The 144179-nt window shown below is 36.4% G+C and overlaps 1 protein-coding gene and 1 pseudogene across 5 annotated transcripts; both read left to right on the plus strand.

Moving 5' to 3' along the window:
* The first annotated feature begins 23336 nt into the window (after positions 1–23336).
* On the plus strand, positions 23337–105869 carry CDH19 (cadherin 19). 4 transcript variants are annotated; one of them, XM_086372215.1, is made up of 13 exons: positions 23337–23519; positions 24925–24964; positions 50965–51265; positions 54542–54836; positions 62698–62817; positions 65693–65857; positions 67929–68110; positions 68850–69103; positions 73780–73901; positions 92500–92621; positions 98685–98799; positions 101289–101540; positions 104588–105869. In XM_086372215.1, exons 3-13 carry the CDS (start codon positions 51071–51073, stop codon positions 105076–105078), a joined length of 2313 nt encoding a protein of 770 aa, XP_086228341.1. In that variant the 5' UTR covers positions 23337–23519; positions 24925–24964; positions 50965–51070; the 3' UTR covers positions 105079–105869. The 4 variants fall into 4 exon arrangements, with proteins under 4 accessions (XP_086228341.1, XP_086228340.1, XP_086228342.1 ...); XM_086372214.1 differs by lacking the exon at positions 24925–24964; XM_086372216.1 differs by lacking the exon at positions 24925–24964 and having other exon boundaries at positions 54542–54700.
* On the plus strand, positions 83771–86085 carry LOC147345890 (tetratricopeptide repeat protein 9C pseudogene; annotated as a pseudogene). The gene has a single exon (XR_015153408.1). The product of XR_015153408.1 is annotated as a tetratricopeptide repeat protein 9C pseudogene (transcript).
* Positions 105870–144179: the final 38310 nt, after the last annotated feature.

Raw genomic sequence — 144179 nt, forward strand, 5'->3', positions numbered from 1 at the left:
TTTGTTTTTCATTTGACACTCAAGACCCCGCTCTTTATTAACTTCTTAAAACTTACTGGACACTTTTTCTCAATATTTTTCTAGTTCTCACAATATTTCTAAATGGCATTGTTGGAGAGCCCCAAATTCCCAGGGTCTTTTTTCTTCTTTAATATAAAAAAATGTGTCTAAAACTAAAGAAATGGGTAAGGTCATCATAGCTTGAAAATAGAGTGAAGGACCGCACTAGATGAATCATGCTTTGCACACTATCCACAGGTCATCTGCTTTTTCTCTCCTTCTGTTTCATATGCCAGCTTTGCTCCTGGCAATGTGGTGATAAGGGTTGAATTTGAGCACCGAGTAAGGAGGCTCAAATGATGGAAGGTATCTGGGACTAACACATATACTGTATTTATCAGAGACAGGCAGGGACACACACACCTGCATTTAATGTAATGGTCCATTTAGCAGGTATTTTATGTATCTTGAATAAAAATCACTTCAGGAAAAAATAGATGCCACCAGGGGGATGATTTTAAACATCAAGTATTAGGAGTATCTCATGTTCCTCATTGGAGAAGGCGATGGCACCCCATTCCAGTACTCTTGCCTGGAAAATCCCATGGATGGAGGAGCCTGGTGGGCTGTAGTCCATAGGGTCGCTAAGAGTTGGAGACGACTGAGCAACTTCACTTTCACTTTTCACTTCCATGCATTGGAGAAGGAAATGGCAACCCACTCCAGTGTTCTTGCCTGGAGAATCCCAGGGACGGGGGAGCCTGGTGGGCTGCCATCTATGGGGTCGCACAGAGTCGGACACGACTGAAGCAACTTAGCAACAGCAGCATGTTCCTCATATGTAGTGAGCACATGATGAATACTGAGGCTGTGGTGTTTCAGGTATACTTAATCAATACAACATACTTCATTAGTCTTTTCTTCTCACTGTATCTATGCTCAGCACAAATTCATATTTTACTTACTTTATCTAGTGGACCAGGTCTCAATAGTTACTACTTCATCTTATCTTACATCCTGTATAAATTATTCCAGTAACTCATAAGATACTTGCTTGCTTTAGTTAGGTCCATCTACCCTTTTTACTAATTTTCTTCTCTTCTAAAGAAATTAATATTGCCACAGAAAACAGTAAGTGCATTTTAAGTCCAAACTGCATAATTTCTCAGATACAAACAAAATATAATTCCAAGGGTGATGCTTCCTTTTATCTTTCAACTGTTTTTCTATTTCTTTTATTAAACTTTTTAAATTTAGGAATGATTGTTTTGAAGTGCTGTTAATATATTTCAGGCAGTGAGTTTGGCAAAGTAAGCATAAATGATGAACATTTCATCATTAGCAATGTTTTTGCTTTGGCTCCTTCTCTTCATTCTTTCTGGAGTTATTTCTCCACTGATCTTCAGTAGCATATTGGGCACCTACCAATGTGGGGAACTCATCTTGCAGTGTCCTACCTTTTGCCTTTTCATATTCTTCATGAAGTTCTCAAGGCTGAGAACTGAAGTGGTTTGCCACGTGGTCTTGACAGTGGACCACATTTTGTCAGGACTCAGTGGTCAAACAGGAGATGATAAGAGTGAGCATTGACATTTTAGGAATCAGTAAACTAAAATGGACTGTAATGGGTGATTTAATTCAGATGACCATTATATCTCCTATTGTGGGCAAGAACCCCTTAGAAGAAATGGAGTAGCCATCATAGTCAACAAAAGAGTCCAAAATGCAGTACTTGAGTACAAGCTCAAAAATGACAGAATGATCTCTGATTGTTTCCAAGGCAAACCATCCCATATCACAGTAATCCAAGTCTACGTCCTGACCAGTAATGAAGAAGCTAAAGTTGAATGGTTCTCTGAAGACCTACAAGACCTTCTAGAACAAACATCCAAAAAAGATGTCCTTTTCCTTATAGGGGACTGGAATGCAAAAGTAGGAAGTCAAGAGATTCCTGTATTAACAGGAAAATTTAGCCTTGGAGTACAAAATGAAGCAGGGCAAAGGCTAACAGAGTTTTGCCAAGAGAATGCACTGGTAATAGTAAACACCCTCTTCCAACTCTTAAGAGAATACTCTACACATGGACATCACCAGATGGTCAATACCAAAATCAGATTGATTATATTTTTTGTGGCCAAAGATGGAGAAGCTCTATACAGTCAGCAAAAATAAGACCAGGAGCTGACTATGGCTCAGAACATGAACTCCTTATTGCCAAATTCAGACTTAAATTGAAGAAAGTGGGAAAACCACTAGACAATTCAGGTATGACCTAAATCAAATCCCTTACGATTATACAATGGAAGTGACAAATAGATTCAAGGGATTAGATGTGATAGCGCCTGAAGAATTATGGACAGAGATTCCTGACATTGTACTGGAGACGGGGATCAAGACCATCTCCAAGAAAAAGAAATGCAAAAGGCAAAATGGTTGTCCAAGGAGACCTTACAAATAGCTCAGAAAAGAAAAGACATGAAAGGCAAAGGAGAAAAGGAAAAATATACCCATTTGAATGCAGAGTTCCATAGAACAGCAGGGAGAGATAAGAAAGCTTTCCTCAGTGATCAGTGCAAAGAAATAGAGGAAAACAATAGAGTGGGAAAGACTAGCAATCTCTTCAAGAAAACTATAGATAGCCATGGAACATTTCATGCAAAGATGGGCTCGATAAAGGACAAAAATGGTATGGACCTAACAGAAGCAGAAGATATTAAAAAGAGGTGGCAAGAATACACAGAGGAACTATACAAAAAGATCTTCATGACCCAGATAACCATGATGGTGTGATCACTAACCTAGAGCCAGACATCCTGGAATGCAAAGTAAAGTGGGCCTTAGAAAGCATCACTAAAAACAAAGCTAGTGGAGATAATACAATTCCAGTTGAGCTATTTCAAATCCTAAAAGATGATGCTGTGAAAGTGCTGCACTCAATAAGCCAGAAAATTTGGAAAACTCAGAAGTGGCCACAGGACTGGAAAAGGTCAATTTTCATTCCAATCCCAAAGAATGGCAATGCCAAAGAATGTTCAAACTACTGCACAATTGCACTCATCTCATGCACTCATCTCACATGCTAGCAAAGTAATGCTCAAAATTCTCCAAGCCAGAATTCAACAGTATGTGAACTGTGAAATTCCAGATGTTCAAGCTAGATATTTAGAAAAGGCAGAGGAACCAGAGATCAAATTGCCAACATCCATCGGATCATAGAAAAAAGCAAAATAATTCCAGAAAAACATTACTTCTGCTTTACTGACTATGTCAAAGCTTTTGACTGTGTGGATCACAGCAAACTGTGGAAAATTCTTCAAGAGATGGGAATACCTGATTGCCTTACCTGCCTCCTGAGAAATCTGTATGCAGGTCAAGAAGCAACAGTTAGAACTGAACATGGAACAACAGACTGGTTCCAGATTCGGAAAGGAGTACATCAAGGCTGTACATTGTCACCCTGCTCATTTAACTTATATGAAGAGTACATCATGAAAAATGCTGGGCTTGATGAAGAACAAGCTGGAATCAAGATTTCCAGGAGAAATATGAATAACCTCAGCTATGGAGTTGATACCACCCTTATGGGAGAAAGTGACGAAGAACTAAAGAGTATCTTGATGAAAGTGAAAGAGGAGAATGAAGTAGTTGTCTTAAAACTCAACCTTCAGAAAACTAAGATCATGGCATCCAGTCCCGTAACTTCATGGCAAATATATTGGAAAACAATGGAAACAGTGACAGACTTTATTTATTTATTTATTTTTGGCTCCAATATCACTGTAGATGGTCAACATCCACATGAAATTAAAAGATGCTTGTTCCTTGTAAGAAAAGCTATGGCCAACCTAGACAGCATATTAAAAAGCAGAAACATTACTTTTCAACAAATATCCACCTAGTAAAAGCTATGGTTTTTTCCAGCAATCATGTATGGATCTGAGGGTTGGATCATAAAGACAGCTGGGTCCCAAAGAATTGATGCTTTTGAACTGTGGTGTTGGAGAAGACTCTTGAGAGTCCCTTGAACACCAAGGGTATCCAACCAGTCCATCCTAAAAGAAATCAGTCCTGAATATTCATTGGAAGGACTGATGCCAAAGCTGAAACTCCAGTACTTTGGCCACCTGACGCGAAGAGCTGACTCATTTGAAAAGATTCTGATGCTGGGAAAGATTGAAGTGGTAGGAGAAGGGGACAGCAGAGATGAGATGGTTGTATTACATCACCAACTCAATGGACATGAGTTTGATTCACTCTGGGAGTTGGTGGTGGACAGGGAAGCCTGGCATGCTGCAGTCCATGGGGTCACAAAGAGTCCGTTATGACTAGATCCACTGAACTGAACTGAGCATTGTAGATACACTGAATCATCAAGTCAACAAATAGCAAGTCCTCCAATCCTAAAATTTGGCCTAGATTCTACAGAAGAATGAACAGTGAATTATATATTCTCCCAGTTCAATTTTGGGAGAGGTGAATGTGGCATAAATTAACCACATCATTTCCTATTCCTAGGAATATAGGAAGTTGTCTTCTTCAATCATATTGAGAACCAAATGACCCAACACTAACCAGTAAGTTTTGAGTGAAAGTGATATAAGCCACTTTCAAGCCTTGACTTAAAAAAATATTCTGCAACCATTCATTTTCTTTCTCTTCTGCCACAAACTTAAGTTACTGAAGTTTTCCAGAAAGCAGAGATATAAGACAGAAGCAACTTGGAGTCTTCATCTATGCTTGGAGGTGAGCTAAGCTGTGTAAAAGTAAGAAATAAGGCCTCCCATATTTAGAAAAACCTAGTGTAAAATGCAATCACTGATAGATATTCTCATGCAATGATAAAATTGATATGCAATGATTCCTGTTGCTGGAAAATGTCAAGGAGATGGACCTTCAGCATGGGAGTCAGATATAGATACATTAAGAAGGTGTCATTTAGGATTGTATTTGACAGACTTGGACACAGAAATAGGTTAAGAAGCATTGCAGACTGATAACACTATGAATTAAAAATTATGTTGGAATATATGAGGCCTTATATTGAAGTTTCTAGGAGCCCAATCAGGCAATTGCAAGGATATACACATAGAAGTTGAAAATGTAGTATAGAATTCTGGAGAGTATTTTTGTTTAGCATTTTCTAAACATGAATTTTTGCATGGAGAATTTTTGAGAAAAATAGTGAGGATAGAATTTTCATTAGTCAAAATAGTCTAATATCCTCAGAATGATTTTTTTTTTTTTACTTTGTGAGACCCAGTAAAAATGAAACTATTGGGCCTTTTGTTCAAACATTGTTAATAATTTAAAGATGGCTAGAGCAGAGTATTGCATCAAAATATTGCTTAGTCACTCAGTTGTGTCCTTTCTGTGACCCCGTGGACTGTAGCCCCCCAGGCTCCTCTGTTCATGGGATTTTCCAGGCAAGAAAACTGGAGTGGGTTGCCATTTTCTCCTCCAGGGGACCCTCCTGACCCAGGCATCAGACGTGAGTCTCTTGCGTTGCAGGTTGATTCTTTATGACTGAACCACCAGGGAAAGCCCTTGCATTGAGTGCAGGGTCCTTCTAAGAAAGGGCCATTGCTCATGAAGCCCTGTCTGTAGTGGATGGGAAAAAGAATATGATGTGTTTGGGTGGAGTTGCAACTAGGGGTAATGTGTTAGATAGACACCACCCACAGTCCTCAGAGAGAGGACAGTGTTTTCAGTAAGAAGTTTTTATAGTCACTGAGAATGGAAGATACGACCATCAGTATAAAGGACAATGTCTAAACATGAAAAGTGCTGGTGCAAAATGAAAATTTCTGATCCATGTATATATAGTATCTGTACAGTGAGAATAAAAACCATGGCTTTAGTAAGAGGGAAAAAAGAAGAAAAAAAATAGTCAGCAGGTATAAAATAGAACCTGCAGCTTCAATGTATTTGGGTTTCACATTGAATTACTTAGTTGACTGACTACTGAAATCCATTTCACTACTGTTTCCCATGAGTGTCTCAACTGTGTTCTAGTAAATGGAAAGTCTATAGCATTTACAAGCATTCTACACCACTACAAGGTCCTAAAGATAACCCTCTTATATTTTGGATAAAAGCTTCCATTGTTATCCCAGTCAGGATGAATCTGTGGGGCTAGTCATCCTAACAGACAAAATCCACCATCACTAAGAAAACGAAGTATTGAGACATTAACACACTTATCTTTAAGAGTTTCTTTTGGGCTTTACAAGAAAGCATGTAATTCATTATTTTCTGTATTAGTCTTGCCAAATTGTAGTAAGTACTAATAATACAGTAACTTTACAAATATAGCTTGAGGTAAAATAAACATATAGCTCCTCCATATGTCTTCATTCAATCATAAAAACAAATATAAGATTGATCATATAAATTTTTAAATGAACAAAATCAGTTTAGAGGAAGCATGCTTTGGGCAGACAAAAACATTATAAATATTAATATTTGCTCTAGCCATATTGAAAAGTCTTACATTGGCATATGGTCCCTTCTTTTTACATTTTAATTCAAAATATACTTACAATACTTTTGTTTGCTCATCATGACATCTTTCATTCTTTCTCAATCACTAATATAATCTCATTCTTTGATAGTATCATGGGAGAATTCAGAGGAAAAAATATAGAAAGGGAAGGACAGAATAATTCTCATGTTTTTTTTCCCCCAACACAAAAGTTTATGACATGTAAAAATAAACATCTAATAAAATGTAAAAGTAAGCTTTGCATTTTACTAGAATTGGATCCAAGGAACAATAACTGACATGATTTCCCACATCTTGCAAGATTTCTAGATACAACTTGATAAATTTGCCATAATAGATAATACAGTAGTCATTTTAGTGCTTTAGCTTCAAGTGTGACAAGTCTGCTTACATACAGAAGAGATTCTACTCATGCAGGTGGGTGTATTCTCCAACAGCCTCTGAGGGGCACCTTTATTTCACCAAGTGGGCAGCATAGTGTTTTGCTTCTGTCACTGATATTGAGTCTTTTGTTACTTTGTTTTATTCTTTCAAACCCTTTTTAAGCAATTTTAGGTACTCCCGCAGATATGCAACCTCCTCCATTATCAGCATCCTGAGAGGGGCACACGCGTCACAATCAATGAACCAACACTGACACATCCTTATCACCCAAAGTCCATGGCTTATAGCAGCACTCACTCTCAGTGTTGTACATTCTGAGTTTGGATGAATGTATAATGAATGATATATGCCTCTCATTATGCAATAGTATCATAGGGACTATTTTAGAAAACTTTTTTACCTTCTTAGGGTGAATTAGAAGAAATTATGAAACACAGGACTATTTCTTCCTTAAAGTTTTTAGTTTGTATTTATAGGGTATAAATTATTTTACTGTGAAAGTTAATTAAGGAAACAAAAAAACACATTGCTTTTTGTTCCTCCTCCACTATTTTATTTTTTAAACTTTTAGGACAATGTTTTCTCACTGTTTTTACCAATATTTGCAATTAATTATAGCAGTATGTTATCTTTTGCCATATTTGGAAGAAGTGAGGACACATTCTTAACTCAATGTTTCCTTTCCATTTCTAGTGTCTTATTACAGTCTACTGTAAAAATACAAATCTTACAGAGAGGATTAATTTAAAAAAAAAAAGTGAATGAGTTTCTCCTTTAAGGAAAAAGAGTATTTTGTTCTCTTTGAGGAAAAATATACTATACAAAACACTAATGAGCTGGATGAGAGAGATATATTAAAATCCAAGAAATGCTCAGAAAGGAAGTTAGAAAGCAAAGCGATGGCATCTGCTAATAAGTCAAGGCTTGGGGTAGACACAAAGCTTGTATTCTTATGCCAGATAGGGTAGAACTTGGATTTAGATTGTCCAGTTAAAAACAAATCCAGACATAGATTAGGGGAGACTGTATCCAGAAGTATGACTTTTGTCCTAGGGTTGGTTGGTTGGTTGGTCACTCAGTCGGGTCTGACTTTTGAGACCCCATGAACTGTATAGCCCACTAGCCTCCACTGTCCATGGGATTCCCCAGGCAAGAACACTGCAGTGGGTTGCCATTTCCTTCTCCAGGGGATCTTCCCCTCCCAGTGATTTCCTGAAGTGCAGATGGTCTGTTGTAGGGAGCATGCTCCAACTTCAGAGATATGCCCCAGTCTCAAAATCAAACAGATAAAGGCCTTTAAAAGACAAAGTTGAACAAGAAGGGATAAGCAAAAATTAACAGATATTTTTCAGGAAAAGTTGGACAGCCACATGGTAACGACCTGTGGAGTCTGACGGGAAACACATCTTACTGTGGTCAGTGGATCATGGCAGCACTGTTTATAATAGCCAGGACATGGAAGCAACCTAGATGTCCATCAGCAGATGAACTGATAAGAAAGCTGTGGTACATATACACAATGGTGTATTACTCGGCCATTAAAAAGAATACATTTGAATCAGTTCTAATGAGGTGGATGAAACTGGAGCCTATTATACTGAGTGAAGTAAGCCAGAAAGAAAAATACCAATACAGTATACTAACACATATATATGGAATTTAGAAAGATGGTAACAATAACCCTGTATACGAGACAGCAAAAGAGACATTGATGTCTAGAACAGTCTTTTGGACTCTGTGGGAGAGGGAGAGGGTGGGATGATTTGGGAGAATGGCATTGAAATATGTATAATATCATATATGAAATGAGTCGCCAGTCCAGGTTCGATGCACGATACTGGATGCTTGGGGCTGGTGCACTGGGACAACCCAGAGGGATGGTATGGGGAGGGAGGAGGGAGGAGGGTTCAGGATGGGGAACACATGTATACCTGTGGAGGATTCATTTTGATATATGGCAAAACCAATACAATATTGTAAAGTTAAATAAAATGAAATTTAAAAAAATAAAAAAATAAACCCTACAGGTGTAATGAGAAAAAAAATAAAAATAAAAAGCTGGAAAGGGGGTGTGCTCCACCCCACTTAAGGAAAAGCTGGTAAGGGGGTGTGCTCCAGAGTCAGCAACCTGTAGGTAGCAGAGAAGTCTGACTGAAGTTTGGTTGAGACAGAGCGCTGCTGCTAAGTCGCTTCAGTCGTGTCCAACTCTGTGCGACCCTATAGACGGCAGCCCACCAGGCTCCGCCATCCCTGGGATTCTCCAGGCAAGAACACTGGAGTGGGTTGACATTTCCTTCTCCAATGCATGAAAGTGAAAGGTGAAAGTGAAGTCGCTCAGTTGTGTCCGACTCTTAGCGACCCCATGGACTGCAGCCCACCAGGCTCCTCCGTCCATGGGATTTTCCAAGCAAGAGTACTGGAGTGGGGTGCCATTAGAGGGAAATAAACAGAGAGTTGCAAACAGTGACCACTGCTATTTCGTCATTTTAACAAAATCATCTTTTTTAAGAAAGAAAATGAGAATTCTTGGAGTTGAAGAGCTATCACTGCTGTGACCCTCTTTCATAGTACCCCTCTCAGCCACCTGTCCAGACCTTATAATCTCTAGGCCTAAAAAAGAGGATTGTCGTTTTGACGGTCTTTCGAACTATTTTACCTGCTAAAATTGTATTGTCTTCAATTGCTTTTATTTCTTTTCTGATATTGATTTGGCACATAATATAATCTTTCAAAATAATCATGTATGATGTGTTTTTTGGAGCAAAGTGTTTAAAAAATAATTCCATGCTTTGATATTTATGATAAGGGCTAGCATTGGCATTTGATGGCAGAGTTCCATACAAAGCTGGTGGGGTCTATTCCCAGAATATTAATGTAAAAGTGCCCCCAAAGTATTTATTACACGATGTAAGAAACTGCATGTGGTGGCTTGCATTAACCATAGACATACTAGACATACATTAATAATGTAAAGCAATGACTGGTTTCATATCCAAGTACATAAGTATGCCTATTTATTATCATTATTATGCTATTTCTTATCATCCTGTTAATCATTATTTATTACCCTTCTGTTGTTATTGCACAGTGTATTATTCACATATATTATTAACATCTGCATATAGATTTATTGTCTATCTGATAATCTAGTAAAGAAACCTTTTGAAAACAAATCAGTTGTGTCTGCCCCTCACTCTTGCCAACTCAAGCTCATTTCACACTCTTTAATCACCCTCTCAACAGTCCCCAAAGGTAATAGTGAAGATGACAGGGACTGGTATTGTACTTCGTAAGCTTGAATTATAATTCTATAATTTACTCTGTGTATAATTTTCAGGAAGTTACTTGAGCTCTCTAACCTATAGTCTACTCAATCCTAACATGGGAAAACTGTCTACCTACTGGGGTTGTTATGAAGATTAATTAAAATAATTACGGGAGGAATATATAAGAGTAGTTGAGGTATTAACAAATAAATGTATCTTCCTTATCTGTAGGCTTATATCATGTAGTATATAAATATAGGGAAATTTAAAGTGTTAGGCTTCCAGTAATTTAATCCAGAAATTCAGTCAATTCAGTTGCTCAGTAGTGTCCGACTCTTTGAAATCCCATGGACCGCAGCACGCCAGGCTTCCCCGTCCATCACCAACTTCTGGAGCTTGCTCAAATTCATGTCCATCGAGTCAGTGATGCCATCCAACCATCTCATCCTTTGTCCTATTCTCCTCCTGCCTTCAATCTTTCCCAGCATCAGGGTCTTTTCCAGTGAGTCAATTCTTTGCCACAGGTGGCCAAAGTATTGGAGCTTTAGCTTCAACATCAGCTCTTCCAATGAATATTCAAGACTGATTTCCCTTAGGATTGGCTGGTTGGATCTCCTTGCAGTCCAAGGAACTTTCAAGAGTCTTCTCCAACACCACAGTTCAAAAGCATCAAATCTTTGGCACTCAGCTTTCTTTATAGTCCAACTCTCACATCCATACATGACTGCTGAAAAGCCATAGCTTTGACTAGATGGACCTTTGTTGGCAAAGTAATCAGATCAGATCAGATCAGATCAGTCCCTCAGTCGAGTCCGACTCTTTGCGACCCCATGAATCGCAGCACACCAGGCCTCCCTGTCCATCACCAACTCCCGGAGTTCACCCAGACTCATGTCCATCAAGTCAGTGATGCCATCCAGCCATCTCATCCTCTGTCGTCCCCTTCTCCTCCTGCCCCCAATCCCTCCCAGCATCAGGGTCTTTTCCAATGAGTCAACTCTTCACATGAGGTGGCCAAAGTACTGGAGTTTCAGCTTTAGCATCATTCCTTCCAAAGAAATCCCAGGGCTCATCTCCTTCAGAATGGACTGGTTGGATCTCCTTGCAGTCCAAGGGACTCTCAAGAGTCTTCTCCAACACCACAGTTCAAAAGCATCAATTCTTTGGCGCTCAGCCTTCTTCACAGTCCAACTCTCCCATCCATACATGACCACAGGAAAAACCATAGCCTTGACTAGATGGACCTTTGTTGGCAAAGTAATGTCTCTGCTTTTGAATATGCTATCTAGGTTGGTCATAACTTTCCTGCAAAGTAATATGGTTGGGCACAATCTCTTGCAAATAGCAATTATAAATTCTAAAATTAGAATATAAAGCTATAAGTATGTTTCCAATTTTTTTATTGCTTGCACATAAGAAATTAAAATATGCAAGTGTGTATGTATGTGTATATGCTTTAAATGTTTACACTGAAAAAGTTGAAGGTCTAAAATTAATAATGTAAGTGTCTTACTTTAGAAGGTCCCCTCCTAAAAATGGCAAACCAAATAAATGGAAGCAAAGAATAGTAAATAAGAAAGATGAAAAACCAATAAAATAGAAATAATAAGTAAATCAATAGAAACAAAGCTACTTTTAAGTAGTGAAATTGATAAACCTTTATTTATAATGAGAGAGAGGGATCTAGTCAAATTATCCTTTCCTCAATGACTTTAATGCATTCAGAACTAAGTCAAATGCCTCCACATTCTTGTTCTGCCTGTATTTTTATGCTTAACTCTTAACATTTTTCCACATCCACCTTAAGATCCAAGTATGCCAATTTTCTATGCATTCCATTAAGATGACGTTCTTTCTCCTCCTCTTGCACATACGGATACCGTCCTAGGTGTAAGTAGACCTAATTTCTCATCGAGCTCAACATGAGCACCATGCCTTTTGGAAAAGTTTTCCCAATTGCCTCCACACTTTCATCTGTAAAGTGTCAGCAAAGTAAGCCACATCCTCCTGTGGTCTGCTGTTATAAAAATATCACAGCATTTATTAAAGTATAAGAAATGCAAGGTTCTTTAATAGATGCCATGATTCTTGCAGGGAAAGGCAGTAGGGTTGTTTTTTTTTTTTTTTTTTGGTTTTGTTTTTGTTGTTGTTTTCATCTATTTCTAGCCTAGTGCATCACACACAGTAGTACTCAATAAATTCTTTGAGTGAATGGAAGCTCTGTATCCACTTGCATTCCTAAATATAAAGCAATGTGATTGAGTGGAAGAATCTGCATCATTTTTGGCATCAGATAGAAACTTAAGATTTGGCTGCAAAATGTTCTAGTTGCATGACATTTTCAGAGCTTTAGTTTTCTCATGTCTTATATGAGGATGAAGATAATACCAACCAACATATATTATGATGCTTGACAATTGTGTATCACCTAAGAGTCACAGCATCCCTCACCTTACTGCTACTGGAAGGCCTGCCCTGAGAAATTACCATTTGTCACACACAACACCATCTACTCCCTTTGCCAAAGATATTAGGCAAGAGATGCGAATCCAAAAAATAAGAGGCTATGGGATCATTGCTGATGTACATAGAATACTTTGACCCCTTAGAAGTTTCAACAGGAAAATAAGAATAGGCCTTTACTCAGTGGAAGTTGAAAATCTGTCACTACGAGTTTATAGGTGTTAACAATCAGTCATAAACAAGATAAATTATAAATAAGCAGAAATTCTGAGTGAAAGAAACCAATACACAGAGAGAGGAGGTTAATGACATAATCTAATATTAATTGGAAAAGGTACAAAGAAAGAGAAAGTAGCCAGGTCATTTCTGGAGACCTATGAACTCCCATCACTGCCATCACCAGATCTATTAAAACCTTGCCATGGCTCTTCTTCCCTTATTTCCATGAAAGTCCATTTAACATAACTACAATGAATCTCTTTTCTTTACAACCCGAATTGCCTGAGCAATCACTACCTGCTTCATAAATTTGCTATAATCCAGAGGACACTGAGTTTTAAATAGTTGTTAATATGTGTCCCTCTTTCCAGTCATCACCCCTGGCATTCTAATCTCAGCACACAAACTAGATCAAGTCTTTAAAATGTAAGTAAAGTCACAATGTTTCTCATTACAACTGTCCAATAATTCCCGTTTCATCCTTGTAAAAGCCAAATAACCTGAAATTGCCAGCAAGATCTTTTATACTCTGCCACCACGTGTACAAGTAAACACACGGGCCACTTGCGATCTTTGTCATCACAATCACCACATCCTTCTCTTCCTTCTCCTTCTCCCCTTGCCCTCCTCTGCCTTCCAACCTCCCCTTTCCCCTCCTTCTCCTGCTTTCCACCTCTCTGCACTGCAGTCACGAAGGATGCCTTGTTGTCCCTTGAGCATTTCCGGCTAACAGTTTGGTTTGACCTAAGCTTTTCTTTGGTTTGATAACTTCAGGGCTCACTCCCTCATCTTAGTGATATATTTCCCCACTAGCTCTTCAGTTGGACTTTTTCTGAACATTCTGTATAAAATTTTGTGCTTCCTGCCCCATGACAATACTAACTACCCCCCCATTCAGTTCAGTTCAGTTCAGTTCAGTCGCTCAGTCGTGTCCAACTCTTTGCGACCCCATGAATCGCAGCACACCAGGCCTCCCTGTCCATCACCTACTCCTGGAGTTCACTCAAACTCATGTCCATCAAGTCAGTGATGCCATCCAGCCATCTCATCCTCTGACGTCCCCTTCTCCTCCTGCCCCCAATCCCTCACACTACAATCCCAATTTCCAATGAGTCCACTCTTCGCATGAGGTGGCCAAAGTATTGGAGTTTCAGCTTTATCATCAGTCATTCCAACGAACACCCAGGACTGATCTCCTTCAGAATGGACTGGTTGGATCTCCTTGCAGTCCAAGGGACTCTTAAGAGTCTTCTCCAACACCACAGTTCAAAAGCATCAATTCTTTGGTGCTCAGCTTTCTTCACAGTCCTACTCTCACATCCGTACATGACCACAGGAAAAACCATAGCCTTGACTAGATGGAGCTTTGTTGGCAAAGTAATATCTCTGCTTTTTAGTATGCTGTCTAGGTTGGTCATAACTTTCCTTCCAAGGAGTAAGCGTCTTTTAATTTCATGGCTGCAGTCACCATCGACAGTGATTTTGGAGCCCAAAAATATAAAGTCTGACACTATTTCCACTGTTTCCCCATCTATTTGCCATGAAGTGATGGGACCAGATGTCATGATCTTAGTTTTCTGAATGTTGAGCTTTAAGCCAACTTTTTTCACTCTATTTCACTTTCATCAAGAGGCTTTTTAGTTCCTCTTCACTTTCTGCCATAAAGGTGGTGTCATCTGCATATCTGAGGTTACTGATATTTCTCCCGGCAATCTTGATTCCAGCTTGTGCTTCTTCCAGTCCAGTGTTTCTCATGATGTACTCTGCATAGAAGTTAAATAACTGGGTGACAATACACAGCCTTGACGTACTCCTTTTCCTATTTGGAACCAGTCTGTTGTTCCATGTCCAGTTCTAACTGTTGCTTCCTGACCTGCATATAGGTTTCTCAAGAGGCAAGTCAGGTAGTCTGCTCTGGTATTCCCATCTCTTGAAGAATTTTCCACAGTTTATTGTGATCCACACAGCCAAAGGCTTTGGCATAGTCAATTAAGCAGAAATATGTTTTTCTGGAACTCTCTTGCTTTTTCGATGATCCAGCAGATGTTGCCAATTTGATCTTTGGTTCCTCTGCCTTTTCTAAAACCAGCTTGAACATCTGGAAGTTCACGGTTCATGTATTGCTGAACTACCACCCCCCATACCTGCTTTTATTTCTATTTAGCCCTTTTGTTTATCTAGTATACTCTGCTGCTGTTGCTGCTGCTGCTAAGTCACTTCAGTCGTGTCCGACTCTGTGCAACCCCATAGATGGCAGCCCACGAGGCTCCCCCATCCCTGGGATTCTCCAGGCAAGAACACTGGAGTGGGTTGCCATTTCCTTCTCCAATGCATGAAAGTGAAAAGTCAAAGTGAAGTCGCTCAGTCGTGTCTGACTCTTAGCGACCCCATGGACTGCAGCCTACCAGCCTCCTCTGTCCATGGGATTTTCCAGGCAAGAGTACTGGAGTGGGGTACCATTGCCTTCTCCGCTAGTATACTCTATATTCTACTAATTTACCTTGTCTATTCACTATGACCGATGACTAGAACATGAACTTCATCCAGATAGAAGCTTCTTTTCCTGGATCATTCCTAATTGTACCTCCAGCACTAAGACAGGTTCCTAAGAAATAGTATATACTCAAAAATTTCAAGGACTTAAAAGGGATAAATAAAGGAAGAAAGGACCCTAGTTTAAGCCCTTATATGGTTAGTTTTATTGCTTTACAAGTGATGCTTACTATAACACTACTAAAATTGCTGATTATATTTTTTAAAAGTTTCTTTTAAAAATTGTAAGTTTTCTTCAGTAAAGAGGGAGTGTGTTGTAGTGAGCACAATATAGACTCTGTCATAAAAAAAATCCTCTGATTATTCAAGACCTTGCTTTGCTATTTGTCTCATGTTTACTCAAATGTAAAGGGAGCTGATGACTACCTGGCAGAAGTGTGGTAGGTATTCAATAGCTTCTATCATAGCACGGCCATGTTGTGTGTGCTGTAAAATGAAATAACTGCAGCTTTCCATTTCTTCTGCAAAACAGAACCCTCTGAAACTGCCATAATACTCTCTAGAATATGAGCACATATTTCTTTCAACCATGCAAATATATTATTACAAAAAGCCAGCTTTGTTTGTTTGCAAAACTATTTATGCCAGGTTTTCTAATTATTAAAAACATGTATTTACAGAATATAACAAATTAAATATGTCTGAAAAATAGAAACCATGATTTTTCTATTAAATCTAAGATACATATTCCAGAAAAGATCATCTGTTAAAAAAGGTCAGGTGTTTAAAAAGCTGTTGAAGGGTATGAATAAAAGCATTTTTAAAAATAGATATGAAAAATTATTGAAAGCAAATAGGGAAAATTTATGTCCACATGAAAACCTGTACATGGATGTTTATGGCAGTTTATTCATGGTTGCTAAAACTTGGAATCAACCAAGATGTCCTTCAGTAGGTGAAAGGGTAAAATGTGGAATATTATTCATGAATTAAACAAGTAAACTATCAAGTCATAAAAAAATCAGGTCAGATTAGATCAGTTGCTCATTCGTGTCTGACTCTTTTCGACCCCATGAATCGCAGCACACCAGGCCTCCCTGTCCATCACCAACTCCCGGAGTTCACTCAAACTCCCATGCATCAAGTCGTTGATGCCATCCAGCCATCTCATCCTCTGTTATCCCTTTTTCCTCCTGTCCCAATCCCTCCCAGCATCAGAGTCTTTTCCAATGAGTCAACTCTTCGCATGAGGTGGCCAAAGTACTGGAGTTTCAGCTTTAGCATCATTCCTTCCAAAGAACACCGAGGGCTGATCTCCTTTAGAATGGACTGCTTGGATCTCCTTGCAGTTTAGTTAAAAGTTCATTCAGATGTTTTCATAAGATATTAGGAGAAAATCCAAATGAACTTTTTAGGTCAACCTAACATATATTTTCGGAGAAGGCAATGGCAACCCACTCCAGTATTCTTGCCTAGAAAATCCTATGGACGGAGGAGCCTTGTAGGCTGCAGTCCATGGGGTCTCGAAGAGTTGGACACGACTGAGCGACTTCACTTTCACTTTTCACCTTCATGCATTGGAGAAGGAAATGGCAACCCACTCCAGTGTTCTTGTCTGGAGAATCCTAGGGATGGGGGAGCCTGGTGGGCTGCCGTCTATGGGGTCGCACAGAGTCGGACACGACTGAAGCGACTTAGCAGCAGCAACAACAACATATATTTTAAGTAAATATAAAGTATTTAAATTGTTCTGGGACTTCCTTGTTGCCCAGTGGTTAAGACTCTGTGCTCCCAATGCAGGGGGTCCAAATTCGACTCCTGGTCAGGGAACTAGACCCTACATACCACAACCAACAATTCACATGCTGCAACAAAGAACTGGTGCAGCCAAATAAATAAGTAATTAAAAAAAATTAAGCTGTCTTTTAATAAAAAAACTAACATTTTAGTCAGCCATAGCAATTTATGACCCACAGATAAGCAAGATAATGTAGTGTGAGATGACTGCTGCTGTGTAGATTTTTGTATATTTGTGTGTGTGTTTATTCATCTATTGATCAAATACATGTAATTTAATTTTTAAGTAAAATGTCCTATACATATTAATTAAAAACACTACATCACATGAATATAAAGCAGATAATTGTAAACTTTTCCTGTAAATGACTAGGTAAGAAATAGTTTCTATTTTGCAGGTCAAGTCTCTTGCAATTACTCAGTCTGCCTTAAGAACTTGAAAACATCTGCAATTTGGACAATATGTAAACAAGTTAGTATGGTTGTGTTCCAAGGAAACTGATTTTTTTTTTAAACAGAAAGCTGGATTATTTGACATGTTAAATGTCTTATTTTGCATATGTGGATAAAATATCATTGAATTAATATTTAAGCACTACTAATTTTCAATGACTATTTTTTATTAATTTAAATGCATGCCGTTTAAGAAGAGTTTTCCTTTATATGCTCTGTGCTCAGTCACTCACTCAGTCATTCACTTTTGTCCGATTCTTTGTGACCCCATGGACTGTAGCCCACCAGGCTTTTCTGTTCATGAGCTTTTCCAGGCAAGAATACTGGAGTGGGTTGCCATTTCCTCCTCCAGGGGATCTTTCAGACCGAGGGATCGAACCCACGTCCTCTGCATTGGTAGGCAGATTCTTTCCCACTGAGCTACCTGCGAAGCCCCTTTCTTTATAAAAATATATGAAAAATCTTTCATAAAATGTCCCTCAAATTATACTTGAGGGAACTTAAAGGAAATGGCAACTCACTCCAGTATTCTTGCCTGGAAAATCCTATGGGCAGAAGAGCCTTGGTGGGCTACAGTACATGGAGTCACAAAGAGTCGGCCAGGACTGAGTGACTGAGCACAAACAATAGGCCATCTCCTACAGTGTGGCTCAGTCTGCAGAGAAGCTGTTTTGTTCTTAAATTCTCTCCTAATCAGCTCTTGATTAAATACATATATCTCACATATCATCACAGAGTCTGGAGGTTATCATTCCTCTTTTACAAAGTGATTTTATTGGACTTTCATTTTGTTACATTTCATTTGGTTAAGCATCTTGTTTGATGCTTAAAAATGATGTGTGCTTTTTATTTTCAAGAGATGGTTGGTCAGAGTTTCATTTGCCTTTGTATAACTGTAACGAGATGTCTTACAAAATGAAAGATATGGATGACTGATAGATAGATAAATAGATAGTTCAAGAGCCAGGGTTCAAGAGTGCTAATGCTACATTTTGGAGGTTGTACTTCTGAATTCTATTATTCTAAATTGTTGATGTATTACCAATTACTAAAATATATATTTTTTATGGAATAGAACTTTTTTTATTTATGCATTATTCAATCATTTTTTTCTGTCTTGGAATTTATGTTATAGTTTAACCAGAGAGAATTATTCCTTAGATACAAACCTCCAAAGCAAGGTCTTCCCACAAAAAAGAAAAAAGTAACAAAACAGAAAATAAAATAATAAAATGTGGGTATATATGAACAGATACATTTTATTTATTTGTTGGTTTTCTTTTTTATTTAATTAATTTTTATTGGAGTATAGTTGCTTTACAATGAACACATTTAAATTGTACCAAACCTATGGCTACTGCAACTAGAATTTAAAAGATAAATCTTCTAAGACTATGCAAAATGTTGCCATATTCAATAGAATGTTTCTTTATTAGCAGCCAAGTTTTCTGTTCAGTTCAGTTAAGTTCAGTCACTCAGTCGTGTCCGACTCTTTGCGACCCCATGAATCGCAGCACGCCAGGCCTCCCTGTCCGTCACCAACTCCCAGAGTTCACCCAGACTCAAGTCCATCGAGTCAGTGATGCCATCCAGCCATCTCATCCTCTGTCGTCCCCTTCTCCTCCTGCCCCCAATCCCTCCCAGCATCACAGTCTTTTCCAATGAGTCAACTCTTCGCATGAGGTGGCCAAAGTACTGGAGTTTCAGCTTTAGCATCATTCCTTCCAAAGAAATCCCAGGGCTGATCTCCTTCAGAATGGACTGGTTGGATCTCCTTGCAGTCCAAGGGACTCTCAAGAGTCTTCTCCAGCACCACAGTTCAAAAGCATCAATTCTTTGGTGCTCAGCCTTCTTCACAGTCCAACTCTTACAACCATACATGACCACAGGAGAAACCATAGCCTTGACTAGACGAACCTTTGTTGGCAAAGTAATGTCTCTGCTTTTCAATATGCTGTCTAGGTTGGTCATAACCTTCCTTCCAAGGAGTAAGTGTCTTTTAATTTCATGGCTGCAGTCACCAACTTCAGTGATTTTGGAGCCCAAAAAAATAAAGTCTGACACTGTTTCCACTGTCTTCCCATCTATTTCCCATGAAGTGATGGGACCGGAGGCCATGATTTTCGTTTTCTGAATGTTGAGCTTTAAGCCAACTTTTCCGCTCTCCACTTTCACTTTCATCAAGAGGCTTTTGAGTTCCTCTTCACTTTCTGCCATAAGGGTGGTGTCATCTGCATATCTGAGGTTATTGATATTTCTCCCGGCAATCTTCATTCCAACTTGTGTTTCTTCCAGTCCAGCGTTTCTCATGATGTACTCTGCATAGAAGTTAAATAAGCAGGGTGACAATATACAGCCTTGACATACTCCTTTTCCTATTTGGAACCAGTCTGTTGTTCCATGTCCAGTTCTAACTGTTGCTTTCTGACCTGTATACAAATTTCTCAAGAGGCTTTAACACAAAAGGACTGATGTTATTTGAAATATATGGATTAGCTAGTGTATTAGTGTTTATTTTATCTTCTCTTATTTATCATTGTGATATATGATCATGATTTTTTTTAAAAAGATAAAATGCATCAAACTGGACTATTAGAAAAGAATAACATCTAAAGTTCACTCTAGGAAAGAAATTACTTTTATTTTCAGCTTTTTGAAAGGCTGTTTTACATATTTGTCTATAGTAAACACTGTCGATTGTCAAACCTGATTCAACAATCTAAATTTTAGTTGTTCGCATTAATCCATTTCTCTACCACGTAGTTCTTCCTCCCAAGTGCAGTAATGGCTTAATTGTTCTAATCTTTCTCTTTGGCGTAAGTTTTTCAGATATGGACAAAAGATTATATTAGTCAATAAGACAAAAATGAAGTTTTGGGGACACTCTTGGGGTGATAAATTACTCTTAAGCACTAGATGAGAGCAAATGAACTTGGATAATTGATTGCAGGGTGAAACCAGTTGCTCCAACTAACCCTAAGCCAACTTCATCTTTTTATGTATGTTCCACATTTCTCCAAGGTTTATTCCATTCTCTTAACTTTATTTTGTATTGTTGTTTCTATGGCAGCCAAAAAGAATCCTAATTAACACAATGATTGACAGTTAATATATTTTACATTATTTCTGTCAATATATATGAGTTTTTCTAAAACCATTCATGAATATTATTTTTTATATTATAATAACAATATGTTATTATACATAATAGTGTTCTCCATGACTGTGGTGATCAGGAGGTAGACCTTCAATACTGTCAACCAGACCACAGCTAATTGGAGCCTTAACATCTAATTAAAGTCATCTGGATAATCTATGCTGAGATATATGTACAGCTAAACTTTCTGATTGAAGTTTTATCTCCAGGGATTGAGCCTGAATAACATTTGAATTTGTCCTCTGCCCGCTGTTAAGTCTGAACTTCATTAGCTGCTCCATTCTGCAGCTAGTCATTAGATTTACATTTCTTAACTATATTTTTTTAAAAAGAAATTAGTGGCTCATCAGAGCATTACTGAATTGTAATATGATCATTTAAATCTTAGATTAACTCAATTCAATCCTAGTCTGATTTCTTCTGAAACTACACTCGCCTTTGAACAGCCTGCTGTCAGATGACATTTGCAGAATTCTCCCGGACTGCATGCGAAAGCTGATGATTGTTTGCTAGAACGTCTCTGTGTACTTATGAAACAGTGTCTGTGCCTCAGGAATGGTCCCCCCTCCCTATGTGTGTTCTATGATGTGGAGACCTCCAGTAACCCGTAGTGCACCAGTGGCTCTGTCTCTCCTATGGATAGTGCTGTACTTAATTCTGAGCTCTTCCTTCTGTATAACAGTCATGTTCCATGCCCTATTTCTTTACTCTCCCACACCTAGATGTGAGGAAAATGTGGTAGAAGTAATCCGTAAGCTTTTTTGATGGCCAGTCCCATCAGTCCAGTCAAGTCTACATTCTTGGTTGTGAGATACAGACTTGCTGGATTCCCCAATGTGGTATTAAGAAATTTTCTTCTTCCAGGGACTATAAACTCTTAGACATTTAGAGCACTTTTTGCCTAGATTAAAAACAAATCTAGTTGGTCACTTTGCATAGGTGTTTTATAACAGATCTGTAGTTAACGAAATAAAAAATTGCCATTAATGGTATTCTACATAAAACACATAGTTTCAAACTGTTCACTATTTAGAAAGTTTGTTCCTGTCTCAGCAGATTTTCTACAGTCCTGATTGCCCCTTTAGTGGTTTTGTAACAATCACTGTATAAAACGCTGACCCACACTTGCTCTCTTTTGCCTGAAGATAAGCCCTCGGGACATCTTGTTGAATAGGGCTATTGGTTGAAAAAGTGTAATTGAGTTCAGAGTGGAGCTGGAGACTGTATCAATGCAGGAAACTATACCCCATAAAATATTAGATTCGTAGTCCAAAACTGGAATATAGATGAATTGGGAGTTCATTACGCAAGTGAAATAAGGCATTCACAGAAGGATATGCTGCCTGAGTCCACACACATGAGGTGTCTAAAGTCTTCAAACTCAGAAGCAGGGGGTAGAATGTCAGTTGACAGAGCTGGGGGACAGGTGGAAATGGGGTGCTATTGTTCAACAGGTGTAACATTTCGGTTACACAAGAGTAGCGATTTCTAGAGATCTGCTGTCCAACATCATGACACTAGTTTACAGTCCTGTACCACGCACTTTAAAGAAGTTGTCAAGAGGGTAGCTCCCATGTTAAGTGTTCTTACCACAATTAAAAAAAAAAAGCTAACAGGGAAAAAAACATTTTTTGTTTGGTTTTGCTGCATGTTACACAGGCCTTTACATTTCTTTAGTAAGTGGTAACCAGAATTGTTTTATATGAACTCAAAAATGAAGTAAGCATGAATCAGATAACCTATATCACATAATCTATGTCGTTCTCATTAGCATTATTTGTAATCCCTTCCCCCTCTCCTTCCATTGTTATGGTAAAAAGAATGAACATGCGTATCCTCCAGATAGTGCAGGATTTGTCTATTTCTGAATTTGAGGCTGTTTCCTGCAATGCTTGCATATGTAAACCATAAAAGTGTTAAAATTTATAGACATCGATCATGGTATTAAACACTGTTCATATTCTTTAACCTTTCTCTGATTTGGTTCAAAAATGATTTTTAATTAAAAATAGCTTGAGTAACAGTATAGAGTGTAAACAGTATAGAGTGTAATATTATGTAGTTCACTATAAACAACAGTAACTATTTATAACAAAACCTAACTATAAATTTGATAAAATAAATAAATTTAGGTAGTTCATATACCAAGGGAAAGAAGAGGATTATAATTTAGACATTGCCCTCTCTTTCTGTATTTTACTTCATTCCTGAGTAGAAAGACTGAATTTAGGAGCAGCCAGAAATCATAGAGACAGACTTTAAAAGCTCTTCTCTTTTTAGCAACTTTTGTGCCTGCTTTAAATTGATCATTTGTTTCATCAGCTAATCCTCAAGTAGAGGGCATGTCCTTTCCACTTGCAGAATTCTCTTACATAAGTTGAATTCCCTCCTTATCACCTCAAGCCAATAAGCACTTTATTTTCTTTTTTGTTTGTTGTTAGGAAAAAGAGGGGGAAAAAAATCAGCTCATAACTATTTGCTGGAGCTGTCTGCATTTTAATCCCAGACTATGAACGGACATCAGAGTGCCCTTATGATATTTTACACAAAGGCTCAGTGTTCATGGCTGTACTCAGAAAACCCAAAATAGCATTCAGTAAGCAGTGACATACTGAGGGTCTTGGTACTACAAGCACAAGTGTCTGTAACTCGGAGCAATGTGGCACATGTAAGGTTCGAGGAGAAGCCTGTGAAGCAAAATCGGGGCAAACTCTCCTACTATTCTTCCTGTGTTTCACGTGAATTTTGAATTTCAGTCTCTTCAGACCTTATTGAAGATATACAGGTAAGAATGTGATCAGCAGGCAAGTATTAATTATATAAGCTAACTCAAAGAAAATAGAGTGAAAAAGTAATTGAAAAACTAATTTCCACTTCATAAGGAAAAAATTTCTAAAAATCTCCAAACTTGGCGTGTACATTGAACATTCTCTAAAACAAAGATCAATTTAGCATCTCTGCAATTCAGATTCAGGAAAATAAAAGTTCTTTATATCTAGAAAATTTAAAACAAGTTTCTTGGGAGGAACGTAGCATCTTTCTCCAGGATTTTGTTTCTTAATTTTTTAAAAAATATTTACCACTCTACTATCAGATGCCATGTCAAGGTTTAAAGTTATAAACCTTAAAGATATGTGGAAATATTTATTTATAGAATAAATATTTTAAATAATAAATTATTTATTTCTTAGTAAATGATATTCATTGTGGAGATTTCCACATATTTGAATAAAATTATGTTTCTTTGGAGAATAATTTCTTATTAAAGTTGACATATACTTATTTTATTTTCTTTATTTTTGTCAGGGTTTTTTGGTTATCAAATTTTTCATTGACTTTCAAAAATTCTTAAAGTGAAAAAGCTTAAGTAATTAAGAATGTTACAAAAATAATAATAATGAAAGCAAATTATTGAGCACATTATGAATATAAATACATACATATTCAAACATGTACACATATTAGCTTTCAATCTATTATATCCATTACATGAAGGTTAATTCATCAAATATGAAATACACAAAACTAAAAATTAAGAAAATGCAAATTGTGAAAGGGATTTATTATTGTCTCAATTCTGAATTGTTGCAAGCAATTTTAATTGGGTTATTAATTTTAATAAAATATTTCAATGTAAATTTGCCAAAGCATTTAGTAAATCTATAACTAGCATATGAAATAACATATTAAAAAGTTAACAAAATGTATAAGTAGAATGTCAAAGTTTTTCTCAGATTATGTAAATTTATATATAGTTCAGTTCTATCAATCAGTTTATTTTTTTAATTACTATATCTTGAGAGAAGACTTTATTTGCATAAAATATTTGCTAATTTATAATTATAATTAAGATATATCTCTATATTAGATCTATTTGCAATATCAAATAAAGTAATAAAATAGTATACTTTCATATAATATTATTTATTTCAAATTCAAAGTACTTTAAATGTCTAAATATCACTAATATGCAAACAAATATTTATAATTTTAAATTTGAAAATATTTAGATTTAAATATAATCTGAATATTTTTGTTTACCAAATATTTTTAACAAAATATTTAAAAATATTTCCAATAAGAATAAACATACAAATTGATAGGTCTAGAATTGCTTAAATTTTTAAATAATGAGTTTATGAAATCTAGAAATCATTTGCTCTCATCTTCTTTATATGTGTTTTCTTTAGCAACACTTCTACCGATGACTGAAATGAATCAGATCATTAGGTAAATTATATAAAATTTTTACAGTTTCAATTTAGCATGTTTTTTACTTGTTTCCTTTTTTGGTTAAACACATACACTTGCACACAATTTTTAGAAATCTTAAAGCATAGATTATCTACTTATGCATTTTGTTTTATTTTGTTTTCTCTTTTGAAATATTTTTAAGGTACTTATCTCCAGAAAATTTTTAAAAATTATTCAATTAAATTATCATAAATTGAAGTTGCTTTAAACTGACGTGTACAAATTCTTCCCATGCATTCATAAGAAATCTATTGCTTAGAAGTTTATCATAATATACACATGTAATTTGATAAATAATAATCAATAACTAATTATGAACTTTTTGCCAGTCATGCTCTTAGCATTATTTTATATGTAAAGTGTTATAGTATAGTATTTGACAAGTTATTAAGTAGTAATGCAATAAGAATAAATGCATTACACAGTTTAAAAGAAGATATTGATTTTCATATCCCTTTCTTTAGATTAGGATTCATTGATACTGACCATAATATTTGAGGACTATGCTGATGAACATGAGGAATTGGAACTTTTATATTTTGTTGTCATGATGACTTTCCTTAAAAACTATGATCATCTAATACCTGTATCTTTGTTTTGGTGTAACAGATTAAGGATAAAACACAAATACAGAACTTCATAACCCATATGAATCCTTTCTTTCTCACAGTGCTGGTAACAACTCATAATTTGAGAAATGAATGAGTTACTTTTGCCATACTGACCAGAAAGATGTTTGACCTTTCTTTTAAAGGCTCACAGTGTTAGAGTTTTGCTGCCACCACTCAGTTAAGAGAATTCAGCTCAAATGCTCTAAAAATCTACCTTTTCACAACTTCTAGAAAACTAGTTTCTTTTTGAGACAATGCATGCCCTTTTGAAATAATGCATGAATATTCAGAAGTGATCCAGTCAGACAATTCTTGTTTCACATTAAAAAAAAAAAGTGGCTCTAGAATTAGTAAAGTAGAAATATTTTTGTCAGAAGTTTGTCTCATTAATTAGTACTCAGTAAAAGACATACAGGATCATCAAAAAATGTCTTACAGTTAAAGGAAAGCATATAATTTTTCAGAGACTCTGCTTTGGCATCTGAAATCAAGTTTGAAATGTTATCATAGAACAGTGAGTTATCAACATACAAGATCAGTACATTTACATTTTTTTCTGCTCCTTCCTTCTAAGAACTTAGATGATAAATGAATTTCGTAAATTAGCAGGATAGTATATTAAGGTGGGAGTACTTTTGGCACATCAGTTACAGCTAAAAATAGCCTAGGTAATTTTCTCTAAGTGCAAAATTTAGAAATGTCATTTCTGTGGAAATGAGGAAGTTGTACATAAATCATGGGAAAGGAAAATGCCATCGTTTTTCTGCCTTTAAGTTGAATTATAGCTGAATTGTTTTCAAGAGTTTGCCATCTATTTTATTCTTAAAAATCTCTAGTGGAGCATCAGTGACCTCCTTTTTTAAGAGATTTGGGTTTTTTTGTTTTGTTTTGGTTTTGGCCACGAGGCTCGTGGAATGTTAAGTTTGCTGAACCCAGGCTCTGAGCAGTGAAAGCACAGAGTCCTAACCACTGGGCCCCTAGAGAATTCTCATTACCTCTTTTTTTGTTTGTTTGTTTTGAAGTTAGTTGATTTACAATGTTGTGTTAATTTCTATTGTACAAAAAGTGATTCATGCACATTCCCTTCTCTATTCCCTTCTCCAGAAGATCTTCCTGACCCATTCTGAATTGCAGGTGAATTCTTTACTGTCTGAGCCACCAGGGAAGCCCTCTTTTTCATATTATTTCCCTTTATGATTTATCACAGGATATTGAATACAGTTTCCTATATTATACAGGAGGACTTTGTTGTTCACACATTCTCTGCATGATAGTTCACATCTGCTACAAACCCCCAATCATCCTTCCCTCACCATCCTCCCCTGGCAGTCACAAGTTTCCTCTCTCATGTCTCTGAGTCTGCTTCTGTTTCATAGATAAGTTCATTTGTGTTATCTTTTATTTTTTATTGTATTTTTGAAGCATCTTTACATATCACTCATTTAATTGCCCTACAAATGAGCTCTCAAACACTGTAATTTCTATGTTAAAAATTGTTTATTAATTCCAAATGGGTAGAGACATGTATCTGCTTTCCTGTCATTTGCAACTCCTTCGAGAGGCACATCTACCATTGGAACTCATCTCGACCTTTACTCACTCTTCAATTCACTCTTTTCTAATTCTTGAGAAACACTTATAAAATTCTTGAGCTATTCATCACGAGGCACCAGCCATTGGTTTTTGTTTTTAATTAATGCACAGAAGCCAAATCTGGACACTTCAGGTACACATTAGCACTTGTTATAGACTCCTCTGGTGGTGAGTTAAAGAAGATATCTATTTTTCATGTTCATTTGTAATACTGATTTTTCTTATTAAATATAACTCACTATCAAACTCTACTTTCTGGATAGCATATAGTTTCTCTACCAAGAAACTATGTAGCTATCATTGTCATCAGTTCAGTTCAGTCGCTAAGTCGTGTCCGACTCTTTGCGACCCCACGAATCGCAGCACACCAGGCCTCCCTGTCCATCACCAACTCCCGGAGTTCACCCAGACTCACGTCCATCGAGTTAGTGATGCCATCCAGCCATCTCATCCTCTGTCGTCCCTTTCTCTGTCCAAAACCTCTTTAAACATTGACTGGTTGTATATGTCAAAAATTGCTCAACTAGCTTCAACAATTAGAACAGTCTTTTGGACTCTGTGGGAGAGGGAGAGGGTGGGATGATTTGGGAGAATGGAACTGAAACATGTATAATATCATATATGAAACGAGTCGCCAGTCCAGGTTCGATGCAGGATACAGGATGCTTGGGGCTGGTGCACTGGGATGACCCAGAGGGATGGTATGGGGAGGGAGGAGGAAGGAGGGTTCAGGATGGGGAACACGTGTATACCTGTGGCGGATTCATGTTGATATATGGCAAAACCAAAACAATATTGTAAAGTTAAAAAATAAAATAAAAAAGATTTCCAAATTTTTTACACAATAAACAATGCATCACAATAATGCATTGCATTTCTAAATGCCAGTTTATTTCTGTAGGACAGAGTTTTGGACCTGAGTTTAGTAGATTAAACAGTCTGAAATTCTTAACATTCTTGGAAGATATTTTCTAATTTCAAAATATCATTCCAAGTTATTTTGCTGGTATGAATAACAACTAATAACAAGAAGCTATGGATTAGGAATTTAGAGGTCATAGGAGATTAGTGCATATCTTTGAAAGATTTATGAGGTAGAATTGACCATAGATGAAGCTTGAATATGCATGAGAGGTAAAGGAGGAAAACATTAAACAGGGAATTTTTATTCAACTGAGAGTTTCTGAGTGGAGGCTGGTTTTATTTGGTGAAAGAAACAACATAATCATGATGTGGAGGGCCCACTCCAGTATTCTTGCCAGAAAAATCTCATGGACAGAGGAGCCTGGTGGGCTACTGTCCCCAGGGCCAAGAGTCAGACACAACTGAAGTGACTGAGCACACATGCACGCAATGATAGAGAATGAAGAATAAAAGATGATTATCGAGGTGCCTCTTGGAAAATAGGTTTGTAGATCAGGAAATAGACATGTATAGACTATTCAGGAGATTGCTTTGTGATGCTTCAGTATATAAATGTTAACTGAAGCTGGAAAACCAAGAGATAAACATGTACTGAATGAGCAAAAAAATTTTAAAGAATGGACCTTCAGAATTTAGGGCAAGAAAATGAGATGGAGATTCTACAGGCAAAAGAGAAACACAAATGTGTATGGAGATTTGCAAACCAAAAAAGGGAGCATTTATAAAAGGAATGTGGTTATTGTGAAGGCAACAATATGTTATACCACTGTGAAGCTAATCTTACAGTAATAAATAAAAGTGGTTTTTAGATTTTGTTAAAATATAATGGAAATTTTCCTTTTGATCTTGATAGATTGGTTGCATTGCACTATTAGGGTGGGGGGAAAGCTAAATTGCACTTTTCTGTAGACTGAATGAGAGAACGTGAAGACAGTGAATGGACATTTATTCTGTAATATTTCCCCTCCATTTGCTTTAATATTTACTTTTGGATGTTGTGCCTTTTGAATTCGTGTTCTAATTTCCTGATCTTTTCTATCCAATTTTCTATATCTATGCATCATTATTCTAGTACCTAAGAGATCTTCTCATATTTATCGTTTAACCCCCCCTCCCCCCACCTTTTAAAAACTAGTCACTAGATTCAACTTCATTAGATGTTTTTTTTTTTTTCTGGCAATGACTAAGGTGATTGATTTAGACCTCCCCAAATATCATTCCGGGCTTCCCTGGTGGCTTGGTGGTAAAAATCCTCCTGCCAATGTAAGAAGTGCAGTTCGATCCCTGGGTCAGAAAAATCCCCTAGAGAAAGACATGACAACTCACTCCAGTATTTTTGCCTGGCAAATCCTATGGACAGTAAGTTTCTACTCCAAAACCTGATTTTTCACATAATAGAAACCGTGTGCATTAGCTTGCTGTGTGTGCTTAGTCACTCAGTTGCGTCTGACTCTTTGCGACCATTTGGACTGCAGCCTTCCAAACTCCTCTGTCATTCGTATGCAGCCTGCAGCAAATACTTCCTATTATTCTTGTCCTGTCTTGGAAGGAGTTCTTTTCTCTATGATTTAAGCAGCATTCATATTGACAGTTAACTCCTTTGATTTTTTATTCCTGTGGTAATGGGGATTTACTACTGATTCTCTTATACACTCTAAGGGTGGATTAATTAGAGGGTTCTGAAGAAATCTGGGATTATAAACGTTTAATGGCTTGTTTTATGGCCTAATACTAACTACCTTTGTTTTGCATTTGGCATGCTCCTGGTGCAGTCCCAATTCCTTTTACCTGACTTATCACAACATATACAGAAGTCAGGTATGTTATCTCATTTTGCAGTTGGAGAAACTCAATCTGAGAGTGTTTAAGTACCTTAGTTAGTTATGCATGCATGCTGAGTTGCTTCAGTCGTGGCCTACTCTTTGCAACCCCAGGGACTGTAGCCCGCCAGGCTCCTCTCTCCATGGGATTCTCTAGGTTAGAAAACGAGTGGGTTGCCATTCCCTTCTCCAGGGAATCTTCCTGACCCAGGGATCCAACCAGTGTCTCTTACATCTCCTGCATTGGCAGGCAGGTTCTTTACCACTAGAGCTGGTTGGGAAGCCATACCTTAGTTAGTACCATGCAACTATTATCTATAGATGTACAAGTCTTTACATTTTATTTAGATTCTTCTTAATAGCAATAATTTAATGTTACTAAATGAGAATTTAAATAAATAATATAATTAAGAAAAAGAACCAGTTGAAAATTACACAGTTGATTTAATTATTTACTTCGTGTCATACCTTTGTCTACTATTACACATTCTCAGTCATTATTATTCATAATAACCATCCATTCTAGATATAATTTGTCAACCAGAAGGTTACTGCTACATGATCAGAGCCATACAGTAAAGTCAAGCTGAGAACTAGAGCCAATTGTTCTCTTGAAGACAGAGGAAGCAGGATAAGGTGGGAAATGTCTGCCTGGAACATCCATCTGACCACATAGTGCACCTCTATCCTAAGAACGGTCTCCAGACAGGTGCTTAGATAACACAGGGCATACACAAGACCATCAATCGAGCTGTGGGAAAATATAAGAATTTCTATTTTTGTTGATGCTTTATCTCCTTTTGCATTTCATTTTTCCGTGTGTCTTGTGAAATATCTGTATAGTCATAGAAGTTATAGAAGTAAATGATTAGTATACACATGCGCAGCAAACGCTGGAGTCCACCTGAAGCGTTTTTCTTTTCCTGCTAAGAGTGTAAAACATGAAAGTTGGGAAACCACTGCTCTAAAAATAAACCCTGGCCCATATCTACACACATATTTCTTTTCCAATATATTATCCATATTCCAAAATCCTTCAGGCACATTGGTTAAAGGTACCCACTCAGAAGGAAGCAAGTGCCCTGAGTTTAACTCCAACCCCACCCCACAAGGCTAAGCAAAATTGCTAACCTACATGTGCACATTTTCTGCATTCATAACATAGCACATAGAATGCATACCGTAGAAATGTTGTAAGACAAGTCATTTAAAAATGGCATAGTATTTGTATAGTTATAAGCATGGATTAAGCATTCAATGTTAGTTAGATAACATGATGATAATAATGATGAAGATGATGATGGTGGTGGTAGTGTCCTCAGTCTATTCGCCTTAGAATCACCTTTAGAGACTGTTAAAAATACCTCACTGAATCAGAAACTGTGGAGTGGAAAATCCACATTTTATCCCAGTTTTCATTTCAAACTAATGTAAAGTAAGTGTGTAAATCATTTCCTGCAGCTAGAGGGAACGAACCAAGCAAGTTACTGTTTACACACAAAAAGATTAAGGGATTCTCTTCATGCATAGTAAAAAATTTTCAACTAGAGAACATGTAATCAGGTCCAACATAAAATAAAAGAATTGTCACGTAAGTTCACAGTTTAGTGTAAAAACCATTACTACCATTTTCAAAAAAGTATTTTTGCTTAAATGCTTTTAATATTTCACCCAGTTCATCTGCGTCCAATACTATATGGTTCTATGAAACTATTTTATGAATTTTAAAATTTTGCTTTGATCCTACACACACAGATACACATACACACATAGACACACACACAAGCAAAATAGCAGAGTCTATGACTTTAAACTTTCTTTTCATTCACTAAGATTTGGGTCTTTAAAAAATTCATGTTTATATTATGCCTTTTTCAATAACAAAATCATATTTTCCACACCATTTGGCAGTGGTGCTTACTAAGTATTGCTTTTGATGGTAGAATAAATTTATAGATATTATAGTTATAAAGAAGATGTACTGAAAAAATTGATAATTGAAGAAAGGAACATTTGTTTGATATATTTGACTAGGCTTTATGTAGCTACTAATACAACATCAGCAAAAATTGTCAGAGTACAACTATGTCTTTATTTACTATAGTAAGAAGTGGCTAAAAAGATTTCCAATAAGTGGAAGACAAAATAATATATTTACAATGGAAATTGAGGACTAAATAATAAATGTTGCAATAAATTCTTGAGAGACTAGAATATATTGTTGATAAGAAAGAAAATATTTTTTACTTTATCTTGTCTTTGTAGAGATATATAAGTTCAAATCGACAGGTGGTATTTATGTAATGAAAACAATTAACCAATAATGTTGTATAATCACACAAAACAATGTTTTAGGTGAAAAATGCCTCATTTGCATGATTCTATGATTGTGGAATTCCCAACTCTTTAATTTATGGGTACAAAGCTTTTCATTAAACATTGATGGTAAATAAATAAAGAGAAAACAACTCAAAGCTCCCTCAATAGGCAATGAGTATATAATTGAGATTTCTTCATATGTCAGTATAATCCTAATCAGTGGCAATGAATGCACTGGGTCTATATATACCAATACAGATGAGTCTAACTCATAGATTAAATATTCAATTTGAGAAAGGCTTTACATGATATCTCATTCAAGCAGATTTTTAAATGCTGAATATATGTTATTTATAAACATCCATAGAGTAGATTTTTTTATCTATAGAAAAAAAAATCTCTTTATATTCAAGATAATAGTTATCTTTTTGGTGGAAAAGGAGGAAGATTCATAATATTTCATTATGTAAATATTAACATTAAAATACAAAAAGTTAATACTTCAAAAGTTTTATAACACTCATTTTGCTCAAAGAAAAAAATACTTATCAAAGTAGACTAATAAGTAATTGCTGAATTTTAGATGGAATTCCAATTGTTTTTAATATGTTTACATGTGTGTATGTATAGATATGTAGTATAATTATGTATACACATTTTAATTACATGAGAATATAATATGTATTATAAATAATATATTATACACATATTGCTTTAATGTGTATGAGTGTTTGTGTGTGTTTTGTGTGTGTGTAACAAATTTTTGTGTGTGTAACAAGTTTTTGTGTGTGTTTGAGACTTGGGATTTGATATACAACGTATAATTGGGAATAGTTCATGGATAGGTGCACTTTCTTTTTGAAAATTTTAGACCCACCACTATTTTATGAATGTATGAATGCAGATTTATCTTTAGTTATATATTTCTTTTTGTATATGCTGCTCTCAACTACCTTTCATCTTTGTAATCATACATAAAGTAAAATCAATAGTAAAATATTTAATTATTTACAGTAAAATTTTATGTCTATTTTTCCTGTTTTAAATGTTAATTAATATCATAGAATATAAACAGCCAACAAAGAAATATTTTCTGCTTGCCACCTCAGATCATAGAAATGGTACCAGAGGGAACATCCGTCTATCTATCTATATATCTATATCAAATATAGCTCCAAACAGAAAAATTAATACCTTAATTAAATTATCTCAGAAAGTAAAGATATATATTATATACCCCCTGGAGGGGGGAGAGGGAGGGGGGAAGACTAAAATCTGTTATATTCCAGGAAATTCATTATCCTAGCTAACCTTAAGTTTAAAAGTCATTCATTATAACTTTGATGAAATGAAGTTTCCTTTTAAGTTTTTGTTTTTAATGGAATACCCCAAGCTGATTTTAGTATTTTATAGATTGCAGCCATGCATGTAGAATATCCTGGTATTAAATGCTTGAGAGTTTTACCCAAATCAGAATGCACCAGATACATGAGGAAATCCCAAATAAAAACATACTCAGTATAAAATATTTTAAGCATATGCTTTAAAAATACTGAAGAAATGGCAGAGGAATTAATTCAGGACCTAATATTGTGGAGAAAATATCCCAGAAAAATGAGGACTGAACTGAACTAGAGAAACGAAGATTTGATATAATGCAGAAGAAGTTAACTGAATTATACAGGCTATGGAGATTTGTGGCCCGTTTGACTACGCTTAATATCTTGGAAATTACTTAACTTGGGCAGCTATTTGAAATAATGTTTTTGAAATTAATATGCAAATACACTTGTCCCTGGGCACATCATATTTCTCTCCATCTCTGACCCTATTCAACTTCTTGTATCCTTTTAGGTTAGGCATTTTTATCTCTTCTGTTACTCTGACAAGTCTTTATTCCAGCTATTATCTATAGCTGGCCTCTGTGACCTCCTTTCTCTCATTACTTTCTATAAGCTCACTTTCATCTTTCTTCTCTTTTTAAATGGGAGTTAATAATTAGTATTGAATTAAAGGAATATTAACTGGAAAATACAGGGAGTACCTCCTATGGTGTTAAGAATCTAGTTGGTGATTTTATTGGGGTGCTAAGCTAGGTAACCAAGTTCTCAGCAATCTCATACCACAGATGCTTGAGTCAGTGGGCGGTACAGTCACTCATTGTCTCAAGCTTGACTGAAACTCCATCCTCTCATACTACAGCATCTGGTTGCCCAAGAAAGGAAAGATAAAGACAAGAGAACTATTCAAATGTCTTTTACTGCTTCTGTTCTGAAACACAGATGTATGGTTTCTACTTATATTTCATTAACAAAATAAAATGCATCAGTTCAGTTCAGTTCAGTCACTCAGTCATGTCCGACTCTTTGTGACCCCATGAATCGCAGCATGCCAGGCCTCCCTGTCCATCACCAACTCCCAGAGTTCACTCAAACTCATGTCCATCGAGTTGGTGATCCCATCCAGCCATCTCATCCTCTGTCGTCCCCTTCTCCTCCTGCCCCCAATCCCTCCCAGCATCAGGGTCTTTTCCAATGAGTCAACTTTTTGCGTGAGGTGGCCAAAGTATTGGAGTTTCAGCCTCAGCATCAGTCCTTCCAAAGAACACCCAGGACTGGTCTCCTTTAGGATGGACTGGTTGGATCTCATTGTAGTCCAGGGGACTCTCAAGAGTCTTCTCCAACACCATAGTTCAAAAGCATCAATTCTTCGGCACTCAGTTTTCTTCACAGTCTAACTCTCATATCCATACATGGCCACTGGAAAAACAATAGCCTTGACTTAGACAGACCTTTGTTGGCAAAGTAATGTCTCTGCTTTTGAATATGCTATCTAGGTTGGTCATAACTTTCCTTCCAAGGAGCAAACGTCTTTTAATTTCATGGTTGCAATCACCATCTGAAGTGATTCTGGAGTCCAAAAAAATAAAGTCTGACACTGTTTCCACTGTTTCCCCATCAATTTCCCATGAAGTGATGGGACCAAATGCCATGATCTTCGTTTTCTGAATGTTGAGCTTTAAGCCAACTTTTTCACTCTCCTCTTTCACTTTCATCAAGAGGCTTTTTAGTTCTTCACTTTCTGCCATAAGGGTGGTGTCCTCTGCATATCTGAGGTTATTGATATTTCTCCTGGCAATCTTGATTCCAGCTTGTGCTTCTTCCAGCTCAGCGTTTTTCATGATGTACTCTACATATAAGTTAAATAAGAAGTGTGACAATATACAGCCTTGACATACTCCTTTTCCTATTTGGAACCAGTTTGTTGTTCCATGTCGAGTTCTAACTGTTGCTTCCTGACCTGCATATAGGTTTCTCAAGAGGCAGGTCAGGTGGTCTAGTATTCCTATCTCTTTCAGAATTTTCCACAGTTTATTGTGATCCACACAGTCAAAGGCTTTGTCTTACCAATAAAGCAGAAATAGATGTTTTTCTGGAACTCTCTTGCTTTTTTTGATGATCCAGTGGATGTTGGCAATCTGATCTCTGGTTCCTCTGCCTTTTCTAAAACTAGCTTGAACATCTGGAAGTTTACGGTTCATGTATTGCTGAAGCCTGGCTTGGAGAATTTTGAGCATTACTTTACTAGTGTGTGAGATGAGTGCAATTGTGCGGTAGTTTGGGCATTCTTTGGCATTGCCTTTCTTTGGGATTGGAATGAAAACTGACCTTTTCCAGTCCTGTGGCCACTGCTGAGTTTTCCAAATTTGCTGGCATATTGAGTGCAGCATTTTCACAGCATCATCTTTCAGGATAGCTCAACTGGAATAACATCAGCTCCACTAGCTTTATTTGTAGTGATGCTTTCAAAGGCCCACTTGACTTCACATTCCAGGATGTCTGGCTCTAGGTCAGTGATCACACCATCGTGATTATCTGAGTTGTGAAGATCTTTTTTGTACATTTTTTCTGTGTATTCTTGCTACCTCTTCTCAATATTCTACTTCTGTTAGGTCCATATCATTTCTGTCCTTTATCGAGCCCATCTGTGCATGAAATATTCCCTTGGTATCTCTGATTTTCTTGAAGAGATCCCTAGTCTTTCCCATTCTGTTGTTTTCCTCTGTTTCTTTGCATTGATCTTGAGGAAGGTTTTCTTATCTCTCCTTGCTATTCTTTGGAACTCTGCATTCAGATGCTTATATCTTTCCTTTTCTCCTTTGCTTTTCACTTCTCTTCTTTTCACAGCTATTTGTAAGGCCTCCTCAGACCTTGCTTTCTTGCATTTCTTTTCCATAGGGATGGTCTTGATCCCTGTCTCCTGTACAGTGTTACGAACCTCTGTCCATAGTTCATCAGGTGCTCTGTCTATCAGATCTAGTCCCTTAAATCTATTTCTCACTTCCCCTGTATAATCATAAAGGATTTGACTTAGGTCATACCTGCATGATCTAGTGGTTTTCCCTACTTTCTTCAATTTCAGTCTGAATTTGGCAATGAGTTCATGATCTGAGCCACAGTCAGCTCCTGGTCTTGTTTTTGCTGATTGTATAGAGCTTCTGCAATTGTGGTAGGGATACTGGTAAGATATGATAATGTCTACCATAGCAATCAAAAGATTTTAGTTCCTTTTTTGCTCTCTTATTTCACATGCCAGTCACAGCCATTTCTGCTTACTAATTATTTAGATGTTAGAGATGGTTAAGGAAATCCTACAGAACTAAAGGTAGGCTTTTCTTAGAAACAGGGTGAAAGGGAAGATACCTTGTGGACAATTACAATGGTCTCTGAGACTGGAATCACCTCATGCTACTCAAAACCTTTGCCTATAATTTTTGCAGAAATCTCAACCTCAGTATTTCCAAACTGACCTAATCTCTTTTGAATTCCAGTTAGCCATCAAGTTTTGTTAATCCTGTTTGCATATTATTCATTGTGGTCCTCATTCATATTATCTATTTCTTGTAACTGTGATTGACCTGACTGTTGGAATACACTGAAGCCTTCAATTGGGCAACAAACTGTCATGGTGGATGGGAGAAACAGAACAAACATTTCAAAGTCCTGGAATTGCAGATGCCTTTCGGCACTCTTAGAGAATTAAAATTATTTCTTGAAAACTGATCTCATATTAACTAATGGTTAAAATAAATAAATATAAATCTGAAGGAAGACATTGAGCTGGGAAACACTACAGTAGGTAATAATAGAGTCCCCAAGATACTTCAACTGAAATAGTTCAAGAACTTAACACTTTTATATTATTAATATCCTTGCTTCTGCATTTAAGTAAGTGGTGGTTGTGGTTTAGTTTCTCTTGTGACCCCGTGGACTGAAACCCTCCAGAGTTCTCTGTCCATGGGATTTTCCTGGCAAGAATACTGGAGTGGGTTGTCATTTCCTTCTCCAGGGGACCTTCTGACCCAGGGATCGAACCCCAGTCTCCTGCATTGCAGGCAGATTCTTTACTGACTGAGCCACCAGGGAAGCCCATTTAAGTAAGTAGAGAAGCTTTAAATAGATTCACACAAGTGCAGAGTATCTTCTGAAAGGTATATTGAGGCAGTTCCACAACCTTGGAAAAAATGAACTTCAAGGCGCAGTCAGTAACCTTCCCCCACCCATCCTATAAGGAATGATAAAGTTGCTTATGGAATAAGGGGAGTTGTTAAGAGGCATTCCTTGTTTTTCTTTTATAAAAAGATCTGTCAAATTAAAAAAGAAAAAGGAAAAGGATTTCAAACTACTTCCTCTGTGATAATATTACCACTCACATCCCCCAGAGCCTCATTTTACTGCCTGTCCAGCCCTAAGGTTTTATAGAACTTGCTCGCTTCACACCTTTAGATCCTAATATGAAACATTAGATTTGCTTCTTTAAATTAATAAAGGGAAATATGTTATCTTATTTTTAAGTAGCATTTTAGAAACTAGGACTTTAAGAGTTTATTTTTTTAAGCTTTGGAACTTCCTGACCATTGCAAAGTATGTCTTTTGGTATGCTATTTTGGCCAAGCCTCCTCAGTGGTTTTCTGAAGACAGAGGCATTGTATTAACTGCCATCTGCTTGTCTCTTTGAGGAGCTGGCTAAGTTGAGCTTAGTTTCAGCTTTACACAAGCCTTTCAGAATACATTATATTTTATAAGTTTTCACAGATGGAATAATTATCTTTATATAACCAGGAAGAGGTCATAGAAAAGACAATTTGTAATTAGATTCAGTAACAAACTGTATAAGTGCATAGATTATCGTATTTTTCATCCCTTAAGTCATAATTAGTCTTCTTTGAAAACATAATTGTTCTGAGTCACAGTGGGATCATTTTCAGCCTGTATATGCCCATCCAATATCACACATTGCTTCAAGCATGACAATGTTTATCTGTCATAGTCACTTAGCATTCTTGGAAAAAATAATGATATTCAAATCCTTTGAAAATACTTGTAGAACACATACATTAGGACAATGTATCCTACACTATGTTTGCAATAGTCATTTATAAGTTTTTATATGTGCATGAAGTTTGCAGAAATAATAGTAGTTGACTACTTCAAAGTTTAGAAATAAAGAAATCATTAGGTATTTACTACCCAGGTATAAGTTGCTATTTTTATAGAATTACTTTAAAATACTTACATAACATATAGTGTGCATCAGACAGTATTCTGTGTACATTGACTCATTTAATCAAGATAACAATCCCAAGTGATATGCCTTATTTTCATTGTCATTTTTCATATGACAAAACTGAGGTATGTAGTGTTAGTCGCTCAGTCGTGTGCGGCTCTTTGTGATCCCATGGACTGAAGGTCCCCAGGTTCCTCTGCCCGTGGGATTTCCCAGGCGAGAATAGCAGAGCAGGTATTGCCCAGTCACACAGCAGTGGGTGGTGGGGCTGATCTTGTCATAGACATCTTTGCTCCACAGGTGGCGCTCTTAACCCCACTGAGCGGACTTAGAACATTGCGTTTCAACATATTTGGGAGAATCACCTCACTCAGGAAATAGTAAACTCTTGATCTTCAATATGGTGCTACATAACCTTACTTTATGTAAAATAGCTTCATAATTCATTATAAAACTAGGTGTATATCTGTATAAACTAAATAAATATTAATACTAAAAAATAGAAATGCATATTCTTTTACTCCATTTATAATTCCTCAATTCAGAGATGATTTCTATTTGCATTTGAGGGCATAGTCTTCCAGGCTTTCTTCTCTGAATTTGTCTACATTTAAGGTCAAATTAATGGAATCATTTTCTACGTAATTTCTTTCTTTCACCTAGCAAAGTGTTGCACCATATTTTCATTTCATTAAGTGCCTTTACAGCATAAGATTTAGTAGCTGAATAGCATTATGTTAACATGAATTTCAGGCTTCCCTGGTAGCTCAGTTGGTAAAGAATCTGCCTGAAATGCAGGAGACCTGGGTTTGATTCCTGGGTTGGGAAGATCTGCTGGAGAAGGGAATGGCAACCCACTCCAGTGTTCTTGCCTGGAGAATCCCATGGACAGAGGAGCCTGGCAGGCTACCGTCCATGGCCTCACAAAAGTTGGACACAACTTAGCAACTAAACCACCACCAACATGAATTTTGAAACTTATTTTTCATTCACTTGTTTCTTTGTCATCTATGAGAGCAATTTTTTATATCTTCTCCAAATAATTAAATACAAGGTATTCTGGGATTTTTCCAGTGTTTTGAAATTATACAATGATAGAAAAATATAGAGAAGTATATATGAGTTTATCTCCTGAAATACTGTATTAGAATATCTTTTTAGGTATTAAAAATAGAGCACTGTTTTATTCATTTATATTACATGTTTTCATGAGAATGTTATATGAAAAAAAATTTCAGAAAATAAAGTTTTTTGACGGCAATCACACAAGAAAATACATATGAGAAATAGCCAGTGAACCTGCAATAGCTAAATTAAAATTGGATTACAAAACTGGTAAAGACATAGTTAAGTTTTATACATACTAATTGCATTGGCAACATGTAGTGAGGAATATAGTCCAAAAGGAGTTTACGTGAACCTTCAGTAGAGAGTTATACAAAGATTTAGCCTTGAAGTTATAAGAATGAATCCCATTTTGGAAGCTTGTGGAAGGGAAAGAAAAGGTGAGATACCAGGTTTTTTTAAATGAGATTTTGCCAATGTGTATTTCATCAACTGAAATTTGTATCTTCCCATTGTGGAATATTTTGCATGGGCATTTTCAATCCTATCAATGCACAGCCTTCACATGGGGCTCATTAATCCACAGCCCTCCCCGAAAGTGAGTGAAAGTCGTTCAGCTGTGTCTGACTCTTTGTGAACCCATGGACTCCCCTCCCTGCTGCTCCAAAACAGAGTTCACAACAGCCAGCCCAGGAATGAATTGACTCTACATTTTAGGATACCGCACAAGTAGTGTTGGAGAAGGCTATAATGTCAAAGAGGGCTTAGGCGGTTTCAGCCACTACATTGCTTCATCTGTAGCATACACTCTCAATTCCACAGTAAATGAGTAAAATATAAGTCTAATGAGAATTCATAAACAGAACAAAAAAAAGGTATTTTACATTCTAACTCTCTTAAGAAAGAGTTAACACATGCTTAATTATAATTTTTGGTTCAAAAATTGTCTTCCTTCTCACTTATATCTGCAAGCTATATCCACTCATTTCTTATTATATTCCTATTAGCAGTTCTGAGAAAGCCATTTAAAAGCCTTTATTTATAATGTCACTCTAAGATACTGCCAAGTTTCCCTTGATTTTTAAGAGATCACAAATAGGATTAAGTTTCTATATTTATCTGATCCACACTTCCTCAGCTCCAACTTTTATCTTCCCCTACACAGCCACCAAATCCATCATTCTGACTTATTCTTTCTCTGCTTTGTGACCTCAAGAATCTTTAGAGTAAGAGGGAAAATGATGGTCTAAAAGGAGATAATAGAAAACATTTTATTATGTCTAGTTTCAAGACTGGTCCAAAAGTTAAAATGCAATTTAAAGAACTTTATTCAGCTTTAAGAACATGAACTACCCAAGACAGATGTCATACACAATGTCAGAAATCTATGCATTTCCTTTCTTCTATTCAGGAAAATGCAAAGTATAATGTAGACTCTATGACCTTAAAATTAGATATACAATCCTACTTCTATTTGCTATTATGTAGATCACTTAAAATTTCTCAGTAGACATCCCTTCATGTGTGAGTATAATATATTATATGAAATACACTTTTCTATATTAAAATCATGTGATTCTACTTGGATATATTATATTGATGCTTATAATAATATTGTTGTTCAAATATTAATAACTTTATTAGATAATATTGTGTTAATATCAATGCCACCTTATTTTAATATATTATATATTTTGAAAAATACTATACTATACGTTTTATTTAATATTTACATATATGTCTAGATACTGGAACTGATATTAAATCCAAACAAGCTAATATGATTCAGAGTAATGGCATGTTTTCTCTATATTGACATATTATGCATGGAGGGATAATATAAGTATATATACACATACTGTATAATATAGACAGTATTTTATACTGTATATAGTATAATTGTAATAATATATAATTATTATATAAATATAATAATAATTATATACATATAATATACAGTGTATGTATATACTGTATATAAGGGGGGATAGATATAAGTATATGTATACTTATAGCTGATACATTTTGTTGTACAGCAGAAACCAACACAACACTGTAAAGCAGTTATCCTCCAATCAAAAATAAAAATTTAACAAAGAAAGAAATATTATACAGATTTATATCCCTGTATTCACTTGATTGGAAAATAAAACCAGGATTGCCGACGTAGGTCAGAAATGTCACTGGCTATTTCTCTAGGGCCCATTTCAGACATATTAATTGATAACAGTCTTCCTTATTAGCCTGAACTCAGCTCTGGGTATCTCTCATCTGACACCGCTGACAGCTGCCAACACTCTTCAATCAAAAAAGGACCATTATTTGCAACAATTTTTCCCTTCCCCTTAAATGTATGACCACTATAGGAAATTTGAAATATGGAAGATAGCAAACAAATCCACAATAGTTCATCATTCAAATATGCTTACTGCCACCATTTCATTCTATTTTTTTACTGTTTCATATGACAGGGTATTGTATTCCTATCTGTTTTGTTATGATACAGATGCATGAAATAGTGATAACTTAACTTTTAAATATTTCCGTCATATGCTTAAGCTGAAAAAATAACATAAGGTAGAACAGTCATTCAGGTTTAATGGATATTATGCTTTGATAGCTTTAGGTTGTATCAGAGGAGAAAAATGCCACAGATATTTCTAAACTTCAACTTAAACAGGTTTCTCTTTCTCCTATCATCGTAACTATCATAATAAATTCTGTGTATTATTTTTATTTTCCTAGACTTAGTTTAGAAAGCCAATTTATGAGAATAATTTATAATGTATCATCTTATAATTTTGAAACATTTGGTAGCATATGGTCCCTTAATTTGAACTTCAATTCTTTATACATTTTTTCCTACATAATTCGTTTATATTTGCCTCTAAGTGGACAAATTTAAAAAATTTTTTGAGATATAAAGTGGTAAAGAAAATAGCTGTTAGATTATAGATTAAACTAGCTTTTAAATATATACTAAATTTGGACAAATTATCTTCATCATGTCCATGTATGTGCTCAGTTGTGTCTGATCCTTCGTGACCCTGTGGACTGTAGTCTACCAGGGTCCTGTGTCCATGGAATTTTCCAGGCAAGAATATTGGAGAAGGTTGCCATTTCCTTCTCTAGGAAATATTCCCAATGAAGAGATCAAACCAGAGTCTTTTGTGTCTCCTGCACTGCAGGTGAATTCTTTACCTTTGAGCCATCTGGTATGCCCATTTAGTGGTTGCCCAATTTTTAATTTCATTAACTTATTACGGAGTTCTGTATATTTTCATCAACTGCTGGTACTAAAATATTTAATACTTTCTGAGCATCATATTGATTTTACAAATATAAAATAAATCATTGTTATTTTTATCATTGAAAATATGTTTTAAATACAGTTGAAAATGCAGCACAAATACTCATTAACCAATTTTAAGAATATTAACTATCAGGAGGACCAAAAATGATCAGTTCTTGACCAGAAAAACGACAACTAGCAAAATTAGCAATATTTTTATTTATCACCTAATAACCAATTCATATTAAATATTACAGATTCATAAAAATGTAAGGATAAGAATGTGTTTATACAAATCAAGGTCTAGACAATGACCTCACTTTACACTTGTTCTTGTGTCTTAAACATCTTCTAATCTAGCACAATATCTTCTTTTAAAACCCCACACTTTTTTTGTCAAACTACTAACATGTTGAAGCCTCCCCAGTCCCATCCCTCTACATTGTCACAGAACACACAGGCTTTGGGTTCCCTGCCTCATATAACAAATTCCCACTGGAACTTTACATACGGTAATGCACATGTTTCAGTGCAAAAGGACAGACTTTTGGACACAGTGGGGTAAGGGGAGAGTGGAGATCTTCCCCACCCAGGGATTGAACCCGGGTCTCCTGTATTGCTCGTTTATTCTTTACTGTCTGAGCCAGCAGGGAAGCCCTAATGCATATGTTTGAGTGCAAAAGAACAGACTTCTGGATGCAATGGTCGGGAGGAAAAGGTAGGAAGATTTGAGAGAGTAGCATTGAAATCAGATTTTTTTAGCAGCAGTAATAAGATCCCTTGGAGAAGGAAATGGCAGCCCACTCCAGCATTCTTGCCTGGAAAATCCCATGGACCGCGGAGCCTGGTAGGCTACAGTCCATGGGGTAGCAAAGAGTCGGACACGACTGAGCGGCTTCAGTTTCACTTTCACTTTCAGTGAGGGATAACTGACAGAACAAACCACACATATTCAAATTGATGTGGGTTTCTTTGGCATATTTATACTTCTGTGAGACCATCATCACAGTCAAGATAATAAAGCCATCACTTCTCGATTTTCTCTTACGCTATGCTAAGTCACTTCAGTCGTGTCCGACTCTGTGTGACCCCATAGACAGCAGCCACCAGGCTCCCCCGTCCCTGGGATTCTCCAGGCAAGAACACTGGAGTAGGTTGCCATTTCCTTCTCCAATGCATGAAAGTGAGAAGTGAAAGTGAAGTCGCTCAGTCGTGTCCGACTCTTCGCGACCCCATGGACTGCAGCCCACCAGGCTCCGCCATCCATGGGATTCTCCAGGCAAAAGTACTGGAGTGGGGTCCCATTGCCTTCTCTGGATTTTCTCTTAAGACCCTTGGTATTCCCTGCTTCTTCTTCTCCTCCAGCTCCATGATCTCTCAAGAACTTACCTGTTTTCTGTCATTGTAATAGGTTTGAATTTTCTAGAATTATATACAGATGGAAACATACAATCTGAATTATCTTTTGTCAAGCTTCTTTCATTCAGCATAACTATTGGGGATATTACTTTGTGCATCAATAGTTCATTTATTTTTACTACTGAGCACGATTACACCCCGTGGATGTACCACGCTTAATACATTGAATTGTTGCTAGGCATTTGATTTGTAGTCATTTGGGCTATTTTAAATAAATCTGCTTTAAACATTCTGATAAATATCTTTGCATGGACGTGTAATTTTATTCATCTGGAGCAAATATCTGAGAATAGAATTGCTGGCTCATATGTCTGGTGTATATTTAAGTTTTTAACTTAAAAACCTGTTTTCTACACCGGTTGTGCCAGCTTCCATTCTCACCAGCAGTGCATGAAAACTATATCCCATTTGGTACTGCAATCTATAGTCTTAATTATTTTATGTTGATTGACTGTGCTTTTAATTTTCAGGGATTTTTATTGTTCAATTCACATTTCAATAGAGGAGGTCAGTGTTAACTACTCCACAATTATAACTATTTACTTCTTAGTTCTATTGATATTTGCTTCATGTATTCCAAAGCTCTGATATTAAATTCACTTATGTTCGGGAATGTTAGGCCTATTTGATAAATTTCCTTTTATAATCTTTATAAATGCTCTTGTTATGTCAGATGATATACTTCTTATCTTGAGGTCTTGTTTCTGAGATACTGATACATCATTTCAGCTAACATGATTATTATTTTACGGTACATTTTTCTCCTCCTTGTCCTTACAACCTATCTGTGTATTTATAATTACATGATTTGTTTAGTAGTTTGTTGGGTTAAGTTTTTAAATTCCAAACTGACAAACACTGCATGTTATTTGTAGTGTTTTATTAATCTCATTTTACTGCAGTGACTTATTTGGTTGAATTTGCTATACAATCTTGAGTTTACTTCTTCTCCTGCAGTCTCCTGTTTATTATTGCACTAATAAAAATTTCTAGAATCTTACTTTCCCTTTCTTCGTCACATGATACGGCATTTTGTTTATTTTTAGTGATTGCTCTGGTGAATTTGGTGTGCATCCATCATTTCTCACAGCAGCCTACGTGAGCAATTGCTACATCACTTTATCTATAATGCAAGAAGTTGAATAATAGATAGTGTAATTTCCCACATCCCTTTATTTTCATCATTATCAGCATTGATTTTATTCTACATGTTATATACCCTGTAATATTGTTATTAATTTATAAATAGTAGATATTTTAAAGTATCAATAAAAATACAAAATAGCCTTTTATATTTACTATACATATTTAATATTTCCTTCTAATTCGTTATTTTATGTTGGTCCACATGTCCTTCATTCTGAAGAGTTTCCAGTTAATAGTTTTACAGTGCAGTTGTGCTGTTGATTAATTCTAATGTGTTTTATATTACCTTGATTTTGAAGGATATATAATTATAGGTTGAAGGATTTTCTCTCAGAACTTTATATGTGTCACTCTCTTTTCATCAGTTATTTCTGATGAGCATTTAATGGACATTCTCATTGTTTCCCTTTTTATCCTAACATTTTATTTTTAGTAATTTTACAATAACATGATTTTTCTCTTACTTGTTTGTTGAGTGTCTTTTTAAATGTGATATTGTTCTGCACATTTGAAAAACCATTGGTTATTATTATTTTCTCTCCTTTCTCTTTTGGACTCCAATGATATAGATGTTATACTACTTGAAATTGTTCCATAGTTATTGAAATTCTCTTTATTGTTAAAAATCATTTTTTCTGCTGCTGCTATTATCTCTCTACTTTAATTTGAATAATTTAAAAAATAATATTTAAAATCAATGGTATTTTCTTTTATATGTTTGATCTTTTGATATAACCATTTTGATTTTAAATATTACATCATTCAGTTCTAGGAGTTTCTTTTTTTTTTCGTTCTTTGTTGTGTTTCTTTATGTGATCACTAAAATATTTGATTTAGACAGTTATCATCAATAACTGGCAAAACTTTAAAAGGAAGAGTGATGAGGAAATTCATAATAAATGATTCAAGTGCCAGTACATGAAGCTAATAATGAAACTTAGGAACAAGAACACATCAAGACTGGAAATAAAATATGACAAAAGTAAGAACTGTTTGCCTTCAGATATGAAGCAATATGAAATGTAGAGTATCAGTTATGAGTATTGTTGACAAATATGTAAAATTGCATCTAATCAAGATTCTACTAATTTAAAGTAAATAAAGAAGCACATTAAACCACACTGTGGGGATGCAGTCAGAAAAATCCATAATGTGCGAAAATCCATAAGATCAATAACTTTTCTCAACACATAAATGGAAAGAAAAGTTAAATTTAGAGTGATGAGTCTTGTGGATTAACTGAGATGTAACAAATGTCTCAACAAACTACATGGTGTGGAAATAGCTGAATCTTGACTCAAATATGTTTAAATAATTTTACTTTGAGTATTGTTTGAATATTTGATTGTATTGAAGACATTCTTAATTTTTAGTAGTCAATTTTGATTTTTAAAAAGGGTACATACATACACACACACACACACACACACACACACATATATATATATATGCCATGTGTGTCCAAGTTTGCTTGTGTGTGTAATGAATCATTAAAATGATAGACATTTCAAATTGTTTTTAATATCAGGAAATAGGTGTGTATACAGATTAAGCAAGACTGATCATGTCTTGATAATTTTGAACCTAAATGATGGTGTTTGTTATACTATTCTATGCTTAAATGTATGAAGATATCATAATATAAAGTTAACTATGATGGTATTTACCTGACATTTTATTTTTTTATTTTTTTTATTTTTTTATTTATTTATTTTTTACTTTACAATATTGTATTGGTTTTGCCATACATCAACATGCGTCCACCACGGGTGTACACGTGTTCCCCATCCTGAACCCCCCCCACCTCCCGCCCCATACCATCCCTCTGGGTCATCCAAGTACACCAGCCCCAAGCTTCCTGTATCCTGCATCGAACCTGGACTGGCGATTTGTTTTTTATATGATATTATACATGTTTTAATGCCATTCTCCCAAATCATCCCCCCCTCCCTCTCCCACAGAGTCCAAAAGACTGTTCTATACATCTGTGTCTCTTTTGCTGTCTCACATACAGGGTTGTTGTTACCATCTTTCTAAATTCCATATATATGCGTTACTATACTGTATTGGTGTTTTTCTTTCTGGCTTACTTCACTCTGTATAATAGGCTCCAGTTTCATCCACCTCATTGTAATACATATCACTGCTAGTGATAGTTTTCCAAATTTATACAAAATATCTTTTCATAAAGAAAACTGTACTTGTTCCAAATGTTTTCATTTTTCATTGCTATCAGAAATATGCATTTTATCCATTTCTAAGCAACAGACATAATTAAAATTTCAAATATTGAACATAAGGGTAAAATTAATCTTTAATTTTTACCTCAGGTGAATTTTTTTCTTGATTTTCATTAAGTAAACAACAAAGAATATATCTTCTTGAAGGAATTAGAGAGGAACCATGGAATTCCCATTAACAACAGTATGTTCTTTATAATTAGCTTTTTTTAACACTCTTACTAACAGGAGTCAAAGACCTAAGAAATCTGTCAGGGACAATCACAGATATGTGGAGAAAATTCAAACAAGGTCATATGAAAAACTCCTAACTCAAAAAGATTTTATGACTTTTCTGTTGATTAGGGCACTGTTAAATCTGACAAAACTATTTTTCTTCCTTGAAAGTGAAAGTGAAAGTGAAGTCGCTCAGTCATGTCCAGATTTGTGTGACCCCGTGGACTGTAGCCTACCAGACTCCTTTCTCCATGGGATTCTCCAGGCAACAATACTGGAGTTGGTTGCCATTTCCTTCTTCAGGGATTTTTCTTCCTTAATCCCAAACAAGAGACTGGTTCCAAATAGGAAAAGGAGTACGTCAAGGCTGTATATTGTCACCCTGCTTATTTAACTTCTATGCAGAGTACATCATGAGGAATGCTGGGCTGGAAGAAGCACAAGCTGGAATCAAGATTGCTGGGAGAAATATCAGTAACCTCAGATATGCAGATGACACCACCCTTATGGCAGAAAGTGAAGAGGAACTAAAAAGCCTCTTGATGAAAGTGAAAGAGGAGAGTGAAAAGGTTGGCTTAAAGCTCAACATTCAGAAAACGAAGATCATGGCATCTGGTCCCATCACTTTATGGGAAGTAGATGGGGAAACAGTGGAAACAGTGTCAGACTTTATTTTTGGGGGCTCCAAAATCACTGCAGATGGTGACTCCAGCTATGAAATTAAAAGACATTTACTCCTTGGAAGGAAAGTTATGACCAACCTAGACAGCATATTCAAAAGCAGAGACATTACTTTGCCAACAAAGGTTCGTCTAGTCAAGGCTATGGTTTTTCCAGTGGACATGTATGGATGTGAAAGTTGGACTGTGAAGAAAGCTGAATGCCGAAGAATTGATGCTTTTGAACTGTTGTGCTGGAGAAGACTCTTGAAAGTCCCTTGGACTGCAAGGAGATCCAACCAGTCCATTCTGAAGGAGATCAGCCCTGGGATTTCTTTGAAAGGAATGATGCTAAAGCTGAAACTCCAGTACTTTGGCCACCTTATGTGAAGAGTTGACTCATTGGAAAAGACCCTGATGCTGGGAGGGATTGGGGGCAGGAGGAAAAGGGAATGATAGAGAATGAGACGGCTGGATGGCATCACTGACTCGATGGACATGAGTCTGAGTGAACTCCGGGAGTTGGTGATGGACACGGAGGCCTGGCATGCTGTGATTCATGGGGTCGCAAAGAGTTGGACACGACTGAGTGACTGAACTGAACTGAACTGAACTGAACTGAATCCCATACAAATCCAATTTGGTTATATGGAGACTATATAAATATGGGAAATGCAAAGTTATTCTGTTTCATTTAAAGCTGGGAATTACCAGTCATGTCCTGGAGAGTTGGTATGAACAGTGTCAGGTAAACGGAAAGTTCTAAATGGAAAAGTCTCTAGCTTGTTTGTGTGTCTTAATTTTTTTTATTCATTTTTTTAAATTTATTTATTTTAGTTGGAGGCTAATTACTTTACAATATTTATTGGTTTTTGCCATATAGTGACATGAATCAGCCATGAGTGTACATGTGTTCCCCATCCTGAACCTCCTCCTACCTCCCTCCCCATTCCATCCCTCTGGGTCATCCCAATGCCCCCCGCCCTGAGCTCCCTGTCTCATGCATCGAACCTGGACTGGTGATCTGTTTCACATATGATAATATACATGTTTCAATGCTATTCTCTCAAATCATCCCACCCTCACCTTCTATTTAAATACTGAAAGATAGCTTTCATCTCCATTTTACTTATTATAAACATTCAGCCATGTTACCCAAGCACTGTAATTTGTATTTTATTTTCTATAAATGGTTTTGTTTCTTTGTTAAGATGAAAAACATTTCTTTGGTATATATTTGCAATATAAAAATATCTTAGAGTTTCTATTCACAAAGTATTTGATAACATCAATATTATGAATCAGTATAAAATTTTAAGTCCCCCAGGTCTTAAGCTGAATTTTCTCTTTTTTTTTCTATTTAATTAGCTATGTAAAGTATCATAATTTGAGAAACTGAATGAAAAAACATTTCTATTGAAAAAGAGAAATGTCACATTTCACCTGGTTTGATAGTTGATTTAATGGAGTTTGAGTTTTACTGAAATAGAAAAAAGTAAGCGAGTTAAACTTTTAAAAATTTATCAGTGCCGGTTATCTGTCAAGGAGATTGGTAGGGCAACTTTTCCACCTTCAGGCAGATTTATGACAATAACTAAGCAGAAATTTGTAATTGTTCCATTCAAATTATTTCTACAAAATATGATTAACTAGCTTACCCGGAAAATAAATGCATATTTTGTCCCATTTTTACAGATGCAAAAGTTTTATCCTGCCTTCAATAATTCTGTGAGAAAGTGTTTGTTTTGGTTTTAGGTGATTCAGGACAATTTATTTATTTATTTACTTATTTTAATTGGAGGCTAATTACTTTACAATATTGTAGTTGTTTTTGCCCTACATTGATATGAATCAGCCATGGGTATATACGTGTTCCCCATCCTGAACCCCCCCTCCCACCTCCCTCCCCATCCCATCCCTCAGGGTCATCCCAGCGCACCAGCCCTGAGCGCCCTGCCTCATGCATCGAACCTGGACTGGCGATCCATTTCACATATGATAATATACAGGCTTCAAAACTATTCTCTCACATCATCCCACCCTCACTTTCTCCCACAGAGTGTTATTTTTTACATGTTAAAATATTGTTTTATTCTGTTCTCTAGGAATATGGAAGATACGTAAGAGTTGAAAATATTACAAGAGAGCTTAAGAGTTTTGTTTGCAGCACACTAGTTCCCCTGAAGAGTACCAGTTGGAATCCAGAGCAAAATGAATTGTTGGTTATTGCTGCCTTTTATGTTGGGAATTCCTCTCCTATGGCCATGCATTATAGCAGCAGAAAACTCTAAAACAGAGGAGGTGAGGCACCCAGCGGGATCTCATTTGAGAATCAGGCGTGGCTGGATGTGGAACCAGTTTTTTGTACCAGAGGAAATGAATAAGACCAGACATCACATTGGCCAGGTACTGATTTTCTGAAAGTGCTACTGGAAATAACCTTGTAAATGTAATCGAATGAGTTGAGGAGGCTTCAGTATTTGATGAATTTTTCATTTTCTCAGTGGAACTATTACAAAGGCTCAAACAACAGCATAACTGATTGTTTCATATTTGCAAACACCTGAAATATTCTCAAAACTTGAAGAAGAAGGAAAGCTCTGCCTTTCAAATTTCACTTTGGTCTCTCATGTGAAAATGCAGCATTTATCAACATCTGGAAATCTGATGGTGTTATTTTTGGTAATGGATCAAAGCAACAGTAATGTTTACCAACAGTATTTAGCCGAATTTTCCATTATGCTAAGTGGGTGTTGATTTACCGCTCATTAATTTTTAATGAAATAGATTAATACCAAATCCTTTTACAGTCATGTAGCTTCAAGAACCTACACACTTCATTTGATTAGTGAAGTTGAAGTAAAATGAATAATTATTTCACTTCTCTCTATAAAAATATTTTAAGAAAATGTCCTTAATGACACAAAACATTTCCTATTCATGTTTTCAGTTTTTATTCTTATTTGATTTTCTTTAAACAGAGGTAATTATAATATCATGTCCTTCTTCTCTGTAAGGCTCTTTCTCTGGATGAATGAACTCAAATAAGTTTAACCGCTAATTAACTAGCACTAAAATTTAATTGGGCCCAAAGGGTGAAGCACTCAAAATTCATTAACTCCCTCCTTCTAGCCCTTTCAGGAGAACTTCTGTGTTAGTGTTTTGTCTGGATTCCGCATGAGTTCATCTAGCCCATCAGCCAAATATATGAGTACATTCAACCAATGACCTCGGTTAGGATTTTAGGCCAATTTCAGTCATTGGTGTGTGTGTGTGTGTGTGTATCTGGTGTAAGTAATATTTCTCATGCCTTTTTTGACTTTTAGTGGTAAGGCTCTAAGGGAAGTACAACAGTGCGATCAGAATGAGGACTAGTGATGTGATTAATTCACATTTTCTTGTTTCTTTTTTTGCTTCTGCTCACTACAGATAACTTTTATTTCCTCCTTTCATATAGCATTTAGCTTTGTTTTTCATTCTGTAAAAATATTTATGAAAGTATTCTAACAGATATCTTTCCTCTAAACAACCTCATTGGGCTTAAACAGCATACAGGTAACTATTTAAAAGAGAGTAATAGTGAATATTTACATGTTGTAGTGACAGAGCTGGTAAAAAGACAATGTAGCTGATATGTCCAAAATCACTTTGTTTTTGATCAATTTGTTAAAAGGAGTTAAAATTTGGAAGCACAATTAAGTAAAGATTTCATCATATTGATTTGCCAAATTGATAGTAAATACATAATTGAAAAAATGGTTTTGAATGGAAATATAGAAAATGTATAATCATGAAATTGAAATGTGTTTAACATGCATTTTGTGACATAAATAGGAAGATGTTGAAATTGTGGTTTTTTAAATTAAATCTGAATCCTAAAAAGATCAAGCTCACTGATCTATGACAATTAAACTGAATATACTAGAAATGCATTTATTCATAACTAAATCTGACTTTCCTTCATCCTGATATTCAAAGTATATTGAAATGATATTGGAAACCAGGGGCTGTGATTCTTCTCACTTCTAATACTTATTTTAGAAAATACATTTGTTTCCTTAATTTCTTATCATTAGGGCATGTGGACTTCACTTTTATGAATAATAAAGGACTTTAAAATTTAAAAGCTGTAATTGTTTTTTCATTATTTCCAATTTGTTTCTTTTATTGTAAAACAATGATTCAAGACAGCATTATAATATTAAATTGTTCATTTTGATATCTTGAGATATTCTCCCCACATAGAAAAATGTATTAATTAGTCCAGAATAATGACACATTGTACCTTGAGCTGTCAGAAAAATTATGAAATTAAGCTTGTGTCTATTGGTTAACCATATAAATTTTCAGAGAAGCTCTTACTTTGAAGAAGGGCATATTCATAAATAGTGCTCCCCAGCTGGCACAGTGGTAAAGAACCCCCCTGACAATGCAGGAGATGTGAGTTCGATCCCTGGGTCAGGAAGATCCCCTGGAGGAGGAAATAGCAAACCACACCAGTATACTTGCCTGGAAAATTCCATATACAGAGGAGAACATGCACACACCAGTATTCTTGCCTGGAATAAGATAGACAGAGGAACCTGGTGGGCTATATTCCATGAGGTCACAAGGAGTCGTACATGACTGAGCACACACACACATTCATAAATTGAAATATGAATAAAGAATCAAGAAAACCATGGATTCACGATAATTAGGAGGTTCCTGTCTAATGCTTCTTCTCTTAATGTAAAATAAGTTAGATATGAAAAATCATGTAGTATTATCTATATAATAACCCTTTTTAATATATAAAATTCAAAATTCCATTAACACTATGATGAATAAGCTATTTAGTGAGAGCCAGAAAATAAGTATATTTGAGAATTAAGTGGACTATATTGGAAAGAAAGAATTAGATCTAATCTGGCTTAAATTTGAGGACTAAAAGATCATGTTACATAGTGATTTGTAAGAGGGGAGGGGCTGTGTAGGCGAGGGTCTGGGGTCAAACAGGGCTTTGGTCCAAATCATAATTCGACACCCAAACCATACAACTCTGTGGAAGTTTTTATATTTTTAAATCTCACTTCTCTTCTCTATTCAAAGCATTTATTAAATCAACAATATGTATTTCACAATATTAGTATGAGGATTAATTGAAAAAACTAATATAAAGCAATTTTCAGATTTTATGGATGATTGAGATTATTATCATAGTCTCAACATGCTCCCTAATTTTCTTACTAATATTTCCATGTCTTCTATGTGTTTTTAGCCTAGAGATAGAACATCACTATTTAAATTTATGTAAGTCATTATCTCTTTAACTGTCTCTAGATCCCGATCTAATATAAATATTTGAGATTATGGTTTTAATGACTAAAAATGTAATCATCTGAGTAAACATGAACCGACTGTGTTGTGCATAATGTATAAAAGAGACTTTGTTTTTCAATCATTATAGTTTCTAATTGGAATCATCTATTTAGACTATAAAATTTGTATACTGCTTTACAGTGAAATTTCTTGGTGATAGATTTTAATCTTAAATTTAACATTTCACCTCATTTAATACAATATGGGAATTATATGAAGTTGTTAGTTTGGAGAATAATTAACAAACATGAAAATGAAACAGTTAAAATATATCTATTTTAACATATCTAGATAGTAAATTATCTCTCTTTGCACTTGCAGCTAAGATCTGATTTAGACAATGGAAACAACTCTTTCCAGTACAAGCTTTTGGGAGTTGGAGCTGAAAGTCTTTTTGTTATTGATGAAAGAACAGGTGACATTTATGCTGTACAGAAGCTTGATAGAGAGGAACGGTCCCTCTACACTCTCAGAGCCCAGGTAATCGACACCACTACTGGAAGGGCTGTGGAACCTGAGTCTGAGTTTGTCATCAGAGTGTCGGATATCAATGACAATGAACCAAAATTCCTAGATGAACCTTATGAGGCCATTGTACCAGAGATGTCTCCAGAAGGTATTGCATATTAATTTACATCAAAGATGTACCTGTTAACAATGAAAACAGATTTAAAATTTCAAGCATATGTTTTGAACATGAATTATTTAAAGTTCTACCTGGGTACTTCCTTCTGCAAATCTGTTAAGTAAAATACTTGAAAAATTTGACTATACAGTAACATTTTATAAGCAATGATACTATTTATTATTAGGTAATTTGTCTTGTTAAAATATAATTTCAGTCTTCAATAAAGAATGGTTAAACATGTTTCAGTGATACATGAAATTCTTTAACTTGTTCACTTATTACTTTCTTCAATATAAGAATTTACTTTCCAAAATAAACTATATTTTTGAATCTCAAAAAAACATATAAGATCATCTCCATTTAAAAATAGGAGAAACCATTTTATAAGACAAAAAAATCTATATTTCATCCAAACAAGGGATCATGAAAACGAAAAACAAAACAGTTGAAGATCTTTGTGTAGCCTCATCCATTTTTAATTTCTTTTTCAAACCCAATATCACTTTAATAAATACTTTAAGTATAAATACTTGTAAAGGAAAATGCTTTCCATGAGATATAATAATTGACTGCCTTGGAAATCAGACTTGTTTCCAAATGGGGAAAATTATCATACAATCATACAAAATTTATCCACTCTTTCTTTGTCAGAAAATTGTAACAAAACAACAAATAGTATATAGATTTTACTTCATAAAATGTATTTAATTGTGATAAACTTGAATTTATGTGTGATTCAATAAAGATGATTTTTAAAATTATGCTAAGGTGCTTTAAAACTGCCTTATCTGAACATTAGATTCATTATCCAGCATGTCTAAAAATGTAAATTCCATATATACTTTCCTGATTCTTCACTCTTTAACAACTAGCAATTTAAAGACCCATTTCTACATGTATTCAGAACATAGATTTTTAACACCAGCATAAACAAATTTAGCTGTGTAATATATATCAAGGCCAATTATCCTTAGATATAAATGATGAATTAATATTGTTCTGTCTGATCACTAGGCAGTGATATATTTCTTTTTCTCCTTCCATCCTTCTCATCCTCCTCCTCCTTTTCCTCCTAGCTCTTTTCTTTTCCTTCTTCAGCAAACATATGTTATAGATCAAACATGTTCTAGGAATTTTTTGTGAGACTAGGGATTTGATTGTAAAGGAAACATATGAAATAATTGCTAGTTAACAGAGCTTATATTTTAATGATAGCGTACAAACTGTAAGCAACTATTTTAAAGAAGCCAGGTAATATTTGACCTTATATGCTATTAAACTGTTAAGTATGAGCAAAATACGATGATGGCTAATTGACTGGACAAAGCGGGGTCATTTAGGAGGTAATATTTAAAGAAAGTGATCCAAAGAGGCCAGCCATGCCATGTTCTGGGAAAAAAATTCCCATGGCACAGTGAGGAGAGCTGCAGAGGGCATGGCAATGGATAAGATCTCCTTGGTGAAGAATGTAGGTAGGGAAAAGGAAAAGATACAGGGTGACCGAACTGCTAGATATAAAGGAGTTGACTGGTGAAGGAGAATCAGTGGAATTAGACAGTCATGTAAGAAAAGAAAGACATGAGAAGCGATATTGCAAAAGAAGAGATCCTCCAGCTGCATGGAAGCTGCTGTGAGGTTGAATAAAATCAACAGAGAAGAGTGATTTTTTTTCAAGCATTTGAACACATTTACATGTAAGTTTACATACACAAAATAAGTTTTTGCAAGACGATATGTCTGATAAAGTGGGCAAAGTCAAATATCATCTTAAGTTTTATTTTCATAAAGTCCTTTGCAAAGACTACCTTTAAGATTAAGAGGCTGTTCAGAACACAAAGTTGATTTAAATTTTCCATATTGGAGAAAATCTCTAAAGGATAATATAGGAAAACAACATCAACTATTAATGTAATGGATAGAATGCAGACTTACTATATTACATATTTTATTGTTATAAACTGTGCTTCCCAGGTGGCAGAGTGGTAAAGAACCTTCCTGCCAATGCTGGGGACATAAGAGACACAGGTTATTATATTACATGCTACGTTGTAAATTTATTAAAGGAAGAAGTAAACTGAGAAATTGCTCTTATTAAAATCTAAGAAAATGATATTTTATAATTATACTTTCTTCGCATAACAGGATAGATAAAAATCAATTTAAGAGTGCTTTAGACTTCACGAGTCCAATCATTGGCTCTTTGCATTTGCAAATAGTTTGGTCATCTGTGATCAAGCTGTGATGACAACTCAGAAATTCAGTGACCTTTAGCTCTTTCAGTCACCAAGTGAAGGCTTTCCCTCGCTCTGGTATACATTCCTTGCTAATTGAACTTTAAGAAGTTATTCAATTTAATTTTTTAAGAGTTGCCACAAATTACCCAATTCTAATGACAGGATGGTGTCATAAGATGGAAGAATAGGAATTAAGGGTGAGAGAATTCAGTGTACACATATACAGGTTTTGGGTTATTGCTCCTTCCCTTAGCACAAAATTTTCATGATCATTCTGCATTGTCACAGTGGTTCTAAGCAGGGTGATCAGCTCTCCAGTTCTACCGAGGACCACCCTACTCAAACCTACATATATATTTACAACTTGTACTAGAAGCATTTGTCATTGATTTTTAATTTTTGAAAAAATATTAATTCTTGCATTACAATAAGCCAGAGTGAATTTTGTAGACATCTGTTGTTTTACTTCCAGTTTCTTTCATAATGTGTGAGACACATGGGCCGTGAATGCAGTTCTTTTTAAGACATGATTAAATCTGAATGGGGGCTATATGATAAAATACAGTTAATCTGAGAAACTGATCAAATGATGCAAATGTGGATGAAGGGTATCCTGATATACTTCAGGTTAAAATAGTCTGCACAAGATATCTTTCATTAATGTACATATAGATCATTTATTCTTTAGAAATATATTTATTTCTAATATAATTTAATTTTTGACCTATTAATGTTGTAGAGTCAACCTTATCAGTTTTAGTGAGAGTACATTAAAATGATCAATAGAATAAATAGAGGCTAAACAGGTTAGATTATATATAATGACATATACCATGCTTCATACACTGATTGACTAATACAAATTAAAGATGATACTCAACCACCAAGTGTCTGTTATCTATCTTTACTGGTATTATAAGGAAAGGGACACTTGAAACAATCATTGATTGTTTCCATGAAAGACACATCATTGGCCTCGTGGTGATTTTGTCAACATTCTATGTACTGTATAACATTCCTAACTGCAAGCTCTTCATGACCCAGAAAACCACGATGGTGTGATCACTCAACTAGAGCCAGACATCCTGGAATACAAAGTCAAGTGGGCCTTAGGAAGCATCACTAGTAACAAAGCTAGTGGAGGTGATGGAATTCCAGTTGAGCTATTTCAAAACCTAAAAGATGATGCTGTGAAAGCACTGCACTCAATAAGCCAGCAAATCTGGAAAATGTACCAGTGGCCACAGGACTGGAAAATGTCAGTTTTCACTCCAATCCCAAAGAAAGGTAATGCCAAAGAATGTTCAAACCACTACACAATTGCACTCATCTCATTCGCTAGCAAAGTAATACTCAAAATTCTCCAAGCCAGGATACAACAGAATGTGAGCCAGGAGCTTCCAGATGTTCAAGCTGGATTTAGAAAAGGCAGTGGAACCAGAGATCAAATTGCCAACATCTGCTGGATCATCAAAAAAGCAAGAGAGTTCCAGAAAAACATCTGCTTTTGCTTTATTGACTACAGCAAAACGTCTGACTGTGTGAATCACAACAAACTGTGGAAAATTCTTCAGGAGATGGGAATGCCAGACCACCTCACCTGCCTCCTGAGAAATCTGTATGCAGGTCAAGAAGCAACAGTTAGAACTGGACATGAAACAACAGACTGGTTCCAAATAGGGAAAGGAGTACGTCAAGGCTGTATATTTTTCCCCTGCTTATTTAAATTATATGCAGAGTACATCATGCAAAATACTGGGCTGGATGAAGCACAAGCTAGAATCAGGATTGCCAGGAGAAATACCAATAACCTCATATATGCAGATGATACCAGCCTTATGGCAGAAAGTGAAGAAGAACTAAAGAGCCTCTTGCTGAAAGTGAAAGAGGAGGGTGAAAAGTTGGCTTAAAACTTAACATTCAGAAAACTAAGATCATGGCATGCAGTCCCATCGGGGAAACAATGGAAACAGTAACAAACTGTATTTTGGGGGGCTCCAAAATCACTGCAGGGTGACAATATACAGCCTTGACGAACTCCTTTTCCTATTTGGAACCAGTCTGTTGTTCCATGTCCAGTTCTAACTGTTGCTTCCTGACCTGCATACAAATTTCTCAAGAGGCAGATCAGGTGGTCTGGTATTCCCATCTCTTTCAGAATTTTCCACAGTTTATTGTGATCCACACAGTCAAAGGCTTTGGCATAGTCAATAAAGCAGAAATAGATATTTTTCTGGAACTCTCTTGCTTTTTCCATGATCCAGAGGATGTTGGCAATCTGCTCTCTGGTTCCTCTGCCTTTTCTAAAACCAGCTTGAACATCTGGAATTTCACGGTTCATGTATTGCTGAAGCCTGGCTTGGAGAATTTTGAACATTACTTTACTAGCATGTGAGATGAGTGCAATTGTGCAGTAGTTTGAGCATTCTTTGGCATTGCCTTTCTTTGGGATTGGAATGAAGACTGACCTTTTCCAGTCCTGTGGCCACTGCTGAGTTTTCCAAATTTGCTGGCATATTGAGTGCAGCACTTTCACAGCATCATCTTTCAGGATTTGAAATAGCTCAACTGGAATTCCATCACCTCCACTAGCTTTGTTCGTAGTGATGCTTTCTAAGGCCCACTTGACTTCACATTCCAGGATGTCTGGCTCTAGGTGAGTGATCACACCATCGTGATTATCTTGGTCGTGAAGATCTTTTTTGCACAGTTCTTCTGTGTATTCTTGCCACCTCTTCTTAATATCTTCTGCTTCTGTTAAATATCTTCTGCTTCTGCTTCTGTTAAAAAGCCTCTTGATGAAAGTGAAAGTGGAGAGTGAAAAGTTGGCTTAAAGCTCAACATTCAGAAAATGAAGATCATGGCATCTGGTCCTATCACTTCATGGGAAATAGATGGGGAAACAGTGGAAACAGTGTCAGACTTTATTTTTTGGGGCTCCAAAATCACTGCAGATGGTGACAGCAGCCATGAAATTAAAAGACGCTTACTCCTTGGAAGAAAAGTTATGACCAACCTAGACAGCATATTAAAAAGCAGAGACATCACTTTGCCGACAAAGGTCCATTTAGTCAAGGCTATGGTTTTTCCAGTAGTCATGTATGGATGTGAGAGTTGGACTGTAAAGAAAGCTGAGTGCTGAAGAATTGATGCTTTTGAACTGTGGTGTTGGAGAAGACTCTTGAGAGTCCCTTGGACTGCAAGGAGATCCAACCAGTCCATTCTGAAGGAGATCAGCCCTGGGATTTCTTTGGAAGGAATGATGCTAAAACTGAAACTCCAGTAGTTTGGCCACCTCATGCGAAGAGTTGACTCATTGGAAAAGACTCTGATGCTGGGAGGGATTGGGGGCAGGAGGAAAAGGGGATGACAGAGGATGAGATGGCTGTATGGCATCACTTACTCAATGGACGTGAGTTCGAGTGAACTCTGGGAGTTGGTGATGGACAGGGAGGCCTGGTGTGCTGCGATTCATGGGGTTGCAAAGAGTCGGACATGACTGAGCAACTGAAATGAACTGAAAATCACTGCAGATGGTGATTGCAGCCATGAAATTAAAAGACGCTTGCTCCTTGGAAGAAAAGTTATGACCAACCTAGACAGCATATTAAAAAGCAGAGACATCACTTTGCCAGCAAAGATCTGTCAAGTCAAAGCTATGGTTTTTCCAGCAGTCATGTATGGATGTACGAGTTGGACTATAAAGAAAGCTGAGTGCCGAAGAATTGATACTTTTGAACTGTGATTTTGGAGAAGAGTCTTGAGAGTCCCTTGGACAGCAAGGAGATCCAACCAGCCAATTCTAAAGGAAATCAGTCTTGAATATTCATTGGAAGGACTGATGCTGAAGCTGAAGCTCCAGTACTTTCGGCACCTGATGGGAAGTATGAACTCTTTGTAAAAGACCCTAATGCTGGGGAAGATTGAGGGCAGGAGGAGAAGGGGACAACAGAGGATGAGACAGTTGGATGGTATCATCGACGCGATGGGCATAAGTTTGAGTAGGCTCCGGGAGTTGGTGATGGACAGGAAAGCCTGGCGAGGTGCAGTCCATTGGGTCTCAAGAGTCGGACACGACTGAGTGACTGAACTGAACTTTGAGTCAATGTACAATTTCTCTTATACGTGACAATTCCTCACAGAAAACATAAATGTACAAAATATTATCAAATATTTTGTATTTCTTAGTTGCTTCAATGGGAGAAAGCAATGGCACTCCACTCCAGTACTTTTGCCTGGAGAATTCCATGGACAGAGGAGCCTGGTAGGCTGTAGTCCATGGGGTCGCTAAGAGTCGGACACAACTGAGCGACTTCGCTTTCACTTTTCACTTTCATGCATTGGAGAAGGAAATGGCAACCGACTCCAATGTTCTTGCCTGGAGAATCCCAGGGATGGCGGAGCCTGGTAGGCTGCTGTCTATGGGGTCACACAGATCGGACATGACTGAAGCGACTTAGCAGCAGCAGCAGCAGCAATTGCTTCATTGCTTATTTATTATTACTGTTTATGTTACTTTACTATTTTTGAAGATTTCTACAGTTTTAAAATTACTGATTAAGAATGTATACAGGCTTACTTCTCTCCACTGACTTTTTTAGAAAACAACCTTTAGAAAATATTTAAAGGTTTTAAAGTTAATTAATCTGTATTTAATGAAATGTTATGTCAATAAAACTGAAACAGGAGAAAAGAAAGACAGAAACTGAAGAAAATAAAATCAGATAGTTAAAGTGATGTTAGAATTGATCATTCCTAAAGTCCTTCTAAGTTTTATAGCTGATATTTACAAATTATGAGTAAGAGTAAAGCAAGACTTTATGAAATTTATTTTAGAAGTTCTGCCTCAAATTTGTATCATCTTAATTTATTTTACATTTATTATTTTCATAGTAAAAACACAGAACATAGAGCTACAAAAATATGTGTTTTCAACCAGACTCATAATGCCAGATTCCATATTTACATAAAAATCATTAGAAAGCACAATTAAATAAAGATATTTAATTTAACCATTGATTTTAAACATACAAGTATTTATTTCCCATGAATTTTATTGATTGTTACTAAATTAGACTAAGAATGGTTACCTTATCAAGCTGGTAGATTTTTATATTGCACTTTAAAAGAAAATTCATTAAAGTAGGCATTTTGTTAAGGGGAATGATGTTAGCCAAATAATTCTGCTTATTTTCAGCTTGACACTAGGTCAAGATTATTTTAATAACATTTATTAATATTTTTAGATTCTATAATTTTTTGAAGAACTGGTTACAATATGGTTTTTGAAGAAAAACTGCTTTTAAATCTCCCTTTGATTACCCCACTAATGGAGTATTATTTGAATAATCCTTAATTATATATTTTATTGGGTTATTTAATATGTAGGTTGCATTAGATCTACACATTTAGAATTCTATATTGTATTTGGGAATAAGGGCTATTTTTTATAAGGTTATATTTTCTTGTCTAAACAAAAGTATATTTGTTTGTTTCATAATTCAGAAAAAGGAGGGCAGGTCTTTCTTGCTAAAGAAAGAATCTTAGAGAACTAGGATCCATTTTTCAAAAAGATCAGAGTCTTAATTTCTTGTGATTATTTATGTTCTCTTCAGGAACATTAGTAATCCAGGTGACAGCAAGTGATGCTGATGATCCTTCAAGTGGCAATAATGCTCGTCTCGTGTACAGCTTACTACAAGGCCAACCATATTTCTCCATTGAACCAACAACAGGTATTCCTGGATGAAATAACGTGCAATTCAACATGATTCTAAGTTGGCAAACATCAGAACAAAAATTCCCTGCCTACAAATGTGTTGTAAAGTGGACCAAATGTTTCCATAAACAAGGAGGTTGTAATGTAATCTTAAGCATTTAATTATTTTTATTTTTTAGCTGATTTTTCTAAGGTTGGGAGATTAGATTTTTCACATCCATACCACAAATGATTTGTGTATGGGCTATAAAGCATACCTAAGGATTATTACATTTTAAAAATATGGGAAAGAGACATTTACAAACAATTGACAAAAAAGTTGATACAAAGATAGCCTGCAAGCATATTAAAATTGTGCAAGCTTACTAGTCATCATGGAAATGCAAATTAAAATCACAGAGTTCCACCTGACCTGTACACCCAACCAGAGTGAGGTTAATCCTGAGTTTATGGCTGGCTGTGGGAACTTAAAAATAATAACTCTGTATTTTATGTACTTTTGATTTACATGAATATAGCATTTGATTTTTCTACCCTTGCTTCTTCAATTTCTGTTAATCAATTGAATACTTTATAAAATAAATAAAACAAAAATTTCTCTATATCTATTGAACACATAAGAATTAAATAACATTGGTCATTTAACAAGTATGATTTCTTTGGTCACTGCAAAGATTAAATACACATAAAGGAGCTTATAGTCTTTAAAGATGAAAAAAAGAAATACCTAACTAACCACCCCAAAATGTGGCAAGTACCAAAAGGAGTAAAATTCTATAGTTGTTAATGAGACAAGTATTATATCCATCTCGATGACATGAAAAGCTTTAAGCAATTAAAGCATGTGTTGGGTCTTTAAGCATTTTTTAGTGATTCATTCATTTAGCAAATACTAAATGTCTCAGCTTTTATCAATCAGGTCTCTTGTGAGAATCAGATTTTGAAAAGTATGATTTGAGTGACTATATTCTTAATTCTCCCAGAATAATACCTAGTTTTTATTATCCTGAATGTACAAGTTAAAGTTATTTTAATACATGCAATGAATAGATGCCTTAAGACATTAGGTTTTCATTCTCTTACATGATCTTGGTTGAGAAGGGTCGAATATGTAACAGGCGTTGTGTTTACAATATACTGTGTTTACAGCAGTACAACATTGCAATATTTAAAAACAATAATAATTTAAAGGAAGCAACAGGAATTCTTGTCTCTTGGAATTTAAATATAAATTTTAAACATTGGCATATTGATAAATACATGCATTCAGTTTGTGTATATCATGAAGTAAAATAAACAAGGTTCAATAGAAGAAAGTAAGCACTATTTCATATTGTCTGGCAAGGCAGAATGCACTGAAAACAGGATGCTGAGCTGAGCCTGCGATCAAAGTGAGGAGAGGAAGGCATTCCAGGTTATAGGAAGAATGTACAGGAAATCCCTGAGAAGGGGAACTGTTGAAGCTCTTAGACTACCCAGGCACCAGGGTGAGAAAACAGAAGAGGAGGAAAGCAGAAAGTGGGTTATCTGTGGAGGAGACGTGCGCTGGGTGGCACTCGATCTTCTTGGCCATTTCGAGCCTTGTCTTTCCCTCCTACTCCTCTCTGGCTTCTTAAATATTATATATTGAACAAATCTGCTAAAGCAATTAATTTCATTAGCAGAGGAGCAGTAGAGTGAGCAGCAAGGCAATTGAAAGCCAAAACACAGAAGAGGTAAGTTTTGGAGTGTGTAAGAGGATCTAGGAATATATTTAAATTTGTTCATTTTGAAGGTGAGAAGAAAAGAAAAGGAAGTAGGCAGGGTTAGTTGAAGCCTCCACACATGGGAAGTGAAGGTCTTTGTGTTCCTCTCAGTCTCTACACCTTTGGATATATAATTCAGAAGGCCTAATACTATTCACCTTTGCTAATAGCAAACACGATTCTCTGTTGAGTCACATCTAGGGAAGACTGTAGGAGAATCTGTTTCATATATTCTATGGTTTCCATATTGATTACATATCAGATCAGATCAGTCGCTTAGTCGTGTCCGACTCTTTGCGACCCCATGAATCACAGCACGCCAGGCCTCCCTGTCCATATACTAGAATATAATGGTGAAACACCAGTCCACAGTTAAAATATCATGAGAGTGTGGTCCAATTTATCCTTCTTTTATTTTTGTTCAGGTATCACAATTTTTAATAGATACCTTTGCCCAGACGTTGTTGACGATTAGCCATTCCCTTTCTTATATTTGTATTATGTGTTCCCCAATCTTTAGGATTGCATTTCACCCTCCTATGTACCATCTTAAGTTTCTCCTAGGTTTCCTCAATGATGAATAACTTTTTATTGAATAATTTTATAGAAAGTGGACACTTAACACAACAATTTCATGGTCCAGTGTGGGTTTGAATATCTCTGTTGGTGGATTATGAGTAACTGTGAATCAAAAATCAGCCCTTCTTCACATGTTATGACTCAAAATAGATTTTAACATCACAGGTGCACAGTATTTTTTGCATAAATTTAGCATTTTAATTTACACATGTATCTATAGTAAATCAACTCCTTCCAAGTTTAGGGGAACAGATAATTGTAGCACCCTAGTATCAGGTCAGAAAAGAAAGCAGAAAAATAAGACTTTCTTCTTCTCTCCCTGTGGTTTATCTTAACATAGTATTTTATTAAGGATATACTACTATTAGTATTGTGATGACTAAACTCTAGGCAGAGTTGGTGAATAGTTTATTTTCTTATTTTAATCTCCAGGGCAGCATCTGGCATGTTGTAATGATTCAAAATGTGTCAAACAAATGATCTTATGTTCAAATTCTTAAGAAATTAACTAGGGAGAAGCCATGGTTAATTATGAAATACTAATTGTATTTTGTTACATTTTTAAAGGAAAAATAAGAATATCTTCTAAAATGGATAGAGAACTGCAAGATGAGTACTGGGTGATTATTCAAGCCAAAGACATGATTGGTCTGCCTGGAGCACTGTCTGGAACAACAAGTGTATTAATCAAACTTTCTGATGTCAATGACAATAAACCCATATTTAAAGACAGTAAGTAAGAAGTACCCTAACAAATGATTTTTGAAAGTATGGGAAATAGCACAGACTAAGTCTTGGGAAACAGCACAGACTAAGTCTTGATTTGGCAATGTATTAAAACATCTGCTTTCAGATTTGGGATAGTGTCACTCTCTCCTCAAGAGTAATTTGTTGGCAATTTTTAATTTGTGCAATCGAATAAATGATTCTTTTAACTTCCCCACAATGACAGATACATGGTAGCACACTTAAACTCTTGCTTCCTGAAAACAGCGAAATATTACCAATTTTAAAGTGACATTTCTCCTGCTTAAAAATAGAGAAAGATCTCACAAGGCAGTCTATGTAGTGACTCACTATGTGCTTCTAAGGAAATCAAGAATCCCTTTAAAGACAAATTATATTGAATGTGCTCCTTTTTTTAATTTTAAGATTTATTCTTTAGGATGTTATCATTCCTGATGATTTTTTACATTTCAGCATAAATTACAAATGATATATGAGTGACTAATTTTAATAAGTTTTTTGCAAATTACTTCTGAAAAGTAAAGAAAGGAAGCTTATTTATTTTTATTTGTGTCAATATATTTCAAATATAACTGCCATTATATAAAAAGAATAGAATCATCTGATGCCTGCATGGTTTTTCACAACCAACCAACTATTGCAGCTCCATCATTTGTTTCTTTTAAAATTATTTTATTGATGTATATTTTGGGCTTCCCTGGTGGCTCAGATAGTAGAGAATCCGCTTGCAATGCAGGAGACCTGAAATCAATCCCTGACTTAGGAAAATCCCCTGGAGAAGGGAATGGCTACCCACTCCAGTATTCTGGCCTAGAGAATTAACATGGACAGAGGAGCCTGAGTTGGACACAACTTAGTGACTTTCACTTTCATAACTGATTTACAAAGTTGTGTTAATATCTACTATACAGCAAAGTGGTTCAGTTATGCACATATATACATTCTTCTTCATATTCTTTTCCTTTATTATTTATCACAGGGTATTGGGTATAGTTTCCCGTGCTCTACAGTAGGACTCGTTTATCCATTCTCTGTATAATACTTTTCACATGTTAGTTCTGAACTTCTAATCCATCCTTTCCCGCACTCCCCATCCCACTTGGCAACCACAAGTCTGTTCTCCATATCAGTAAGTCTGTTTTTGTTTTGTAGATAAGTTCCTTTGTGTCATATTTTAGATTCCACATATAAGTTATATCATACGGTATCTGTCTTTCTCTTTCCAACATACTCAACTTAGTATAATGATCTACATGTCCGTCCATGTTGCTGCAAATGTTCTTATTTCATTCTTTTTTATGGATGCATACTTCCACATCTTTCTATTTCATTTCAACCGTGGTTAATGCAATCCAAGTTCATAGTCTCTTAAATCAAACTAGTACACTTAGAACTCAAGTATTTGCTTTTAGACACTACCTTCTTTAATTCATACTTATATTTATTGGTAATTTTAGGTATCAGAGAATGCCTGAGTAATATTGAAAAACTTTGTACCAAATATAATTTGGCATTGTTGAAGCATACAACAGAAAATAAATCCATGAATAGTGAGAAGGTATGAGTATGAATGGGCTTCCCTGGTAGCTCAGAAAATAAAGAAGCTTCCTGCAAGAAACCAGGGTTTCATCCTTGGGTCAGGAAGATCCCCTGGAGAAGGAAATGTCTATCAATTTCCCTGGAGAATCCCATAGGCAGAGGAGCCTGGCAGACTATAGCCCATGAGGTCAAAAATAGTTGGACATGATTGGGTAGCTAAGAGACACACACACGCACACACACACACATATGTATAGAAATTTGGAAATTATATGTAGTGGTGAAAGAACTTTCTAAGATATATTTAAAGAGAAAATAATAGATATTCAAAAAGATATGAGGGAGATTTTAGACTGCAAAATATAAAGGGAGAGAGAGAGAGGTGTATTTAGAATAAGCAATTAGTGAGAATGGGTATGTTTTTTCTGATAGCACATTAAATAAAAGGAGGGTGCTATATTTGGAAGTTCTTTATGTTAATTATCTGTGCAAAATATCCTGAATTTTGTTTTTGAAGGTTTATACCGCTTGACTGTCTCTGAATCTGCACCTGTTGGGACATCTATAGGAAAAATCATGGCATATGATAGAGACATAGGAGAGAATGCAGAAATGGACTATAGCATTGAAGATGATTCAAGAACATTTGACGTCATTACCAATAATGAGACCCAAGAAGGAATAATTATACTAAAAAAGGTAGATGCATTATTTTTTTTTGCTTTGCATAATAATGCAAAATCAAATCAGAAATACATATTATTATTTTGTGTAACCAATTAGTGTTTGTTTCAATTAAGTAATTAAATTAAGATCTTGTGTTTATAGTTTACAGAAAAAAGGAAAGATATGTGTGCTTTTAAAAAACTTCTAAGATGTTTCATTTTTTAGAATATTAACATATATTGCCTACATTTTAGCATAAATTACAAAGCATAATTTTAAAATAGCTAATTATCAGTTTTGTGTAAGGTACTTCTGAAAAAATTAAGAAAAAGTTCAGTTTTTTATATTTCTATCTATATATTTCAGATATAACTGATGAGAGAGTTATTACAGAGTTCCTTGAATTACACTGTAGGAGAGTTTTTGAAAAAGATTTTAAAACAGAGGACAAACTTTTCAAAAATATTTAAATAACAGGAAATTAATTCTCAACTCCCTAAGATATTTATACTCAGAAAAGTATAGCTTTAATCCTAAAAAAACTAGTTATTAACTAAAAACATTTTGTAATAGTTGTAAATAACAAAATACACATAACATAGGGATTTTCTCCACAACTACTAAATATTTAATGACAATCTCATAGGGATCCAAGAACATAAATAGTAAAAACCTAACTGGAAAGCACCTGAGACTTAATTTATCAACAAAACCTTTTTTTTCCCCCTAAGTAATTCCTTGGGTTTTCTGTGTACACTTTATTACTTTGCAGAAAGTGAACTTTGAGGACCAGAACCACTATCGTATTAAAGCAAAAGTTAAAAACCCCCAAGTTGATGCGCATCTCAGGGAATACCACACTGAAGCTTCCACCACTGTCATCAAGATCCAGGTGGAAGATGTTGATGAGCCTCCTGTTTTCCTCCTCCCATATTACATCTTTGAAATCTTTGAAGAATGCCCTCATGGATCCTCTGTAGGCACGGTCTCTGCCACTGATCCTGATCAGAGGAAATCTCCAATTGGGTATGTCTGGAAGCCCAGCTTTGCATTGATAAATGAGGGAACACAGATTAGCTTGAAAATAAAAATTTTTTAAAGTGGAACCAAGATATATCCAGACCTATATTTCTCTCTATGTCACTTATAAAATTTGCAAAAGTTTAAACAAATCAAAACAGGAAACCTCACTATTGGTTAAGATGCAAAGAAGTAAGCTCTTGCAAACATGGACAGGAGAGAGGCTGTGCACCAAAATCCGATGCAATCAACTCTGTTAATTGGGATAGGGATGTTAGGGAAAAGAAACCCTTGATTATGCCAAGTCAGAGGAGAAACAAAGTTGATGACAATGTGGTTCATACAAATACTATTTGATTAAGTTAAAGTAAAAGTCGCTCAGTCATGTCTGACACTTTGCGAACCCATGGACTTATATACAGTCCATGGAATTCTCCAGGCCAGAATACTGGAGTGGGTAGCTGTTCCCTTCTCCAGGGGATCTTCCCAGCCCAAAGATTGAACCCAGGTCTTCCACATTGTGAGCTGTTCTTTACCAGTTGTGCCACCAGGGGATGATATTCAAAAGTTAACCAAGCTTTTATAAGGTACCATTAAAGGCATAAAAATGAGTCCAATCAGTTAGAAATAAGTTTTTTTGTTGCGATTAAACTATATTTACCATCCATTAAATTAGTCTGTTACATTCTGGTAATATACTTTCTGCCTTTAAAAAAAAATTTTATTCTCCTTGTATTTCTTATTAAAGATAAAAGCAAAAGCTGTTATTATATTTGGCTGTGGTCACATTATTCTCATATATGTTACATAATATTTTGCATATAATCATCAATTTTAATGCTTTTGTATTTTTTCAAATGTCACATTTTCAGCTATGTTTTTACTCATCATTATTTCTGATAGCTCAGTTGGTAAAGAATCTGTCTGCAATGCAGGAGACCCTGGTTTGATTCCTAAGTCAGAAGATCTGCTGGAGAAGGGATAGGCTACCCACTCTAGTATACTTGAACTTTCCTGGTGTTTCAGACAGTAAAGAATCCTCCCTCAATGTGGGAGACCTGGGTTTGATCCCTGGGTTAGGAAAACCCCCTGGAGAAGGAACAGCTACCCACTCCAGTATTCTTACCTGGAGAATTCCTTGGACAGAAGAGCCTGGCAGGCTACAGTCCGTGGAGTTGCAAAGAGTTTGACATGGACTGAGTGACTTTCATGAAGCATTCATCATTCATTGCCTTATTTACACAACTGAGATTAGATATTTAAATTGTTTCTACAATTTGTCATTATAAATGATAGCATGATAAAAACTTTAATCATGAAAGTATTTATTAAGTTGTGTGTTCTTTACTATTGTCAGAAAAACAAGTAGGTTAATAGACATGCTATTTAAAATTTAAACAATGTATTGTGCTTTGATTATATACACACACACTTATATTGGAAGTCTCCCTGGTGGCTCAGACAGTAAAGAATCTGCCTGCGATACAGGAGACCCAGGTTGGATCCCTGGGTTGGGAAGATCCCCTGGAGAAGGGAATGGCAACCCACTCCAGTATTCTTGCCTGGAGAATCCCATGGACAGAGGAGTCTGGCAGGCTACAGTCCATGGTGTCACAAAGAGTCCGACACGACTAAGCAACTGACACACACACACACATATACTACATATATACTTATATTCATTACTAAGTTTACTGCTAATAAATAGGAACTATATCTACATGTTAGAAGACAGCATTTTGTGATTAGGAATTACAGTGGGAAACTGGAGCATCGTCTGTCTTAAAAATTTAAAGATGCTTCTTCTATATCAGTAGCCCTTCCAAAGAGCAAAGCAATACCCAGCATCTTAGTATATGGAAGCCTGTGTAATTCTCTGGACTATAAATATAGAAAATAGATGAATAAGGGAAGGTGGTGGCATAAACATGTATTAATAGTTGTTTTAAGGAGTCTAGTGTGCTAGGAATTAGAACCTCGAAATTATCTGTAATAAAAACCCCATCATAAAGTTATAAGAAACTGCACAAGAAATCTTCCCAAAGTTTTTCATCTTATCCCCATTCTCTATATTACTGCATTGTTTAGATGACAGATAGAGGGAGTAAATTCTTTGCCACTACTGTGGATGATTTATTCCTTGGACATTTTTAAAATTTACTTTCTAACTAAACCTAGAGTCAAATTTTATAATTTTTATAAATATGGGAATGGCACTAAAATCTTTTCTGTTATTAAAAAAAGAAAGAAAATTAAAAACTTTAGAGTAGAAGCTGTGAAATTGAAAATAGAGATATACAATGGAATGATAGCTGGTTCTTCCAAAACACCAGTAGAAGTTATCCATCTAACCAGACTACCAAGGGGAAAAAAGAAGAGGCAAAAATTACCATTATCAGAAATGAAGGAGGGAATGCAACTATTTAATTGAACCTGTAGACATTAAACAGTATTAAAAGGAGATACTAAGAATAACTCTATGTCTATGAATTCAGATCAATTCCTTGAAAGAGAAAAACTGCCTGCATTCACAGCAAAAGATAAATAATCTGAGTAATCAGACTTGTGGGAAAGAGTTTAGCCACTAGCTGGAAGCAGGTTTGTGTTTCGTTCAAGAATGACAAGGATTTCTTTCACCAGTGGAAGAAGCTGTCTTTAAACACCTTTCACCTAATCACGGACTTAGAGAATAGACTTGTAGTTCCCAGGGGGAAAGTTGGAGGAAAGGGATAGTTAGGGAGTTTGGGATGGACATGTACACACTGCTGTATTTAAAGTGGATAACCAACAGGGAGCTACTGTATAGCACCGCTGTCCATGGGATTCTCCGGGCAAGAATTCTGGAGTGGGTTGCCCTTTCTTTCCCCAAGGAATCTTCCCAACCCAGGGATTGAACCCAGGTCTCTTGCATTGGAGGCAGATTCTTTACTGCTAGAGCCACCAGGGAAGCCCCATAGCACAGGGAACACTGCTCAATGTTATGTGACAGCCTGTATGGGAGGGGAGTTTGGGGGAGCAAGGGTACATGTATATATATATGGCTGAGTCGTTTCCTTCTTCACCTGAAATGATCACAACATTCTTTGTTAATTGGCTATACCCCAATAGAAACTTAAAAAAATAAAATAAAATCCTTTATTACTTGTGCATAAAAGCATACTTAAAAGCATCCTTGAAAGATCTGGTGGAGTTGCACCTACTTGGGAAGATTTAGCCTTTGTTATGGGCTTGGCTTTTATGTGTCTCAGTTCTTCTTCTGGGAGACAGGAATAGTACTTTTATAGAGGTGTATGAAGATTAAGAACAGACTATAAAGGCATCCATATATGCATGGAGAAATCATTTGTTTATATCATTCTGTCAGGAACCCTTAGCAGTGAGAAAACGCCGCACAACCACATTCTATTCACTCAGCACTTTTAACGGAATGAAGAATCTTTAAAAAGGAATTGCAAAGCAAACCAGAGATTAATCTGAACATCTAAACTTCACATTTCAGGCTTTTTAGTCCATGCTCTTTATAATATATATTACACATTTATTTCTTAAATGGTGAAGTGAAGTGAAAGTTGCTCAGTTGTGTCCCGATTCTTTGTGGTGTTGGAGAAGACTGTTGAGAGTCCCTTCTGCAAGGAGATCCAACCAGTCAATCCTAAAGGAAATCAACCCTGAGTATTCATTGGAAGGACTGATGTTGAAACTGAGGCTCCAATATTTTGGCCACCTGATGCAAAGAGCTGACTCATTAGGAAAGATCCTCATGCTGGGAAAGATTGAAAGCAGGAGGAAAAGGGGATGACAGAAGATAAGATGGTTGGTTGGCATCACCAATTTAGTGAACATGAGTTTGAGCAAGCTCTGGGAAATGGTGAAGGACAGGGAAGCCTGGCATGCTGCAGTCCATGGGGTTACAAACAGTCAAACACAACTAAGCAACTGAACAACAACTATTTCATTTTGTCAAAAATATTTAAGTAGGAAATGTGACCACTTGTTGATATGTAAGCAAATTGCTTATTAAGATTTAACAATGAGCAGAGCTAAAACTCGGAGAAGGCAATGGCACCCCACTCCACTACTCTTGCCTGGAAAATCCAATGGATGGAGGAGCCTGGTAGGCTGTGGTCCATGGGGTCACTAAGAGTCAGACACGACTGAGCGACTTCACTTTCACTTTTCACTTTCATGCATTGGAGAAGGACATGGCAACCCACTCCAGTGTTCTTGCCTGGAGAATCCCAGGGACCAGGGAGCCTGGTAGGCTGCCGTCTTCACACAGAGTCGGACATGACTTTAGCAGCAGCAGCAGCGCTAAAATGGAATTTCCTTAAAGCTTAATTCTCTGTAGTTTCTATTTTAATTTTCCCCAACACCAACCTACAAATTAGTGTGATATTTTTTAGAATTTTGTTAAAATTCTCTCTTGCGAATGAGAATGAGTGGCATGTCCAGATTTAGCACACATTATTTGAAAACTAGAGTTTGTTTCAGGTTTTTCTCCTCTATTTCCATCGAGTTGAATTGTAAATGTAGAAGTTATCTTTTTGAAAATTTTCAGCATTATACTAGCTCTGTAGAATGTGGATTTGATATCTTTTTGCTTAACAAGAACAATGTATACACTTTAAAGTTGTACAGAGAAAATAATATTTTAAAGGAATTATTTGTGCCTGTGTGTGCAGATATTCTATTACCAGAAGTGAAGTGTTCAGTGTTGATGACAATGGCACAATATTCACAACTAACCCACTTGATCGAGAGACTAGTGCTTGGTACAACCTAAGTGTTACAGCCACGGAAAAATGTAAGTATTCATTTGAGAACCATATATTGGTTCACCATGTTTTTTAACCATTCAACAATCTCTAAACACAGGAACAAAGGGTAGCTTAAAGTGTTGCTGAAATTAGAATTAAATGGTATTTTATGTATCAAGTGTATATAATTTATTTATCATGTATACATTTGTATATCAAGTGTTTATATATACAAGTGTATATCATTTATTATTTAAAAGTTAACCATCTGTTCATTCTTACTACAGCTTATTTATATACTTACCACAAAATATCTCTATTTTATTATGGCAATATATAATGTTTAATATAAGAAATGAATCAGAAAATTCAGAAAAACATAAGAAATAAACCCAAATTACTTGAAATTTTAAAATCTTTATTTATTATATGCTCTTACAATATTGTTCACGAATACATTTTTAAATCAATTTTTAAACATTGAAAATAAATTTTGCAAGTTTTTTTTTTTTTTTTTCAAATTGGACATGTAAGTATTGCCCAGTGAAATTTGCTCAAATAAAACTCATGTCAGCTGTGCTAATGGTCACATCTTCAATAATCAGTAGTAACCAGGTATTTTTCCATTTCCAGGTTTCAAAACATAGATAAAATTATCTAGTTTACCAGTTAGTTTGTGTCTTTAAATTTTCAATTAATCAGTTATTAAATCAATCAAGCTCAAAAGAATAGAGAGAACAGAATGGAAAAGACTATCAAAATCATCACTATTATAGTAAATGGATTTCATATAATACAGTAAAGGATTCAGTTTGTGAATTTGAAATGTATCAGAATGCATCCTTTCCAAACTGATTTTGCATAGAATTTTAATAATCGTGTTTACCTACTTGGCTTGTTCTTTGAAAGTCTTTAAACAAATATCTTACTCCTCACCTTATTGAGCAGTTTGCTGATGAGATGCTGGAGTAGAAGCATCACTTACATATTTTCTGTTCTACACTGAGTGGCTCTTTGGCACCCAGGAAGATTGGGGCTGAGTCTTGAATTTTCTATTTAAACACTAAATGGATGGGGAGCAAATGTTTCAAGGGAATAAATGTCTGCTGCACAGAAGAAATTCCAAAGCTTTTGGTGTCAGAAAACACAAGGATGTTTAGCCTAAAAGCAAGAAGCTTTTATTCACTGGATATTTTCAAGAAAAAAATTTATTGCTGTTTCCAAAGAATTGAAGAAAGAATTTAAATCAGTTCAAAGGATGAGTGAACATCTTTGAAAAATGTGTTTCTCCATGAAGTAGTTTTCAACTTTTAAAAGAGCATGTTTTAATGAAATTTATGTAAATAATGATCCACTGTAATTTTATTTTATATATAAGGAGAACTTAAGTAACAATATTTCATTAACTTCTGCTAAATTAAAGCATAACAATTTAAGTTATTAAAAAGCAGTGTCTTTAAAATTGATTATGTGTATTCTAAGACACAAATATTGTAAAATTTATAAAACAATTTATAAATAAAAGAAGATTAAAAATATGGTTGAGGAAATAATTCCTGTGAAAGGCAAATTGAAAATAAACAATATATTTATATTACATGAAATTTATTACTGAGAAGTTAATCACTGTTCCAGAAATAAGTGGTTAGAAATGTTATAAAGTTTAGAAATTACACATTTCTTGCTGATCTGCTTCTTGTGCTATAAAATTCATTTTCTTAGAGTAAAAAAAAAAAAATACACCTCATTTAAACTCATCTTTGAAGATATATTTCGTAAAATATCTGTTTCATTTTAAGACTTTAAGGGAAATTGCTTAGGAAGAACTTATATTACACCAAGCATCCAATTTGCAAGCATTTTTTCCTCTACCTCTTGATTCATTTTTAATCCACATTATTAATTTCACTTTAGAACAACTTTGGAGAAAATAATTGCAAGTGCCAATTTTTTATTATGGTAATATTGATATCAAACATAATTTTTGACCCATTTCAGTCACTTAAGACATATTAATATAAACAAAAACACTCAGATAGTGGAAAGCAGGGCTTCATGTAAAACTGTTACATAAAGCACTTGCTGCATGTGTTAAGTATCTGGAAGGTTGTGACGTATCAGTTATGTTGATATGGGAAAGACATGCTCCAAATTAACATGTGTTTTCCCAGCAAATGAAGTTCACTGTGTGCTTAGTCTTTTTCCTGGAAAGTTTCCCAAATTAAGCATCAAGCTATTTATCAACATGACAGCTAAGTGAATTGTCGGGGGAGTTTGTAATTTCCTCAGTTCTGTCTTACCGCAGCAGAAATTTGAAGCAATGAACAGACCATTGTTACAGCTCAGTATATTTTGGCAAGCAAAGGAAAACACATCCTCCAGGAGTAAGGGTGGGCCACATAAAATACAGGAAGAGAAGAGAGGCCCCCCACCCCGCCTGGGCTCAATTTTGGCTCCTCTTTTTGTATGTTTTTTTCTCCACCTAATGAACCTACCTTATGTAAATTGGGCTAGGCAGGAGGGCTGTTTGTTTTACCTGAGGTTCTCACTCGGTCCTTGGACCTTCCTTTGTTTTATTTTCACGGGCTTTTTCCTTTTAGCCACCACCATTCTAGACTCCTTTTCCTATTCTAACTACATAACTAACTACTTTAAACAAGCTGCAAAGATATGGGTATGCTTTGTATAGTCATGTCAAAGGTTTAATTTGAACTTAATTTTTTATTTTATTTTTATTTTAATTTTTTATTTTCTAATTGAAGAATAATTGCTTTACAGAAAAATGTGGTTTTCTGTCATACATCAACAAGAATCAGCCATAGGTATACCCATGTTCCCTCCATCCAAGACCTCCCTCCCATCTCTCTTTCCACCCCACCATTCAGCCTGTTGCAGAGCCCCTGTTTGAGTTCCCTGAGTCTTACAGCAAATTCCCATTGGCTATCTGTTTTACACATGGTATTATAAATTTCTATGTTACTCTCTCCATACATCTCCCCTCTCCCTCCTCTCCTCCCACCTTGACAATAGGTCTGTTCTCTATGTCTGTTTCTCCATTGCTGCCCTGAAAATAAATTAATCAGTGCCATCTCTTCAGATTCCATATATATGTGTTGGTATACGATATTTATATTTCTCTTTCTGACTTACATCACTCTGTATAATGGATTCTAGTTTTGTCCACCTCATTAAAATAGATCCAAATGTGGTCTTTTTATGGCTGAGTAGTATTCAATCATATATATATATATATATATATATACACCACAGCTTCTTTATCCATTCATCTGTCGATGGACATCTAGGTTGTTTCCATGTTCTACCTATTGTAAATAGAGCTGCAGTAAACATTGGGGTACATCAGTTTTGATTTCCTCAGGGTATGTGCCTGGGAGTGGGATTGCAGGATCATATGGTGGTTTTATTTCTAGCTTTTTAAGGAGTCTCCATACCATCTTCCATAGTGACTTTATCAGTTTACATTCCCACCAGCAATGCAAGAGTGTTCCCTTTTCTCCACACCCTCTCCAGAATTTATTGCTTGTAGACTTTTTGATGATGGCCATTCTGACTGGTGTGAGGGGGTATTTCATTGTAGTTTTGATTTGCATTTCTCTGATAATGAGTGATATTTATCACCTTTTCATGAGCTTGTTAGCTATCTGTATGTCTTTGCGGAAATGTCTGTTTAGGTATTTTTCCCACTTTTTGATTGGGTTGTTTGTTTTTTCTGGGACTGAGTTGTATAAGCTGCTTGTATACTTTGGAAATTAATTCTTTATTGGTTGTTTTTTTGCTGTTATTATCTCCCATTCTGGGGGTTGTCTTTTCACTTTGTTCATAGATTCCTTTGTTGTGCAAAAGCTTTTAAATTTAATTAGGTCCCACTTGTTTATTTTTGTTTTTGTGTGGATCATGGAAGATCTTGCTTTGATTTATGTCACTGAGTATTCTCCTCTAAGAGTTTCATAGTTTCAGGTCTTACATTTAGGTCTTTAATCCATTTTGAGTTTATCTTTGTGTATGGCATTTGGTAGTGAACTAATTTCATTCTTTTGCATGTAGTTGTCCAGTTTTCCCAGCACCACTTATTGAAGAGGCTATCTTTGCCCCATTGCATATTCTTTTCTCCTTGTCAAAAATAAGGTACCCATAGTGGGTGGGTTTATCTCTGGGTTCTCTATCTTGTTCCATTGGTCTACATTTCTGCTTTTGTGCCAGTACCATACTGTCTTGATGACTGCAGCTTTGTCGTAGTCTGAAGTCAGGAAGTTTGCTTCCTCCAGCTCCATTCGTCTTTCTCAAGACTGCTTTGTTTATCCGGGATCTTTTGTGTTTCCATATGAATTGTGAAATTTTTTGTTCTAGTTCTGTGAAAAAAGCCATTGGTAATTTGATAGGGATTGCATTGAATCTGTAGATTGCATTTGGTAGTACAGTCATTTTCACAATATTGATTCTTCCCACCTAGAAACATGGAATATCTCTTCATCTGTTTATGTTGTCTTTTATTTCTTTCATGAGTCTCTTACAGTTTTCCGTATACAGGTCTTTTGTTTCCTTAGACAGGTTTATTCCTAGATATTTTATTCTTTTTGTTGCAATGGTGAATAGTATTGATTCCTTAATTTCTCTTTATAATTTTTCATTGTTAGTATATAAGAGTGCAAGTGATTTCTGTGTATTGACCTTGTAACCTGCAACTTTGCTGAATTCGCTGATTACTAATTAGTAATTAGGGGTTTTCTGTTTAGTATCTTGCAAATAGTGCAAATAGTGAGAGTTTTACTTCTTCTTTTCTGATCTGAATTCCTTTCATTTCTTTTTCTTCTCTAATTGCTGTAGCTAGGACTTCCAAAACTATGTTGAATGATATTGGTGAGAGTGGACACCTTTGCCTTGTTCCTGATCTTAGAGGGAAAGCTTTTAGTCTTCACCATTGAGAATGTTTGCTGTGGGCTTTGCATTATGGCCTTTACTATGTTGAAGTAGATTGCTTCTGTGCCCATTTTTGAAGTGTTTTTATCATAAATCGATGCTGGATTTTGTTGAAGGCCTTTTCTGCATCTATCAAGATGATCATATGGTTTTCATCTTTCAATTTGATGTTATGGTATATCACGTTGATTGATTTGTATATATTGAAGAATCCTTGCATCCCTGGAATAAACCTGACTTGAAAATGGTGCATGAACTTTTTTTTTTTTTTTTTTGGTGCTTCAATTTTATTTTATTTTACTTTTAACACTTGGGGGTCATTTATTTTTTATTTTTTTAATTTAAATTTATTTATTTTAATTGGAGGCTAATTACTTTACAATATTGTATTGGTTCTGCCACATATCAACATACTGTGTTGTTGGATTCTGTTTGTTAGAATTTTGCTGAGGATTTTTGCATCTATGTTCATGAGAGATAGTGGCCTGTAATTTTCTTTTTTCATGTTGTCCTTTCCTGGTTTTGGTTTCAGGGATTGTGGCCTCATAGAATGAGTTTGGAAGTGTTCCTTCCTCTGCAATTTTTTTGGAAGAGTTTCAGAAAAATAGGCACTAGCTCTTCTCTGAATGTTTGACAGAATTCCCCTGTGAAGCAAACTGGCTCTGGGCTTTTGTTTTAGGGGAGATTTTTTTTATCACCATTTCAAGTTCAATGTTTGTAATTAGGCTGTTCATAATTTCTATTTCTTCCTGGTTCAGTCTTGGGAGGCTGATTTTTTCTCAGTATCTGTACATTTCCTCCAGGTTGTCCATTTTGTTAGCATGTAGTTATTCATAATATTCTCTTATTCTGTGTTGTCTGTTGTAACCTCTCCTTTTTCATTTTATTGACTTGATTTTTCTCCCTTTTTTTCTTGATGAATCTGGCTAGTGGTTTGTCAATTTTATTAATCTTCTCAAAGAACCAGCTTTTAGTTTTATTAACCTTTGACATTGTTTCCTTCATTTCTCTTTCATTTATTTCTGCTCTGTTTTTTATGATCTCCTCCCTTCTGCTGACTTTGGGGGTTTTGTATTCTTCTTTTTCCAGCTGCTTTAGATGTGGAGTAGGCTGTCTATTCAATGCTTTTCCTGCTTCTTGAGATATGATTGTATCGCTATAAACCTTGCTCTTAGAACTGCTTTGCTGAGTCCCATAGGTTTTGGGTCATCGTATTTTCTTTGTCATTTGTTTATAGGAATCTTTTGATTGCTTTTTTTATTTCTTCAGTAACCTCTTTGTTATTTAGTAATTATTTATTTAGATTATTAGATTATTAATTAGATTATTATTTAATCTCCATAAGTTTGTGTTTTTTGCTGTTTCATTCCTATAGTTGATATCTAGTCTCATAGTGTTGTGGAGAAAAGATACTTGACACAATTTCAATTTTCTTAAATTTACTGAGGCTTGATTTGTGGCCCAAGATATGGCCTATCCTGGAGAATGTTCCATGTGCACTTGAGAAGAAAGTGTATTCTTCTGCATTTGGATGGAAAGTCATGAAGATATCAATTAGGTCCATTTGGTCTAATGTTTCATTTAAGGCTTGTGTTTCCTTATTGATTCTATGTTTTGATGATCTGTCCATTGATGACAGTGAGGTGTTAAAATCCCCCACTCTTATTGCGTTGCTGTCAATTTCTCTTCTTATGCCTGTTACTGTTTGCCTTATGTATTTAGGTGCTCCTAAGTTGGGTGCATAGACATTTACAATTGTTATGTCTTCTTCTTGGAGTGATCCCTTGATCATTATGTCGTGTCCTTCTTTGTGTCTTATGATATAAAGTCTACTATGGATTGCCACTCCAGCTTTCTTTTGGTTTCCAGTTTCATGGAATATCTTTTTTCATTCTTTGACTTTCAATCTGTATGTGTCTCTAGGTCTGAAGTGGGTCTCCTGTAGGCAGCACATATGAGTCTTGTTTTTGTATCCATTCAGTCAGTCTGTATCTTTTCGTTGGTGCATTTAATCCATTTACATTTAATGTAATTATTGATACATATGTCCCTATTCGTACTTTTTGATTGTTTTGGGTTTGTTTTTGTAGGTTTTTCCTTTCTCTTGTGTTTGCTGGCTATGTAAGTCCCTTTAGTATTTGTTGTAAGGCTAATTTGATGGTGCTGAATTCTCTTAATTTCTGCTTGTCCATAAGGCTTTTGATTTCTCCATAAATTTTGAATGAGATCTTGGCTGGGTGTAGTAATTGTGGTTGTAGGTTTTTCTCTTTCAGTACTTTATATATATCCTGCCATACTCATCTGGCCTGTTGAGTTTCTGCTGAAAGATCTGCTGTTAATCATATGGGTTTTCCCTTGCATATTACTTGTTGCTTTTCCCTTGCTGCTTTTAATATTCTGTCTGTTTAATCTCTGTTAGCTTGATGAATATGTGTCTTGATGAGTTTCTCCTTGGCTTTAACCTGTAGGAGACTCTCTGTACTTTTTGGACTTGATTGACTATTTCCTTTCCTATGTTGGGGAAGTTATCAACTATATTTTCTTCAAAACTTTTCTCAGTGCCTTTCTTTTTTTCTTCTTCCTCTGGGACCCCTATAATTCAAATATTGGCACATTTAATATTGTCCCAAAGGTCTCTGAGGCTTTTCTCAATTCTTTTCATTCCTTTCCCTTTATTCTGCTCTTCAGCAATTATTTCTTTACTATTCTATCCTCCAGTGCACTTATCCATTCCACTGCCTCAGTTATTCTGCTATTGGCTCCTTCTAGAATATTTTTAATTTTAATAATTGTGTTATTTATCTCTGTTTTCTTATTCTTTATTTCTTCTATGTCCTCAGTGATTGTATTAACTGTTTTAAATGCTTCTTGCATTTTCTCCATTCTATTTTCAAGTCTTAGGAGCATCTTTACTATCATTATTATAAATTCTCTTTCAGGGAGATTACGTATTTCCTCTCTGTTTACTTGGTCTTGTGAGTTTCAACCTTACACTTGCATTTGTGTTGTATTTCTCTGCCTTTTCATCTTTATTTTTTTTTCTTTTTAAAATTACTCCATTCCCAGGCTTTAGGGTTGTATTACTTCTTCCTTTTGGTTTTTTGCCCTTGGAGGGAAATGTTGGCTGCATGGTTTGTGTTGATTCCTTGTTGGGGGTGACTTGTGCCTGTGTTCTAGTGGGAAAAGGTCAAGCAGGTAATTACAGAAACACTGGGACATATACACACACACTTCCACACATACAGTTATAATCAAAGTATTCTAAAGAAAAGAGGGAGGTTGACTTGGTGAGCAAGGGAAACCAGAGGTGATATCCACCAACTGAAAGAAGAGTTAGCTACTACTGCTCAATCTGGAAATCTGAGTATGAGCAGAAGGCCAGCTGGGGAATATAGCATAGAGAACTCAACAACTTAACTCACTTGGTTAAAGAAGAAAGAGTGATGGAAAAATGAGAGAATAAAAAAAAGAGAGAGAAAAGAAAGGGGAGAAGGAAGGGAAAAGAGAAAAGGAAGGGGTGGAGAAGAGGATTTAAAAATTTAAAAAGGAGAAAAAATAGAAAAACAAAAATTAATAGATGTGTGTGGGAAAGATTTATATATATTCATCAATAGCTACAGCTGGTAAAGCAAAGTAGGAAAAGCGATTGAACACATCCAAAACAAAATCCCCCCCAAAAAAAAAAATTCATCAAGGGGAAAAAAAAGTAAGAAGGAGAAAAAAGAAACAACCTAAAATGAATGCTTTTCTTACATTTTTTAACAAGAAACACAAAGCACTGCAAAAGGCTAATACTGAGGTGGAAATATGTAGGGGGAATAAACCATGTGATTTATAAAAAAAAAAAAAAGAGAGAGAAAAAATTCTTAAATTGATTTTTTTTTAACAAGAAAACAAAGAAGAAAACTCCAAAGCACCACAGAAAGCTAATGTTATGGTGGAAATATGTTGGGCTATAAGCAGTGTGATTTATAAGAAGAAAGAATCTTAAAATGACTTTTTTTTTTTAATAACAAGAAAAACAAAGAGGAAAACTCCACAGCACCACTAAATGCTAGTGTGAAGATGGAGATATGTTGGTGGAATAAACTGTGATTTATAAAAGGAAGAAAGAAAGAAAAAGAAAAAAAATGAAACACGAAAAAAATAATAAAGGATTTTCAAGATCATAGCTCTTGGTTGTGGAGTCTGCCCCTGTGGATGGGGTTGGGTTAGTGTCCTGTGATGTTTTTCCTGGTTGGCGGAGCTTGTGCCTGTGTTCTGGTGGATGGAAGTGGATCTCACCTCTCTGAAGGGCAATGCAGTGTCCAGGAGTAGGTTTTGGAGTGTCTATGGGTTCAGTACGGAGAAGGCAATGGCAACCCACTCCAATACTCTTGCCTGGAAAATCCCATGGACAGAGGAGCCTGGTAGGCTGCAGTCTATGGGGTCGGGAAGAGTCGGACACGACTGAGCGACTTTGCTTTCACTTTTCACTTTCATGCATTGGAGAAGGAAATGGCAACCCACTCAAGTGTTCTTGCCTGGAGAATCCCAGGGATGGCGAAGCCTGGTAGGCTGCCGTTAATGGGGTCGCACAGAGTCGCACACGACTGAAGCGACTTAGTAGTAGTAGTATGGGTTCAGTATGCCTTTGGGCAGTTGTAGCTTTCAAGGTGTTGCTGCTGCTAAGTCACTTCAGTCGTGTCCGACTCTGTGCGACCCCATAGACAGCAGCCCACCAGGCTCTGCCATCCCTGGGATTCTCCAGGCAAGAACACTGGAGTGGGCTTCCGAGTCAGGGAGGTGTGTCCGAACGAAAGGAGGAAACAAGAGCCGCCGGCGTTCAGACGGGGGCCACGATTCTTTAGTTTCTGCGTTATAGTTTTCGTGTTTTTTTCTCACCCGGGAGTCACCGCTTTGGGAAATCAATTAATCTCAGGCTTTGCTGTTCCCACATCTACTTCCTGATCAGATGCTTGCACTTCTAGAGATTAAAAAGTAACTGTAGAGAAGAAAGGAAGGGGCTGTAGTAGAATCAAGCAGTCATTCCCTGAGAGGCCTCCTGGAGAAGGAGAATTTCCTTGCTTTTTTAAGTCAGCTGCCAAAATTCGTTGCTTCGCTCCTATTCCTAGAGCTTCGGTTGTTCTTTCACGTCCCAATTCCTCAAGAGCACTGGGCGACAGAGTTATGGAGAAACGCCTGCAGGAGGCTCAGCTGTACAAGGAGAAAGGGAACCAGTGTTACCGGGAAGGGAAGTACCGGGATGCTGTAAGTGGGTACCATCGAGCTCTGCTGCAGCTGCAGGGTCTGGATCCAAGTCTGCCCTCCCCGATACCTAATCTGGGACCTCAGGGCCCGGCCCTCACACTTGAACAAGAAAACCTACTTCACACCACCCAGACAGATTGCTACAACAACCTGGCTGCCTGTCTCCTTCAGATGGAACCAGTAAACTATGAACGGGTGAAAGAATACAGCCAGAAAGTCCTGGAGCGGCAGCCTGATAATGCCAAGGCCTTGTATCGGGCTGGAGTGGCCTTTTTCCACCTGCAGGGCTATGACCAGGCCCGGCACTACCTCATGGCTGCTGTCAATAGGAAGCCAAAAGACGCCAACGTCCGGAGGTACCTTCAGCGGACACAGTTGGAACTCAGCAGCTACCATCGGAAAGAGAAGCAGCTCTACCTGGGCATGTTTGGTTAAAAGAAGAAAGACACTCCTCCACTTGAACTTAGATGAACCATTAGAGACCCATCAAAGGGAAACCTGAGCCTCAGCAAGAGAAATTACCCCCACACCTCTGACTGAGGTGAACTTCTGTTTTGCTTCTAGTGCTGCACAAACTCTTCTATCACTTGCATAGTCTGTGTTTTTGTTTCCCCATCTTTCTATTTATATGGCTTTTAATATATGGTATTATATATCAGAAACATTTGCCTTGAGAAATACAACCAGAAAACACTCATCAGTTATAGGTGGATTAATCATAGCTCTGGCATAGGTTTTGATGATAGATGTTGGTAGATGTAGTCATATACAACGGATAAGGCTTAGCAGAAGATGAAGTAATAAGGACAGGCAGAAAGGAATGTTTTCCCTTCGTTTCCTCAGATTTCTAAAGCCAAAATGGGAAGCCCTTACACAGGTCACAAACTGGCAAATACATACTGTGAAACTAGACAATAATAAATTGGACCCACATGCCTCAAAATGAAAGATTTAAAAGTAACTACTTCATTAATTCCTTTTTCTTAATGTTCCACATACATTGAGATTCTTTATCCTCCACAAAAGTATCTAGTTCCTCTTGTTTCTCTTGATAATTTCTAACTATTGTAGCCTTGCTATTGCTCACACTCAGATCATTAATATAGTATACTTATTTATTTTTTTTATTAAACCCTTCTGTCTTAAAACCCCTGGAGTCAAGCATCTAAGTATATATTTTATAACCTTTCAAAAGACCTCATGCCAGAAAACTTGTAAACACTTGAATTTTTAAGTTGCATACCTATAGGATGCTCATTTCTCTAAGAAAGGCAAGAGTTTACCAAGTCTTCTAGAAACAATACGACAAAGAGCAGGATAGAAACATAGATCTGTTTTTTACCTGTCACCTTGTATTTTGTAAGAACTCCATTCCTTAAAGAGGAGGGAAACAGTGAGGAAAGGTTCTCTTTCCTTTGTGCCTTTTAAGCACCGACAGAACTTTCTGGAAGCTTTGTTGGGCACAGGTGCAGGCTGCAGATCTGGTACAGCCATGGCTCCGTAGGAGGCTTCCTCAACCGGAGCACCTTTATCATTCTGCACGCTTAGTCTAATGTCCACAATGTATGAGTTGTACAAGAGTAGATGAGGCCATAATAGCTCTGCCTCTATATTTATGAATGAAAGGAATAAGGACATGTCATTAGCCATCATATAAACACAGTTTACAGACAAAAACTTCTTGGTCTTGCCAAGTGTACATGAGCTCTTCTCTCTTAATCAGTAACGTGTCTCTCTTGATGAACTAGGCTCCTCTTTGTATCTCCCTGTACTCTTAAATAGTACAACCATCAGCTTATAACAAAAAGTCTTTATACCAAATAGTCTTTTAAGTCCAAGGACACAGTTAACAAAAGAGGAATATTTTATTCCTCTTCCAAGCTTCTTAAATTTCTAAGCCTAGACTGTTGCCAAATTATGTCATGGTTGTGTGTTATCTTTGTTTGGGGCTGGTTTTGCTTTCTGATTTTCTCTTTTTTCCCCACTAAGACTTGATGTTATAGTAAGCTATGTTCTGTATCAATGAGGAAAAAATAAAGCTGATATTTAAAAATGTAAGAAAAAAAAAAAGAACACTGGAGTGGGTTGCCATTTCCTTCTCCGATGCATGAAAGGGAAAAGTGAAAGTCAAGTTGGTCAGTCGTGTCTGACTCCCCGTGACCCCATGGACTGCAGCCCACCAGGCTCCTCCATCCATGGGATTTTCCTCCATCCATGGGATTTTCCAGGCAAGAGTACTGGAGTGGGTGGCCACTGCCTTCTGGTGCGTCTATTTCCACAGCTGCTTCGAAGTGGCTCTCAGCATAACTGCAGTGCCACCAGTCCCCTACTTGTCCCTGGGATCATTGCCGGTGCTTCTGTTGCCCGGTCCCGCCCTGTGCTTTTGGCCGAAGCTTGCTAGGTAGGTGTTTGTGTGGATCCCTCTACGTCCTGGCGATTTGTGTGGGCTTCCCTCACCTTCCTGAGCTCACCCTCTGTGTCGCAGGGCTGTGACTCTCAGTTTCTGTGGTCCACTTTATGCATCGCGGGCATTGTGTGCACTTGTCTCAGCTCCCTGGGCGTCCACTCTGCATCACTGGGCTAGTGTGGACTTGTTTCGGCTCCCTGTGCCCACCCTCTACGTCGCGGGCTTTATGTGCACTTGTTTCCTCTCTCTGCCTGCACTCTTTGTCACGGGGGGTTATTTGTTCTTCTTAAGGCTGTGCCAGGAGGGTTGTGTGCGCTGCCCAAGTTTGTACGCCTCCCTTCTGTCAGCACCTCGGTCCTGCGCTTTGCGCCGGTTGTGTTTGCGCCCTCTGTACTACAAGGGTTGTGTGCACTGGCTGGGTTTGTCTGCTGCACCACTCTCGGTTCCCCTGAGCGCGCCCGTCTGTTTAGGGTCACAGTCCATGGCCTGTTAATGGACTGAGAAGTTCAGCTTTCTCTGTTTACGGCCCTCCAAGTACCTGCTTTGCCTGATTTTCCAATACTCCACAGCTCCCCCTTGGGCCCGCCTGTGAGGGAGATTCCCAGTGCACGGGAACTCCCTCCCTCCCTTGGGGCACAAGCTGCTGCCCAGAAATTCCCTGTCTTTTCCCTTTGTGTGTCTCCCTCTTCTCTCCTACCTCATTTCAGAGAGCTTAGCCTGTCTCCGGGAGGCCTGGGGTCTTCTGCTGTCGCCTAGAGGCTGCTTTGTAGGAGTTGTTCCATATCTTGATGAGTTTTTTATGTGTTTTGGGGGAAGGCTGGCGATCTCCCCATCTTACTCTTCCTCCATCCTTTCTGATTCCTGAACTTAATTTTAAATAGCTTTTTCAGGAAAAAAAATAAAGATTTTAAATTATTTTTTAACTAATTTTCTTAAATTTATTTGTAACATATACTTTTTCCATTTTACTTAGGCAGAAAGTTGTTCTACAGTGATGTATAGTTAAACCATAAAATATGAATTTTAAGTTTTGAATACTTTTATCTTGAAATTTCTAGAAATATCTTTTCATATTTAATGTTTTTAATCTATTTGATCCTGAAAATAGTACAATAGAGTCGCCAAATAATAATTCTTAGTGGTTTATGTATTTCCTAAAGGCCATGGGTTTCTTTATATGCAATAAAAACTGCAAGTTTTAATTTTAACTGACTGATTATGTATTGGTTAAAATAATTACATACAAAATCTCCCAACCTGGAGATTTTCCCAACCTGGAAAATCTCTTCACAAGGTGAAACAGATATGAACAGTTTTATAATTAAAAAGCACTAAACCAGAATTTGATGTTCATCATAGTTGGAAAGAAACTGCCAAGTCAGAAAGAAACCTCAGGCCTTTTACATAGTCAACCAAACAGGATCCGCTGCAGGCATGTCTCAAAATAATGGAGTGGGTAGCCATTCCCTTCTCCAGGTGACCTTCCAGACCCAGGGATTGAGCTTGGGTGTCCTGCCTTGCAGGCAGATTCTTTACCACTGAACTACCAGGAAGCCCAGATAAATAACTACTGGTATTAAAGTAGGAGCACTTAGCACCACCACGTGTCACACAGTTTGTGCTAAGTCCACTAAGTAGTTAGAATGACCATTTGTGTTTGCTAACTGGCTTTATTCATATGAAAACTAAACTTTGTACATGTTTATGACAAGAAATAGTTCTGTATTTTGGTCAAGGTTTTTGCTGAAGTTAGGTGCCTACCCTCCCATAGAAAATGGGAGAAAATATGCTATTAATATCTTCCTTGATGATTAATTACATTCCAAAGAATTGGCTCCCAGCACTGAAAAAAGACAAGCTTGGGTTGTAAAGTTGGCAAGAGATTTGTCTCAGTTTTAAAAGGTTAACATACATTTCAAAAAAATAGAGAGAAAACTAATTTACAAGCTTTTCTAAAGTAAATACTCTAAGAAGGAGAAGAAAGGAAAGACTTTTCCCTAATTTTCAACAGAACTAATTCTTTCTCTTTTTTAAAAAATTGTGCTTTACCTTTACACATTAAAATTTCAAATATAATGCTTTTTGTTTAAAAAAAAAAAAAGAGCATGCAAGATTATAAAGTCACTAAGACAAAAGAAATTCCTCCCCACTCTTCAATGTATGTAGTTTCCAGTGACTTTTCAAATGAAGAAAGAAATATTCAAAATAATGATATACAAATATGCAATACCATTGCCTGATGGATCAGATCAGATCAGTCGCTCAGTCCTGTCCGAATCTTTGCGGCCCCATGAATCACAGCATGCCAGGCCTCCCTGTCCATCACGAACTCCCAGAGTTCACTCAGACTCACGTCCATCAAGTCAGTGATGCCATCCAGCCATCTCATCCTCTGTCGTCCCCTTCTCTTCTTGCCCCCAATCCCTCCCAGCATCAGGGTCTTTTCCAATGAGTCAACTCTTCTCATGAGGTGGCCAAAGTACTGGAGTTTCAGCTTTAGCATCATTCCTTCCAAAGAAATCCCAGGGCTGATCTCCTTCAGAATGGACTGGTTGGATCTCCTTGCAGTCCAAGGGACTCTCAAGAGTCTTCTCCAACACCACAGTTCAAAAGCATCAATTCTTTGGCACTCAGCCTTCTTCAAGTCCAACTCTCACTTCCATACATGACCACAGGAAAAACCATAACCTTGACTAGACGAACCTTTGTTGGCAAAGTAATGTCTATGCTTTTCAATATGCTATCTAGGTTGGTCATAACTTTCCTTCCTGGAGTAAGCGTCTCTTAATTTCATGGCTGCAGTCACCATCTGCAGTGATTTTGGAGCCCAGAAAAATAAAGTCTGACACGGTTTCCACTGTTTCCCCATCTATTTCCCATGAAGTGATGGGACCGGATGCCATGATCTTCATTTTCTGAATGTTGAGCTTTAAGCCAACTTTTTCACTCTCCACTTTCACTTTCATTAAGAGGCTTTTGAGTTCCTCTTCACTTTCTGCCATAAGGGTGGTGTCATCTGCATATCTGAGGTTATTGATATTTCTCCCGGCAATCTTGACTCCAGCTTGTGTTTCTTCCAATCCAGCATTTTTCATGATGTACACTGCATGTAAGTTAAACAAGCAGGGTGACAATATACAGACTTGAGGAACTCCTTTTCCTATTTGGAACCAGTCTGTTGTTCCACGTCCAGTTCTATCTGTTGCTTCCTGATTTGCATACAGATTTCTCAAGAGGCAGATCAGGTAGTCTGGTATTTCCATCTCTTTCAGAATTTTCCACAGTTGATTGTGATCCACACAGTCAAAGGCTTTGGCATAGTCAATAAAGCAGAAATAGATGTTTTTCTGGAACTCTCTTGCTTTTTCCATGATCCAGCAGATGTTGGCAATTTGATCTCTGGTTCCTCTAACTTTTCTAAAACCAGCTTGAACATCAGGAAGTTCACGGTTCACATATTGCTGAAACCTGGCTTGGAGCATTTTGAGCATTATTTTACTAGCATGTGAGATGAGTGCAGTTGTGCGGTAGTTTGAGCATTCTTTGGCATTACCTTTCTTTGGGATTGGAATGAAAACTGACCTTTTCCAGTCCTGTGGCCACTGCTGAGTTTTCCAAATTTGCTGGCATATTGAGTGCAGTACTTTCACAGCATCATCTTTCAGGATTTGAAATAGCTCCACTGGAATTCCATCACCTCCACTAGCTTTGTTTGTAGAGATGCTTTCAAAGGCCCACTTGACTTCACATTCCAGGATGCCTGGCTCTAGGTCAGTGATCACACCATTGTGATTATCTGGGTCATGAAGATCTTTTTTGTACAGTTCTTCTGTGTATTCTTGCCATCTCTTCTTAATATCTTCTGCTTCTGTTAGATCCATACCATTTCTGTCCTTTATCGAGCCCATCTTTGCATGAAATGTTCCTTTGGTATCTCTGATTTTCTTGAAGAGATCTCTAGTCTTTCCCATTCTGTTGTTTTCCTCTATTTCTTTGCATTGATCGCTGAACAAGGCTTTCTTAGCTCTTCTTGCTATTCTTTGGAACTCTGCATTCAGATGTTTATATCTTTCCTTTTCTCCTTTGCTTTTTGCTTCTCTTCTTTTCACAGCTATTTGTAAGGCCTCCCCAGACAGCCATTTTACTTTTTTGCATTTCTTTTCTATGGGGATGGTCTTGATCCCTGTCTCCTGTACAATGTCACGAACCTCATTCCATAGTTCATCAGGCACTCTATCTATCAGATCTAGGCCCTTACATCTATTTCTCACTTCCACTGTATAAAGTATTTGATTTATGCCATACCTGAATGGTTTAGTGGTTTTCCCTTCTTTCTTCAATTTAAGTCTGAATTTGGCAATAAGGAGTTCATGTTCTGAGCCACAGTCAGCTCCTGGTCTTGTTTTTGCTGACTGTATAGAGCTTCTCCATCTTTGGTTGCAAAGAATATAATCAATCTGATTTTGGTGTTGACCGTCTGCTGATGTCCATGTGTAGAGTCTTTTCTTTTCTTATGTTGTTGGAAGTGGGTGTTTGTTATGACGAGTGCATTTTCTTGGCAAAACTCTATTAGTCTTTGCCCTGCTTCATTCCATATTCCAAGGCCAAATTTGCCTGTTACTCCAGGTGTTTCTTGACTTCCTACTTTTGCATTCCAGTCCCGTATAATGAAAAGGACATCTTTTGGGGGTGTTAGTTCTAAAAGGTCTTGTAGATCTTCATAGAACTGTTCAACTTCAACTTCTTCAGTGTTACTAAAAGAATACCCAGTTGTGGATGTGACTGGTGATAGAAGCAAGGTCCGATGCTGTAAAGAGCAATTATTGCATAGGAACCTGGAATGTCAGGTCCATGAATCAAGGCAAATTGGAAGTGGTCAAACAAGAGATGGCAAGAGTGAATGTCGACATTCTAGGAATCAGCAAACTGAAATGGACTGGAATGGGTGAATTTTATTCAGATGACCATTATATCTACTACTGCAGGCAGGAATCCCTCAGAAGAAATGGAGTAGCCATCATGGTCAACAAAAGAGTCCGAAATGCAGTACTTGGATGCAATCTCAAAAACGACAGAATGATCTCTGTTCGTTTTCAAGGCAAACCTGATGGCTCAGTTGGTACAAAATCTGCCTGCAATGCAGGAGCTGAGAAGGCAATGGCACCCCACACTGGTACTCTTGCCTGGGAAATCCCATGGACGGAGAGCCTGGTAGCCTACAGTCCTTAGGGTCGCAAAGAGTTGGACATGACTGAGCAACTTCACTTTTACTTTTCACTTTCATGCATTGGAGAAGGCAATGGCAACCCACTCCAGTGTTCTTTCCTGAAGAATCCCAGGGACAGAGAAGCCTGGTGGGCTGCCATCTATGAGGTCATCACAGAGTCGGACACGACTGATGCGACTTAGCAGCAGGAGCAGCAGCAATGCAGGAGACCCAGGTTCCATCCCTAGGTCAGGAAAATCCCCTGGAGATGGGAATGGCAACCCACTTCATTATTCTTGCCTGGAGAATCCCATGGACAGAGGACCCTGGCAGGCTACAGTCCATGGGGTCACAAAAAGTCAGACACGACTGAGTGACTAGCACTTTCTTTCAACAGGTCACAAATGTAGACAGTTATGCTTCCTAGTACCTTCAGACCACATCTGAAGACAATTTAGATCATCACAACTAGAGTGGACAATGCTACTGGCATTTAGTTAGTAGAGGCCAGGGATAATACAAATATGTTTGACAGTTCCTGGATTTAAAAAAAAATATATTCATATACCTGACTATCTTCTTTACTTTTACAGCTTTTCCTCATCAGCTTCCTACAGTCCATGGCAGGTACAAGGCACTCAATAAATACTGATTGAGCTGAATGTTCTGAGAACATTTTTTGTAGGCTATGTTGTTGTATATGAAATATATAATGATCCTGTCCTTGGCTTTTATTCATGTGAAATAAAAATATACCACATAACCTCTAATGCAATTTTCATGACTATGTTACCCCTAACAACAGCATTATTCTTTATTTTCATTCTGTTTACTCAATTTGCAGACAATATAGCACAGATTTCTTCAGTACCTGTCTATGTACAAGTTCTCAATATCAATGATCATGCTCCTGAGTTTTCCGAATACTATGAGACTTATGTTTGTGAAAATGCAGTCTCTGGTCAGGTAAGAATCCATCATAAATTGTCAATATCTAAACAGTACTTTGTATTATACAGAATAGCATTTTCTATGTATTCCTCCATCTTTGAAATGATATTAATAAAAATAACCTTTATTTAGCTATATTAATTATAGGCTTTAATGTAAGTTACGTATAATTTAAATTTCTTTCTTTCAAAAAATATGTAAACTTCAAATTTTCTATTTCCAAATTCCTCACGTTTGAAAAATCTGCTAACCCCTAGAATTTAATAGTAAATCATTTGTACTTTGTCAATAAAGAAATTATTTTTTGTGATTCTGTAAATAATTTTAATTCATTTTTATTATTCCATCCATCATGCAAATAAAGATAAAATGATATATAAAATACATCAGACATCAACAGATGAAATTAAATTTGAAATGAATTATTAAATATATAAAGACAAGATAGCATACTCTTTTTGAAATACATTATCATTACTTCACAGTTTTTTCACACATTTTCTTATATGGGGCTTACCTTTTTACATTTGTAAAATGTAGAATTTAAATTAGATTCCCCTTTGAGGATCTCAGTTCCAATCACAATAACTTTACATTTTTATTTATCCTATTAAATGTCATAAAACATTAAAAAAAACCTACTTTTTAAAATCCTAAATAAGTATTGCTGTTGTTTAGTCTCTAAGTCATGTTGGCCTCTCTGCAACTCCATGAACTGCAGCACACCAGGCTTCCCTGTCTTTCACTATCTCCCTGAGTTTGCTCAAACTCCTGTCCACTGTGTCAGTGATGCTATCCAACCATTTCATCCTGTTTTCTACTTCTCCTCTTGCCCTCAATCTTTCCTAGCATCCAGTTCTTTTCCAATGAATCAGCTCTTCATATCAGGTGGCCAAAATATTGGAGCTTCAGTTTCAGCATCAGTTCTTCCAATGAATATTCAGGGTTGATTTCCTTTAGGATTGACTAGTTTGATCTCCTGACCAAAGAACTCTCAAGAGTCTTCTCTAACAACACAATTCAAAAGGATCATAAAACAAACAAACAAAAAAAAAAAGAATCAAGTACTTACAAAACTATAAAACAAAAATTGAAGGTTACAAAAACCAATATAAACGTATTACTGGTATTGGTTTTGTTTTTATTGGAGGTTTTTTTTTACTTAGATTCTTGATTTATTCTGGTTGGCTTGAAATATATTATGTTGTTTTTTATAAAATATCTCAGAAGCAATAACTCAATAAATTTCATTTTTCTTTCTTAAAGTAAGTTAATACTTTTTAATTTATCAGATTATTTTATTTTGAAATTATTGTTTGAAAGACAATGAAATGATACCTTTGAGTATGCATATCAAGAAAAAGAAAGAAAAACTGGGTAAATTATAAAAATTATATCCCTATTTTGTAATATGATATTTGTGTGTTCTAATAATTTGAAAATATGAATGATGTAAACAGTGTTGGGAAGATGATACATAAATATATTAAAATTCTCCAGTCTTTTCAACAAATTTTGCTGTAACAAATAGATAAGAAGGAAACAGGGAGGAAATAGAAATTCCATCTAAACCTCATACTTTATACAAAGATTATTTTATAATGTATCATAGATTTAAACATAAACCTAAAACTAGAGATAAGCAGAGGAGAAAATATTATTTTATGGCTAGGCAAAGAGTTCTTAAATATAACACCAAAATACCAATCCAAAAGAGAAAACATGTATTAATTTGATGTAATCAAAATTAAGCCAGTGAAAGTCCCTGTTAAAAGAATAAAAAAGACAATCTACAGAGTGGCAACAAATATTTGAAAGTAATGATATAACTGGTACTCAGTCTAATAGTCAAAATCTCCCTTAATACTGAAACACATTTGGTAGTATATTTTAAAATAATAATGCGAATAAAATCTCTGCTTTCCATACTATCAATTCATAGTGTTCCTAAGCTTAGGTCCCTACAATAATACATATAATTCACACAAAGTGGAGTTACCAAAAAGAATAAAATATATTTGAGAACATAAAATTATCTAGTCAAGTGAGTAAAGTGCTGACAAATAAATAAGATAGAATTTTAATTTTTCTGAAAGCATTAAAAAAAGAGAGAGGAGATTGCTCTTCAACAGGCATAATGTTTGCATTAAGCTGGGTGAATAAGCCTGTGACATTGTCACTATGGTTAAAAATGTGTTAAGAGGGTGGATCTCATGTTAAATGCTTTTGCCACAAAGTTTTTAAAATGTAGAAGAGAAAGGGGTAAAATTAATTTTAATGTTTGTTTGACAGAATATGATGATTTTCACATGTAATAAAAATATAGGGAAATATTTTATGTATTTTCTCATACTATGAAAATCACTCTTGTTTCGTGTCCCACAGGCTCAGACAGCTGGACAAAATGGTGTGTTTAGGTCTCCTGTATCTATCTGCTTTGGGTAGATAATACAATCCCTGTAGGAAACCAAAAACGCCGGAACAGTGCACTGTATTCTGAAGGAAATCAGGCCTTCCCTTAATGACCTATGTGGCTAAGCAGAAGTTTTATTTCTGTTCCTTATGTGCAAACGACCAGGATGCGGCAGAGAGGAAGAGTAAAACTTTTCAGGGTTTTGCAAAATATGAATATAATAAACGAGCTGACATTAGGGCAATTTGCCTTTTCTGTTTGGTGTAAATAGTTATCATTTTTCAAATTAATGATTCCCATTATCTTGACTGATACCAAATATCTTTTCCAGAAGTCAAGTAGAATAGCAGTAATTTTTAGATTCCTTCATACCAATACACTGTCTAATGTAAAGACAGTTACATTGTCTCCATGTAAAAATTTTCTCTTGCCTAAATTTCTATGATCCCACAGTGTGTTCCCTGGATTTCTCTTCATCTTCCTTTCTCCCTCCTGTCCCTTACTTTTTATTTTTTTCAGACTCACTCTGTTATCCACAAAATGTCTCAATTACAGTCATATGCAAATGACTTCTAGATCTTTATGCCAGTTCTTTCTCTTATATTTAATGAGGTAAGTCCAAATAATTAGAGAAAATTTCTACCTCTATTCTGCTGGAATGTAAACAGTGGTGATAGAGACACTCTTGGCCCCAGCCACCATGGGACACCCAGACCTGAGATGACTTGGAGTGTTCCAAATGCCAATGAAATATTTGTTAAATGGATACCCTTGGGATATTCATTATATACATTCATAGTTTAAATTTATATGTGATGATTTTCTTTGTACTTTTATAAAGAATTTTATAAAGAATGACAAAAGTAATTTATCAAAGGAAAATGAGAAAATATATATTGAGATAAAATCTAAGACTATTTCATTTTTAACAGAATAAATGTATATCTATACAAGTTAATGGCAAAACATTACATTTAATGTAATTTGAATACATCTAATAAAATTTTGTGAAAACTTTTTTTTGAAACAGTAGTTCTGCCTCTGTCTGCTATCAAAATGTTATGATATCATGAGCTTTTCAATATTTTTTCCTTAAAAATATTCTAAACAAAGAAAGAAAACAGACTATAGACTCAATTTTCTTATAGCTCTATTATTTGATTAGCACTTTGACCTTTAGAACAGATGTTCACAACCTTTTTGAATACTAAATTTATATCCTAAAAATAAATATAAATAATCCTAAGAATGTATATCTCCATATTTAAAAAAAATATTGGAGTATAGTTGATTTACAGTGTTGTGTTAGTCTTAGGTATACAGCAAAGTGAACTAGTTGGCACTCCAGTGGTTAAGAATGCTGGAGAGGGTGTGGAGAAAAGGGAACCCTCTTACACTGTTGGTGGGAATGCAAACTAGTACAGCCACTATGGAGAACAGTGTGGAGATTCCTTAAAAAACTGGAAATAGAATTGCCTTATGATCCAGCAATCCCACTGCTGGGCATACACACTGAGGAAACCAGAAGGGAAAGAGACACGTGTACCCCAATGTTCATCGCAGCACTGTTTATAATAGCCAGGACATGGAAGCAACCTAGATGTCCATCAGCAGACGAATGGATAAGAAAGCGGTGGTACATATACACAATGGAGTATTACTCAGCCATTAAAAAGAATACATTTGAATCAGTTCTAATGAGGTGGATGAAACTGGAGCCTATTATACAGAGTGAAGTAAGCCAGAAAGAAAAACACCAATACAGTATAATAAGGCATATATATGGAATTTAGAAAGATGGTAACAATAACCCTGTGTACGAGACAGCAAAAGAGACACTGATGTATAGAACAGTCTTATGGACTCTATGGGAGAGGGAGAGGGTGGGAAGATTTGGGAGAATGGCATTGAAACATGTAAAATATCATGTATGAAACGAGATGCCAGTCCAGGTTCAATGCACGATACTGGATGCTTGGGGCTAGTGCACTGGGACGACCCAGAGGGATGGTATGGGGAGGGAGGAGGGAGGAGGGTTCAGGATGGGGAACACATGTATACCTGTGGTGGATTCATTTTGATATTTGGCAAAGCTAATACAATTATGTAAAGTTTAAAAATAAAATAAAATTAAAAAAAAAGAAAACTAAAAAAAATAAAAAAAAATAAAATTAAAAAAAAAAGAATTTAGGCTTCCATTACAGAGGGCGCGGATCTGATCCATGGCATGCATGCATGCTAAGTCACTTCAGTCATGTCCGACTCTTTTTGATCCCATGGACTATAGCCTGCCAGGCTCCTCTGTCCATGGGATTCTCCAGGCAAGAATACTGGAGAGGGTTGCCATGCCCTCCTCCAGGCGATTATCCCAACTCAGGGATGAAACCCGTGTTTCTTACATCTTCTGCAATGACAGGTGGATTCTTTACCATTAGTGCCACCATCCCAGGAACTAAGACCCACTTACCGTGCAGTGTGGCCAATAAATAAATGTTTCTCCAAATTTTAAACTTAGAACATTAAGTGGGAAAGACAGAATTCAGAATATTAGACTTTCAAACCCATATCCTTCATCCTGGCTATACAAAATCTTGCAATAACTCGAAAGCATTATCCTGATACAATGCACATTTATTATTGTAGGCATGGATTGAATAAAAATGTTTTCTTTTACTAGATTATTTAATTAACACTCCATGATTGTGATTTAATTAGGAATGTGTTGTAAGGGAAAAGATAAATCAATGTAGAGAAATAATGTACAAACTGTATTAGTTTCACAAGGTTCTTCATGCATGTGTAGAGATATCCTTTGAAATATAAGATTATAAATCATATCTGTCATCTTGCAACTAAGGATATTTTTGTTTGACACATTGTTAAAAGCAATTTAATTCTAGAAAATTCAAAACAATAACTTCTATAGTCAATTTACTTTAATTTCCAGAATTAATCACAGTCTCACTATTTGATGTTGACAGCACATCTCTTTTTTGACAATAATTAACTACTTGACTGACACTTTCATGTCTTGAAAGCAAAGGACTAATTGTGAACTGATTTGTTCCTAGTTGCATTATTTCATTTTTTTATAATCTGAGATAGAGAGAGGAATTTACTTGACATGGAACACTTTTGCTCTAATCTTCTGGGTGAAAGGAAATCATGTACATCACCCCTAAGCTTTAAATACACTACTCTTAAAATCAATTTATAACCTCATTACTTTAACAAATACTCAAGTAAGACAATAAAGTTTATTACAGTTATGTCTCCAATATATGCAGTAACTATTTAATTTCAGCAAGTCGTAATGGTTAGTATTCAGATAAGAAAGAGAGAAGGAGAAAAGGACAGAAAGGAGAAATCCAGGCAGGAAGGATAGGAGGATGTTTTCTGACAAACTTACCTTAGGGAAATCATCTCATCCATTAACAAGAATTTACTTTCTATGTAATATCAAAACATTCTTCTGAAAGGAGCAAGTAAACATGTTTTTAACCTCAGAAAATATTTTCATATTTTCCACCAATTTTTAGATAACTTCTGGAATATCCATAAAGATTTTGGTAAAGCAATTTTAATAGAAGCTAATAATAATTTAAAATAATAATCAGAATATTATAAACAGAATGATCAAAACTTATCCCTAATTTTTTTCCTAGGTGATTCAGACCATCAGTGCAGTGGATAGAGATGAATCCATAGAACATCACCATTTTTATTTCAATCTATCCATGGAAGAAAATAACTCGAGTTTTGCAATCATAGATAACCAAGGTAATGCCATTCACTTATAATAGCTTTCTATTCATTCTTTGAGATCTTGTTTAATTTTAAGAAAATTCACAGCATTACTTTTTATACTGTTCCTGCAATATGATAGTGTTGAGAAATTATTCAAGGAGTGGCAATGGAAATGGGAAACAAAACCCAAAGTAGTGTTCTGGGAATACTAGCCTCATTTCCCACTGGATTTCTTTAAATTGGAAACACTTTTTCAAGTAATTATTGGCTATAAGCCCTTGCAAAGTCTGAATGTCCTTGAAAATATAATTGCAGTTCCTCTCAGGTCTTCATATCTGGAGAAGAAAATGATATATACTTCCGTGGTAGCTCAGACAGTAAAGAATCTGCCTGCAATGAGGGTGACTCGAGTTCAGTCCTGAGTTGGGAAGATACCCTGAAAAAGGGAATGGCAACTCACTCCAGTATTCTTGTCTGGAGAATTTCATGGACAGAGGAGCCTGTAGGACTACAGTCCTTGGGGTCCCAAAGAATTGGACACCACTGAGCAACTAACACTTTCACTTTTCATACTCACTTGATTGATTCAAAGATATTTGGAATCATTAATTAGAAGCTATAAATATATGAAAAGGCTGTTCTTTTCCCTTCAAAACAAAATAGTTGTATCAGCCTAAGAACAAAATGTTCTAAAGGATTTTGTATGGAGAGACGGAGTTCCTTTTCCTTTCATACAGAAGTAGATTAACTTTGTACAAAGCTGCAGTGTTCTTTTTTCCTTCAGTAAAATATTTTTTGTCATCATATATGTTTCTATTCTAATTTTGCTTCATATCACAAAGATATGCAGCACTGTAGGATTCATTATTCAGGCATCTATAATCAAACACCTGCAGGTGTTCTTCCTTACACCTGAGTTTAAGCTCCCATCAAGGGGAGATCTTTTATGGAAGGATAAATGCAGACACATTCTTTCCCCTTTGCCTTTGTCAAATTCCCTAGTGAAAGAAACTCAAATAGATTTAAGATTAAAAAAAAAGCCACATCAAAATAAGAAATATGCTATAGATTTGTTTATATTAATATAAAATAAATTAGTGGGACAAAATAAATATATTGAAACATAAAGGGAACAATTTAATTTTGGTTTAATATTTGTGGTTATAAGTAATTTAAGAAAATACATACCAAAAAGTATAAACTTTCTCACCTGTTTGATGTGTCTAGTGAATAAAATCACAGAAGGTTTATAGACTTCAAGAGCATGATGGAGAGTTTGTTTTTAAAAGGAGATTTGGGAAAAGTGATAAGTAGGCATATATTTCAAAAGACTTCCATATTTTTTATTTATCTATTTCAAAGACTTCTATTTATCTATCTCCTCTTATTTGTTTGTGTCTTCTAAAATTTGTTTGATTGCTGCAGAATATATTTCAAGGAACGCCAATAAAAAAAAAAAGTGTCTGGGGGAAACATATTGTGTACCATTGACTGATACACAGTAAACTGCACTGGAGAAGACCACTTAGCATTTTTGGGGATTTAAGGAAAAAAATTAAATATGTTGAAGTATTCATGATTTATTTTTGTTAACTATTTGAGTGTTCTAGCCAGGTGAATTAATCAGTATTATTAAGGTTTAACGATTCTCTGAAATATAAGTAGAAAATAGGTTAATAATGTCAAGGTGAAATAAAATGTTCTAAAAGAAACTTTAACTCCAAGTAAAGTTAATTCTTTTGCCTTACTAATAAATACATTATTTGAGATCACTACTGTGACACAGAGATGACTTTGAAAATCTCAGGTTATTTATACTATTTGTGAAAGTAATGAGTTTCTATTAGAAAAATGAGTCATGAGTATTTAATTCAAATGAAACTGATGTGTCTTTATACATTTAATTCTGCTGCTGCTGCTGCTAAGTCGCTTCAGTCGTGTCCAACTCTGTGCGACCCCACAGACAGCAGCCCACCAGGCTCCCACTTCCCTTGGATTCTCCAGGCAAGAACACTGGAGTGGGTTGCCATTTCCTTCTCCAATGCATGAAAGTGAAAAGTGAAAGTGAAGTCGCTCAGTCGTGTCCGACTCTTCCCGACCCCATGGACTGCAGCCTATCAGGCTCCTCTGTCCATGGGATTTTCCAGGCAAGAGTACTGGAGTGGGGTGCCATTGCCTTCTCCACATTTAATTCTAGTACCCCCATATACTGTCAATGGCTAATTAAAAGGCAATTTCTTTTCTGTGTTCCATATGTATGTTTCCTATATTTACCAAAAAAAAAAAAAAAAAGATTTTAGAACTGGTTCATATAATTCATCTAATTTTGTAATTGGGATTTAGGCAAAGTCTAAATCAGTAATGACTTTTTGAATTGTTCTTTTAATTTTCTTTTTCATCAGAAATGTACTCTTTCTTATTTGAGCTTATTTAATCTCTACATTCCTGCCTCTTCTACACTTAGTGGCTACGAATTTCTTTTGAATTATTAAAAAAATTATGCCTGTGGATTTTTGTTTTAGATAACACAGCTGTAATTTTGACCAATAGAACTGGTTTTAGCCTTCAAGAAGAGCCTGTTTTCTACATAGCCATCCTAATTGCTGACAATGGAATCCCATCGCTTACAAGTACAAACACCCTTACCGTACACGTGTGTGACTGTGGCGATGCTGACAGCACACAGACCTGCAGTCATAAGGATTTTATGCTTTCCATGGGATTCAAGGCAGAAGTCATAACTGCTATTCTGATATGCATTATGATAATATTTGGTAAGTCATGTGAACTGAGCATATATTCATTTATTGACAACAATATGATACATATAGAAAAGAGTTAATCCCATTATGATGATATAATGTGGACTTGTGTGTGTGTGTGCCTGTTTGTGTGTGTTTAATTGCCCTTCTGAATGTGTTACAATTCTTAACTCAAGTGGAGTAAATGAAAAATAGAGTGAATATGCACTTCAAGTTGAAAATCAATGACCCTTGAATTTGATGAGTGTGAGTACACACGTGCACGTCCTTTTAGGAGTGGTTTTGACACACACACTGCAACATATGTAGTAATATAAAAATTAGTAATAATAATGGTGAAATTCTGTTTCACGCTTATTATACTCCAGGAGACTGACTTAAGTGATTTGCAGAAACTGTGCAGTTTACTCCTCAAGATAACCTCAAGAAGTAGCAACTGTTATCGCCCGTATTGTACAGATGAAGAAGTGAAAGTCCAAGAGTTACCTAATTTACAAAGGGTCCTGTAGCTAATAAATGAAGTGCTGAGGTTCCATAACCATAACAAACCTCCATCCAACTCTTTCCTGCAGCACACTGAAGCCTAGAAGCATTGGGGAGTAAATGTTAGGATGAAAAAAATGTAAACGAGAAGTAACAAGGATCTACTATAGAGCCCAGGGAACGTGTCAATACTCTGTACTGGCCTATGTGGGAAAAAGTCTAAAAAAGAGTAAATCTGTACACATGCATAACTGATTCACTTTGCTGTACACTTAAAACTAACACAATATTGTAAATCAACTCTACTCCAAAAAAAAAGGAAATTCCAACTGATCAGGACGCACATAGTTCTGTCGGTCACATACATCTCAGGGTTTCCAACTTTCCAGCATATACCATGAGGAACTAACAGAAAGTTTCCTGCTTTAAAAAAAAAAATCACTTGTTTATGATGGGTAATTATGCTTAAGCTAGCTTTGTAGTTAAAAATAAACATAGTTTTCATTCTAAACATGTAAAATAGAGAGTCTTACTTAAAGTGTTAAACATAAAAGAAATCTCAGTAAAATAGCTCCACTTGTTTTTGTCTGTTTGCTATTGTTGCTGTTGTTTTCACAAGGAAATAAGTTATAGTCATTTTACAGATGAGGCAAATGAGGTTCCAAATGTTTTAGCTAAGCTTTTAAAACTACACATTATGCATCAAGCACAACTTTTCTTAACATACCAGTCTATATAGTCTAAACCCTTCTGTTGCTTCCCTCATCACTTCACATCAAAGCCAACACAACTGTATTGAATGTTGACAGCAACCGTATGAGCCATGGGTTATGAAATCCCAAACTCACTACTCAAACTGACATACAAAATGTTTCAGGATTTGCTTTACCTTCACTCTTCTCATCGTTCTCAAAGCTTTAAAAACCAGGCATTTCTCTTTTACCAAAGTTGCCCGTCTTTTCTATCTAGCTTCAGTTTTTCAAATTATTTTTGATGATCTTTTATCATAAATCTGAATTTAGAGCTATATAACTAGATATCAGAAGCAAGAAGCGGTAGAAACAGTATAATGTTTGCAGGTTGCAAGTACAAAATTACTCACTGATACAGACCCAAACCTATTCCCAAGACCCTGCAAGTAAATCAAGGGCAACCTCACAGTCAAGGGCACGAGTCATATTGGAAAGGTGGAATGTCAGATTCAACTATAGTCAGCAGTTTCCTGTGAAAGTTTCATGAATATGCACTTCAATTCATAGATTGAAAAATTATTTATTAGATCCCTTTCTATTTCAACCATGTATCTCAGCTGTATTAAATTACTGTACCTGGATTCAGGCACAGTGAGCTTATTTCAGGAACACTATTTCAATTTATTTAAATGTAAGATTTACCTAAAACGTTGCCTAATGTATTTCTCTTTTGATAATATTAATAACATTACTTCCTGTTTGTTTCAGTTTCTGTAGATGAAATTCTGAACAGATACATAAGATTTGAACTTGTGTAAGGGGACTAACCATGAAACACACACAATTTTCTCCAAAAAATTTTTAAAAAGCATTCTGAAATTGTTCGATTTCTACACAATGTTAAAACTATTTCATATTAATACAGTTGATTGATGTGAACATACCAGTGTTATGACTCAAAAATCTGATAAGTTTCGAATTTCTGAAATTAATATGGCATAGCAAAGCACAGATTGTGAACCAACTTTCTGGTTTTGAATGCCAGCTTTTTGTTTCCTGGGCATGTGATTTAATCTCTCGGCACTTCATTTTCACCATCTTTACTAGAGCACTATAATAAAATATAGGTAGCACAGCAAATCAATGAATATATGTAGAGCTTTTAGAAAAATGACTGGTACAGACTTTGTAGTCAATAAATACTAACTTTGAAAGAAATTATGCCATAGAATGTGTCTCAGTGGTAAAAATCAAACCATCTCAGTGTGATTAACTTCCTCTAACACGGATCACTGGTTCCTGAGATTGACAGAGGCACGTAGATTGGAAAATCTTCTTTCTCATCTTTGTTTTATTTTCAATAAAGAAAAAAAATTTTGTCATAAATTGATCATCATATAAAGTTCACTATATTTCTCTGATGTTTTTCCACTCTAAATCATCAACCAGTTAAGACTTCTGTGCTGCCTTATCTTTCTGCAAGTCCCTTTGGTAAATTTTCAATGACAAATATATCTTTGCTTTATAATCAGAAAACTGAAGCTTTTGTCTTGAGCTTGTAACAAAAGCAAGAATTTATAGCTTATTATAAATAGCATACTATTTAACAATATTTTATAATGTAAATAGATAACATATTATATATTTAATTATAGTATGCATTAATATTATAAATGTAATATTTGATAATGTGTTTCAGTACAAATAGAATAAATATATAACATTATATAGGTATAACATTAGTATAATAGTATTAGGCATTATTGTTTATTTATAATATAGTAATACAAATATAAACATGCATTATATTTAAGGAGTAATATGAAGCCTTAATATTTATAATATTGTATTTGTGTTCATGTTCTGATACGCTTTGTTTAACAGGGTTTATTTTTCTGAACCTCGGTCTGAAACAACGGAGGAAGCAAACTCTGTTTCCTGAGAAAAGTGAAGAATTCAGAGAGAATATATTCAGATACGATGATGAAGGTGGCGGAGAGGCGGACACGGAGGCCTTTGACATCGCGCAGCTGCGGGGCAGCGCGGTAATGCGGGGCCGAAAGCCCCGCAGACCCGCCAGGGCGGAGATGCGCAGCCTGTACAGGCAGTCTCTGCAGGTCGGCCCTGACAGCGCGGTGTTCAGGAAGTTCATTCTAGAAAAGCTGGAAGAGGCTGACACTGACCCGTGCGCCCCACCTTTCGACTCCCTCCAGACCTATGCTTTTGAGGGAACAGGGTCCTCAGCTGCATCCCTGAGCTCCTTAGACTCCGCAGTCTCTGATCACGATGAAAATTATGATTATCTTAACGAACTGGGACCTCGCTTTAAAAGATTAGCGTACATGTTTGGTTCCGCTATGCAGTCAAAGAATTAGGGCTTTTTTCATTAATACATTTTTTAAAAAATGCTAATGTATGTTTGGGCAAACTGGTAGTCGCTTGGCGAAAAGTTGTTTACTTCAGTTCCCTGGGAAAAGAAAGAGACGCAACTTATACTATTCTCTGATTTTCTTGGAATAAATATCCCATATCGTCCCTGACAGCAGATAAGGGAAGTGAAGCTAACTGCAGACTCCCTCTAGCAGGCCCCTGAAATACTCTTTCAGACGTTTTTTATTTTTGTTTTTGTTTTTTTTTAATGCCGAATACAAATTTTCAAAATTTTTGACTGTTTAATGTGAAAAGGGCAATGAACTAGATCGTCTTACTTTTATTTCATTTATTCACTTTGTAAATCTTGCAAAGTAAGAGTAAAGTGTTTCTGTGTGTTAACTTCCTGATACTCTACTGAGAAAAACATATAGGAGAATCTGGGTGGTTATATACAACTTTGAAAAACTCTTTTCTGTGAATATGCAAGCTTATGACTGAGAGTCTATGATTCATTCCAGTTTGATATTTTAAAATTGTCTTCAACACCACATTTTAAAACTGATTTCAAATTTAGACAGATGCTTGGTATTGGTTTATGAATCAAAGATATAGTGTAAATTTATATTCTCTTGGATATTACAGCTTTATAGAAAAAAGGGCATAGACTATGTTTAGGAGATTTTCATAAGTTATTTTCTTATGTATTCAGAATACTTCTTTATCATGTCGCAATGCAATCACAAAGTACATATCAATATTTCCTCAAGATTAAATTAAAACTCTTTAAAAATAACTGAAAGTGTGAAATTTTTTCATTTTATTTTTTAATTTTATTGCTACCAAATGATAGAAGTAAGTGAAATTAGTACTGGGTTCAAACTAGAATTAGTATTCATCCAAAATATTATGACCAACTGTGCTGCTCTTACTGTGTGCATAAAATAAAACATGATAAAATTCTCAGCATTTCCTTTTTTATCGATGCTTAGACTGTAACTGATTCTTCCATGTCATTTTTTTATTATTCAGTATAAAATTAGGTGCAAGAGTTACTTTTATTGTAACATTATGGAGGAAATATGCTAAGCTGCTGGACATAAAGCTTGAAGGTAACATTAGATAGTAAGATAATAAAACACTTTGATTTTAATCAGCCTTGTAAAAATGATTCTTATTATTCTATCCAAATCAAAGTGAAATTCGAAATTCACAGTTTGAACAGAAAGTAGTGAATACTGTGTGCTCAAAATTGCTATATGTGTTCATTTTTTATTAATAGGGTGTGAAACTGAACTGAACCAACTTGATCATATATGTTCAAATCAAATATTTCAAATAATTTTGAGCTGAAGTTGGAACAGTTGAATACCTACAATCTCTCTCTCTGAGACACAAACATCCATACCATGTAATAGAAGATAATTTTTTCATCAATATCAATCAGGTATCATCGGTATCATTTTGTGTCAGCAACACAGATATAATTTTACAAAAGCCTGAGACAATCAGACTTGAAATACAACAATTTTGCAAGATATTAAAAGTAGTTGGAGAGGACATCAGATCAGATTAGATCAGTTGCTCAGTCGTGTCCGACTCTTTGCGACCCCATGAATCACAGCACGCCAGGCCTCCCTGTCCATCACCAACTCCCGGATTTCACTCAGACTCACGTCCATCGAATCAGTGATGTCATCCAACCATCTCATCCTCTGTCGTCCCCTTCTCCTCCTGCCCCTAATCCCTCCCAGCATCAGGGTCTTTTCCAATGAATCAACTCTTCTCATGAGGCGGCCAAAGTATTGGAGCTTCAGCTTTAGCATCATTCCCTCCAAAGAAATCCCAGGGCTGATCTCCTTCACAATGGACTGGTTGGATCTCCTTGCAGTCCAAAGGACTCTCAAGAGTCTTCTCCAACACCACAGTTCAAAAGCATCAATTCTTTGGTGCTCAGCCTTCTTCATAGTCCAACTCTCACATCCATACATGACCACAGGAAAAACCATAGCCTTGACTAGACAAAGCTTTGTTGGCAAATAATGTCTCTGCTTTTGAATATGCCATCTAGGTTGGTCATAACTTTCCTTCCAAGGAGTAAGCGTCTTTTAATTTCATGGCTTCAGTCACCATCTGTAGTGATTTTGGAGCCCAGAAAAATAAAGTCTGTGGACACTGTTTCCACTGTTTCCCCATCTATTTCCCATGAAGTGGTGGGACCGGATGCCATGATCTTCGTTTTCTGAATGTTGAGCTTTAAGCCAATTTTTTCACTCTCCACTTTCACTTTCATCAAGAGGCTTTTGAGTTCCTCTTCACTTTCTGCCATAAGGGTGGTGTCAATTGCTTATCTGAGGTTATTGATATTTCTCCCGGCAATCTTGATTCCAGCTTGTGTTTCTTCCAGTCCAGCATTTCTCATGATGTACTCTGCATGTAAGTTAAATAAGCAGGGTGACAATATACAGACTTGAGGAACTCCTTTTCCTATTTGGAACCAGTCTGTTGTTCCACGTCCAGTTCTATCTGTTGCTTCCTGACCTGCATACAGATTTCTCAAGAGGCAGATCAGGTGGTCTGGTAATCCCATCTCTTTCAGAATTTTCCACAGTTTATTGTGATCCACACAGTCAAAGGCTTTGGCATAGTCAATAAAGCAGAAATAGATGCTTTGCTGGAACTCTCTTGCTTTTTCCATGATCCAGCAGATGTTGGAAATTTGATCTCTGGTTCCTCTGCCTTTTCTAAAACCAGCTTGAACATCTGGAATTTCATGGTTCACATATTGCTGAAGCCTGGCTTGGAGAATTTTGAGCATTACTTTACTAGCGTGTGAGACGAGTGCAATTGTGTGGTAGTTTGAGCATTCTTTGGCATTGCCTTTCTTTGGGATTGGAATGAAAACTGACCTTTTCCAGTCCTGTGGCCACTGCTGAGTTTTCCCAATTTGCTGGCATATTGAGTGCAGCACTTTCATAGCATCATCTTTCAGGATTTGGAATAGCTCAACTGGAATTCCATCACCTCCACTAGCTTTGTTCATTGTGATGCTTTCTAAGGCCCACTTGACTTCACATTCCAGGATGTCTGGCTCTAGGTCAGTGATCACACCATCGTGATTATCTGGGTCATGAAGATCTTTTTTGTACAGTTCTTCTGTGTATTCTTGCCATCTCTTCTTAATATCTTCTGCTTCTGTTAGGTCCATACCATTTCTGTCTTTTATCGAGCCCATCTTTGCATGAAATATTCCTTTGGTATCTCTGATTTTCTTGAAGAGATCTCTAGTCTTTCCCATTCTGTTGTTTTCCTCTATTTCTTTGCATTGATTGCTGAACAAGGCTTTCTTATCTCTTCTTGCTATTCTTTGGAACTCTGCATTCAGATGTTTATATCTTTCCTTTTCTCCTTTGCTTTTCGCTTCTCTTCTTTTCACAGCTATTTGTAAGGCCTCCCCAGACAGCCATTTTGCTTTTTTGCATTTCTTTTCCATGGGAATGGTCTTGATCCCTGTCTCCTGTACAGTCAGTGTCACGAACCTCATTTCATAGTTCATCAGGCACTCTATCTATCAGATCTAGGCCCTTACATCTATTTCTCACTTCCACTGTATAATCATAAGGGATTTGATTTAGGTCATACCTGAATGGTCTAGTGGTTTTCCCTACTTTCACTGTAGTAAATCCTTGTACATGCATATCGTTATTTACTTAGGGAAAAGTAAGAACAGTAAACAAAAGAAACTTCCAGAAGAGCAAAAGCTTGCAAGTAAAAAAGAAATGTATGGTTTGAGAGAACGTTTATATTCCTATCATATTGACATAAAAATTGAAAAAGTATAGTTAGGGAAATTTTCATGAATCATTCCATGAATGACTGCTCCCTGTATTTAGAAAATAGTGTATATAATCTTGGTTAAAGAAATTGAAAGTGTGATAAATAGCAGGTGAAGCAATCTATGGAAAATAGATTAGAAAAAAAATAGAATCTTTGGGGCTCACAGTCAGTTCTGTCATGGATGGAAGCCTTATAAACAGCTTATCAACTTGGATGAACACCTTATAAAAATGCACATTGATGCAATATCTGCATCAATAAGGTTTAATGTTTGAGTCCAGTGGCATTAAGCAAATGTTTTAACATAAATTCTGGTTTAATTAATGATAGGATTGTCAATCATACTGTACATAGGAAAAGAGATTCAGGGATAGATACCTATATGTTAGTCTAAAAAGTGTTCTTTTAAAATTACATATAAAAAATACTATCAGATTCTAGTAAATAAGTTTCAATTTTCTAGAAATTATATTCGGTAATATTTCAAAAACTATTAAAATTTTTTTTCTAGTCACACAGGTGTTGCAAGAATACAGCTGTATCCCCAGCGAAAGGCATGACATTAAGATCTCATTTTTGTAAATTTTAATAAAGGTAAATCAGTGTGGATACTTATGAAACAGCAGAGCTTCACATTATTACCTGCACTACAGTGTTCTTGCCTGGAGAATCCCATGGACGGAGGGGCCTGATGGGCTACGGTCTATGGGGTTGCAAAGAGTCAGACACGACTAAGCAACTAACACACACAAACTTAAATGTCACTCTTCATTAACTTACAGGTTGATGCCTAAGTCTTAAACTACTGGTGGTTGATACAGGAAGATGTTAAAAGCCTTTATAGGGATCAGAAAATATTAGCCATATTTATTCACTAAGCCCATGGCTTGAGCCTGTCAGATCTGAGTTTGCATTATTTCGCTTTCATTTAGGTAACTGTGTGAACTTTGTCGAATGGAATAATTTTTCCACGTCTGAGGCTGTGATCGCTAAAATGAGGTCCAATCTACCTATTTCACACAATTGTTGTGAAGAATAAGCAAAACAGGAAGAGTGTGCAGTACCATACAAAACGCAAGAGCTCAACAAATGACAGCCCATCATCACAACGGCCGGCACGGCTCTGCTGGAATGCACAGATCCCTTTCTTTTCAAACACTGAACCATCCCAAGGGCTTCACAGCACATTTGAAATATAAGTCAACTTTCTGACCTGACATACAAGGTCGTGTATCATTGTGTGTTCTGCTTATCCTGTGTGCTCTCCACTCTTCCAATGTCATGCTCAAGGCCTGAAACAACCTTTCTCCAAACATTTCTATTTTTCATTCCCTCACTTCATTCAAGTCCATGATCAATTCTGACTTCCTCAGAAAGACCTACTGGGCCACTGTCCCCTAAATGTGGGTCCCTTGCTTTGCTTTCTTTTCATCAGATCACTCAGTTACTCGGTATTTCATTGTACATATTGTACTTGCTATTGTCTTTATTTTTTGTTACAATGTAAACCCTAATTGGGCAAGAAATTGTCTGACTCTTTCACTTGTTCTTGTCTGAAATAGCTTCTGGCACACAGTATGTGACCAATAAATATTTCTTGAATGAATGCAGTAATGAATTCCAATCTATTTTTCTTGGTCATGTATTATAGAAGCAACCTTAACTTTGTTGAATATTAATATGGAATTAAAGTATTTGTCAAATGAGGTTGGCACTGGGTAGTTCTGGGATACAAATAATATCCCAGAACTTCGAAAATACCCCAGATTTTCAAAATCTTTCTTTAAATAATAAGAGTTTGTTATTTTAACTTGTTTGTACTTAATTGTATCACTTCCTGTTGTGGGGAGGGGTAATGGCAGTTACCCTGTTTGGTCGAAACACATCCTTTGATGATTGATGCTGTAGAAATTCTCATACGAATAAGGTCCCATGAAGTGTGATCCGCAGGAAAACATTTGTGTGGCATGGGAATTCTGTTTCACATGTTAGAAAACAATCTGGGAACAAATGCATTGTTAAGTTCGCAGGGCTACACAAAACCTTCAAGGAAGGTCATGTTCTTTTTTATGATATAAATAGGCATTAGATATCAAAGACACTCAAAGCTGGGAGACACATTAGCGAGAGAAATGTAGGAAAGGATTATGTGACTTTTTTTTCCTTTTTTATTTTGTTTTTGGCCACAATGAGCAGCATGTGGGATTTTAGCAACCTGACCAGGATTGAACCCACACCCCTTGCAGTGGAAGCCCAGAGTCCTAAACACTGCACTGCCAGGCCAGTCTTGTATGTGGTTTTTTATACATCTAATTATGTCTGTCTTCTATATCTGCATACCCACCACATATCTATCTATCATCTATCACCTGACTATTATCTATCTCCTCCTCCAAGAAATTGTAATTTCACAATTACACTTGAGATTAGCATCTCAATCACAGGTTAGATCCTTGGAACCTGTTAGCAATTGTTGTCTTCTCTTCCTAGAGAGCTCTGAGGATGGGAAGCTGCCTGGTAGGAAACGGCAGGGAGAGAAAGCAAGAACTGGGCAAAATGCAGTTCCTACCCTTTGACAAGGCAAAACTGCGTAATTTCCCAGAGATTAAGTCACTGCACCTGTAGATATTTCACACAGAAGGGAGAAGCTTCGGGAGCTTAAATCAGTCATTCAAAGACTGTGTGACACAGGCTAAGGAAAAACAGAGACCTCTGGTCCTTAAAAGTTTCCAAATGCCCCCTGCATGAAATCCAGAAGGGAGGGGCAGCCGTCAGGCGCCGGTCATCACTCAGGACTCTGGCTGTGAAGCTGTGATAGTGCCGGTCCTTTGTCTTTCACCTTTCCATCCCCACCCAGAAACCAGAGGTCCTGACGCACAGAGTACGTGGAAGAGGAAGAGGGACAGAGCCATCTTGGCCAAGGTGGGCATAACAAAGATCAATGGAAATGTCTCTTAAAAACTGAATAAAATAAAGCATGTTCATGATGTTTCTTTCACGTTGCAAACTGATCAATAAAGTGGATACATTAAAGTATCAAATCCATTTGGCATTTCATGTAGTTTGAATAATTTGAAATTCACCTTGCTAGTGTGAAGCATTCAGAGAAGGCAATGGCAGCCGACTTCAGTACTCTTGCCTGGAAAACCCCATGGGCGGAGGAGCCTGGTGGGCTGCAGTCCATGGGGTCACAAAGAGTCGGACACGACTGAGCGACTTCACTTTCACTTTCATGCATTGGAGAAGGAAATGGAAACCCACTCCAGTGTTCTTGCCTGGAGAATCCCAGGGACGGGGGAGCCTGGTGGGCTGCCGTCTATGGGGTCGCACAGAGTCGGATACGACTGAAGCGACTTAGCAGCAGCAGCAGTGTGAAGCATTAGCAAAATACAAAAAAGTAAATATAATTGATAGTTTTCTTAGGCCACTTGAAAGCATATTAAAATAGTTTGCACAACTTTATTTTATCACATTTTTTGTGCTTATTCATTTTAATATTTAAGTTGTGATCTGTTCTTTGGGTTTTGCAGTGCTAAGTGGTTTATCTCAGCCAAACATAAGGCTGGACATGGAAATGACCATATATTCACGATGACACAGAGGTACAAATCTGTAGAATGTTTTGCCCTAAAAAAGGGGGTACAGATGATATATGGAAATCACATGTTTCTGTAATATTGCTTCATTTACATGGTAAAGAGAGTAAGTGGTGTATGAAGTACATTTCATATTGTTTTCCAGTTGCTAATGTTTCTTTCTTGTGTAAACTTCGGAAGTTACTTAAAACATTGTCTTTTGGTAGCTCCATCTGTACAGTGGTAACATTAAGGATATATACCTCATCATATTATTAGAGGAAGTAACCGAAATAATACATATAAAGAATTAATTGAGCTTAATGTATAGGAAACATGACATTTTAACTTGTGATTGTTAAAAATAATAATTATTATAATTATATGAAGTTAATCTTTAGGAATGCTCATGGACTCATCTTACTCTAGAAATATTATGGGCAAAAGAAAATGAAGTGGAAATGAGTGAAGATGGCTGAAAGCTATCTACAAACTTCCGTTTATAAAATAAGTCCTGAGAATGAAATGCATAGTATGTTGACTATAGTTAATAATACAAAAAAAGGTGAGAAGAATATGAATTAATTTAGGACAATAATTAGCTTGCTGTTACTTCCTGCCTGCCCACTTTGACCCTTCCATGGTAATGTGCTGTTACTACCAAAGGAAAAATTAATTGCTTGAGTTATACATTATGTATGAGATGTTCTGATTGAACATCCCTCCTCTGTGACATTTACTTGGAAAAAGCTCTGCTAAATTAAGTAGTAACCGCACTTGGTGGCGACTTTTCTAGGTTTATTTGTTTTAGGGAAAAAAAAAAAAAACTGAAAAAAGAAAAGGGTTGATTTTGCTCACTTTTGTAACTGATGGAAAAGTGAAATTATTTCTATGTTATGTTAATATTGGAACTACACGGAAAACAAAGTAAATGGGCTAAGGGCTCCAAGAGAAAGCTTTCATACCTTTTGTAATATCTAAGGTCTGATACCCAGAGTTCTAATTTTATACTAAGAATTTAAAGTACAAAGCAGATTCTTCTCATCACCTCTGAAGATACAAAATGAAAAGCTGCACCTTGGCTTCTCTCTGTATTCCACTGTCCTTTCTCATTAAAAAATAAAATAAAATAAAATAAAATAATATAATGACATGTTGCCATATATTCTCTGATGAGAACGTTTTTGTCATCTTTTTCTCTTCTATCTATTCTTAGGGCTCAGACAAGTTCTAGGCAATTATCTGGCTCATACTGACACCTCAGTTTTCAGAAACTTCTTTCTCATCCCAGAAGACCTCTGCATTATTCTGGAAGCTTCCTTTGCAGAGCTAATTATCTAAGTTTAAGTCTCTTTAAAACTTAACACATACCTGCACTTGACAAATTCAATTTACATAGAATTTCATCTGATCACTTGAAAATGTCAAGTTTCAGGGACTATATAAATAAAATTAGAAGTTCATAAATCTTATATTTATTCATACTCACCCATCACCATATATCATTAAAATAATTTGTCCAAATAGTACAGTGTTTAAGAACAAATATTTCTCCCCCTTTGTATTCTACAGTCACGTTACTTTGTCTTTTTAAGTAAGGACTTGAAATTGAAACCTGTACCGAAAAACATGCTGGGAAAATGTGTTAACTGTGCAAATCCTATGTATTTCTCACTCTTGTGTTCATTCACCTTCTGTAAATAAATAGCAAACATCAAAGACTTTATCCACTAGTATCATCTACTGAACAACACCACGTTGAGTGCTGAGCAGTGAATCCTGATTGGAATCCTAACAAACGCTATATGTGTGTCCTCGCCTGAAAAATAATGATGAGCAACACACTGAGGTTGAGTTGAGGTTGAGCTGACTGTGACTTGGGTGTCAGGCTGGCACCCAGGTGAGATAAGGTGCTGAGTCGGTTCCCTCTGTGCTTCAAAAAGGAGCCACTGCCTCTCACTGATCTTCATTCAGTTACCCTTCTGGCCAAAACCAAGAAAGTATTCATGATGAGATTTGTATTTCAAATGTTTCTGGATATGACAAACAAAGCTGTTCCTTTAAATCTCACTCACTCTTTTTTTGTTTATTTTAATTGCAGTTGCATTTCCAGGTGTTATTCTAAGGGTCACTTTAAGTGTTATCTCATTTAAATCTCTATTAGCAAAGTAAGGTACTGATATTATTCCTAGCATACTAATAAGGAAACCAGGACAAAGAAAAACTGATTTGCCTAAAGTCATACACAAGATCAAGTTAGTTCTAGATTCCAAGGTTTAATCCATCATACCATATTAGCTCCTAAATCTGCATCACCTCCTTAGGTTATTAATCTGGGGCTTTTTCATTTGGTTACTGATGATTTGTTACTTTAGATGATATGGTAATATTTATGAGTACACATGGATAGAATAAAGAGCTGATTAGTATTCTTTTTTCAAAACATCCTTATCCATTTTTATGTTGTTATTACTGAAACTGAGTTTCTGTCAAAATTAAATGACAAACACTCTTCTTTTCCTTTTATTATTACATATCATTCCTTATTGCTACTAATCAACCATAGAAATGACACATTCAAAACATATGTGAGAACAGAAAGAACCTTGATTATTTAAGGATATGCATTCTTAAATTATTGTTATATTAAACTGGCATAAAAATGCAGTATATTAATTTACTTAATATGATATATTTTTCCCTCTGCGTATTAATGATCATCCACAAAGGGCATACAAATAAATAATTGTGTATATGTTGTCATGAATAGCAAGTATGTAATGAGCAAAAGAAAGAAAGGAAATTAGGCAAGAATATGAAAAAGCACTAAATTCACATTGGGGAATTCAGAGAAACTACTTTTCATTTGCATTGCTTGTTGTCACATCCCCCTGCTCCTTTCTTGGCTGCTTTTTTTTTTTTTTTTTCCCCTATGTGAGCATTTTCTGTATCTTTTAAAACTTATAATAGAATGCATTTGATTTTTTTCATAATTTAATCCTCAATCAGAGAGAGGGATTAGCTATTTTTAAGCAATGACTTTTGAGATTCACAGAGACAGAGAACTGAACCCAAGCCTCACAGGATTGTTGAATTATTCTGATGTGTTTGGGTAGCACAAAGAAAGCCTTCATAGATAAACACACATGGTTCCCTGATGCATTTTTCAGCAAAATGATCTCTGCCCTAGGAACAAAAGAAAGATAATAAGCCTGACATGTTCTTTTAATTCTCCTTTTCTGATATCAGAGTTCATGGTCTGTATTATATCAAAGAATGTAGTTCTCCTTGATTAAAGGAGACAGCAACTGACCAAGGGATGACCTGAAATACCGAGATAATAGCCACTGTCGCTACTGGGCACCAGGTCATCGACTGATTTCTCTAGGACACACCCACTTCACTCAGGATAAAACCAAATAGAAGTTTCCATTTTATCTACAGTGACTGTTCTCCATGTTCTCTTTCTACTGTACTTATGGAAAGAAAGTAACCTAAAATCCTTCTTCTAAATATTTTTAGAGTAAATATTAAAGCATGGTGGGCAGTTATTAACATTGAATCATTACTGAATTATTGCCAAGCAGTTAAAATGCCTGTTTCTATTGATGAAATAAAGCTTGACTGATCTGGCAAGGGCAAAGTAGGTATGAGATCCATAAAATCTGCCCCGGGAGGGGGTGCATTCTACCCACTTTTTAGGTTGGATGGGTAGAATTAAATTAAGACTATGGGCCCTTCTGTATTTTTGTGCCAAAGCAAAGATTATCATTATTGGCTCAGAGAAAGAGAATATAATTGAATATGCATGAGTAAGTAGCACCAACCCACACAGAATTTTATATTACGTTAAAATCTTAAATTTTTCTTGTGATTTTCAGCTTTAAAATGTTTGGTTTGCAACATTAATAAAAATTACCAGAGCTATTAAAACACATAGATAACTAGAGCTAGAAGTCATTTCTTAGGGTTCGATGAGTGAGCCAACTTAGTGTATTTAACATTCGGGTGGCAGAAGGGTTTCCGCCCTTATAAATCATTTGCTGCCTTATAATGTATTCTTTTTTCTAATTAAATTGATTGCACAAAGCTTGTGGAACCTTGGGGTTTGAACTCAAAAAGCCTTGCAGGGGAAGAGCAATTCATTTCCATGCTGAGTCTTCTTTTGCCACATGCCTTACACTTCTAAAAGCCAAATGTTACATTTTGTGGCATGTATGCTAATCCCTGAGGCAGGTTGCAGCTCACAGTTTCCCTTCCCTAATCACTTTCATTGACTTTCATACTGTCTACAACATTAAGTTAATCAGAGTATTCCATCATGACCTCTAATTGCTTTTCTGAAAGGTAGGATACTTAAATGTATCAAATATGTTAAACATGGCATCAGTCCCACTGAGAGACTGGGAATCTCAGCAACATCAAATCTTTATAAAGCAACCCAAGGTGCCTCTCTTCTTCCAAACAGTCCTTTTATTCAAGCAGAACTGATCTGAGATGTGGCTTTTACAATTAGCTTTTGACTTAAGACATTGCCCCAGGTGAGAGAGGATCAGAACAAGTGAAAGAGGATCAGTATAACAATGAATTTTAAAATGACATACCTGTACTGCTTTGCATTAGTAATAAAAGAGTCAAGCAATACTGATTTGGAATATGCAAATATTTAGTAGGTATTCTTTATGGAAAAGTACTATGTAGTTAACATTGTTAATCTTTTCAAAAATTAAATCTCATACAGTTAAACCACTATTAAACTACTTGTAAGACACAATGACGCTTAAGTCCCAAAAATGTCCTTCACTACTAAAAGTAGGAGGAAAATGTGAAAATGCATATGTTAAAAGATTTTGTTACTTAGTAATTGTTTCTTCAAAAGATCCATTTGAATAATACTATTAAATGTGATAGCTACATGATCCCTATATTGTTACTTTTTTTAGGATGATTTGGTTCTAGTTTACTTGTGTCATGCCCTGAAAAATTGTTGTTGTTTAGTCACTAAGTCATGTCCAGCTCTTTTGCGATGCCTTTGTAGCCCACCAGACTCCACTGTCCATGGGATTTGCTAGGCAAGAATACTGGAGTAGGTTGCCATTTTCTTCTCTAGGGGATCTTCCCAGCCTAGGGATCAAACCTGCATCTCCTACATTGGCAGGTAGATTGCGTACCACTGAGCCATTAGGGAAGCCCAGCAATGAAAAGTACCATTATATATATGTATATACACACACACATATACAAACTATAGCAACTCATAGTAACATACATTGTAAGGGGCAGAAGTCACACCATAAGATAGTGAGAATCCGTTTTGCTGTTCTCATCCTTGGTTCTTTCTAATTACATATAGACAACATATTTATTCAATTTTCCCTTTTAAATCCTAATCAGTAAGTATTTATTGAGCACTGATTACATGCCTAAGTGTCTTTAAAATCAGAGAGAATGACACAAGGTCTCTTAAGACCCCAAATATACTCTAAACAAGAGAGAGCCATGCAGCTCCGGTCCCCAGGAGGGGATAGGGCAGAGAGATGTGGTAAGAAAACTTTCTCTAAGCAGGTGATATTTGAACTGGGCTTGAAAAAGATAAGGAGGTGGTTGTTTATATGATGTTTGCGGATCATGTGAACACACGTACCTACAACACAGTGGAATTTCTTCAGACGTTAGCAACTTCCGGTGACACCCTTTAGCTTGCAGGTACATAAGAACTGCCTCAAAGTTAGTACGTAAGTAGTGAATACCAAGTGTGGTACAAATGCAAACACTAGGTAGAGAGCCTAACTATGCAGTAGAGAAGGAACATGGTTGCATAACTCTGCAGGCGCTATTTATTTGCAAGCAATGTTGCAATAGAATTTGAGTCATGTGGCAACTTTGGCCACAAATGTCTCTCTCCCAAGAACACTGTGAATGTCTCTAATTTTTAAACAATTTTAGATTTATGTTGGCTATATTGCTTTTAGATTTACATTTTATTTTTTGAGTATTCATAACCTATGTTTTAGGAATTCCCTGGTGGCTCAGATGGTAAAGCATCTGCCTACAATGAGGGAGACCTAGGTTCAATCCCTGGGTTGGGAGCTCTGTGACTATTTTCTGGTGAATGATACTAGAAATGAAGATTTGGGCAGTAAGAGTGTTTGTTGCTACTGAGATAATGGTTTTTCTTTTCTTTTTTTTTTCCTTTTAGGCTCTTATCTGTAAGAGCAGGGAAACATACATGTGTTAATGGCCATGTGTCAGAGAAGGCAATAGCACCCCACTCCAGTACTCTTGCCTAGAAACTCCCATGGACAGAGGAGCCTGGTAGGCTGCAGTCCATGGGGTAGCTAAGGGTCAGACATGACTGAGCAACTTCACTTTCACTTTACACTTTCATGCATTGGAGAAGGAAATGGCAACCCACTCCAGTGTTCTTGCCTGAGAATCCCAGGGACGGGGGAGCCTGGCGGGCTGCAGTCCATGGGGTCCCAGAGAGTCGGACACGACTGAAGCAACTTGGCAGCAGCAGCAGCATGGCCATGTGTGGATTCATGTATCTTACTCATACCATAAAAATTTCCATATACAACCATCTGTTTTAAGCAAAATTGTTCTTCAGTCATTCAGTTGTGTCTGACTCTTTGCGAGCCCATGGATTGCAGCACGTCAGGTTTTCCTGTCCGTCATCACCTCCTGGAGCATGCTCAAACTCATATATTAAGCAAAATATGAGCTCATATCTTTGTTTCCAATATTAATCCATTAGCTAGTGTATCATTTTAGCCTTTTATACTTGCTTATATCTAAACTGTGACCCAACAGTGAGAAACCTGGTTTCTAGTAACTGCCATTCATTTACTTAATTATTCAGTTCTAACAAAGATCTAGAGCAGTAGCAGAATTGTTAACAAGTACCCCTGTGGGAGGAAACTTTGTATGTATGGGTTCTGCTGTGGTTAAACAGAGTATTCTATGAATGCCAATTTGATTGCATGACAATGGTGGTCAGGTACTTATATCATTACTAATCTTCTGCCTGCTTGAACGGTCAGTTACTGAAAGAGGGTGTTGAAGTCTCAAACTAAAGAACAGACTTGTTTATCCTTTAAGTTCTTTAAGTTTTTGCCTCATGTGTTGGTGCTCTTTTGTTAGATAACACTATAAGGACTGTCACCAGTTATATTTTCAGAGGGAATTGACTCTCTCCACCGCTATCTGTTGGGGCTTCCCTCATAGCTCAGTTGATAAAGAATCTACCTGCAATGCAGGAGACCAGGGTTCCATTCCTGGGTTGGGAAGATCCCCTCGAGACGGAAATGGAAACCCACTCCACTTTTCTTTCCTGAAGAATTCATGGACAGAGGAGCCTGGCAGACTACTGTCTATCAATCTCAAAGAGTCAGACATGACAGCAACTAAACCACCACCACCACAGCGCTATCTGTTTCTGTCTATAATCTACATAATATTCTTCATTATAGATGATAATTTTCTCTTTCCTAAAGACCATTATTTGTGAAATTTATATACTTACTCAAGGTTTTTTTTTTTTAAATATTAGCATAGTACATTTTCCCCACCCCTTTACTTTTAACTTATTTGAATCTTTACATTAAAAGTGGATTTCATATATCCAACACATACTGAGTTATTTTTATATCCAGTCTCGTTTTTTTAATGATTACCCAGTCTCTCTTTTTTAATGATTATACCATTCATATTTAAAGTTATATTATCTATATGTATGGGATTCCCTGGTTATTCAGTTGGTAATGAATCTGCCTACAATGCAGGAGATCTGAGATCCATCCCTAGGTGGGGATCCCTGGGTGGTGGCCAAGAGATGCCCTGGAGCAGGGAATGGCAACCCACTCTAGTATTCTTGCCTGGAGAATTCCAGGGACAGAGGAGCCTGAAGGGTTACAGTTCATGGGGTTGCAAAGATTCAGACACAACTGAACATGTCTAATACTAATGCTTTCTTACTTTATAAATATATATATATATATATATATATATATATATATATGTATAGCTTCAAATTCCCCTAGTGTCCTTTTCTTTGTCTCCTTACATGAAGTCCCTGCCTTGTGATTATTTCATTAATGCTTAGTCAGTAAGTGCTCATTCACTAAATCGTATTTGACTTCTTTGCGACCCCAAAGGCTGTAGCCTGCCAGGCTCCTCTGTTGGTGGGATTTCCAAGGCAAGAATACTGGAGTGAGTTGCCATTTCCTTCTCCAGTTTCATTTATAATCCACTCTTATTTACTGGAGCTCTGATGATATGGTAATACTGTGGGGGAGGGGAAGCATTCTATAACACTATGGTTAAATCTCAGTTTATGGTTAATTTCATTTACTGACCCTCTGTCCCTGTGCTTTGACCTTCACAAATATTTTTTAGCTCTCTCCAGCCCTAAAGTGAGGCAGGGAGGAGTGGGAGCTACACTCAGATAAAAAATGGCCTTGTCTCTAGGTAGGTGTGTCTCTGGTGAGGTCTTTTTCCTTGGAGGGTAGGCCACAGAGATAGCATTCCATAGGCCCACGAAGAATATCCTGGACATATTTTCACAATGGTTATTTTTCTTTTCCTACTGCTATAAATATAAGGAATCTTCTCGATGACCTTCTCTTTCCTTCCTTCTTTATCTTCTTCCCTCCTTTCTCTCTTCTCTATTTTCTTTCCTTTTGTGGGGATAGGCAAAGGCTCTTTTTCTTAAAAGCTCCTGGAATTCCAGAGGGGGGAGTTCACCAAACACTGATGCTTTTAGGAGTTTCTTGCTCTCGTGCTAGTCCACACTTCGTCCCCAGCAACTTGTTCAAATGACCAATTAATGACTCCAGGGTCTGAGACCAACTGGATTCACCTGTCTTTCCAAAGTTCAGTGTAGCAGTTTTGCCCTGCAATAATGAACTGCACTATTGATTATCTGATAGGTTTAAGAAAATCAACACACAGAAATCCCTTGCATTCCTATACACTAATAATGAGAAAACAAAAAGAGAAATTAAGGAAACAATTCCATTCACCATTGCAACGGAAAGAATAAAATACTTAGGAATATATTACCTAAAGAAACTAAAGACCTATATATAGAAAACTATAAAACACTGCTGAAAGAAATCAAAGAGGACACTAATGGATGGAGAAATATACCATGTTCATGGATTGGAAGAATCAATATAGTGAAAATGAGTATACTACCCAAAGCAATTTATAGATTCAATGCAATCCCTATCAAGCTACCAACGGTATTCTTCCCAGAGCTAGAACAAATAATTTCACCGTTTGTATGGAAATACAAAAAACCTCGAATAGCCAAAGCGATCTTGAGAAAGAAGAATGGAACTGGAGGAATCAACCTACCTGACTTCAGGCTCTATTACAAAGCCACAGTTATCAAGACAGTATGGTTCTGGCACAGACAGAAATATAGATCAATGGAACAAAATAGAAAGCCCAGAGATAAATCCACACACATATGGACACCTTGTCTTTGACAAAGGAGGCAAGAATATACAATGGATTAAAGACAATCTCTTTAACAAGTGGTGCTGGGAAATCTGGTCAACCACTTGTAAAAGAATGAAAATAGAACACTTTCTAACACCATACACAAAAATAAACTCAAAATGGATTAAAGATCTAAATGTAAGACCAGAAACTATAAAACTCCTAGAGGAGAACATAGACAAAACACTCTATGACATACACCACAGCAGGATCCTCTATGACCCACCTCCCAGAATATTGGAAATAAAGCAAAAATAAACAAATGGGACTTAATTAAACTTAAAAGCTTCTGCACAACAAAGGAAACTATTAGCAAGGTGAAAAGGCAGCCTTCAGAATGGGAAAAAATAATAGCAAATGAAGCAACTGACAAACAGCTAATCTCAAAAATATACAAGCAACTCCTACACCTCAATTCCAGAAAAATAAACGACCCAATCAAAAAATGGGCCAAAGAACTAAATAGACATTTCTCCAAAGAAGACATACAGATGGCCAACAAACACATGAAAAGATGCTCAACATCACTCATTATCAGAGAAATGCAAATCAAAACCACTATGAGGTACCATTTCACGCCAGTCAGAATGGCTGCGATCCAAAAGTCTACAAGCAATAAGTGCTGGAGAGGGTGTGGAGAAAAGGGAACCCTCTTACACTGTTGGTGGGAATGCAAACTAGTACAGCCACTATGGAGAACAGTGTGGAGATTCCTTAAAAACCTGGAAATAGAACTGCCTTATGATCCAGCAATCCCACTGCTGGGCAGACACACTGAGGAAACCAGAAGGGAAAGAGACACGTGTACCCCAATGTTCATCGCAGCACTGTTTATAATAGCCAGGACATGGAAGCAACCTAGATGTCCATCAGCAGGTGAATGGATAAGAAAGCAATGGTACATATATACAATGGAGTATTACTCAGCCATTAAAAAGAATACATCTGAATCAGTTCTAATGAGGTGGATGAAACTGGAACCTATTATACAGAGTGAAGTAAGCCAGAAAGAAAAATACCAATACAGTATACTAACACATATATATGGAATTTAGAAAGATGGTAACAATAACCCTGTGTACGAGACAGAAAAAGAGACACTGATGTATAGAACAGTCTTATGGACTCTGTTGGAGAGGGAGAGGGTGGGAAGATTTGGGAGAATGGCATTGAAACATGTATAATATCATGTATGAAACGAGTTGCCAGTCCAGGTTCGATGCATGATACTGGATGCTTGGGGCTGGTGCACTGGGACAACCCAGAGGGATGGTATGGGGAGGGAGGAGGGAGGAGGGTTCAGGATGGGGAACAAATGTATACCTGTGGCGGATTCATTTCGATATTTGGCAAAACTAATGCAATATTGTAAAGTTTAAAAATAAAATTTAAAAAAAAAGAAAATAGTAAAAAAAAAAAAAGAAAGAAAGTCAGTTTGAATCTCAGTGTGTTTCTTTTTGTGCTGTGAACTCATAGCACAAACTGGGGGTGACATCTTCGAAGCTCTTTATCCACTGTTGCTCATGACAGAAACATCTCCCCCAGATTTGCAAGGCAGAGGGAAAGCATGAAGATAAGCCCATGAGCTGGACAAGGCAGAAAGGAGTACAAAGGTGGCACTGTCTGGAGACAAGAAGAAAAACAAAAGACACAGCCAGGGTCTCTCCATGGAGTTTATCCCAGTGACCTCTGACCCTCAGAGCAATGCCTTAAGGTTAACAACTTGACTTCCTTCATATCAAGTTTGGGTGCTTTTCACAGAGCTGCTTTTGTGCTGGACCCCAGGGTGAGGTTTTTTCTTTGGCTGTGCTGGGTCTTTGTTGCTGCATTGACTTTCTCTCGTTGCTGAGAATGGGGGCTTCTGTCTAGTTGCTGCTGCTGCTGCTAAGTCGCTTCAGTCGTGTCTGACTCTGTGCGACCCCATAGACGGCAGCCCACCAGGCTCCACCGTCCCTGGGATTCTCCAGGCAAGAACACTGGAGTGGGTTGCCATTTCCTTCTCCAACGCAGGAAAGTGAAAAGTGAAAGTCAAGTCGCTCAGTCGTGTCCAACTCTTTGCGACCCCATGGACTGCAGCCTACCAGGCTCCTCTGTCCATGGGATTTTCCAGGAAAGAGTAGTGGAGTGGGGTGCCATCACCTTCTCCAGGGATCTACCCAGACCAGGGACCAAACCCCTGTCCCCTGCATTGGCAAGCGGATTCTTTACCACTGGATCAGCAGACAGGTCCAAGGGCGAGCCTTTTAAGTGCAGTTTCTCAATTCGCTCCTGGGTATTGCCATCACGAGTCCCTAGCTGTGTTGGTTTTTCAAGCTGGGTGTTTTGGGGGCTCATCTCTTGGGTGTCTCAATGGGTGCTCAACCCACTGAGTAAGTCAGGTGCTCCCTGTAGGGGGTTAGAACCATTTGCTTCTCTGGGAGAAGCTACCATTTTGAGTTTCCCCTTGATTGTGGGTTGAGTTCTCCCTACTGTTGTGTTGTAATTTGAAATTGTTTGTGGCCCTTCTGAATTCCAGTAAGTGGGCAGCAAATCTTTCTTAAAGGCTCAGAGGGTAAATATTTTAGCCTTGCTCTGAATATAGTGTTTATTGTGACTTCTCAATGTTTGCTTTTATAGAGTAAAACAGTCACAGATGATACACAAATTAGTGGCACGACTATGTTCCAATAAAAATATTATTTGTAAAATCAGGCAGCAAGCCCACAAGCCCTAGTTTTCTAACCCTTGTTTTAAGGTATTTGCAAATCCAATCCAATTCCAGCTCTATGTTAGTACTTTAGTGCTTTAAGTAATGATTTTTCTCCCAGTGTCCTATGAATTAAGCAATCTGGTGTGGAATTTGCCTGGATTATGCATGAAGAACAGCTTTTATGTAGATTCTGTCATATATTGGCAAGTAATTATAGTTTCCTAGTTCAGTTTATTCATGTGAAAAAATCAAATATAGCAATACGTCTATGACAAAGGAGGACAGAGTTGAGGAAAGAAAATGAAATTGTCCTACCTTCCCTATGCCTATTTTAATACTTTGTAGGAGTATTAAATACGCCTGCTTTATACCCCTGGTCAATTTTTGAAGATCAAATTAGAAAATATATCTGAAAATATATAGTACATGATGTGATACTCGATATTTAAGGGTTATTATAAACACAAATTGGAGAAGGCAATGGCACCCCACTCCAGTACTCTTGCCTGGGGAATCCCATGGACAGAGGAGCCTGATGGGCTGCGGTCCATGGTGTCGCTAAGAGTCAGACACAACTGAACGACTTCACTTTCACTTTTCACTTTCATGCATTGGAGAAGGAAATGGCAACCCACTGCAGTGTTCTTGCCTGGAGAATCCCAGGGACGGTGGAGCCTGGTGGGCTGCCGTCTATGGGGTTGCACAAAGTCAGACACGACTGAAGCGACTTAGCAGCAGCAGCAGCATAAACACAAATAGTAAACATATTTTGTTCTTTATAGCCAGGTACATATTTTCTAGGGCTTCCCTGGTGGCTCCGTGATAAAGAATCCTCCTCCGGATGCAGGACAAGCGGGTTCCAATCCTGGTTTGGGAAGATTCCCTGGAGAAGGAAATGGCAACCTACTTCAACATTCTTGCCTGGAGAAGCCCATTCACTGAAGAGCCTGGAGGGCTACAGGGCATGGAGTCACAAAGAGTCAGATATGAACTAGTAATTGAACAAAATATTATTTAAGCTTCTAACTGGACATATTCCTGTGGACTGAAACACTATCCGATCAATTAAGCAATTGATCAGAGATTACTTTTTTATCCCTTGTCCTCTGCTGTTAAAGGAGGTGCTTTAGCTTAGGTTAAACGAGATGCTTATAGCATAGCTTTTGTCATTCAGCTCTGTTTTAACCTGCATGCTTCAGAGAAGATTGTATGACTTTGAAATAACCTAGATTTTCAGCATTTAACTACAATTCATCCATAATCTCTCCCAATGCAGCCATTCCTTTGAATGGATACTTTTCCTAAAGTGATTATCATATACAGTACTTCTCATAAGATACAGATCTTGTTTAAGTAGTGGCCATCCCTGTCATTTCTTTAAAACAGAAGCCTGTAGACCATTTTTTCTTATATAATTTAACAGTGAAGTAGGTTTAATGCTTTGCTTAAGAATTATGGAAAATTCTCTAAAACATGAATTTGTCAGGGTGGAACTACAATATCTTTATGGGCAATTTTATTTTGAAACATAGTCTAGTGTGGATCAGCCTTCTTGATTTCAAAATTAATACCAGCAGAGTATATTCTGAAATAGTTTTAAAGCACTACCCTCTCCATCCACAGTCACTGTTTGAGAAACTTGTAAGTGTAGAGAGAAGCAGGTTTAGAAAATGAACTAAATGTAAGTCACTTCATTTGTAAAGTCCCATAGCGACACTTTAAAGAACATAGGAAGATGGAGTGGTCACTTATCTTTTTATCTCTAGTTAGCTTAGATTTTAAAATTCTTATCTGTTACTCCTCCCTGAATTGATCCTAATTTATCATGCCAGAAAGTTATCTCTTTAATAATCACAGAGCATAGTACAGAGTTGCCTGCTTAATAGGTCATCAATGAAATCATAAATTAGACTCTTAAGATAGGTATAAATTATCTTTACAAAATTTACTTATCCAAAAAGAGAAAGAGTTAGAATTGGGCTGAGAGGAATGATTGCTCTTTTGGGGTCATAACAGCTTCCTATTTCAAGTTAATAAGAATTAAATGAACTGCTGTAGCCTACATGCTGCTGTACATTTATATTGCATGACTTTGCATAAATGTTATTTTTTGAAAGAATTCCTGTGACTTCTTATAAGTTAAAGATTTGGATTCAACAAATGTCAAAATAAACTTAAGCAGCAAACTGACTAAAATCACAAGCCATAGAGAATTTTCAACAGTATACAATTTATTCTTTGAATCTCTCAGCTTTATTGAATCTGATAAAATGATATAATATCTCCTGTTTTTTAATTGAAGGCTCAAACCAATGTTTTGAGAGCTTAAATTTCACTGTTAATCTACAAAAGATTATTAGTATTGTACTTTAAGTTACCAATTCTGGTGAGATACCCTCACTAACATATATACATACATATATATATATATATATATATATATATATATTCTGAAAAGAACTATCACAAAATCTGCATTACTCAGAGGTATCAGTAAAATAATAATAAGACAGAATTTCAAGTTTGTTGTTAAGATCCAAATGTGTTTTTTTTTTTCCTGAATGTATGTCCTAATCTTGCATTTGCAAAGCATCATTTATAAGTCTGAGTATGTGCCTACTGAAGTTTGATTTTTATCACTCTACATAAGTCAAAAGGTTTAAAGTAATTGAAGGAATTAAATATATAAAAATTATTGGAAGATTTGATGTACAATAGTCTAGTAGAACATTTTCTAGGAGAGGTTTTAGGAAATGAAAAGAGTCATCAAACTAGCAGGAAAATGCCCATGATCATAGATGCCTATAGCAGAGGACAGGAAATTTGCAGGAAAAATTTATTAAAGCCTGAAGAGTTGGCAGTATATTACTTCCTCAGAAACCTGTGGGTCCTGCCCACCCTGAATGGAATAATTGCCTTTATTTTTCTCTTTCATTTTCAGATCTCATACAACTACTTCTTATCAGTAGATTTAAACCCGAAATAATGCAGACTGGGGGGAGGTTCAGTACATTTCTCATATCAGGCACAGTTGGGCCAGAATCATACAGAAAAATAGAAACCTGCCTTTTGTACAGGTAGGTGTTTAATACAAGAAATGATAACCCTAAAATTGTGTTAAAGTGCTGGAGGAGTCAAGGCCTGGAAAATTATTACTAACTCTCAATTTCATTCTTTGAATTTAGAAAATCAGTTTTGCAGAAATACAAGGAAACTTCAGACAGTAAAAGGACCTGCCTGTAACAGCAGACAGGGAAATTATCAAGGAAACACTAGGAGAGCTACGTAACTTCATGTCTTCCAAAGCCCAAGCTTACACCTGGAAACTCTGCAGGAGACACAAATGGTCTCTGCTTCTGTTCTGCCTTCCAAACTGACTTTGCTTTTCTCCTTTTCAAAGTTTCGCGTTGGGGAAACCTCAACCAGAAATTTGCTCTCAGTGTTTCCTGTCCATAATTCAGCAAGGGCCGGAAGATGATGGTGATGATTAGTAGTTGAAATAGGTAGTTTTCCCCGGTTCTTACCCATTCATATCCAAACTCTCATCAAGTTATGTGGATTCTATTTGTTATACAGATCCCGAATGTATTCACTTATCTCCACCTTTGTCCTTATCCTCCTGTTGTGTGTGTGTGTGTGTGTGCTCAGTCACTCACTTGTGTCTGACACTTTATGACCCTATGGACTCTGTAGCATGCCAGCACCTCTGTCCATGGGATTTCCTAGACAAGAATACTGGAGTGGGTTGCCAATTCCTCCTCCAGTGGATCTTCCTAACCTAGGGACAGAATGCATGTCTTTTGTGTTACCTACATGTGTTTCCTACATTCCTACATTTGCTACACTGGCAGATTTTTTTTTTTTTTTTTTTACTGCTGAGCCACCTCGGAAGTCACTATCCTCCTATTACATGCCATCATTCTTTCTCACCTGGACTATCACAATGAAAATTAACTGGTCTCTTCAATTCAGTTGATAAGTTGTGTCTGACTCTTTGTGACCCCATGGAATTCAGCCCACCAGGCCTCCCTGTCCATCACCAACTCCCGGAGTTTACCCAAACCCTTCTCCATTAAGTCAGTGATGCCATCCAACCATCTCATCCTCTGTCATCCCCTTCTCCTCCCACCTTCAATCTTTACCAGTATCAGGGTCTTTTCTAATGAGTCAGTTCTTTGCATCAGGTGGTCAAAGTATTGGAGTTTCAGCTTCAGCATCAGTCCTTCGAATGAACACCCAGAACTGGTCTCCTTTAGGATGGACTGCTTGGATCTCCTTGCAGTCCAAGGGACTCTCAAGAGTCTTCTCCAACACCACAGTTGAAAAACATCAGTTCTTCAGTGATCAGCTTTCTTTATAGGCCAACTCTCACATCCATACACAACTATTGGAAAAACCATAGCTTGACTAAACGGAACATTGTTGGTAAAGTAATGCTTCTGCTTTTTAACATGCTGTCTACATTGGTCATAGCTTTTCTTCCAAGGACCAAGCATCTTTTAATTTCATGGCTGCAGTCACCATCTGCAGTGATTTTGGAGCCCACTCCCCGCCAAAAAAAAAAAATAATAATAATAAAGTCTGTCACTGTTTCTATTATTTCCCCATCTATTTGCCATGAAGTGATGGGGCCGGATGCCATGATCTTAATTTTCTGAATGTTAAGTTTTAAGCCAACTTTTTCACTCTCCTCTTTCACTTTCATCAAGAGGCTTTTTAGTTCTTTGCTTTCTGCCAAAAGGGTGGTGTCATCTGTGTATCTGAGGTTATTGATATTTATCCCAGTAATCTTGTTTCCAGCTCTTGTGTTTCATCCAGCCTGGCATTTCACATGATGTACTCTGCATTTAAGTTAAATAAGCAGATGACAATATACAGATGATGTACTCCTTTCCTGATCTGCAAGCAGTCTGTTGTTTCATGTCCATTTCTAACTGTTGCTTCTTGACCTGCATACAGATTTCTCAGGAGGCAGGTCAGGGGGTCTACTATTCCCGTCTCTTTAAGAATTTTCCACAGTTTGTTCTGATCCACACAGTCAAAAGCTTTGGTGTAATCAATAAAGCAGAAGTACATATTTTTTTCTGGAATTCTTGCTTTTTTGATGATCCAGCAAATATTGCCAATTTGACCTCTGGTTTCTCTGCCTTTTCTAAAACCAGCTTGAACATCTGGATGTTCACAGCTCGTGTACTGTTGAAGCATGTTTTGGAGAATTTTGAGCACTACTTCGCTAGCATTTGAGATGGTAGTTTGAACATTCTTTGGCATTGCCTTTCTTTGGGATTAGAACGAAAACTGACGTTTTCCAGTCCTGTGGCCACTGCTGAATTTTCCAAATTTCCTGGCATATTGAGTGCACCACTTTCACAGCATCATCTTTTAGGATATGAAATAGCTCAATTGGAATTCCATCAATTCACTAGCTTTGTTCCTAGTGATGCTTCATAAGGCCCACCTGACTTGGCATTCCAAGATGTCTGGCTCTAGGTGAGTGATCACACCATTGTGGTTATATGGGTCATGAAGATCTTTTTTGTATAGTTCTTCTGTGTAATCTTGACACCTCTTCTTAATATCTTCTGCTTCTGTTGGGTCCATACAATTTCTGTCCTTTATTGTACCTATCTGTGCATGAAATGTTCCCTTTGTATCTCTAATTTTCTTGAAGAGTTATCTAGTCTTTCCCATTCTATTGCTTTCCTCCATTTCTTTGCATTGATCACTGAGGAAATCTTTCTTATCTCTCCTTGCTATTCTTTGTAACTCTTCATTCAAATGAGTATATCTTTCCTTTTCTCCTTTGCCTTTAGCTTCTCTTCTTTTCTCAGCTGTTTGTAAGACCTCATCAGACAAACTTTTTGCCTTTTTGCATTTTGTTTTCTTGGGGAGTTTTGATCACTGCCTCCTGTACAATGTCAGGAACCTCCGTCCATAGTTCTTCAGACACTCTGTCTATTAGATCTAATCCCTTGAATCTATTAGTCACTTCTGCTGTATAATCAATCATAAGGGATTTGATTTAGGTTGTAACTGAATGGTCTAGTAGTTTTCCCTACTTTCTTCAATTTAAGTCTGAATTTGGCAATAAGGAGTTCATGATCTGAGCCACAGTCAGCTCCCAGTCTTGTTTTTGCTGACTGTATAGAGCTTGTGCATCTTTGACTGCAAATAATATAATCAATCTGATTTCAGTATTGACCATCTGGTGATGTTCATGTTTAGAGTCTTCACTTGTGTTGCTGGAAAAGGATGTTTGCTATGACCAGTGCGTTCTCTTAGCAAAACTCTTTTAGCCTTTGCCCTGCTTCCTTCTGTACTCCAAGACCAAATTTGCCTGTTTTCTGGGTAGATTCTGACTTCCTACTTTTGCATCCCAGTCCCCTATAATAAAGAGGACATCTTTTTTTGGGTGTTAGTTCTAGACATTTTTGTAGGTCTTCATAGAACCATTCAACTTCAGCTTCTCCAGCATTACTGGTCCACAACCTCATCTAATCTGTGACTCTGAAGATTCTGTGTACAGCCTCAGAAACTACCTTTTCTTTTAATTCTTTGGGAGAATGTTGTTCATATCTTTTCACATCAAAGTTTAACTATTTACCACCAGTCAAGTGAAGTCTCATTGTCAGGAATAATGGGATGTCAAGGTGTATTACTATTACATTTATTCCATGTCAATAAGGGAGATACACATAAGTTAAAATGGATAACAAAAGAATAGCATGACCGATTTACCATATTTTGACAATATTTTATTTCAACATAGAGGTACTTAAATCAAAATATTCTTGTAGTCATTCCTTCACTCAGCATATATTTTAATTATTATTTGTTGTTGCTCAGTCACTCAGTTGTGTCCTACTCTTTGTGACTCCATGGACTGCAGAATGCCAGGCTTCCCTGTCCTCCAACATCTCCTGGAGCTTGCTCAAACTCATGCCCATTGAGCTGGTGATGCCATCCAACCATCTCATCCTCTGTCATCTGCTTCTCCTCCTGCCTTTAATCTTTCCCAGCATCAGGGTCTTTTCTAATGAGTCAGCTTTTCGCATCAGGTGGCCAAAGTATTGGAGCTTCAGCTTCAGCATTAGTCCTTCTAATGAATATTCAGGACTGATTTCCTTTAGGATGGACTGCTTTGATTTCTTTGCAGTCCAAGGGACTCTCAAGAGTCTTCTCCATCACCACTGTTTTAAAGCATCAATTCTTTGGTGCTCAGCTTTCTTTATCGTCCAACTCTCACATCTGTACATGACTACTGGAAAAACCAGTACATTGACTAGATGGACCTTTGTTGGAAAAGTAATGTCTCTGGTTTTTAATACTCTGTCTAATTTTGTCATAGATTTTCTTCCAAGGGGCAAGGATCCTTTAATCTCATGGCTGCAGTCATCATCAGAAGTGACTTTGGAGCCCAAGAAAATAAAGTCTCTCACTGTTTACATTGTTTCCCCATTTATTTGCCATGAAGTGATGGCTTTTAAATTAAACTTTTAAACTCCTACCTTTCTTTATCTTGGTAATTTTTAGATAGCTTTTTAAAATAAAGTTTTAAAATAAAAATGTATTTACTTATTGGCACTAGAAACACATTTCCAGGGCTTTATGTGAAAGATGTAAATGTACTGTATGAAATGATATGAATGTGTATAAAACATATATGCTCATATTATTTCCAGATTTTATGCATTGCTATATTCTCAATTCTATCTATAAGGTATGACACCATACCTCTGAGTAACTTGTCAGTATTCTTTCCACTACTCATATTCAGTATAATATTCATAGTCAATACAAACTTATTTAAATGTGCACATTATATAAGTGTAATTTATTATTCAACTACACATCTTATTTCTTTGCTTTTTCCTTTCTGTCTCTGATGATGAATTTTGTGTATCACCTTGACTAGGCTATGTTATTCAGTTGTTATATCAGAGACAAGACTAAGGTGTTGCCACGAAGATATTTTTCAAGTGTGATTAACATTTAGATCAATCTGCATAAAGCAGATTGTTAAGTCACTTCAGTTGTGTCTGACTCTGCAACCCCATGGACTATACCCCATGAGACTCCTCTATCCAAGGGATTTCCCCAGGTAAGAATACTGGAGTGGGTTACCTTTTCCTACTCCATGGGATCTTCCCAACCCAGTTTCTTATGTCTCCTGCTTTGGCAGGTGGTTTCTTTACCACTAACTCAATTTAATCCTATCAGTTGAAGGTCTTTAAGGGCAAAGACTGAGGTTACTCAAAGAAGGGATTTGGACTCAAGATTAAGGCATCAACTGTGACCTGAATGCTAGCCTGCCAGAACTGTTCTACAGATTTTGAACTTGTCAAATCCCAAGTTCCTTAAAATAAATCTATTTGTCTATCTATTTTCTCATATTGATTCCATTTCTCTGGAGAACTTTGACTAGTACAATGTTCTTTATGGTTTCAAGTGTGCTTCTTAGTGGGGGCATGATGAAAAATTCAGGAATAAAAGCAGAGCTAGTTCATAAAGCATGCATGTTGTATTGAAAAATTTTGAGGAGTTTCTCTAGAGCTGCCCTAAGTTACAATGAGATAATTTTGACAATTGTATTTAGCTTTTAGAACTATTATTTCATTTGTACTCTACAAAATGTGCTGCATTTTTAAAGGTAGATTTCTGGAAGTTGAATTAGATCGAGAATCTCTTAGAAAAGAGTTGATGGTGTTTATCACAGGAAAGTTATATGGTCGTTTCAGAAAATGGGATGTCTAAATTTCCTTTTTATTTAGGAATCAATTATTTATGTTGACAGGATTCAAGGTATGATCCTGAGAGTGGGTGGGTAAAGAAGAGAGGATGAATCACCCTTATTAAGATTATAGATATTTATACTGAAGGTAAGATTTGGATAGAGAGAAAGATGTGATGTTAAATGGGGGAAAATGACCAGAAAGGTGGTAGACAGTAGTGGTAGGAAGGGTGAGAGTTCTAAGGGGCGAATTCCTGGTATCGAGCAGGGTTACAGGGAATAAGCGGCATATGTTATAGGAGACACACACCTCAGGGACAAGGCTGGGAGAGGGAAGCGTTTCTAAACAGTTTGATAATTTAGTTGCTTTTTCTATGAAACAGAGATTAAAAGGAGACTGTGGACTCTGTTGATTATTTAAATATTCCACATCTTTGGTCATCATTATTGATAAAAGGGGTATGAGTTTCAGAGTTAAAAGTAAAAATGTTAGTCACTCAGTCATGTCCAACTCTTTGTGACTCCATGGACTGTAGCCTGCCAGGCTCCTCCATCCATGGGATTCTCCAGGCAAAAATACTGGAGTGAGTTGCTATTTCCTTCTCCAGGGGATCTTCCTGACTCAGGAATTGAACCTGGATCTCCCACATTGATGCCAAATAAATGTTGGGTAAATGAATAAATCAATGAACTTACTGCCATGTGTTTATCTCTTTTAATCTAATAATTTAGGTTTATTCCTTTTGATCTAAAATTGCATATAGTGGCCTCATTGATACTTGAAAAGTTCTTATAAATGGTATTAAGAATTCTTATTGTACACATAATGGAAAGCACTTGAAGGCAATCTGACTTTGGAAACCCTCTAAAAGTGGTTCAGTTCAGTTGCTCAATCATGTCCGACTCTTTGCGACCCCATGGACTGCAGCACACCAGGCTTCCCTGTCCATCACCAACTCCAGGAGCTTGCTCAAGCTCATGTCCATTGAGTCAGTGATGCCATCCAACCACCTCATCCTCTGTCATCCCCTTCTCCTCCTGCCTTAAATCTTTCCCAGCACTAAAAGTGGTACCCAGTTTGTATAGCAAAATATTGCCTATAATATTTAAATTGGGATTTCAATTTGAAGTTTGAATTTAATCACAACTATGAAAGGAAGATTAATGATAATTTCTTGAATTATTTATCAGAATTAAGGGATATAGTATGGATACTCAAGCAATCTACGATAGTGAATAGCTGTTCGTGTTTGCAGTGAAACAGAAAAAATGCCTCAGTTAAAACATAGAGCTGATCTTTATATAAAATTATCACATTCATATCCTTTTTGATGAGAATTTCAATTTTGATTACATAAAATGAATTCCATAAAATACAAAGTGAACAAACATATTTTTAATTTTAATAAGAAGCATTATAACATGATGGGAATTGAAATTACTTTCTAGGGAAAACTATCACCTCATAGACTGAGTATGAAACCAGCCAAGCTTTATCCAGATTGAACAAGTTTCTCTATGCCTTATTTTCTCACAGGTAGGATATAACTAATAATAAATCTATAACCATTTAGTGACTTAAAGTATGTTAAGCAGTTCACGGTTTTTACGAGCATTAGTTGTTTGATGGAGTCTTGAAAATGATGATGTTTAAATTCACCTAAATTATTACTTTATCTATATATGTTATTTGACCATTGTATAAGGCACTATTCACCCCAAATTTAGTCAATCATGGTGTTTATTTCATAAACCTATTCAGATTAATTTAATCTACATATAAATGAAGAGTAAGAACCTGAAAGAGCACTCAATTTTCCCCCTTTTGTATTTTAAAAATTTGCTGTTTGAAGTATGTTTGATTTACTATTAATATATTAGTTTCAGTTGTACATCACAGTGTGGAGGAGGAAATGTCCACCCACTCCAGTACTCTTGCCTGGAAAATGCCATGGATGGAGGAGCCTGGTAGGCTACAGTCTATGGGGTTGCGAAGAGTCGGACACGACTGAGTGACTTCACTTTCTCTTTTCACTTTCATGCACTGGAGAAGGAAATGGCAACCCACTCCAATGTTCTTGCCTGGAGAATCCCAGGGATGGCAGAGCCTGGTGGGCTGCCATCTATGGGGTCGCACAGAGTCGGACACGACTGAAGTGACTTAGCAGCAGCAGCATAGTGATTCAGTATTTTTATAATTATATTACATTTAATTATTACAAGATGTGTGTGTTATTATTACAAGTCGTTCAGTCCTGTCTGACTCTTTGCGACCCCACGGACTTTAGCCCACCAGGCTGCTCTGTCCATGGGATTCTCCAGGCAAGAATACTGGAGTGGGTTGCCATTTCTTTCTCCATATTACAAGATAGTACCTGTAATTGTCTGTGGTATATGATATATCCTTGTTGCTTACCTATTTCATGTATAGTAGTATTGATCTCTTATCCTCATACCCCTAACTTGCCCCTTCCTGCTTTCCTCTCCCCACTGATGACAATTTGTTTTATCTTGCGGTGAGTGTGTTTCCATTTTGCCATATACATTTGTTTATTGTTTAGATTCCATGTATTAGTGATGTCATACATTTTTTTTTCTTTTTCCCTCTGTCTGAGTTATTTGACTAAGCATAGTATTGCCTCAATCCATCCACATTGCTACAAATGGTGATATTTCATTGAAAAAATAATTCAGTTTTAATCATCTGCAATACTTAAATAGAGAAAAATGTAAACCTCCCTCAAAACTGACAAGTCACTTTTCTAGTGAAAATAAAGCTATTTCTTTCAGTTATATAGAATATTATGTAAAGTTTAAAAATAAAATAAAATTTAAAAAAATAAAGCTAAAAAAATAAAATAAAATAAAAAATAAACTAAATGAATAATAAAAGTAAAAAAAAAGAATACTTAATGTAAAAATTTAAGAACTTAGGTTTGTAGAAAAATCAAGAGAACAAAGAACAACTTTTATAAAGTGTATTTACTATCTATTTTATATAAAAATTTAATTGTGTTCTGCTGTGAAAATAATGTCTAGATAAGCACAAATCCCATTCCTCTGAATGTGATAAATTTTAGTAGTGTTATTCAAGCATTTCTAATAAAAACTGGTAAATAATTCATGGTACAAACACTGCCAAGTTGCAATAATTTTTCTTTATCTCAAATTTATTTACCAAGAAGCTGAAAAGTTTTAACTCGCAAAAAGTAAATTAGAGAAATAGCAATATTAATGATCCTCTCTCTCCTAGTAGTGAAAAGTAGAGCCAAAACATTGTCACCAGGACTAACGTGTGAAGTATGAATTTGGGATTTTTCTGTAGTGGGTTAGTAATGGGCCAAATACCATCATACTGAAACTTTGAAGGCAAGTGAATTAATAAAGCCCATTCCCACATGATTTGCTGAAAGGCACACAAAGCCAAGTAGATGGGATGGGAGTACAATTTTCCATGTGTAGGCCCTTCAGATAGCAGGAGCCATTACCAGCTGTTACATGAAAATATTTTTCTGTGCTCTCATTTTTTTGTTGTAAGTCTTCTCTCATGAAGCATAATTCTTGTCTATACTTTCATCACCATATTGGAATTGCTGCCAGGAGATAATACCATGAATTTAAACCAGAAAAATCTCTCATCCTAAATTAATCTTCTTTGAAATAAATTGATAACTTAGATGTTGGTTCAATAAGTCTGTTCCTTCCTTGGGTTCCTTAACACCATCTAACTTGGTAAAATAGAATAAATGAAACTGCATTCATGTGAATCACACTTAATCTGGGCTTGCCCCAGTAAATGTATTTCCAATTTTTGACATCTGCATAAGGACCACATCTTTATTCACATTTTGATATACCTTTAGTTCCAATAATATGCAGTGTACACTGAGGAAGTTTCAGAATTTTCCCTTTCTCTCTCTGTTTTATATTTCCTCATTCTTCACCTTCCTGACTTGTTAAACTTTTTATCTTTCTCAGATTAAACTCATTCTCTGTTTGTGTGTGTGAGAGAGAGAGAGATAATCTGTAATCTATATAAGCAGAAGCATTCATGAAGTTTTACTTTTCTTCTCTAGCAGGGTGATTGCATCCCAACAGCATAAACAAAATCTATGTTTGCCTTTGGTGGTGATAAAATGGCTTCCCAATGGCTTCAGGTCATGAAACAGACATTTAAATATTTTAGCTCATGGTGTAAAAAGGTGAAAGAGCACTGCTTTGTGTACACTTGGCTGATTTCTTTCATCCAAAATTCTAATACTAATTGAACTAATACTAGTTGAAATTCTAATTCAACTTCCCTGATTATTAGTTCAATATGTATATATCTCTGTTTTTTCTGTTACCTTCCCTCCTCCAAATTAACAACAAAAAACATCTTTTGCTGATAGGAAATTACCAGGCAATTACTAACACTAGTTCCTCAATGCACCTACTTGATTGCATCCCACACAGGAAACTAATGGAAAGTTGAATAAATGTTTATACATTAGTAAAACATTGTATAATTTTTAGTCACAGAGTTTATTATTTAGAAGCTAAAGTTTTAACATTATTCAACAGGATAAATACTTCAAATGACAAAATTTACATTGACTTACTCATCTTTACATTCCCTCAAATTATAATATGAATTATAGCAATAGTGTATTTTGCTTGTTGAAGGTTCAGCTTTTGCACCTCTTCCCATAAAGTGACTGGGAAAAAAAGCTTTAAAATGTTGTCTTAAGACAAGGCAAGTCATTTTCAATGTATTTTATGCCTTCCAGGAATTAAATTATGTTTATTTAGTTAGTGTATGTCCAGACCACCTGTACCAATGTTTCTTTAAACAGTCTACATATGGGGAAGAGAAAACTGACAGTGTTAGGAGTAGCAGGTGATTAGTGTGGCATAAATATTTTGGGCTTTTTTTTTTTTTTTAATTCTGCTATTTTTTTGCTTTGATCATGTGTTTGGATTGAGCTGAATTTGACATTATCATATTTGTATGTGTGATTAATAGAATATGACCAGAGAAACAAACTGCTTTTGAAAGAAACCTCTTCAGGCAGGTAATGTCATGCAGATTGCAGTTGAAATATCATCCCATCCATTCTAGCAGTTTTCTGCCCTTATATCCACATTCATGATTTCCTTGTTAAGTTTTTCTTTTCTAGTGCTCAATACCTCAAGGATATGGGCAAAAAATAGTTAATACTATGATCATGTTCTTTTCAAAACCCTATGATCAATTCATGTAGAATCATTGAAATGAGTATAAGAATTACATCCCTTGCCACAAAAATCCTCTTAAAATGACAATACTAGGATTCTTAAGAGATGATTCTAAAAAAAGAGAATATGAATGAAGAAAACAGCAGCAAAATACCAAAGTTAGAGGACCTGCAGAGGTGATAAGCGACTTAGCAGATACAAGTAAGAAGAATCATAAAGTGGGGGCAGAGAAAGTCAAGATGCTCCCTGATTTTCCTGAGAAAACTTGCAAAATGCTTAGGAATTCGTAGGCTTCAGATTTCCCTAAAAGTGAAGCATAATTCAGGGATAAGATGAATATCTATAAGAGAAGTGCCTATTCTGTACCATGAAGTCATTTCTCTGTACACTTGTGAAGTCTTGTTGTTTAGTTGTTAAGTCCTGTTAGACTCTTTGTGACCCCCTTGACTGGAGTCCACCAGGCTCCTTTGTCCATGGGATTCTCTGGGCAAGAATACTGGAGTGGCTTGCCATTTCTTTCTCCAGGGGATCTTCCCAACCCGGGATCAAACCTACATCTCCTGCATTGGCAGGAAGATTCTTTACCACTGGTTCACCTGGGCAACCTACCAAGATTCCTGAAAACTAGCAGAGTTCTTTTTTTGTAGAAAGAAAAAAGTGTCTTTGGATCCGAGGCTGCCAGGACTGAACGAGGGCAGTGTTACCATACTGCATGGAAGGCAGCGAGTGGGTTTCTGTCAGGACAGAGTTACATGTGTGCAGTCTGTATACCCTGCGGAAGAGAAAAAGAATGGCTAAAATCATGGAATTTGCTATGGTCTGAATATGTGTCCTCCCAAAAGTCTTGTGTTGAAATCTTAAGCCTGAGGTGACTGTATTTGAAGATGGGGCTTTGGGGAGATGATTAGGTCATGGGGGTGGTATCCTCATGAATGGGATAAGTGTCCTTTGTTAAAGACACCAAACAGTGTCTTGGTCATTCCACCAAACAGCGCAGTCTATGAACGGAGAATCAATCCTCACCAGAAACCACACTGAATCTGCCAGCATTATGATCTTGGACTTCTCTATCTATAGAACTATAAGAAATAAACGTATTTAAGCCACCTTGTTTGTGATAGTTTTTATAGCAACTCAGGCAGACTAAGATTCCATACCCTATTCCTTCACCCGTAGAGCTATGTCTACACAGACATGGTGTCCTATGGTTAATTCATATAATATGCAGTATAAGGTTGTTATATTATTGAAAAGTGTACAGTAAACATCTACATCTTATATTCTCACTCCCCACATTGCCTCCAAAACAAATGCAAAGACTTAAATTTGTAAATCCAGGAAGAAGTGTGAAAGGATTTTCTCAAGGCACACTATTTTATTCAAAAATTTTTTTAAAAGAACAACCAAACAAAAAACATTTTTTTCCTTAAAAATATACACACTTATCATCTGGGTAAAAATAAGACATCAGTAATCAACAATTGTTTAAACACAGTCTCTCAACATTAAGACTGTTCATACTTGAACTATGCTGCTGCTGCTGCTGCTGCTGCTAAGTCGCTTCAGTTGTGTCCGACTCTGTTCGACCCCATAACTATACATGGACCCAAATTAATGAAGGAACACAGCCTTTAGTTTATTAATGGCTCCAGTTTCGTTTTTTGGATTTTGTAGAATTTTCCTGCTCTCACAGCAGTTATTCACACATGGTATCCTGGAGACTAACAAAAAAAAAGTTGGATGGAAATCAAAGATATAGTCTTACTAATTTATATTATATTGCTGCCTTTGTTCATTTGAGCTGCTATTGCAAAATGCCACAGGCCAAGTAGCTTGTAAGCAACAGAAACTTATTTCTTACTGTTCTGGAGGCTGAAAGTCCCAGATCAAGATGCTAGCATGATTGGGTGAGGTTCCACTCCCAGGTGGCAGGGTTCTCATTGTGTCCTCACATGGTAGAAGGGGCTCCAGACCTAGGTGGGATCACTGTCTCTCTCTTTTTCGCAATTTTATTTCTATTTATACACAATTTTTCAGGTTTGTTGAGCTGTAATTGACATATAACATGTGTAAGTTTAATGAGTACAACGGGTTGATTTGATATACTTAATATAGTGCAGTGTGATTACTTAACACCACCATCATGTCACATAATGCCATTTATTTTCTGTGGTGAGAACCTTTAAGAATATACAACTATACGGTCGACTGTATCCACAATGCTGTGAATCTAGTCCTCAGAACTTTATCATCTTGTAGTTGGAAGTTGCAGCATTTTGGAGAAGGAAATGGCAACTCACTTGAGTATTCATGCCTGGACAATCCCATGGACCGAGGAGCCTGGTGGGCTACAATCCATGGGGTCGCAAAGAGTCGGACATGACTGAGCGACTTCTGTGTGTGTGACCAATAGGATTCTGACTTGTGAGTTTACAATATAAAGAGGCCACGACCATATGTCACATTATTGCTTCTTTTTACAATTAATAGAATTTTAATTTTTTAACACTTCCGAGCTTATTTCCATTTTCACTAAACAGGAAGAATTATATTACCTATCTTATGAGACTGTTGTGAGCATTAAGCAGGATGATGGAAATTTAGAACAGTACCTGGCACAGAGCAACTCTCCAGCATGTGAATGAAAGCCTTGCCCATTGGTGAGAGTTGGGTTACAGTGACATTTAGAATCAGGAAAGTAAGTTCTTGCTTTGGCAACAGATAAACTAAAATTGAAACAGTTCAGAAAATCAGGAAGCTGTGGCAAATAATCCACCTGCCGATGTAGGAGACGCAGTAGATGAGAGTTCTATCCCTGGGTCGGGAAGATCCCCTGGAGTAGGAAATGGCAACCCATTCCAATATTCTTGCCTGGGAAAGCCCAGGTGCAGAGGAACCTGATGGGTTCATGGCATATCAAAGAGTCCGACATGACTGAACACTGTCCAAACACACAGAGAATCAGGAAGGTGAGGACTAGATCCCACATCCCCCACTTGCTAGCTGTGTGATCTCTGAAAAAATCCCTTAACCATCTTAACTCAATTTTTCATGTGTAAAACTGACATCACAGGTACTTGTTTAAGAAGTTCAATTTTTAAAAATATAGTTTATACAGAAAATATTATATTACTTCCAAGTATTAGAAATAGATGTATTATATTAAATATTTTTTTGATCTATACCATCACTGAATTTCAAAAATGTAGTTAGTCTTAAGGGGTTATCTTTAGTTTCTTGTGGGATTGCTTGATAATAATTTTCATTGATATTCTTAAGTGATATTGGCCTAATGTATTGCTTTATCATTCACATTAATTACACTTCAGTATAACTCCAAACAAATTGAAAAAACTTTTCTCTGAAACAGTTTACATGTGAATTTACTCTCTCTGATCTTTAAAAATTGGGTACAATTTCCCTCAGAAAAAGATCACAAGTCTAGGGTATTTTACTGGGAAGTTCTTTTAAATTGTTTATACTCTCTGTATCTTTTGGCTGCTATTTTTGTATGCTATATTTTCTCCAAAGCATACATTTCATCTGAATTTCCAAATTTTTAAGAGAGATATATTTTTAGTTGTTCCTCTTTTTTAAAATTTCTTTGTTCTGTGAGTTTCACTTGCCTTTTCTTAATTTTATATTTGTATGCTTTTAAACCCTTGTTGAATATTCAATTAGCTAGAGTGTGTCTAGTTTGTCTGTCTTTATTTTCATTTTAAAAATAATTATTTTCAGCATAAGTGTAATTATTCTATATTGTAATTGTTGTTTCATTTTTCCAAATTATTTCATTCACCTTTTATGGTACTTTATAGTTTTGTGACTAAATAGCATATGTAAATATTTTATATTTTTAAATTTCTAGGTACTTATCCTTAAGATTCGTCAACTTTTCTAATTCAAAAAATTCAGAAATAATAAGAATTGACTGTCCAAGATAAATTATGGATAATTCAATCTATTTCCAAGAAATTATTAATTCTGTGAAAATAGTGATAAAATATGTAATTTTGTCAATATGCATAAGTCAAAGAACATGTTTATTATTACAAACATGAAATTTGTGATCTCTCCTTATTTGTTCATATCTTCAGCCATTCAAAAATCTTTACTGAGGACTTATCCATTACCTTATATTGTTATATGGTTTTTAAAAGCCTGGCAAAATAACAATATTCATTAAAAAGTCAGTTTTACAGCACTCCCTGAGCCATCACTCAGTATGCAGCCAACTCATCTTCTCTAATATGCAGTTAGCTTTTTTATACAAAAATTGATTTATGGTTAGATTTTCCATTATCTGGAATGTGTCCTTTTGAAGCAAATTTTCCTAAGCACAAAAAATTCTGAGACCTGGACTTCAGATTGCTTTGAAAAAATATTTATCCTCTTATCCTTGTATTAAAAAAACAAAAATAGAAGTATCGCATTATCATAGGAATGTTGTGTGACTTTTTATAAAGTATTTCTTTGAAACAAACTCAATGTGTCTCCACAGATGCAGATTATTTTCTTGAGAATGAACATTTCTTCTTTTCCTTTTTTATTTCCATCAAGGAGATAGAAACAAATAAGAAAATGACAGACATATCGTGGAACTCATTTTACAGTAAATAGAGCGCAACCATGCAAATGCAATTCACTGGTTCACCTGACTTGGGTGGACCTTCAGAAGGGAGGCCTTCTGAAGACTCTCAGTGTCAGCTAAGTAATAATACAAGTGGGACCAGGGACATGTTCAAAATTCTGTATATACTCTTAACCAGTGTTCAAATATGTTGCTGCTTTTCCCATATCCAGGATTATAAATTCAGGAATCAAGAGTGGACATGGGAGTGCCTGACTCATACTGATGCCTACAGACCTACAAGTGAATCATTTGCTTCCTATCCCTGTGAACGTAGGCTCTCCTAGCTTCAGTTCAGTTCAGTTCAGTTGCTGAGTCATGTCTGACTATTTGTGACCCCATGAACTGCAGCACTCCAAGTTTCTCTGTCCTTCACCATCTCTCAGAACTTGCTCAAACTCATGCCCATTGAGTTGGTGATGTTATCCAAGCATCTCGTCCTCTATAGTCTCCTTCTCCTCCTGTCTTCAATCTTTCCCTGCATCAGGGTCTTTTCCAGTGAGTCAGTTCTTTGCATCAGGTGGCCAAAGTATTGGAGCTTCAGCTTTAGCATCAGTCCTTCCAATGAATATTCAGGACTGATTTCCTTTAGGAATGACTTGTTTGATCTCCTTGCAGTCCAAGGGAGTCTCAAGAGTCTTCTCCAACACCACATTTCAAAAGCATCAATTCTTCAGAGCTCAGCTTTCTTTATGGTTCAACTCTCACATCCATATATGCCCACTGGAAAAAAACCATAGCTTTGACTAGACAGACTTTGTCGGCAAAGTAATGTCTCTGGTTTTTAATATGTGGTCTAAGTTGGTGATAGCTTTTCTTCCAAGGAGCAAGAGTCTTAATTTCATGGCTGCAGTCACCATCTGCAATGATTTGGAGCATCCCCCCCCCAAAAAAAATCTCACTGCTTCCATTGTTTCCCC

Source organism: Bos grunniens, chromosome 24 (genome assembly GCF_055505025.1).
Source record: "Bos grunniens cultivar Pamir isolate PY7600 chromosome 24, Bosgru_T2T1.0, whole genome shotgun sequence".
Classification (NCBI taxonomy): Eukaryota; Metazoa; Chordata; class Mammalia; order Artiodactyla; family Bovidae; genus Bos; species Bos grunniens.

What these genes read in the sequence shown, in the direction of transcription:
- CDH19 (XM_086372215.1), top strand. Translation starts at nt 51,071, where the DNA reads ATGAATTGTTGGTTATTGCTGCCTTTTATGTTGGGAATTCCTCTCCTA. An exon ending in CTCCATTGAACCAACAACAG is followed by an intron (nt 62,818 to 65,692) that starts GTATTCCTGGAT and finishes ACATTTTTAAAG; the next exon opens with GAAAAATAAGAATATCTTCT. An exon ending in AAAATGCAGTCTCTGGTCAG is followed by an intron (nt 92,622 to 98,684) that starts GTAAGAATCCAT and finishes TTTTTTTCCTAG; the next exon opens with GTGATTCAGACCATCAGTGC.